Source organism: Xenopus laevis, chromosome 9_10L (assembly GCF_017654675.1).
Source record: "Xenopus laevis strain J_2021 chromosome 9_10L, Xenopus_laevis_v10.1, whole genome shotgun sequence".
NCBI lineage: Eukaryota > Metazoa > Chordata > Amphibia > Anura > Pipidae > Xenopus > Xenopus laevis.
Genome location: NC_054387.1, coordinates 133,005,614 through 133,106,563, shown reverse-complemented (window position 1 = coordinate 133,106,563; position 100,950 = coordinate 133,005,614). Strand labels below are relative to the sequence as shown.

The following is a 100,950-nucleotide window of genomic DNA, read 5'->3' as shown; positions in this document are numbered from 1 at the left end:
ATACTCTCATACACCATCTAGTGGTCATTTGTGCAAACTAATTCAAATAATATGGAACAATCAATATATAATTCTTTTTCATTGGCCATTGGAGGACGTGCACCCAGCCAAAGAAGGGAGTGGAAGTCGTGCTGACTACTAATCTGCTAATTTAAGCCTTTCAAAACCAAGTTATTTTCTCATTTAATTTGCATTTGGTGACAGCTCTTTTTGAACCTTTTAACTCTATTTTAACCTGCCTAACTGCCAGTTGATCCAGAGGAAGGCAAAAATCCCCATCTGAAGCTTCTTTAATTTGCCTCAGAGGGGGAAAATTCCTTCCTGACTCCAAAATGGCAATGGGACCAGTCCCTGGATCAACTTGTACTATGAGCTATCTCCCATATCCCTGTATTCCCTCACTTGCTAAACACCATCCAACCCCTTCTTATACCTATCTAATGTATCAGCCTGTACCACTGATTCAGGGAGACAATTCCACATCTTCACAGCTCTCACTGTAACAAACCCCTTCCCAATATTTAGGCGGAACCTCTTTTCTTCTAATCGGAATGGGTGACCTTGTGTCAGTTGGAAAGACCTACTGGTAAATAAATCATTAGAGAGATTATTATATGATCCCCTTATATATTTATACATAGTTATCATATCACCCCTTAAGCGCCTCTTCTCCAGCGTGAACATCCCCAATTTGGCCAGTCTTTCCTCATAGCTAAGATTTTCAATACCTTTTACCAGCTTAGTTGCCCTTCTCTGTACCCTCTCTAATACAATAATGTCCTGTTTGAGTGATGGAGACCAAAACTGTACGGCATCAGCGCCGGATTTCAAAGAGCGGCTGCCCTAGGCCGCGCGGTCCGACCAGGTGGCCGCGCGGTCCTAGCGCCCACCTCACCTCCCCTTCCCAGCGCGCCGGCGAAAAAACGCCGGCGCAGCACGCGTCCCCATAATGCGGCTGGGCGGCATGCCGCCCCTATTTTTTTGCCGCCCTAGGTCCGGGCCTATGCGGCCTTGCCGCAAATCCGGGCCTGTACGGCATATTCTAGATGGGGCCTTACCAGTGCTCTATAAAGTGGAAGAATGACCCCCTCCTCCCGTGAATCAATGTCCCTTTTAATACAACTGTCTGAAACAGCAGTCTGAAAGCTGAACAAAACTTGATTGACTTGAAATTCAAGCAATCCCTGCCAGCAGCCTCATTGCCCAACCAATTGATGTCACTGGCCTATCTCCTAACAACATCATCATAATCGCTGCCCCAATGTCACCTGACCTTGCTCCCTGTTTGTATTTTTGCCAGTAAAAAGGTGGCAACCCAACCCCCATATAGGCCCAATAACATTTTGTCTATGGCATCTAACTGCAGCCAGTCTGATATTTGCCCAAATATAGAGATTGCCAGTCCAAACCTGATTCCCTATTATCTGCCGAGCTGCTGATCTGCTGGCACCTTGAATCCTATAGTTGAAGGTGCTGAGAGCCCACAGCTCTCCTGCCCAGCCTGGGAAAGCAGCCAGCAGCAAATGGAACAGATCAGAGTTATTCTGGAAATGTATGGGCTCAATAGACTCTAAACAATGTAAGAAATTTAATAACAAACCTGTTTTTCAAGCTTATAGTGACACCATCATACGCTTCATGTGGCAAATGCAGTGTGACCCACCTTGTCTAAACACTTCTCACGAGGAACTGGTATTCTACTTCTTGTTCAGTGGGAAGGATGCTTTATAGAGGCAGGAGCAGCAGATGACTCAAAGTGTTTCCCAAAGATCGTTTAATGTCAGTTTGTACTGAAAAAAAAATAAAGAATCAAAACACAAAATGATTGTGCTCGCTGGCAGCAACATTTTAGATGCCATATGTAAGTAGGCAGGTAAGTAGGTATGTGTATTTATATAGCACAGTGCTGTACAATAAAACGATACAGTTGTAGAACAGATGGGGATCAATAAATAAAATACTATTATATACATGTTGAGACAAGCAGAAGAAGGTCTCTGACCACAGAGCTTACAATCTAAGTAGGTGTGTAGCTTACAAACATTGGAGCTCCCTATAGATGTTCTCTGGTCCCTGTGTGTGTTTCACATGAGGGGTGGGCGTGTCCTAACGGTCCCTGCCAGAAGCACAGTAGGAGGGGGACAGCCAATCACAGCCCTGCAGTCACACAAGCACAGACAGGCTTCAGTTCCCTATCAGGTCCTGCTAGCTGCTGATTGGTTCCTGTCCTACAGTGCAGTGAGCTGAGTGCACAGCCTGGGAATTCAGGGAGCAGTAAGTGGAAGAGAAGGGAGCGATTATTAGGGTTTTTGCAGAAATATTCAATAAATCAGCCTGAAACACTACTTATTTAAGCACAATTCTTCTATATCTAAATGAGTATTATGCACTGGTACATTCTTATTTTTTACACAAAATGTCTGCTTTAAGGTTTTCCATTGCTTAGAAGCTAGTGGAGCCACATACTACTGCTGGGTTAGCACTGCCTACTAAGCGCCTATGCAATGCTATTTTTGGTAACCAAATTAACCCAATATTGTCAGGTATCATGTTATACTTCTCATAGCTCACAAATAAAGGAAGTTAATCTAAGTCAAACAACGATCCACCCCATCTTGTGGGCTGACACCCAGTGGTTCTTAACAGCTGATAACAACGTATTAACAGGAATAAAAGTCCCTATGAGGTCTAGTAACCCATAGCAACCAATAATGTTGGCTTTCAAGCATCATGTGACCAGCAAATGCTGCACGATTGGTTAATCAGTTTTAATAGACCTAGTTCTCCCTACCCAGGGTTGCCAGTTTTCCAGCCAAATTGGGCTACTAATTTAAAGCACAGGCCAGTTTTGAAAGCTAGTCAAGGTACGGATTTGAGAAACTTTGTGGGCCTTTGGCTGGTTTGTACTTTGGAAACCAGCCAAAGTTTTTTCTTGCCCTAATGTGCCAAGTCTGCATCTCCCAATGCATGTTGGGTAATGTCGTTTTTGTTTAACAATTTGCGAACTGCCAAGTTTAATGTAAGAACACAATACCCAGCATGCAATGGGACTGGTTTGTGTAGAGGTTCGGGAGTTACCAGATTTTGGTCTCTGTACCCCAGTCCCCCCGTCACTCTTATGAATTCTCAATTTTGGAGCAAAAATCTGTTGGCCCCCAAAATGTCTAGAGGTTGACCTGTTTACCAATATTGATTGAAATAGTATATGTATTAGGCCTTATGGGACCCCTATACCTCCTGGGCCCCCCTCTGTACACCCCTGGTGACAGGTGAATTTGTCTCATTTTGCTTAATTAAAAGATTTGAGGAAAATTGTGTATTTTCACAATACAAATATTTCACAAATATTCATTCAGGGTTGGATTGGGGTCCCCGGGTTCCCCCTACAGGCCCCCCTACCCCTACTGCATGCGCATACGGTGCCCCATCAGCACACATGTGAACACTGCGCATCGCTGAAAATATATATCATTTTTATAAAAAAAACAAGCATTGGGGGAGGGGGGTCTGGCCCGGCGGGGGCCCATGAGGGTTGGGGCCCACCGGGTTTTTTCTGGTGTCCCGCCGTGCCAGTCAGACACTGTATTCGTTTATTTTTTAGACTATTTTCACTGTACATATTGTGCCATTTTTGGGCTACTTTTGAAGTGCCTCTTGGCTAGATTTCTACTGCTTTGGTAGCCGACCTTGGCCGGTTTTGGAAATTGGACCTGGTAAACCTGTCCGTAGCTGTTGTATCCTTCTTTCAGTCTCTCTCTTTCATTTCTCTCCTCAGATTTTATGTTCTTATCTAATGTCCCTCTTGTGCTCATGTCATTACCCCTCCCTACTGTAATTATACCTCTCCTTTTTACATTTCCTCCTCAGCTTCTCCCTCTTTTTTTGAACTAAATGACACTTTCGGTTTCCTTTATTGCTCCTCCCCCTTGTGCTCACACCCAGTTCTTCCCATACTCTCCCTATGTATAGTGCCCTTCCCTTGCTTTATCTCAGCAGCCGTGCAGACACCTATCTGCTACTGAGACACCTGCTACTGAGACACCTATCTGCTACTCTGGGCTCCGCCCCTCCCTGTCACGCAACACTTCACACTTTTCATTTGTGGCGGGAAGTGAGAGTCCAGCCCACACGGGGCGGAGCTAATTCTGCGCGCCTCAAGGAAATACCACGAAGTGTGTGTGACAGGGCACTGGCGGAGCCCACAGACAGGGCACGGGCAGAGCTCACAGGCTCCTCGCTGCTGACTTGGCGCTGACTTGCTGACAGGACTGGGCCGCAGGAGAGGGAATGGCACAGGCAGAGCCTATAAGGACCCCATTGGAGGAAAAAGCCGCGGGGGCGGTACTAGGGGCCCTAAAGAAGCTCAATAAGAAGAAGTTCAGTTTAGTAAAGAAGAAGCTGAAGGACAGGGAGGGCGGGAATGAGCGGCTCCCAGAGAGGAGCCTGCAGTGCGCAAACAGGACTGAGCTCGCCGATCTCATTATCCAGCACTATGAGGCGCACTATGGGGTAGAACTGCTGCAGCAGGTGCTGGGGGATGTTGGGGAGCAAGAACGGAGCAGGGAGCTGGGGGAATACCTGGAGCAGGAGGGAACTTCATTCAGGAGCTGGTGGAAATGGAAGTCACGTTTCCCTCACTTGTCTCCCCATGACTTGTCCCAGGCAGGATTCTACTATGTGGGGCCTGGGGACCGGGTGCGGTGTTTCTCCTGTGGGGGAGAGTTGGAGAACTGGCAGCCTGGGGATGTGCCCCTCACCCGACACCAACAATCCTTCCCTGACTGTCCCTATGTGCGGGGTAAGATGGGAATAGACGCGGGAATAGTGGGACCAATGCAGAAATTATCCCTAAAGGATCAGCCCGTCCCCCCGGAGATGGCAGAGGAATGGGGGAGGTTGGGCACCTACAGATCAGGGCCCTGGTACCCAGGAGAGGAGCCCAAGCCGGGACAGAGCGGTATAAAGATGAATCCTCACCCAGGTAAATGGTGTTTATATTTACAGCCTGTCCCCACTTGTCTCACACATACACATTATTAACAGAGTTTTGCCATTCGCTCAACAAGCAGATATTTGGAGAAAGTGGCCACCAAAGCGGTGGGGATAAATAGGGTCCATTTATATGGGTGTGGGTCCCATGTGTAGCAGATGGCTACGGAAAATTCGGGATCCTTTATTTTCATATTAGTTCCATCTGGTTCTTCTCTATTGACTTTGATGGTAATCATCTGGACCCTTCTGGTGCAGTCCTATGTCAGGCAAGTATAACTCAGAAAGAGGGAATTTAGCTTTTCCAAGCAATTCTTGCCTGACCTGCGAGGGCACCATCAGGGTCCAAGAAACTGCTTTTCACTGAACAAATAAGGCAGCCAGTAAACTGCTTTACAATCAGCCAGTATGACATTGCCCTTAAAGTCACATGACTTTAAGTGTCTCCCAAATTGTGAGTGCCCACTGAGACACTTGCAACATTAGTAGGATGGATTAAGCCTGAAGTTCAGCCATTGTGAGATTTTATTTGATCTCCTAAATACATCTAAAGCCTTGCTTGATTAGAGTGAGATACTGTATGGGGTGAAATAGGTGTATATGGATATTAATGTCACTTTTGCAAAATGATTGATAAACCAATGTTTCCTTATATCTAACCTTGTTATGAAGTAAGGTGGGACCTGAAGGATGGACTGACGAAGATACCTGTGTGGTATCGAAACGTTGGTCCACCTTAATAAACCTTTATGATCGACATCTACTGACCCAAGCGTGATTGATTCTGGAGTGCCGTCATTGGAGGGATTCTGTATGTGTTGACAGACTGGCACCCGGCCCTTACAGCATTTATGGTTGTGCGTTCCTGCTCGTTTTGGTATATATATATATATATATATATATATATATTTATATTTATTTATATATATATATATATATATATATATATATATATATATAAAATTAACAATGAGCCTCAAAGCCTGGTCCAATACAATACAAAATTATAGTGCTTTGGAATGCAAATATGAAAAAAAAAGGTAATAACAATAACCCCAACTCTCTTTATACTCTTCCTGTTTAGTTGGTGGTGTTGATCCTCAGTTGCAGCAAAAGAAAGAATCTTTTTCAGGTGAGTAGCGAATAGGCAGCGAGTTAAGAGAAGATAGAGGGATGAAGAATGAGGCATGTGTGTCTGCACTGAGTATTTGAAACATGCAAACTGAGGCACACAAGTCACTAGGGAGCCCTCTTACTTAATACCAGCTTTGATAGGCATTGGATCTGGCAGAAGGTACAGAGTGCCAATGTAATCGCACAGATGCAAAACTCTGTGGTACTTAAAGGGATTCTGTCATGATTTTTATGATGTAGTTTTTATTTCTAAATGACACTGTTTACACTGCAAATAATTCTCTCTACTATATAAAATGTCATTCCTGAACCAGCAAGTGTATTATTTATAGTTGTAATATTGGTGTGTAGGTGCATCTCAGGTCATTTTGCCTGGTCATGTGATTTCAGAAAGAGCCAACACTTTAGGATGGAACTGCTTTCTGGCAGTCTGTTGTTTCTCCTACTCAATGTAACTGAATGTGTCTCAGTGGGACCTGGATTTTACTATTGAGTGTTGTTCTTAGATCTACCAGGCAGCTGTTATCTTGTGTTAGGAAGCTGCTATCTGGTTACCTTCCCATTGTTCTTTTGTTAGGCTGCTGGGGGGAAAGGGAGGGGGTGATATCACTTCAACTTGCAGTACAGCAGTAAAGAGTGATTGAAGTTTATTAGAGCACAAGTCACATGACTGGAGCAGCTAGGAAACCGACAATATGTCTAGCCCCATAAAATCTGCAACAAAAATCAACAAAAAAATCAACAAAATCTGTTTTCTCTTTTGAAAAACAAATTTCAGTGCAGAAGTCTGCTGGAGCAGCACTATTAACTGATGCAGTTTGAAAAAAAAAAAAAATTTCTCCCCTGACAGTATCCCTTTAAGCTTAAGTAATTTTCCAAAGCATGCTTGTTTTTAAAGCGCCTAAGGGCGCTATAAAGGGATTATTTGATGTTCTTTTAAAGATGTAATAAACTCAGTTTTTTACTAACAAGCATGCTTTGGAAAATTACTAAAGTTTATATGGCTACACCTCTGTTTGGTCACTAGAGGACTCCAGCATGCTATGTTAATGTTTACTAGACCCTATTTCCAAGCTTATCAAAATAGTTTCTAGTATCCCTTTAAGAGCTTCATTAATGCACCCCTTAGCCCACCACCTCTACCACTGGTAAATGAGCCCATATTTGTTGTCTCCCTAACACATTTTTCCAAATACTCTACAAAACTTTCCCCTAAAATGTTCCCAGGGCACTGGGACCCAAACTCATTCAAGGTCAACTTAATTTTATCATAAAAAACCTTCAGATTACGTCTCTGTTCTTATTCAGCCAATGACAGGAGGAAGAAATTGTGAAGGCTTTATAGTATAAGGAGTGGTGATTGGGATTAAAGGTAGAGTGTCTGCATTTAGCTGCCAGAGCAGTGTAATAAATGTGTCTTTTTTAATGCAGCTGCCGGGGTGGGACCTTCTGTGTATGAACCACAGGGACCATTAACAGGTGAGTATGAGAATAATCAGCAGACATCTTGCTTGACGTTTTCTCTGCAGCAAAAATGCTTCAGAGAAAATAGCAATTCCACCTGTTGTGGCAATATTTGTGTTTTCTCCTCCATCAATTTCCTTTGGTGGGTAAAAGGCCTTGTGTGACATTATCTTGCTTTTTTTCATTCATGTTCCTTAATCCTGTCAGGCCAGAAACACAATATAATAGCTTCTCTTCTTCAGGTGGCGGTATCCAACATCAGGGACCTATTCCGGGTGAGTTGGGGAATAACCAGCAGGCATACTACAGTTTAAAAGTGTTCGGTAAAGGTGGATAGATTAGTAGGGAAGGTCACATAAGGGATACAAGTCAGTGATGGCTCAAATTTGCTAAAGGATACACACCCAGGACTGGCTCAACTAAGATAAATGAGCCGAAAACATTTCTAACACTGCTAGTACGCACTTTATTTAAGAGAATAAAATGGAATTTTGATTCACTTTTGTTTAGTTTAGTTGTTAAAAGTTTTCTGATTCTAGGAGGATCAGACACAAAATATCTCAGGGGAACTCTGGTCCATTTGGTTAAGCCTGAAAGCTATGGGCACAGAAAAGTGGAGAGAAAAGTGCATTGTGGACAAAAAGATCAATTTATCCATTCGTCTGCTTGGGGGACACAGGAACAGTGAGGTATAGCTGGTACCACTAGGAGGCAGGACACAATCAAAAATATGGAGCCTTGGCTCCACCTCTGCCCCCCAGGGGGTGAAGCCCAGCTCAGTTTTTATTGTGTCCTCAGGAAGTTAGGAGGTTTTACAGCTACTTCAATTTCAACTATATTCTCTGACACATGGGGAAACACAGTCACCTACAATAAGTAGTATGCCTAGCGTAGGAAAAAAGTCTTCCGTAGACTTTCAGCCTCACCACACTTCCTCACAGAGAGAAAATTTGCTGACTGGAAGACAGGTAAGATGGAAGCATCCTTCCCCCTCTGGCTGGGGACTTGGTTTTTTTTCCCTTACTCAGAGTCCAATTCCTGTGTTAGGAGACCCCGACTGAGCCATTTAAGCGCTAATCCCTTTCGTGCAGAAATCCCACATGCGCAGCGCAACGATTTGTTTTGAAATTTGATGTTCCCACTAATTTTGGTGCCAAACCTCACGAGGGGAGCTGGAGGGATGTCTCTCAATCATCCTGAGAATGCGTCCTTATATTGTGCAAGACATATCACACTGCACAGCTGTCAAGAACCTCAACAGCTCCTCACAGCAAGAGTAAGCTGATACTTCTATCAGCAGAGCACATAGCAACAGTACACCTGTTAGCTACTTCTGTCTGTTTCTGGGTACAGGTCAGTAAACAGTTCATTCTGGGTCAACCAGGTATACTATCCCCCATTAGTCTGGGGTAACCTTACCAGCCCTTCCTAATTCTGACTTCCTCACTATGTCTGAGGGACCTCAGTAAAGTGCTTAACCTGTGCCAAATTACGCAACAAGGTTACTATCAGGGCATAAGGACCCTATCTGTTCATAATTATTAGCTTTCAGGTCCCCCTTCTACTCAGGTGGACCAAGCTGAACAGGTAGTACCTGCCAGCTCCAATAGTGAAAAGCAGTTTGGCAGAACTACCAATTCCTTCTAGGGATACATTCTCAGCAAGCAGCCCATGGGCAGCCCAGTTAGCCACAGCAATACCAGCTAGCCCTCTCGTTTGACAAGCTTCTGTCACGACTAGAGAACCCAAAGACTAACGCACCTAAACGTAGGGCCCCTTTTCCCTCAGAAGATAAAGAAAGTTACTCTTGCAACCCCTCTCTGTGTCCTCCAGAATGTGAGGATGAAATACTGTATCTCATGATTCAGAGGCAGTCACTCATCCCCTCAGTGGTAGAAACCCTTCACTTGCAGGAACTAGAGGTTAACCCTCACACTTCCAAGACACTTTTCAAAAGCAATAGCATATCCTCTCCAGTCTTCCCCTTCCATTCCCAATTTGATCAGATAATTCAACAAGAATCGAACAAGCCTGAGAGGTGCTTTCAACGGTCGATTTTTAAAGCCTTACCTTTTCTCTGCAAAATTCGCTGGTAAATGGGCATCTCCACCTTCAGTGAATGCCCAAATATCTCGACTGGGCCAAAAACACAGCCCTTCCACACCCTAACGCCTCTTCATTCAAGGATTCTATGGACAAGATACTAGAGGGCCTGCTACACTTCATGTTTACATCATCATGTACCTCCCTTCGCCCTATATTCGTGATAAGCCTGAAGTAGTAGGGCTACCCAATCCTAGTCACTGCTCCTGGCAATAACTTCAGGAGCCCCATGCCATGAACTGTCTCAATGGGTTTCCCAAATCAGGTAGAGAACGACTGCAAGACTTCCCTAGACACTGCTCAAGTCGTCAGCAGAACCTCAGCGCTCACAGGGCGGCCCACCAATCTCTGGCAGAATGGCAGAACATTTCATAAGGCGTTTCAGGAGTAAACCAAGGTTGGCCTAGCATAACCGCAAGCCCGCCTTAAGATTCGCAAACAAATCCACCTCTGCACTACAGGTTAGATCAGATGTCAGACCATATGACAAAAGGTAGAAGGCTACGCCACTTTGCGGATGCCTAGATCACGCTCATTTAAGACTCCTGGGTAAACGAGGTAGTAACTCTAGGTTATCACCTAGAATTTCCTCACTCCCTTCTCGCTACTTCCTTATGTCCAGGTAGCCTCAAAAGATAAACAAACAGAAGTTCTTCAAACAGGTAATATCTAACCCTCTGAAGTCCGAGATAATCACACCAGTTCCAACAGCAAAACGTTTCAAGGGCTACAATCCCATCCTTTCATAGTTTCCAACAAAGATGGATCTGCCCGACCAATCCTGGACTTAAAGGAACTCAACAAAGTCATTCAACCATGAAAATGCAAAATGGAGTCTCTAAGATCCATCATCGCAGCAATGAGCCCAGGCCAATTTCATGCTTATATTGACAAAAAAGCTTGTTCCTACATATACTAATTTTCCATCATCATCAGTTCTTGCCTTCTAAAATCTTCAATATCAATTCACAACACTCTCATTAGGACTGACTTAACCCCACGGGTCGCCAAAGTTATTGCGGTAACTACAGCCATGTTCCACAACACAGGAGTGTCTATAACCTTGTACCTAGATGGCCCTCGAGGAAGCCCATAAATCAGTCACCATTACCATCTCCAAGCAACAACTGCTTGGGTGATACATCAATCTGATCGAAGTCCTCTCTCTCTCAGTCAATCAATGGTGTTTCTGGCAATGCAGTATAACACACTAACTCAAAAAATCTCTTTCCCACAGGGGAAGATTTTACACCTACATTCTTCTAGCCAGATGGAACCACATGGTCAATTTCTGTATGAAGGTGCTAAGAGTTACGGTCTCCACCATAGAAGCGATCCCTTTTCAACCAACACCACCTCAGAGATCCAGCCAGACTTATTTGCGCGGCTCTTGAGACGCGAATCCTGAAGCGGAAAGGATTCTCAGAGGCAGGGATTCATACCATGCGTGCAGCTCACAAGCCCGTATCCGTGAAGGCATACCAGAGAGTATGGTCCAAATACCAGCAGTGGTGGTACGGACACTGTGGATTTCGAGACCTTTTCAATTCCAAACCTCCTGGATTCCCTTCAGGAGGGCCTTGTCATGGGTCTGTCCTTCAGTTCACTCAAGTCACAGATTTCAGCTCTATCCGTTCTTTTTCAAAAATGGAAAGCATGCATTCCATACGTCAAGACATTTATACAAGGGGTGGGACACGTGCCCCCCCCTTTCTGAGCACCATTGCCCACATGTGATCTCTCCCTAGCTTAGAGAGCCCTACAACACCCTCCCTTTGAATTAAGGCCTTGGTCTCCCTCCAATCGTTTAACTGGAATACCGTATTTCTATTAGCAATAGCATCAGCAAGAAGAGTCTCGGAACTCAGTGTCTTGTCTCACAAATCTCTATCTCTCACTTTTCACCAAGACAGAGTGGTTCTTTGCACTCTGCCGCTCTTCTGGTCCACGGTGGTCTCTGAATTCCACCTAAATCAAAAGATAACCATACCAACTTTTTTTCCGTCTCCCACCAACGCCTTACATTCTCTTGATCCCTTCTGGGCAGTGAAATTCTATGTACACAGAGTACTATCTGTCAGAAAATCAGACACGTTGTTTGTCCTCCCATCAGGACCACGGCAAGGTTCATCAGCTACAAAAGTGTCCATTTTTTGCTAGATTAAGCGGGCAATTCTAAGAGCATACTCAGCACAAGACGAGACTCCACCACTTAAACTCAAGGCTCACTCCACCAGGGACATGAGTACGTCCTGGGCACTCAGAAACCAAGCTTCGCGGAACAACTATGCAAAGCTGCCAAGTGGACATCAATCCACTCCTACATTCAAATTCTTCTAATTTGATATTCTTGCAGCATCAGACAACTGCTTTGGCATAAAGGTGCTGCAAGCCACAGTGTTTTATTCCAATTAGGGCCTCTTCTCCCACCCTAGATCAGGGGACATCTTTGGTATGTCCCCACTGTTACTGTGTCTCCCAAGCTGGTGACTGTAGAGACAGAGATTTTGTGTACTCACCGTTAAATCTCTTTCTCTCCAGTCGCTTGGGGACGCAGTATTTCCTCCCTGGACTGAGGCCCTCATGCTTTCATCACACATGGTTCGGCTAGGACCAACAGTTTTCTTACGGGGAAGTTTTTTTCTGTTTAAAGGTAATTTTTATAGTTATGGTTTCTCCTGTTCCTTTTTGCTACAAACTGAGCTGAGCTCTGTCCACTGGGGGTATAGCCAGCAGAGTAGGAGCCAAGACTTCTTCTTTTTGATTGTGTCCTGCCTCCTAGTGGTACCAGCTATAGCTCACTGTTCCTGTGTCCTCCAAGCGTCTGGAGAGAAAGAGATTTAACGGCCAGTACACAAAATCTCCTTTCTCTTCACTCATTTTTTGTACTCTGCACCTTGACCCTTTTGAGTAAATGACCCATTGTGTATGAATGTCTGCTTACTTTTATGTTGTCAAAATAAGCTGCACATTTAAGTGCCCATTCAGGCATCAAATTCAAAGTTGATACATATATTTTGACTATATTGCCTGAGTTTGTAGGCTCCGTACAACACCTACTGACTGAAATGAGAGATTACAAGCGTTATTTGTTCTGCCAAGGGATTACTTTTTAATACCCTTTAGGCACATTAAAGGAAAACTATACCCCCAAAATGAATACTTAAGCAACAGATAGTTTATATCAAATTGAATGACATATTAAAGAATCTTACCAAACTGGAATATATATTTACATAAATATTGCCCTTTTACATCTCTTGCCTTGAACTACCATTTCGTGACTCTATCTGTGCTGCCTCAGAGATCACCTGACCAGAAATACTACAGCTCTAACTGTAACAGGAAGAAGTGAGGAAGCAAAAGGCAGAACTCTGTCTGTTAATTGGCTCATGTGACCTTACATGTGGTTTGTATGTGAGCACAGTGAATCTTACGATCTCAGGGGGCGGCCCTTATTTTTTAAAATGGCAATTTTCTATTTATGATTATCCAATGGCACATACTACTAGTAAAGTATATTATTATGATAATGGTTCATTTACATGAAGCAGGGTTTTACACATGAGCTGTTTTACTCAGTATCTTTTAATAGAGACCTACATTGTTTGGGGGGTATAGTTTTCCTTTAAGGTAAATAGCAAACTAAGTTTCCATATTCAGTTTGTAGCACTGTGAACAAAACATTGTCATATTTTTAAAGTTGCATGGCAATGTAAGCCTATTATTATAACTGATATAAAGTCTGCTTAGGCCTTGTAAGTCATAGCTTCCATACAGATAGCTGCATTCAAACTGGGGACCAGTATAGGCCGATTGTTTGCTGTAGGTTGCCAGAGCAGGGGCACACTTTGCTCCCTCAATTACCCCTTTTTGACTTGGTAAACAGAGGACCTGAATGTTGCCGTCAGACAAATACAATTATTTTTCTACTAAATATGTTTTCTCTTCATTTAAAGGTGGTAATATTTTGTTTCCGATGCGTCTTGTGGAAACATTTTATTCAGGCCGCACAGGTGAGTGGGGTAATAGCCGCCAGCTGTGTTATTATTCAAGCCCTTTGGCACACAGGGTGTAATGTGTCCAAACCCTGTCTGTTACCACTACTGACAGTGACACGTTCTATTCAAGTAAATAACAGGCTACACCTTTGCATTTAGAACACTTTTTTGCTTATTAGGCTTTGGAGTCCTAATGAAGGGGATGTTAAAGAAGACATTTAGTATAAGTGAAACCCATCTAATATTGTACGCAATAATAAATCATTTATGGAGCTGCTAAAAATTGATATTATCTTTAAAAATAGCCCCTTTATTGGAGCTCCCTAAAGATGTTCTCTGGTCCCTGTTTGTGTTTCAAATGAGGGGTGGGCGTGTCCCAACAGTCTCTTCCAGAAGCACAGTAGGAGGGGGACAGCCAATCACAGCCCTGCACAGCACAGACAGGCTTCAGTTCCCTATCAGGTCACCCTTGCCTAGGATGGCTTGTGGTTGCCTATTTATACAGGCATACAGGTAATTTTTTCAATATTTAAACAGTTTACTGTGCACCCCAGGCAAATTTCAAAAGCAGAGTGCTGCCCACATGGAGATTAGGACAGGGTGTTTCCCTTGCACTCATGATTGACCCAGTATTAATTTTGTACTGTGCATGTGCTGATCTAGGGGGGTGCTGTTAGAGAGTTCATATACAGCCCTACAAGTCATTTCTTTCTGTCAAGCAATTAGAAAAGTTCCAGTTCACTGCAGAGAAAGATGAGGCATTGCAGTGTGGGGAGCTCTCCTAGGGGGGATCAGATATCTACATTTAGTTTCCAGACAAGAGGCAAGCTTATTTATCTTCTCTTCATTTGCAGAAGGCGGTATCTATAATCAGGAACCTTTTCCAGGTGAGCAGGGGATTAACCAGCAGGTACACGACAGGTTAATAGATGGGTAGGTAGCCATTGAGGTTACAGGTCAGGGCTGTCTCAACTTTGATTAATGACACATTTCTAGCTTTTTATATGAATGTTTTCCTTGTTTGTCCATGCTCCTCTCATTAGGAAACAGTGAAACACATAGTAAAATAAATATTAAAGGACAATTGATTATAACTTTCATTCTCCTTTGAGCTTTTCTAGAAAGGCTACGGATGATCACTATATTGCCTTTGGATGTAACACTAAGATTGTCAGCTCCATATAATGACAATTGACCATATAGCTTGACTGAAACAAGCAGTGACAAAGAGCATCTATCCCTTGCAAAAAATTGGGGTAATGTGGCACAAGATCCATACATTTTGTACTCAGTTATCAAACCTTCTACAGAAAATTCAGCCAAATGCCAAACTGAATGCCATTCAATTGTCCTGCACTTACAGACACAAGAGCCTTGTTTCGGTACTGCTAGGCAGAGAAACGATCTATCTGTCAGACCAGACTAATAAAACCCTAAAATGTCTTCTCTTCATTTACAGGTAGTGAGATTATTTTTCCTGTAGGTATTACAGTTACAGTTCAGCAATTGGTTACAATCCAGCCAGGCCCCACAGGTAAGCGGAGAAATAGGCACATTTGTTTTAGGCTAAAGTGTGATAGAGTTTTTCTGCAAAATAACAAAAATGATGCAAACATATTTTAGGTAGTGTGTGTGTGATGATGAGTTTCAAATAGTGTGACATAAGACTCCAGCTGTAAATCAGTTCAGGACTTATACTTAGGGGCAAATTCACTAAGTGCCGAAAATACGTTAGCGACACCTAATATCTGACGTTGCGCTCAGGGAGGCGAAAGGTAGCGAAGTTGCGCTAGTGTTAATTCCTCAAGCAAAGCAAAGTTACGCTAGCGATGCCTAATATGCATACGGCGCCAAGTTAAAGTACAATGGACGTATATGTAGCAACAAATAAATTACACTACACAAGCCTGGGAAAGCTTCATAAAATAAAATACCATATATACGCCGAGGTACCTAATTTTACCTCCAAAAACTGGGAAAGCTTATTGACTCGAGTATAAGCCTAGGGTGAGAAATGCAGCAGCTTCTGGTAAGTTTCAATCAAAAAATTGAGGGTTTCTGCTCCCATTGGAGGTGCCGGCGTCTCGTTTTTGGATGCCGGCGACCATTCTTGGAAGCCGGCGAATATTCTTGGAGACTATTCTTGGACGCTGGCGACTATTCTTGGACGCCGACGACCGTTTTTGCGCTTGACCCGAGTATAAGCCGAGGTAGAGTTTTTCAGCATATTTTGGGGGCTGAAAAACTCGGCTTATACTCGAGTATATACGGTAGAGTTGTTATTTTGCCCTATACATGTGCCCACTGTATAGTTTAGGTGCCATATGTTAGGAAATGTAGGGAAGGAGGGTACCCCCAAAAAAATTTACGATCTTTTTCAGCCTATCACCCTTAAAAAAGTAAAAGACGCCAGCGTTTTTTGGGACTTAGAAATAATGTCAACTTTTTTGGAAGCAAGCCCTATCTACTCTATTGCACTTCACCTGGTCTGAGGTGGCGAAGGTAAGTCTGGCGCAAGAGGTAATGTTCAGTAAAATGCGCAAGTTAGTGAATTAGCGTAGTTACGTCCCTTCGCCATAGTGCAACTTCGCCTGGTGTAAGGGTGCGAAGTAGCGCTAGAGTAGGTCCAGTTCGCTAGCGAATTTGCACTAGCGTTAGCCGCTTTGCACTTTAGTGAATTTGCCCCTTGGTGAGAAAAAGGAGGGTTACATAACCTTCACTATGCGACAGCTAATCTATTTTACTAAAATCACACATTTTCATCAGTCACAAATATAAACTTTGTACTGTAGTGTATTAGTGCCCATTCTGCCTTGAAATTGACTGAAGTTTTTACATTGAATGGATGTATATAGTTTTTCAGTTTCAACCACTATGAATTGCTTGCTCTGATTTAACCATATCTCTTTCTCTGTTCTTCGTGTTCAGTTGGTGTTGTTGATCCTCAGGTGCAGACAATAAAAGGATCTTCTACAGGTGAGCAGGGAACAGGCAGCAGGTTAACATGAAATGAGGATATAAGGGTAAAATTACACAGGTGATTTGAGGCTGATTTGATCTGATGTTGTCATGCAAATGCACACAACACCACAAGATATGATGCTACGAAATGTGTTCTCCATATGGCTAGAATGTAAAGTCAGATCAGATTAAGTAGGATGGTGTAGATTATTCATGCATTTACATCCAACAGTCAATGGAAAAAAAAGTTGTTCAGACGCAATCATGTTTCATTCCCATCCAACAGCCTTGTCACCTCGGATGGAGAATAGTCCAGGCAGTTTCCACACCAGATTTTTGTATCAGTCACATGATATTTTAACCCCATGATACTACATCTGACTTATAGGATTTGTTTTGTTGATCCGACACCACCCGACAAAATCTCCCATGGAGTTTAGTCCAAAGAAAGGTGGGCATGGGTGGTACAGGTTAGGGTTGTTTCAAATGTGATAAATGATTTTTATAATTTAAATAAATGCTTTATGGTGACACTGTGCTATGAGTTGTTTCCCCCGGCAGTGCTCCAGGGCATTGGAGTATCATTAAGCACTGCTATAATTCTAAATAATAAAATAAAATATTGAGTAATTTTGCTATAGTATTTTTCCATTGCAAAAATGGACAAGTCTGTATGGCGTGGAGCATGGTTTTTGAGATTAGAGCCAGAGCATCTGCATTAGGGCTCTTACAGAAGAGGTTTGAAGCTGCGCTTCCCTGCATTCTGTTTTTATACGTTCAGCCGCAGGGGAGCGCAGGAGTAGACGCATTCAGTTTTTTTCAATGGGGCTGTACTCACAAAGGCGCATGTAGGCGCAGAACGCAGGTTGAGATGCAACATGCTGCATTTTTCCTGCATTGGCGCCTACATGCGCCTGTGTGAGTACAGCCCCATTGAAAAAAACTGAATGCGTCTACTCCTGCGCTCCCCTGCGGCTGAACGCATAAAGACGGGGGAGCGCAGCTTCAAACGCTCGTCTGTAAGAGCCCTAAAGATGCCAGATCAGAAACATTTGATAACCCTTTGATAAATGCATTTCTCTTGCAGCTGATTAAGGAGGAAGGGGGTTCTGTGTATCAGACCATAGAGACCTTTAGGGCAAGGGCATTCTGCTGCTCTTAGCCTGTGTTTTTTTCTGCCAAAGCTCTGTTGATCAGCACTGTAAAGTGCAGCTTCTGCTTACCTGCAGGCACATGCAGTGGAGCGGAGGTCGGCCCAAAAATGGCTGCTCTTGCATTTTCAGGCCAACCCATGCTCTGCTGTGTGTACCTGCATGCAACTGGAAGCTGTACAGATCAACAGAGCTGGGGCAGGGAGCACATCTGCTTCTCTCAGCCTGGAAAAAAAACACCAGTTGAGAGAAGCGTAGCCAACGTTCTGTGTGCCCTGCCTTACAGTTAAGATTTTGTTGTAGCATACACCTCTAATTGGAATAAAACTTGATTTTATTCTATTATTTAAAAAAATAAAATCCCCCAAAAAATCCCCGCCACCCCACTTTCCACTGAATAAGTGTAATAAGGCTAGGCCTACTGTTTCCTGTGTGAAGGAAGAGCTGATTGGCTACACACATTCTACTGTCCTTTGGATGGGACAGGGGTAATATAGGACTCTCCTAACATTCATTTAAGATGGAGAAGAGACCAGAAAAGCTAGATGAGTAAGGGAAACAGCCCCATGATTTTTGCTGATAACATAAAAGGCATATAGGATAAATTAAATCAGGGGCGTAACTACCAGGGGTCCGTGCACTTGGGCCCTGGGGGAGCTGCGATAAGTTATCATGGCAGTTGGGCAGGGGGAGTTTTTACAGTGCGCACGCCGGCAGTGCGATTCTGGGGGAGGGCCTGACAGGGGGCCTGGGTGCCCATCCTGTACTAGGGCTAGTGTTGCCAAGGCCGGGGCCGGTATTACAAATTTACCGGCAACGTAGCTGCCGGTAAATTTGTAATACACACTGTAATACACACTGTAATACCCGCCCCCAATCCCCTTAGCTTTTTTTCCTCCCTTTTTTTCCTGGCCGCACAGTGGCCCCGCCCAATTACAACACAACCCCAGCCCCCCCTTGCCGTCACACCCGCCCCTTTTTGTACCCACCCCCCACCAGCCGGTAAAAAAATTTAGCAAAAGGTGGCAACCCTAACAAGGGCCTGCCGATGAATAGTTACGCCTCTGAATTCAACACCCCTAATTTTGTAGGCAATAATGTATACTATATGGTGCTGATTTTACTTTTGGCTGTCTTCTGAAATAGCCCCTTTATTGAAGCTCCCTGTAGATGTTCTCTGGTCCCTGTTCGTGTTTCAAATGAGGGGTGGGTGTGTCCTAATAGGAGAGGGACAGCCAATCACAGCTCTGCAGTCACAAAAGCACAGACAGGCTTCAGTTCCCTATAAGGTCCTGCCAGCTGCTGATTGGTTCCTGTCCTACAGTGCATTGTTCCGAGTGCCACTTACTCCCCTGCACAGCCCGGGAAAGGAGGCAGCAGCAAGTAGAACAGATGGGTGGGACAAGTAGGGATTTTGCAGAAATTTACAATTTTCTATATCTATAAGAGGTTAATGCACATAGTACGTCTCCCTACGGGAAATGTAATGTTTGTTCTTCTTTGCTTCATAATTATAAATACTTTTGCAGGTCAGGAAAAAAGATCTTCAGCAATGGAAGGGGGAGCTACCGAAGTGCAGAAAGTGTCATCCATTAACTGGCTCAGAGGAAGCACAGTGAAATGTGAGCTCTGTGGAGAGGTGATGCCAATTTTCATATTTAGAACCACTATTACATTCATTTTGTAAGATTCTAAACCTGCGGCCAAAGCATCCCTGTTAGAGTATACAAAATAAATTTGCACCAGATCAGGTAATTTTCTACAGAAACATAAGCGGTATCTGAAAAATGTCACAAAGAATGAATTCCTCCCAGGACAGTCCTTACTTCCTAGGCCTTACAACAGGTCCCCATGCAAAAGTGGTGGTGTCATACATCTACTAGCCTGCCAGTTTGCCCGACCCATGTAAATGTTACACAGATATATTTTTGGGGATTTTGCCATTTTTGGGACACCATTTGCCATGTTTTTTCCCCACAATTCCAGTGTAATTGTGTTTGAGCGCAGAGTTGATTCCACCACAGTTGCACCCAGTGCATCCAAATATACGCAATTGTGCTTGCATCTCAATTCAATTTGGGTGCAAGTGGCTTTTACTGTTAATGAGAGTCGTGTCACTTCTAGAGCAAGTGTTTAAATGGCATTTGCATCCTGTTCTCTGGAATCATTGTTTACATTTTGGTGCTTGTACATGCTACAGTTTTCTAATTCTGTGCATATATGGTCTCAAACTGTTCAAGAAAACCCTGGTGTTTTATCCTCTGAAAAGACACGAGAGAGAGATGTAAGGTGCAAGCTTCGAGGTACTCTTCAGAATTTGGCAAACCATTTTGATTCCTGGTAACAAAAATCAAAGCTGTATAGGAAGACATATTTGCCCATTGTTAATATGATATATAGGAGAAGTAGATAAGAAAGCTTTCGGTGCAGAGAATATAGAATATAGAAAAGCATTGAAATATGACATTAAATATACAAATCATACTGGGAAAGACCATTTGTATTTCTGGAAATCCGATCACATTGCATGATTAAGGCACATACTATTGCTGAGGATGCACTTATTACTGCTTTAATAAAACCTCGTTATATGTATTCACAAATGCATGTAAAAATTATATGCAATGTTATTAATAATATATAATCTTTATACCTTTTTAAAATTCTTATAGAGAGAAAGCTTGTGTATCAATGCATGGCCCTGACCATCATATTCTCCAGTGTATGTACGCTGCTAAAAGTGTTATCTCATTTATTTCTCAAATAACTTGTTAGACCCCTTTATAAATGTTTACCTTTCATTACCCCCATGAATGACTGCTTGTTTCTGCTTTATCAAGTGTAATAAACCAGTTCTAATTTCCTTTCAGATCCCCCTTATATTACATTTTAGCGCTCCCATGTACGGGCGTACATTCAGGTACAAACCTTTTATTCACAATTTTATCATTCTTCAGTTTACTGTTTTGTTATCTGGAATGCAAACGATGTCAAATAAAAACATCGGGAGGTCAGCGTAGACAGGAACATTTTAATGACATAAATGACATGACATTTGATTTACTGTATGTGTCAGTTTGCCAGTATGGCTTGCCATGTTTTGAGCAGCGGAAAGCCATTCTGTTCTCTTGGGAGAGCTAAGTGCACTATCCCCCGTCTCAATCTCAAGTGTCAATGTGGTATCACTATTGGAGGATGGGATATGAAGCATTAAAATTTAGTAAATTTGGGACTATGATTAACCCTTCTAAGAGCAGAGAGAAAACATAGGCTTTTATCTTTTCTTATTCTATTGGCCAAAATAGTCTGAACACTGTACAGAGTCTATACACACCATGTAGAGTTTGTGGGACAGGGACTTGGAAAAGAGTTGTGTGTTGGAGACTTTGAAGGAAATTTCTTTTGTAGATAGAGACCCTGGGCAAAGACTATCTGGAACAGAGAGATTCAGAGAAATATGAGGACATTTGAAGGTGTTTGCAAAAGAGAGACTCAGTGAAAAGAGTCAGAGGAAGAGAGAGATAACAGAAGAATAAGTTTTAAGGACAGACTTTTAGAAGAAGGAGTTTGCTGGGTAAAGTTAACTAGAGAGTCCACAGGAAACAGAGACTTGATTAGACTTTTGTGGGGTAGAGACTCTGGAAAGGATTTTGTAAGGGAGAATCTTATTGGAAAATATATGTGTAATACAAATTGGGAATTTGCAGGAGAGATACATGGTGGGCAAGAGTTTGTGGAAGAGACATGGAGAAAACTATTTGCAGGAGAGCTAGCTTCAGCAAGGAGGATTCAAAAATATAATATTTGAACAAAGGGGTTCAGAAGAGAGTAGTGACTGAGAAGAATACATTTGATGGAGAGAGTTTTAGTAAAAGGGCGATGCAAGAGAATGTTTTAATAAGAAGGTGTTGCAAATAGAAGAGTCAGAAGGGAACGGGTTCAAAGTTGATGAGGCAGAGACATGGGAGGAGTCTGTGATCGATATTGAAGGGAAGACATTTGTGAGACAGAAACTTGGTTGGAGGAGTTTGTGGATGAAAGATCTGCAAGAAGATTTGACTCGGAGGAAGATTTTGAACAAGGAGTTTGGAGGAGAGAGTTTAAGGGTAAAAAAGTTTGCTGTTTCAGAGAAATGAGTTTGTTCAAGAAAGGTTAATGGGAATGATTTTGTGGGAGATAGAAGTTTATAGGAAAGAGCACGTTGGTGGCAGATTTGGAGGGAGAAGTTCACTGGAGAGACTTTTGAAAGAAAGGGAAATTTAGGAAAGGGATAGAAAGAATGTAATGAAGGGTCATTTACCAACTAGAAGGCAGGGTGCACAGTGTGAAGGACAGCACCTTTTTTATTGCTTTTTCACATTGACCCGTCGTAATAAATTACCCCTTTGGTGTAAAGAGTTTATAGGAGAGTGAGATTTAGATATAAAAAAGATATATATAAAAAATGAAGAAAAATCCTGGAAAGATATTTGAAAGGTAGGAGAGAGACAAATGGACAGTATATACCTAAAAACACCCAGGACTTGTATTGAACATTCAGTCAGACAGCTATTGCTCTGTGTGCTAGGACGAAGAAGTGGCATGAAATGCTAAAGTTGAACTGGTTTTGTTTTTTTGTTTAGTTCCTGAAATAACATAAACCTTAGATATTTCTTGATTAAAACAACAGGCAAAAAGTATGTTCAGTACAAGCCCTATATATATAAAATGAATGTAGAAAAGGGGGTATACTGTCCCTTTAAGCCTATGCAGTGAAAGACTCAACAGTGTTTAGTAACGAGAGTCAGAGTTTGGGGAAGAGGGACTGTGAAGGAAGAAAGGTTCAGAAGAGAGATTTTGGAGAAAATGGCGATGGTACATGTGGGAGAATAAGAATCTGGGGAAGGAAGGTGCAGAAGTCTAAATTCAACTCTTCTCATTACGATGTATCCAAGGGAAGCTCAGAATCTAGAATTTGGTTCAGAATTCAATCAGGATTCAGCCTTTCTCAGCAGGATTTTGATTTTGGCGAATCCAATTTCCTGGCCAAACCGAATCCAAATCCTTAAAATAATGTGAGTTTCTGTCTAGTGAACAAGTTGGAAATGTTTAACTGTGCCCACAGTGCACGGGTCTCTTTAACCCTTTTCTTTTGGAATTGGTTCAGGAATCCTTCAAGAAGGGTGCAGTATTCAGCCATATCCCAAAATAAGTGGTTTTGTGCATCCCTAGTGTATCCCCTATTCGTTACTACCTATTGAATCTAAATGATGGATTATTAAATGTGCAATGGTTCCTTTTTATATGATTCCAGCCTGGATACAATATAGTGAAATTCTGCATTTGATTTGTTGTTGAATATTCCTTTACAGAGCACATCTGCCATGGAAAGGACTCTTCCGCTGCGCTGAAACAGGAATACAGTTTCTTGTCAATACTCCAGCCGTTATTGACTTTGAACTTGTTTCCTGGGCAAATTACTTGAAATACCTGCAGGAAAACAGATTAGAGACTGTGGGCCCTCTGTTTAACATCAATGTTCTGCTTGGGCAGGTGTCAGCCGTGTATCTACCTCACTACGTGTGTCTGAGTGGTAAGCTCCAAGCTGCATATCTCAGTATTTAGCTAAAGGGGTGGTTCACCTTTAAAGGGATACTGTCATGGGAAAAAAAAAATTTTTCAAAATGAATCAGTAAATAGTGCTGCTCCAGCAGAATTCTGCACTGAAATCCATTTCTCAAAAGAGCAAACAGATTTTTTTATATTCAATTTTGAAATCTGACATGGGGCTAGACATATTGCCAATTTCCCAGCTGCCCCAAGTCATGTGACTTGTGCTCTGATAAACTTCAATCACTCTTTATTGCTGTACTGCAAGTTGGAGTGATATCACCCCCTCCCTTTTCCCCCCCAGTAGCCAAACAAAAGAACAATGGGAAGGTAACCAGATAACAGCTCCCTAACACAAGATAACAGCTGCCTGGTAGATCTAAGAACGACACTCAATAGTAAAAACCCATGTCTCACTGAGACACATTCAGTTACATTGAGAAGGAAAAACAGCAGCCTGCCAGAAAGCATTTCTCTCCTAAAGTGCAGGCACAAGTCAAATGACCAGGGGCAGCTGGGAAATTGACAAAATGTCTAGCCCCATGATTTCAAAATTGAATATAAAAAAATCTGTTTGCTCTTTTGAGAAATGGATTTCAGTGCAGAATTCTGCTGGAGCAGCACTATTTACTGATTCATTTTGAAAAATTTTTTTTTCCCATGACAGTATCCCTTTAAGTTAACTTTTAATATGTTATAGAATGGCAAATTTTTTTATATATAGTTTTTAAATGATTTGCCGTCTTCTTCTTACTCTTTCCAGCTTACAATTGGGGGTCACTGGTCCCATTCAAAAACAAATGTTCTGTAAGGCTAAAAATTTATTGATATTGCTACTTTTTATTACTCCTGTCAGTACAGACGTGTGTATTAAGTTCCAGGTTCACCTCTGCAGGCAGGACAGAAGAATTGATCTCTTGACCCCTCCCTCAGGATATATTGGCTCCACCTCTGTTTCCAAGTTCTTTTGCCCTGCTTTGGAGGTGAAGGACAAAAACCTCTTCTTCAATTTCTTTTAATTTTACTCATTCCTTTTTCATTCTTTTTACCACCATTCTTTAAAGGAGTAATTTTGTTTGAAAAACAGGAATGTACCAGTGCATTATACTCTTTTAGATATAGAAGGAAAAAAGTAGTGTTTCAGGCTGATTTATTGAATATTTCTGCAAAAACCCTAATAATCCCTCCCTTCTCTTCCACTTGCTGCTCCCTGAATTCCCAGGCTGTGCACTCAGTTCACTGCACTGTAGGACAGGAACCAATCAGCAGCTAGCAGGACCTGATAGGGAACTGAAGCCTGTCTGTGCTTGTGTGACTGCAGAGCTGTGATTGGCTGTCCCCCTCCTACTGTGCTTCTGGCAGGGACACGCCCACCCCTCATTTGAAACACAGACAGGGACCAGAGAACATCTATAGGGAGCTCCAATAAAGGGGCCATTTTTAAAGATAATATTAATTTGTAGCACTATGTGACACCAACACCACATATTATTCACAATTGCCTACAAAATTAGGCTTTTCCATGTATCCTATGTGTCTCCTTTAATATTCTACTAGCACAGATGGAGGCATGCAGATCAGTCTCTCAACATTATCTGCTGTTCCCTCCTTGCTGGCTCATTGCATCACGTGGAATGGCATTTAATACTGCTGTGACTAACAGGCAGTACTCACTTTGGGGGGAAAATTTATCAAAGAGTGAAGTTCCGCCACTAGAGTGAAATTCCGCAGCTCTCAATTCAATTCTATGGGATTTTGAAAGGCGTATTTATCAATGGGTGAAAGTGAAAGTTCACCCTTTGATAAATACGCCTATAAAAATCCCATAGAAATGAATGGAGAGTGGCGGAATTTCACACTAGTGGCGGAACTTCACTATTAACTTCACTCTTTGATAAATATACCCCTTTGTGTTTAGAGGAACAAGGTCTAGGTAGGCCAAGCTACCTACATATCAAGTATGTGTATGATTCTGAGCTACCTACATACCCACGTCTGCACTGACAGTTTTTTCAGATTGTTCTCCAGAAAGAAAGGCTTTTTTCAATTGCTTTCTATTTTTTTAACTTCTACCGTTTTTCTAAAATCTAAGTTTAAAGGAGACATATAGGATAAATAAAAAACCCTAATTTTGTAGGCAATTATAAGTAATACTGTATATGGTGTTCTCTGGTCCCTGTCTGTGTTTCACATGAGGGGTGGGCGTGTCCTAACGGTCCCTGCCAGAAGCACAGTAGGAGGGGGACAGCCAATCACAGCCCTGCAGTCACACAAGCACAGACAGGCTTCAGTTCCCTATCAGGTCCTGCTAGCTGCTGATTGGTTCCTGTCCTACAGTGCAGTGAGCTGAGTGCACAGCCTGGGAATTCAGGGAGCAGCAAGTGGAAGAGAAGGGAGGGATTATTAGGGTTTTTGCAGAAATATTCAATTAATCAGCCTGAAACACTACTTTTTTTAAGCACAATTCTTCTATATCTAAATGAGTATAATGCACTGGTACATTCTTATTTTTTACACAAAGTGTCTCCTTTAACGTTCGAATCTCTGGTGTTTGAGTCTGGCAGCTCAGTAATTCAGGTGCAGACTAGGGATGGGCGAATTTGACCCGTTTTGTTTCGCCAAAAATTTGACACTGGCAAAATGTCGCCGATGCCCAATAAAGTCTATGGGCGTCAACAAAAATTTTTGTCGCGCGGTGAAATTTTTTTCATACACGTCTTTTTTTTTTTGACGCATAACGCCATATAAGTCTATGGGCGTAATTTTTGCACTTAAACAAGGCAAACATTTTTTCCCATCCCTAGTGAAGACTAAACTGTTACAATTTTGCAACATTTAGTTGATCCATTTCTCAGCAGCGTCTCTGGAGTATTAGCAACTATTGTATCAATTCTAACAGCTGCCTGTAATGAAATGTATCAACTAAATGTATCAATTTAAAACAGTTTAGAGGGTCTGCGACCCCCCTTCCAAGAGCAGTTTTTGAAAGGTGTAAAGTTAGACTTACACTTCAATATTAGAAAAATGGTCACTCATAGAAAACAAAGTCATTGGAAAAAGTCATTATTTCTAGGAAACTGTCTGAAACTGAACTGAAAAAAGTGGTGGAAGATGAACAACCCCTTTAATAGACGAGGCAAAACTCCCAGCCCATTTCCCTGGTGACAGCAGAGGGGTTAATTTTCTATGCAGGCGGCTTCATCTTCACCCCTGCAGCAAAGCCTTTTTTAAACTGCCGGACAATATAATATTGCATTATTGCTCTTTGTAGCTTTGGTTCTTCAGAGTCATTGCGGTACGGAGAGAAGATAGTTAATCAAATTACCAGTGCACAGATAAACTCCCAGCATAGCAAACTCATCCTTAATTGTAAACCTGAGACACTGGCTGCAGGAAGGAAGAAACCTTTGCTGTGTTTCACCTGCCATTGTTTTATGCCTAATAACAGGTACCCCTGTGTCTTTACACTTAAATGGGTATTTCAATTTTAAAATAACTATTGTGGTTTTGAATTATTTAGGATTATGTTCAGCAGCTTGGAATTTCAGCAGCCATCTGGTTGCTAGGGTTTAACCTAGCAACCACACAGTGGTTTGAAAGAAAGACAGGCCTAAAAAGAAAGATAAATAATGAAAAATAACTGGGGGTATTTAAATGATGGAAAGTGTCAGGAAGAGGAAGGCAGATAAATAAAAAAGACCAATTGAAAAGTTGCAAAGAATAGGCCATTCTGTAACATACTGGAAGTTAAGCTGAAGATGAACCACCCCTTTAAATCAACCTCAGAAATGTTCATTTACATTCTCACTGCAATTCGGCAGTTTATCTGCCTGGTTTTATGGTCGTTTACCTTTTTTTTATTTTTATTGATTATTAATTGTACCATTGGTTGTTTTCTGGATTCTCACCAAGGTTAGGACTGCTAGTCACCAAATTTTAATAAAACCGTTTTTTTCTAAGCTTCTCAGACTCATTTAACCCCCTCCCTTTGTAATGTTATTGTAAATGTATTAATAATTACACGTCACATAAGAACCTACTTGTTTTATACTTTTTCCCCACAGGTCGAGATGTCGATCTTAAGAAGTTTAAAATCGTTCATTACAAATCGAACGGCATGACCCTGGAATCACCATCGAAAACGGAACCTTTTTATGTCACACTGGAGAATCCCACCTTCTCCTTTATTGGAGTTGTCTATAAAGTAGCAAGTCTATTTCGGACTAAAATCCCGGCTCATGGAGTTGTCTTGATATACGGCAGATTCATCAAAGGTTATACCATTCACCTGTACTTTTTGCCACAAGACCCCTCAATAAAGCAGGTAAGTTATTAAATAGGGTGTATTATAACATGGAGCTTTTACACTCACCTGGCTTGTTATGTTACTGATGATTTAAGTCTGGGCCAGACAGAATCTATGGAACTTTCCATTATTATTTTCAGGGGTTTAAACCTGGCTAGAAATTGGAAGCAGTTGGGCAATAGTTATTTACTGCAGACATCTGTATTCACAGAAATTGGGGTATTAGTTAATAATTATCATGATAATTAGTTGAGCTGGAGAAAGAGATCTGTAAAATAGTTCAGGGATATCAGTTATCTGGGGCACACCCTATGGATATGTCCAATCAGAGCAAAACTGAATACTGACTGATACAAGAGCTAAATAGGGCCCTGCTCAATTGAGCTTACACATTAAACTTTTAGTATGATGCAAAGAGGGATGTTCTGAGACAATTTGCAATTGGTTTCCATTTTTTATTTGTGGTTTTTGAGTTACGCTTTTTATTCAGCAGCTCTCCAGTTTGCAACTTCAGCCATGTGGTTGCTAAAGTCCACATTACCCTAGCAACCATGCAATGATTTGAATAAGAGACTGTGATATGAATGGGAGAGAGTCTCATGGAAAAACAAGTAATACAAAGTAGCAATAACAGTGCATTTGTAACCTTACAGAGCATTTGTTTTTAAATGGGGTCAGTGACCCCCATTTGAAATCTGGAAAAAGTCAGATCTATATGAAAAATAAATAATGAAGACCAGTTGCAAAGTTGCTTAGAATTTTTTCATTCTATAAAATTCCAGGTGAACCGCCCCTTTAAACCTAGAGCCCCCCCTCCCTCTCCCAGTATTTGCATGTAATCTGTATGGTGAATGTACAAGCTCATGGGATGTGCCTTAAAGAATTCCCAAATCCAAATAAAGGCATAAGTACATCTACTTCTTATGGAAAACTCACCAAAGAGGAGCAGTGGCCCATGTGCTCCTGCCCCAAGCCCTGAGCTCAAGGGAGTGGTTAATCCACACAGAAAAATAAAAGGTATTTCTTTGTATAAGCACATTTATTTTACAGTGCTGCAAAATATGTTGGTGCTCCAAAAATGCATGTTAATAATAATAATAAAAGGTATTGGGCACTTTGGAAACCACATGCAGATCAGACCAAAAATTGTTTGTTAAAAAGTAGAAAAAAATCTTTATTTAAACAGTCAGCTCAAGCCTTACGCGTTTCGTGTCTATCTGACACTTTACTAAGCTTGAGTGAATAATTTGAATGGAAAAAAATTTGAATTTCGAAGTATTTTTTTGGGTACTTTGACCATCGAATTGGTTTAATTCAATTGCATCGAATGATTCGAACTATTCGAAGTAAAAATCGCTTGACTATTTGACCATGCGATAATCGAAGTACTGTCTCTTTAAAAAATACTTTGACTTCATACTTCGCCACTTTAAACCTACCGAGGTGCAATGTTAGCTTATGGGGCCTTCCCCAGCACCTTTCTAAGTTTTTTTTTGATGCATCTTCCCAGATAACATGTGATTATCATAATGTTTAGATTGTGCACAAGAAGGAGACCGACAATGGATTTTTTTGGTTGGACAAACCCCCACTGACAAGAACTGTGTACACTCAAAGAAAATACGTTGTACAAGGACCAAACAATGCAAAAATACAGCCAGAGGTGAGTGGAACATGCACATCATTTAGGCAAAATCACTTGTCACAGGTTGTTACAGCAACTGTACCCACCCAAAATAAAAGAAAATGAAAATATGGCTCTGCTGGACCTAAAGTGCCACATTACCTTAAGCATTAAAGCCTTAAACCTGGCTTTTCAGGGAAAGAAAGAAAAAAAATAAAAAGTTTTTTCTTTCCCTGATGAAAGCTCCAAGATGGAGCTGAAACGTCGGATTTAATAAAACCTCCTTTGCATCAACTTCTTTTTGTTTGACATTCCTTGGGGTGCTGTCACACTGCATGACTATTAATTAATTTTTTCGACCAGCACCCAGGTTAAGTTTTTGGCTGATGGTGTGCGTCCTAACAAACTGTATATATATATATATATATATATATATATATATATATATATATATATATATATATATATATATATATATATATATATATATATATATCTATATATATATATATCCATACCTGATTAAACAGCTCTAATGTGTTTAGGATAGCAGCTGCCATATTATCTTGGTGTGACATCACTTCCTGCCTGAGTTTCTCTCACTCATTACTCGGGGCTCAGATTACAGCAGGGAGGGGAGGAGGAGGAGTTGGAGAAAGGAGCAAACTGAGCATGCTCAAGCCCTAGCCCTGGAGGTTTAAGCTGAAAACAGGAAGTCTGATACAGAAGCCCATGAGTACACAATAGAAGGAAAGAAATGTGATGTTTCTTTTGACAGAGGACCCAGAGCAGCCCAAAACTGGATTCCATGAAGATGCAGCGTAACCAGCTTATACACTACTTGTATATTCCTGCCTCCCGTGTGCAATCCCATGAGAGTGTATGTCACAGTAACAAAGCATTGTTTGTTGTAGGATCTCAAGCTGCGTTTTGATGCCAAACCAGAGTTGTACAATTATAGTGAGATTTACCTTCCAGAGGTAAATGAAGAAGAAATTAAGTTAAGGGTGACAACCGAAAGGGATGAGAAATCTGTGTGGTGTGCTGTGCTAAGGAAAGGTAATTCTTCCCACTAACCCCAACTGTAATACATACACTATCCAACAGCTCATTTACAAACATTGCTCCTATAGTGTGAAACCGTACCTAATAAAAAACTAAAATTCAATATATACTGTGGTGCTTCAAACTTTGTGAACCCCTTTTATGACCCAAAATTTTACCTGTTTTGTACCAAAATCCTAATACTGACAATATTTATTCAGATATGTTAAATTCAAAAGGGTTCACAAACATTCAAGCACCACTGTGTGTTACGAATTCCTTCTTTGGAGCAGTTCTTTAAAATCATATCTTTTGCACACTGACTAGACATATATATCATTCGTTGAGCACCGGCTGCATAGTGTGTTTCATATGCAGAACATAAAAAGTAAATAATGAGTTGATGGTAAAGTGCAAAGTGTGACGTCCCATTCTTACTATATGTCCAGAAATGGCTATTGTAGTAAGGAAACTACAACTTGTATATACTTTTTGGAATCTTAAACAATTACAATTTGTAAATAGAAGGTTATGACTTTATTTTGGAGAAATGTATAAAGCCACTAGTAATGAACGTAACTCTGCAGGGTTGAACAAGGTTAGGTTCAAGAATTAGGCAGTGCCTAATAAGTTTCCCGTTATATAACGCTAGGTGTCACATCAAAAAAGCAGTTATTTATCCATCTGTCATATAATATACTGTGTAATTGCTTTTATCCAACATAACTTGTGTAAATATCTTTTTTTATTACAGAAGAGCTAATGTCAGGACAACAGACAGCAGCAGGTTTGTATTTTCTCCAAACAGTTTTTCATAAAAGTTTCTGTCTGCTGCTTGTTTAAAAGTTCCTTTTTGATCCAGGAAGGGAAAATTGACGCTGGGGGGGGGGCAATCGCAGGAGCAGCAGCAGGACATGTAGAATTCACCCCCCAGGGGCCACTCGATTCCCTGCTCTCCTCCTTTCTTAGGGGCGAATGGACAAGCAGGTGTAACCCCTTTTTGGCCACCCCCCTGGTGCCAAGGTGGTACATCACATAATTGTTACTGATACAGGTCCTGAGTCCCCTTTGCTAAGTGAAAGGTACTGGAAAACTCCTCTCTGGCAGTGCCTCCACCTAATGGGATCCAGGAATACACCTGTGGTTGAGCTCATTAGGAAAAACATTCAACAAACACTTTGCTTTTATAAAAACATCAACTTTATATAAAGAAAGTGTAAATTAAAGGGTAAGTAAAATGACATTTACATTATACATAAATGACCCACTCCCATGGGAACCTGTGGCAGTCCAATTCATGGCCCTCCATGCCAAGTAAAGTCCCGCACTACTCCATTGTCAGAATCAGAGTCTCAGTCCCTAATGAGTACAACAGGTCCCAAGTAGCACTAGCAGCCCAAATACCTCTCCCTCCGGATTTAGTATTGGCTTCCTCAAGGCAGGCATAAACCAAACCTGTGTCACAAATGGAATATTGCTGGATCCTATCTTTTTCTGCTCTCCCCTGGGCACTACTCACCCTGGGGATTCACTCAGATGGGCAGGCTCACCTAGAGATGGAACAGGCATCCACAGCAATGAATCCATTAGTTGAACATTTGCAGCTTGTATTATCCTCCAGACTTAGCTCCCAGCACTGTCTAAAGCGCGAGCAAGATTTCCATTGCTGAACTACAACTCCCAACAATCTCCATAGTGTCAGCACAACACAAACCAGCATTTCCAAGCAAGAAACCCGCATGGTTGAGCTTCCAGGCATTGGAGGATCCTGCCTCAGCCTTGGCAGGGCTATCGAACGCCACTTTAGCCTACATTTTGCAGCAGCGACACTTTGTGGCATCCTCCGGTATCTGCCATGCTGCACCCACAATGCTCTGGCCCCAGCCCCTGGGAAACCCCATAGCTCAGTCCACAGGGGATTTCAACATGTGCTCAACAAAGAAGGGGAATTAACCCTACGGGTCCCTACACAGGGATGGAGCAAGTGACTTGAAAAGCCCCCTCTGCTCCCCAATCTGGAAGTGCTGCAGATCGTAGAATCTATGTTCTGTGGCGCTTTGGTACTTTTATCCACACAATGTAGATTCTACAATCTGCGACACTTAAAGGGTTAATCTTGTCTCTTGTGTAATGAGGGGGGATTGTAGGGAGCCTAATGCACAGGGGAGCAATTGTTAGCTCTGATGCTTTTCAGCTCTGGGGTCATAGGATCTCTTTCAGCCTGGGCATTAAGGTAGGTTGCGGGAGGGGGGTAGGTACCTTCACTAATTCAGTGGTGACTAATGAAGTCAATAGTAGGAAAGGGAGCCACAGACTGTGGGGCATTGTAAAAATCCACACAAAACACACACACAAGCATTTTGTAGGAGAATATAAAGAGACCTCCGTTACTATGTATTTCTTTGTGATTATGGTTCCTCGTAGTTCTAGATAGTACATGGGTAATGTGGTGTGTTTGTGTGTGATTGTGATTGTAGAAAAGAAAGTTGGATGCATTAACTTAGTTGTAGTTAGGAAAGAGGTGAGAAACACTCAAATGATCTAATAGGCTGACTGATCTGGCCCTGTGTATAGTCCAAAGCTCTGAATGGCTGCTTCTTTTAGCTCTCTGGATATTCTAGTGCTCTGATTGGCTATAGAGGGTGACATAAGAGAAATGGTTAGATTGTTTATCATTGCTTCTTGTGTCCAACAGGTGGGCAGCACTTTGTGGATAAGCACAGAACAGAGCTCATTGATAGGATTTCCAACATTGATCCTGTCCTGGATGAGCTTTTAGGGCATCAAATCCTGACCCAGGAACAGTACGACACTGTGAGAAGCAACATCACCTGCCAGAAGAGGATGAGACAACTCTATGATTATGTGAAGGCCTGGGGGAATTATCAGAAGGATGTGTTTGTTACATTTATTCAACAACACAATCATTCTCTAATTAGGGATCTGAAAAACAAATGAGTGTCGCCTGATGTTAGTAAGTCCAAATCAACCACTCTGGAGAACCAATATCATCAAGCAAGTGATCATTTATTTAGCACTACATGTTTCGGATCTATCTGATCCTTCCTCAGGTGCCAGTGTTCATAGTGTACATAACCCAATAGCCCAGAATTTAAACACAAGGATACACACAATGTGGCCAGACATCATCAATTACATTAACAAATTCAAATGCAGTACTGCCCTCCAGGGGCCTCCTCCAGAAATACAAGACACTTGAGGCAATTGTTACAATAGTATCTGTATAAACATTGTTGCAAATCTTTCCTACCTGTTACAATCAATCAGTAGATTCAATGTTGCAAATGTTCATTTCCTGGAATAAACAAAGAGCTTTACTATAAGAAGCATTTAAGCTGTAAGGTTCAAGTGTATTTAATATATCAATCCATTTTGCCTCACATTGTAATAACAGTTTTTTCCGGTCACCTCCTCTTATTGGTAATTTAACCTCTTCTAGTACAAGCCACCTAAGACTCGCATTCGTGTGTTTATGTTCAAAGAAATGTTTACCCACAGGTGTATGGGTTTTTATTTTGTTAGGATTAAAGTTGGTAACCGATCTCTTATGTTCGTTAATCCGTATTCGCACCTTTCTAGAGGTTTGACCTACGTACATTTTCCCACAGGGGCATTTCAAACCGTATATTACATAGTCTGTATTACATGTACAGTATTGTTTAACTGGAATTTTATTGCCCTTTAGTGGGTGGGTTATAGAATCTCCTTTTATAATTGAGTTGCAGCAACCGCAATTCAAGCATGGAAACATTCCCATTTTGGGTGTGCTTAAGAATCTGGTTTCATTTTGTCTTTTATATATATCTGATCTGACCAGCTTCCCTGCTAGGTTTGGGCCTCTTTTGTATGAGAATAGTGGTAGTTCCCTACAACATTTCCCAAGTACTGTATCCTTTTGCAGTATGGACCAGTGGTGATTAATTAGTTTCTGTATGGGCTTGCTATTAGGTCCAAATTTGGATACAAATGGTATTTGTTCAGCTCTTTGTTTTTTTATTGTTTTATTCAACAGGGTGTCTCTTTTAATCTGCAGTACCTCATCCCTTATTTTTACCAACACTTCTCTTTTGTACCCCCTTGCTACAAATTTTTCAAGAAGGCTATTAGCACTATTTAGATATTTCTGATCTGTAGAGGCAATCTGTCTTACCCTTAGAAATTGTCCCTTAGTGATGCCCTTTATAGTGCTTGGTGTGTGGTAGCTATTTTTATGGAGCATGTTATTACGCTCAGTGGGTTTATTATACAAATCCGTTTCAAGTATTTCACCTTTCTTTATTACATTTACATCCAAAAAATGTACTGTCTCACTACTATATTCCATAGTAAATGTTATAGTTGGATGTTGTGTATTGATAAATAGCAGAAATTCATTTAACATTGTTTCACTAGAATCCCACAGTAGAAAAATGTCCTCCACAAAGCGTAGGTAGCACTTTATGTGGGTTTTGAAATCATTTTGTCCCAGTATTATATTCTGCTTAATATAGTGCATGAATATATTAGCATAACTAGGAGCTAGGTTACTTCCCATAGCTGTACCTTGTGTTTGAATATAATAAGTGTTATCAAACCGGAAGTAATTTTTCTTCAGTACTATGGAAAGTAACTCTAGCAGAAAGTATATTAGATTATGTACCAGTTTTGTACTTACTACAAAAAATACACAAAAGCCTAGTAAATCCCCCTGGTAGACCGATTGTATCGTGCATGAGTTCCATATTACAACCACTATCCCAATTTGTTGACGCATTCTTACAGGAAATTGTAACAAACATACCCGAATGTCTAAGGGATACTACCGACTTTTTATGTAGATTAAAAGAATTCACAAAAGTGGAAAAAGTCTGGATTTTATGTAGTATAGATGTACAATCCCTATACACCTCGTTCCCACACATAGAAGGCATGCACTATATTGAAGAAGCAATGTCAGGGCTGAATCTCTGTCCCCCACATTAGCTGTATCCCCCAACATTCCTCTTTATATAGAGACTTATGGGAAATGTACATCTCTGCCCCCCACATTAGCTGTATCCGCCCAACATTCCCCTTTATATAGAGACTTATGGGAAATGTACATTTCTGCCCCCCACATTAGCTGTATCCCCCCCAACATTCCCCTTTATACAGGGACTTATGGGAAATGTACTGTGCAGGGCTGAATCTCTGTCCCCCACATTAGCTGTATCCCCCAACATTCCCCTTTATATAGGGACTTATGGGAAATGTACATCTCTGGCCCCCACATTAGCTGTATCCCCCCAACATTCCCCTTTATATAGGGACTTATGGGAAATGTACATCTCTGCCCCCCACATTAGCTGTATCCCCCCAACATTGCCCTTTATGTAGGGACTTATGGGAAATGTACTGTGCAGGGCTGAATCTCTGTCCCCCACATTAGCTGTATCCCCCAACATTCCCCTTTATATAGAGACTTATGGGAAATGTACATTTCTGCCCCCCACATTAGCTGTATCCCCCCCAACATTCCCCTTTATACAGGGACTTATGGGAAATGTACTGTGCAGGGCTGAATCTCTGTCCCCCACATTAGCTGTATCCCCCAACATTCCCCTTTACATAGAGACTTATGGGAAAGGTACATCTCTGCCCCCCACATTAGCTGTATCCCCCCAACATTCCCCTTTATATAGGGACTTATGGGAAATGTACATCTCTGGCCCCCACATTAGCTGTATCCCCCCAACATTCCCCTTTATATAGGGACTTATGGGAAATGTACATCTCTGCCCCCCACATTAGCTGTATCCCCCCAACATTGCCCTTTATGTAGGGACTTATGGGAAATGTACTGTGCAGGGCTGAATCTCTGTCCCCCACATTAGCTGTATCCCCCCAACATTCCCCTTTATATAGAGACTTATGGGAAAGGTACATCTCTGCCCCCCACATTAGCTGTATCCCCACAACTTTCCCCTTTATATAGAGACTTATGGGAAATGTACATCTCTGCCCCCCACATTAGCTGTATCCCCCCAACATTCCCCTTTATACAGGGACTTATGGGAAATGTATTGTGCAGGGCTGAATCTCTGTCCCCCACATTAGCTGTATCCCCCCAACATTCCCCTTTATATAGGGACTTATGGGAAATGTACATCTCTGCCCCCCACATTAGCTGTATCCCCCCAACATTGCCCTTTATGCAGGGACTTATGGGAAATGTACTGTGCAGGGCTGAATCTCTGTCCCCCACATTAGCTGTATCCCCCAACATTCCCCTTTATATAGAGACTTATGGGAAATGTACATTTCTGCCCCCCACATTAGCTGTATCCCCCCCAACATTCCCCTTTATACAGGGACTTATGGGAAATGTACTGTGCAGGGCTGAATCTCTGTCCCCCACATTAGCTGTATCCCCCAACATTCCCCTTTACATAGAGACTTATGGGAAAGGTACATCTCTGCCCCCCACATTAGCTGTATCCCCCCAACATTCCCCTTTATATAGGGACTTATGGGAAATGTACATCTCTGGCCCCCACATTAGCTGTATCCCCCAACATTCCCCTTTATATAGGGACTTATGGGAAATGTACATCTCTGCCCCCCACATTAGCTGTATCCCCCCAACATTGCCCTTTATGTAGGGACTTATGGGAAATGTACTGTGCAGGGCTGAATCTCTGTCCCCCACATTAGCTGTATCCCCCCAACATTCCCCTTTATATAGAGACTTATGGGAAAGGTACATCTCTGCCCCCCACATTAGCTGTATCCCCACAACTTTCCCCTTTATATAGAGACTTATGGGAAATGTACATCTCTGCCCCCCACATTAGCTGTATCCCCCCAACATTCCCCTTTATATAGAGACTTGTGGGAAATGTACATCTCTGCTCCCCACATTAGCTGTATCCCCCCAACATTCCCCTTTATAAAGGGACTTATGGGAAATGTACTGTGCAGGGTTGAATCTCTGCCCCCCCATTAGCTGTATCCCCCCAACATTCCCCTTTATATAAGGATTTATGGGAAATGTACTGTGCAGGGCTGAGCTGAATCTCTGTCCCCCACATTAGCTGTATCCCCCCCAACATTCCCCTTTATATAGGGACTTATGGGAAATGTATTGTGCAGGGCTGAATCTCTGTCCCCCACATTAGCTGTATCCCCCCAACATTCCCCTTAATATAGAGACTTATGGGAAATGTACATCTCTGCCCCCCACATTAGCTGTATCCCCCCAACATTCCCCTTTATATAGAGACTTATGGGAAATGTACATCTCTGCCCCCCACATTAGCTGTATCCCCCCAACATTCCCCTTTATATAGGGACTTATGGGAAATGTACTGTAAAGGGCTGAATCTCTGTCCCCCACATTAGCTGTATCCCCCCAACATTCCCCTTTATACAGGGACTTATGGGAAATGTACATCTCTGTCCCCCCACATTAGCTGTATCCCCCCAACATTCCCCTTTATATAGAGACTTATGGGAAATGTACATCTCTGCCCCCCACATTAGCTGTATCCCCCCAACATTCCCCTTTATATAGGGACTTATGCGAAATGTACTGTGCGGGGCTGAATCTCTGTCCCCCACATTAGCTGTATCCCCCAACATTCCCCTTTACATAGAGACTTATGGGAAAGGTACATCTCTGCCCCCCACATTAGCTGTATCCCCCCAACATTCCCCTTTATATAGGGACTTATGGGAAATGTATTGTGCAGGGCTGAATCTCTGTCCCCCACATTAGCTGTATCCCCCCAACATTCCCCTTTATATAGGGACTTATGGGAAATGTACATCTCTGGCCCCCACATTAGCTGTATCCCCCCAACATTCCCCTTTATATAGGGACTTATGGGAAATGTACATCTCTGCCCCCCACATTAGCTGTATCCCCCAACATTGCCCTTTATGTAGGGACTTATGGGAAATGTACTGTGCAGGGCTGAATCTCTGTCCCCCACATTAGCTGTATCCCCCCAACATTCCCCTTTATATAGAGACTTATGGGAAAGGTACATCTCTGCCCCCCACATTAGCTGTATCCCCACAACTTTCCCCTTTATATAGAGACTTATGGGAAATGTACATCTCTGCCCCCCACATTAGCTGTATCCCCCCAACATTCCCCTTTATACAGGGACTTATGGGAAATGTACTTTGCAGGGCTGAATCTCTGTCCCCCCGAATTAGCTGTATTCCCCAAAACTCCCCTTTATGTAGGGACTTATGGGAAATGTACTGTGCAGGGCTGAATCTCTGTCCCCCACATTAGCTGTATCCCCCCAACATTCCCCTTTACATAGAGACTTATGGGAAAGGTACATCTCTGCCCCCCACATTAGCTGTATCCCCCCAACATTCCCCTTTATATAGAGACTTGTGGGAAATGTACATCTCTGCTCCCCACATTAGCTGAATCCCCCCAACATTCCCCTTTATAAAGGGACTTATGGGAAATGTACTGTGCAGGGTTGAATCTCTGCCCCCCCATTAGCTGTATCCCCCCAACATTCCCCTTTATATAGGGATTTATGGGAAATGTACTGTGCAGGGCTGAGCTGAATCTCTGTCCCCCACATTAGCTGTATCCCCCCCAACATTCCCCTTTATATAGGGACTTATGGGAAATGTATTGTACAGGGCTGAATCTCTGTCCCCCACATTAGCTGTATCCCCCCAACATTCCCCTTAATATAGAGACTTATGGGAAATGTACATCTCTGCCCCCCACATTAGCTGTATCCCCCCAACATTCCCCTTTATATAGAGACTTATGGGAAATGTACATCTCTGCCCCCCACATTAGCTGTATCCCCCCAACATTCCCCTTTATATAGGGACTTATGGGAAATGTACTGTGCAGGGCTGAATCTCTGTCCCCCACATTAGCTGTATCCCCCCAACATTCCCCTTTATACAGGGACTTATGGGAAATGTACATCTCTGTCCCCCCACATTAGCTGTATCCCCCCAACATTCCCCTTTATATAGAGACTTATGGGAAATGTACATCTTTGCCCCCCACATTAGCTGTATCCCCCCAACATTCCCCTTTATATAGAGACTTATGGGAAATGTACATCTCTGCCCCCCACATTAGCTGTATCCCCCAACATTCCCCTTTATATAGAGACTTATGGGAAATGTACTGTGCGGGGCTGAATCTCTGTCCCCCCGAATTAGCTGTATTCCCCAAAATTCCCCTTTATGTAGGGACTTATGGGAAATGTATTGTGCAGGGCTGAATCTGTGTCCCCCATATTAGCTGTATCCCCCCAACATTCCCCTTTATATAGAGACTTATGGGAAATGTACTGTGCAGGGCTGAATCTCTATCCCCCACATTAGCTGTATCCCCCCAACATTCCACTTTATATAGAGACTTATGGGAAATGTACATCTCTGTCCCCCCACATTAGCTGTATCCCCCCAACATTCCTCTTTATACAGGGACTTATGGAAAATGTACTATGCGGGGCTGAATCTCTGTCCCCCCACATTAGCTGTATCCCCCTAACATTCCCCTTTATATAGAGACATATGGAAAATGTACTATGCGGGGCTGAATCTCTGTCCCCCCACATTAGCTGTATCCCCTCAACATTCCCCTTTATATAGAGACTTATGGGAAATGTACTGTGCAGGGCTGAATCTCTGTCCCCCACATTAGCTGTATCCCCCCAACATTCCCCTTTATATAGGGACTTATGGGAAATGTATTGTGCAGGGCTGAGCTGAATCTCTGTCCCCCCACATTAGCTGTATCCCCCCAACATTCCCCTTTATATAGGGACTTATGGGAAATGTACTGTGCAGGGCTGAGCTGAATCTCTGTCCCCCCACATTAGCTGTATCCCCCCAACATTCCCCTTTATATAGAGACTTATGGGAAATGTACATCTCTGCCCCCCACATTAGCTGTATCCCCCCAACATTCCCCTTTATATAGAGACTTATGGGAAATGTACATCTCTGTCCCCCACATTAGCTGTATCCCCCCAACATTCCTCTTTATACAGGGACTTATGGGAAATGTACTGTGCGGGGCTGAATCTCTATCCCCCACATTAGCTGTATCCCCCCAACATTCCCCTTTATATAGGGACTTAAGGGAAATGTACATCTCTGCCCCCCACATTAGCTGTATCCGCCCAACATTCTCCTTTATGTAGGGACTTATGGGAAATGTACATCTCTGCCCCCCACATTAGCTGTATCCCCCAACATTCCCCTTTATATAGAGACTTATGGGAAATGTACATCTCTGTCCCCCCACATTAGCTGTATCCCCCCAACATTCCCCTTTATATAAGGACTTATGGGAAATGTACTGTGCAGGGCTGAGCTGAATCTCTGTCCCCCACATTAGCTGTATCCCCCCAACATTCCTCTTTATATAGAGACTTATGGGAAATGTACATCTCTGCCCCCCACATTAGCTGTATCCCCCCAACATTCCCCTTTATGTAGGGACTTATGGGAAATGTACATCTCTGCCCCCCACATTAGCTGTATCCCCCCAACATTCCTCTTTATATAGAGACTTATGGGAAATGTACATTTCTGCCCCCCACATTATCTGTATCCCCCCAACATTCCCCTTTATGTAGGGACTTATGGGAAATGTACTGTGCAGGGCTGAATCTCTGTCCCCCACATTAGCTGTATCCCCCAACATTCCCCTTTACATAGAGACTTATGGGAAAGGTACATCTCTGCCCCCCACATTAGCTGTATCCCCCCAACATTCCCCTTTATATAGGGACTTATGGGAAATGTATTGTGCAGGGCTGAATCTCTGTCCCCCACATTAGCTGTATCCCCCCAACATTCCCCTTTATATAGGGACTTAAGGGAAATGTACATCTCTGCCCCCCACATTAGCTGTATCCCCCCAACATTCCCCTTTATATAGAGACTTATGGGAAATGTACATCTCTGCCCCCCACATTAGCTGTATCCCCCCAACATTCCCCTTTATATAGGGACTTATGGGAAATGTACATCTCTGCCCCCCACATTAGCTGTATCCCCCCAACACTCCCCTTTATATAGAGACTTATGGGAAATGTACATCTCTGTCCCCCACATTAGCTGTATCCCCCCAACACTCCCCTTTATATAGAGACTTATGGGAAATGTACATCTCTGCCCCCTACATTAGCTGTATCCCCCCAACATTCCCCTTTATATAGGGACTTATGGGAAATGTACTGTGCAGGGCTGAATCTCTGTCCCCCACATTAGCTGTATCCCCCCAACATTCCCCTTTATACAGGGACTTATGGGAAATGTACATCTCTGTCCCCCCCCACATTAGCTGTATCCCCCCAACATTCCCCTTTATATAGAGACTTATGGGAAAGGTACATCTTTGCCCCCCACATTAGCTGTATCCCCCCAACATTCCCCTTTATATAGGGTCTTATGCGAAATGTACTGTGCGGGGCTGAATCTCTGTCCCCCCACATTAGCTGTATCCCCCTAACATTCCCCTTTATATAGAGACTTTTGGGAAATTTACTGTGCAGGGCTGAATCTCTGCCCCCCACATTAGCTGTATCCCCCCAACATTCCTCTTTATATAGAGACTTATGGGAAATGTACATCTCTGCCCCCCACATTAGCTGTATCCCCCCAACATTCCCCTTTATGTAGGGACTTATGGGAAATGTACATCTCTGCCCCCCACATTAGCTGTATCCCCCCAACATTCCTCTTTATATAAGGACTTATGGGAAATGTACATCTCTGCCCCCCACATTAGCTGTATCCCCCCAACATTCCCCTTTATGTAGGGACTTATGGGAAATGTACATCTCTGCCCCCCACATTAGCTGTATCCCCCCAACATTCCTCTTTATATAGAGACTTATGGGAAATGTACATTTCTGCCCCCCACATTAGCTGTATCCCCCCAACATTCCCCTTTATGTAGGGACTTATGGGAAATGTACTGTGCAGGGCTGAATCTCTATCCCCCACATTAGCTGTATCCCCCCAACATTCCCCTTTATGTAGGGACTTATGGGAAATGTACATCTCTGCCCCCCACATTAGCTGTATCCCCCCAACATTCCTCTTTATATAGAGACTTATGGGAAATGTACATTTCTGCCCCCCACATTAGCTGTATCCCCCAACATTCCCCTTTATATAGAGACTTATGGGAAATGTACATCTCTGCCCCCCACATTAGCTGTATCCCCCAACATTCCCCTTTATATAGAGACTTATGGGAAATGTACATCTCTGTCCCCCCACATTAGCTGTATCCCCCCAACATTTCTCTTTATACAGGGACTTATGGGAAATGTACTGTGCGGGGCTGAATCTCTGTCCCCCACATTAGCTGTATCCCCCCAACATTCCCCTTTATACAGGGATTTATGGGAAATGTACATCTCTGTCCCCCCACATTAGCTGTATCCCCCCAACATTCCCCTTTATATAGAGACTTATGGGAAAGGTACATCTTTGTCCCCCACATTAGCTGTATCCCCCCAACATTCCCCTTTATATAGGGACTTATGGGAAATGTACTGTGCAGGGCTGAGCTGAATCTCTGTCCCCCCACATTAGCTGTATCCCCCCAACATTCCCCTTTATATAGGGACTTATGGGAAATGTACTGTGCAGGGCTGAGCTGAATCTCTGTCCCCCCACATTAGCTGTATCCCCCAACATTCCCCTTTATATAGAGACTTATGGGAAATGTACATCTCTGTCCCCCCACATTAGCTGTATCCCCCCAACATTCCCCTTTATATAGAGACTTATGGGAAATGTACATCTCTGCCCCCCACATTAGCTGTATCCCCCAACATTCCCCTTTATATAGAGACTTATGGGAAATGTACATCTCTGTCCCCCCACATTAGCTGTATCCCCCCAACATTTCTCTTTATACAGGGACTTATGGGAAATGTACTGTGCAGGGCTGAATCTCTGTCCCCCACATTAGCTGTATCCCCCCAACATTCCCCTTTATACAGGGATTTATGGGAAATGTACATCTCTGTCCCCCCACATTAGCTGTATCCCCCCAACATTCCCCTTTATATAGAGACTTATGGGAAAGGTACATCTTTGTCCCCCACATTAGCTGTATCCCCCCAACATTCCCCTTTATATAGGGACTTATGGGAAATGTACTGTGCAGGGCTGAGCTGAATCTCTGTCCCCCCACATTAGCTGTATCCCCCCAACATTCCCCTTTATATAGGGACTTATGGGAAATGTACTGTGCAGGGCTGAATCTCTATCCCCCACATTAGCTGTATCCCCCAACATTCCCCTTTATATAGAGACTTATGGGAAATGTACATCTCTGCCCCCCACATTAGCTGTATCCCCAACATTCCCCTTTATATAGAGACTTATGGGAAATGTACATCTCTGTCCCCCCACATTAGCTGTATCCCCCCAACATTTCTCTTTATACAGGGACTTATGGGAAATGTACTGTGCGGGGCTGAATCTCTGTCCCCCACATTAGCTGTATCCCCCCAACATTCCCCTTTATACAGGGACTTATGGGAAATGTACATCTCTGTCCCCCCACATTAGCTGTATCCCCCCAACATTCCCCTTTATACAGGGATTTATGGGAAATGTACATCTCTGTCCCCCCACATTAGCTGTATCCCCCCAACATTCCCCTTTATATAGAGACTTATGGGAAAGGTACATCTTTGTCCCCCACATTAGCTGTATCCCCCCAACATTCCCCTTTATATAGGGACTTATGGGAAATGTACTGTGCAGGGCTGAGCTGAATCTCTGTCCCCCACATTAGCTGTATCCCCCCAAAATTCCCCTTTATACAGGGACTTATGGGAAATGTACTGTGCAGGGCTGAGCTGAATCTCTGTCCCCCACATTAGCTGTATCCCCCCAACATTCCCCTTTATATAGAGACTTATGGGAAATGTACATCTCTGCCCCCCACATTAGCTGTATCCCCCCAACATTCCCCTTTATATAGAGACTTATGGGAAAGGTACATCTTTGCCCCCCACATTAGCTGTATCCCCCCAACATTTCTCTTTATACAGGGACTTATGGGAAATCTACTGTGCAGGGCTGAATCTCTGTCCCCCCACATTAGCTGTATCCCCCCAACATTCCCCTTTATATAGAGACTTATGGGCAATGTACTGTGCAGGGCTGAGCTGACAAGCTGGTTTTGCTTTATTTACCACCTGTTTGGGTGTTCCATATTGAGCTGTTCAATAGAACTACCCTGCATAATGCTGAAAGATGTCTCGCTGACCTGGTCTGTTATATTGATACCCACCCATGTTGTTTTTTTAATTTCAGGAAAGTGAATAACAAAAGCTCTGGTGGCAAGAGAAGTGACTAGTATTTCCTGTGTAGAAATAAAAACCAGGGGGGCGTGGTCTGGATGGCAACCTAGCAGGACGCACGTTCTAGGTGCTCCGCACTACAATCATCCTGAACATTACTGTAAAGTATACTGAAGGACTGACAGAGTCACATCATATTCTCCCAAACACCCCTTGGACTACGCTGACGAGGATATGGGAAAAAGTACCCAGAGGGTGCTCGCAGAAGCCGATTCCAAGCTGGAACAGTTTGCGGCAGCCCTTCGCAAAGTCCTCCGCACCAACCCTCCATGGATCAACCGGCACAGGCGCGACAGATACAGATCCGCAGCCAGCGCCGACACCGACTGATTTAATGGCAGCTATTTTGCAATTCAAGACCACCTTGACTACCACCTTCACATGCAAAATAGAAGAGCTGCGTGTAGACCTCTCCCTGATTAAGCAATACTTACAAAATGTCCGCGAAAGAACCTCCAGAGCGGAAAGCAGAATCGGGAACCTAGAGGACTGTACTGCTTCCCTACAAGAGTATCTGCGGCTCATACGTCATCAAGTACAGGCCAACACAGATCGCCTAGACGACATGGAAAACAGGCTGCGCCGGTCTAAAATCAGAGTGGTTGGTCTGCCGGAGCGCAGTGAAGGGACATCTCCGGAACAGTTTGCGGAGGTCTGGCTCAAAGATCTACTAGGCCCAGCTACCTTCTCGGCACAATTTGTAGTAGAGAGGGCGCATCATGTCCCTGCTAGGCCCGGACCACCCGGAAGAGTGCAATCCCTTGAGCATGTTACGTGTGCTGGAGTTACTTTGTATCCACCCGGAAGGGCACCACGCCCTTTTGTGATCAAACTACTGAACTACAGGGACCGTGACGCAGCCCTGAGACAAGCCCGAAATAGGGAGGCCCTGCAATACTCGGGTGCCCATATTTTGTTATACCCTGACTTCTCCACCGCAGTACAAAAGAGAAGGGGCTCCTTTATCGAGGTCAGGCGAAAATTGAGAGACCTGGGCCTAAAATACGCAATGCTGTTCCCGGCCAAACTGAAAGTGATGGGCGGTGACAGATCCCTACTTTTTGACCATCCTGCGGGTGCCCATGAATGGCTGGAAACCAGGCCCAGAAGGAGCCGCTCACCACACAGCCCGTGAGTAAACTTTCTGTTATTGCATGGATGGGCTCCCTGGGGATAAGTGCACTTCAAATCAACCTATGTCTTTACATACTCATTTCAACACCCAGACACACATAGGGGCTCCCCCTCCAGTTATGACAATATGGCTCTCTTACACCAAGCACACTAAGCAGCGACACTGCCGCCAGACACAGTTTTATGCGACAGGCCATTTGTGTGGTACTACCATTACATGGAGCCTAACTGTACTATGTAACGGCCAATGTTGGGCCGGAAACCTATCAAGCAACCGTCCTTTGGTACATCCATGACAACTCTCAACTTTAGTCAAACCATGAGCCAACACTCTGGATAACTATACTGGATCTCGGATGTACCAATGATCCTGCCCGTCAACCATTTATATTAAAGGAACGGCTACATGACCGCACCATAGGCTTCCTGAGATGATCCCCAGTTAACATCTTTCTTTTTCCAGTACCTGCAAAGCATTAGCAGTCTGTCACTCTATCTTGTCTTGGAATATATAGAGTCTGCATCAGTGCATACACCTAGTTGCCCTTTTCCACCTTCAACGCTCCTAATAGGCGACAGACTAGAGACTGGAACTGCCTTAATCACGTTCTGAGTTTCGAAAATTTCTTCCATTATGGGATACAGGTATCCCCAAGTTGGGGAGGGGATGCAGGATGGGGGGAAAATGTGTTTGACATGTATGTATTATCTTTCGACTCTACTCCTACCCTGGGCCTATATCTGACAGGGTATATCTGACCCCCTATAGGCTGGCCAAAATGTTCCCTAATGAATCTGATATCTGCTCTCGATGTGTGTGTGTGGGGGGGTGTTGGCTCATACATGCATATATTTTGGCATTGCCCAATTATCCAGATATTCTGGAAAGACATTGTGCTTTATTCCTAGGAAGCTTTGGACTTGCCTCGAATTTTATCTCCACTGACCTGCCTACTGGGAGTATTTGAAGATATGGGACTGAACCACTGCACCAAGATCTGCTATCTCCAACTTCTTTACGTTGCAAAGAAAGCCATACTCCTGAATTGGAAATCTACCGCCCCTCCGTCCCTGCCATTCTGGTTGAACCTAGTCAACTGCTCATTGCCAAACCAAAAACTAACATACCTTACCCGCGGCTGTCCACAGAAATTTAACAATATATGGGGCTCCTGGCTGACCTATAAAGACAACCCGGTCAATTCGCTGGGAAATGAGAATTGTTAAAATTCACTGTTTATGATTGCTAGTTGTGCTAACATGCCCTGCTCCCTGTACTTTGGCTCCCCTTCCTCTCCATCTCTTTCTCTCTCTCCTTTCTAATCTATCTTAATTTGAAAACTTGAAAATAAAAACCAGAATGTGGCAGTGCATAACACTCCTCTAAATGTCTTGAGAAAAGCTGTGTTTTCGGCTAATTTATTTGAAACTTCCTTAAAAACCCTACTAGTCCCCAGTGCCAGTGCAAACAACCTCCAGTTTACTCAGGGCTTGAACAAGAAGAATGCAGAAAGAAGATTTACATGCCTCCTGCCTGGTTTCATGTTATATGAACGATTACTGTTTTATGTACAAGTGCCTAGGGGAGAGGTAGAATTACAGGTATGTTACGTTGCTGGGTGGCTCCAGGAAGGAAGCCGAAGAACAATAGAAATCACTGACAAGCAGCAGCCACAGAACAAAACACTATGGCGGAAAATGCACGAGAGGCCCTGATGGCAGCCCTGAGGAGATTAAGCAGCAGCAGATTCAAGGAGTTTAAGGAGAAGCTGAGCACCTGGGATATACCTCTGGAGTATGAGCGGATCCCGCAGAACCAGTTACAAAAAGCAGGCAGGACAGGGGCTGCTATTCTTATTACAAGCTTTTATGGCAACGAATATGGACTTTCAAAGGCATTCCATCTAATAGATACAATCTGCCTCAGTCAGGAGTGTAAAAGTATAACTGCAAAGAAACATGGACGGATATTTCAGGGTGACATCTTCCGTCGGAAAGCCATACCAAATCAGCAGCTGGAGTATGGCAGTAAGAGTGACTACCTCTCTCCGGACAAGAAACCCTCAGAGGATAGTGACTGGGAAGAAATGATGAGCCTTTGCCCTGGTCCGATGACTAAAGTCCTCAAAGATAATAAAGATAAGAGCAGGGTTCTCCACCACAGAGGGACACCTGCATCAATACCAAGTGTGATACCAGCAACCTCCAGTGGCTCCAAAACCCAGGGGAAGAGACCAGAAGGGGACATGAGTGATAAACAGAACAGGTTAGACACTTACCAGGGACATCATTTCCCACATAACAACCAGCGAAGCTTGTCCCGGGCAGGATTCTACTATGTGGGGCCTGGGGACCGGGTGCGGTGTTTCTCCTGTGGGGGAGAGTTGGAGAATTGGAAATACTGGGCTGATCCCCTCACCCGACACCAACGCTCCTTCCCTGACTGCCCCTATGTGAAGGGGCAAGTAAAGAGGGAAAAGTTCCAAGTAAGCCCAGTGTCCATTACAGAAGGAGAAACTTTGACACAAGTGTCCCCTAGCTACTCCAGCATCTTTGGGGAGAAGGACAAATCCCTTGGGAGAATGAGTGATCAATACAACAGGTTAGAGACTTACCGGGGGCACAGTAACAATTTCCCACATAACAACCCGCTGAGCTTGTCCCGGGCAGGATTCTACTATGTGGGGCCTGGGGACCGGGTGCAGTGTTTCTCCTGTGGGGGAGAGTTGGAGAATTGTGAGTTCAGGGATGATCCCCTCACCCGACACCAACTATCCTTCCCTGACTGTCCCTTTGTCAAGGGGCAAGTAAACAGGGAAAAGTTCCAAGTAAGCTCAGTGCCCATTACAGAAGGAGAAACTTTGACACAAGTGTCCCCTAGCTGCTCCAGCAACCTTGGGGAGAAGGACAAATCCCTTGGGACAATGAGTGATGAACACAACAGGTTAGAGACTTACGGGGGTTACAGTTGTCGTTTCCCCTATAGCAACCCGCAAAGCTTGTCCCGGGCAGGATTCTACTATGTGGGGCCTGGGGACCGGGTGCGGTGTTTCTCCTGTGGGGGAGAGTTGGAGAATTGGGAATACTGGGATGTGCCCTTCACCCGACATCAACTCTCCTTCCCTGGTTGTCCTTATGTGCGGGGGCTAGTAACAAGGAAACACTACCAAGTACGTCCAGGACTCCTTGCAGGAGATAGTATGACACAAGTGCACCCCAGCAGCTCCAACATCTTGTGGGAGGAGAAACTCCTTAGTGACATGAGTGATGAATACAAAAGGTTAGAGACTTACCGGGGGTACAGTAACAATTTCCAGAAAAACAACCCGCTGAGCTTGGCCTGGGCAGGATTCTACTATGTGGGGCCTGGGGATCGAGTGCGGTGTTTCTCCTGTGGGGGAGAGTTGGAGAATTGTGAGTTCAGGGAAGATCCCCTCACCCGACACCAACTCTCCTTCCCTGACTGTCTCTATGTGCTGCACAAGGATCACGCTATGAAGGACCTGAAAGCATATTTACAGTCTCAGAAATTCCAAACCACGGCATTCTCATCTTCTGTAACAGATTATGATAACAGCGAGCCTGTGAAACGGCATTTCGGCAAGTGCACTGACCCCCCAGGTAAGATCTCCTTGGCACCCTCTCTGGCACAGAAGAACTCATTTACGTGGTAAAAAGTCTGCAGCAAAAAGGGTTGCCACCTGGCTGGTATTTTACAGGCCTGGAATGGGGGTAAGCCCAATGTTATGACTGATCCCAATGTTATTAATAGGGAATAAAGATAAATATATAGGAAGGTCAGTGATCCCAATGTTATTAATAGGGAATAAAGATAAATATATAGGAAGGTCAGTGATCCCAATGTTATTAATAGGGAATAAAGATAAATATATAGGAAGGTCAGTGATCCCAATGTTATTAATAGGGAATAAAGATAAATATATAGGAAGGTCAGTGATCCCAATGTTATTAATAGGGAATAAAGATAAATATATAGGAAGGTCAGTGATCCCAATGTTATTAATAGGGAATAAAGATAAATATATAGGAAGGTCAGTGATCCCAATGTTATTAATAGGGAATAAAGAGAAATATATAGGAAGGTCAGTGATCCCAATGTTATTAATAGGGAATAAAGATAAATATATAGGAAGGTCAGTGATCCCAATGTTATTAATAGGGAATAAAGATAAATATATAGGAAGGTCAGTGATCCCAATGTTATTAATAGGGAATAAAGATAAATATATAGGAAGGTCAGTGATCCCAATGTTATTAATAGGGAATAAAGATAAATATATAGGAAGGTCAGTGTCCCAATGTTATTAATAGGGAATAAAGATAAATATATAGGAAGGTCAGTGATCCCAATGTTATTAATAGGGAATAAAGATAAATATATAGGAAGGTCAGTGATCCCAATGTTATTAATAGGGAATAAAGATAAATATATAGGAAGGTCAGTGATCCCAATGTTATTAATAGGGAATAAAGATAAATATATAGGAAGGTCAGTGATCCCAATGTTATTAATAGGGAATAAAGATAAATATATAGGAAGGTCAGTGTCCCAATGTTATTAATAGGGAATAAAGATAAATATATAGGAAGGCCAGTGATCCCAATGTTATTAATAGGGAAAAAAGATCAATATATAGGAAGGCCAGTATTTTGTTCCAGAACCCTAGCAGCAAAGCCAATTACTACTTCCTCTGTAGTTACCCCCCTGCTTCTGGTACATTTATTACAACATGGCAGGTGGGTGTGGCCTGTCCCATTATTGTTCTCAGCTTAGACAGGAAGAGGGAAACAGGAACAGGAGTGAGTCATATGACAATAGCAAAACAGCAGGAATGCCCTTAACCAAAATGGCCACACAAGCAGGTTACTACAATAAGAATAGCCATATCACCTAAAATGATCATATTTATATTTTGCATACTTTTCTTTCTGTACAATCATTATAAGTGCAGCATTATATTTCTCAGCCTTTTGTAAGAACTTCCAATTAGGAACCTGTAGTGTTTAACAGCAGCTCTTTTAGGAAATGTTTGTTCATGTTTATTACTATGCAGCGCAGGGGACATTAGAGGCGCCTCTATATCAGGCCACATACTATGCCTTAGGGATGATACAGCCATGTGGAGCAGAGCTGGCAACTTCTCATCTTCGTATCTTGACAGCGCTATATAAATAAATGATGATGATGATCTTGTTTGTATATGGCAATAAGCTTTGTTCTTATTGGTTCAGGAATGTGACTGACAGTGTTGCTTCACAGAATGGTTATTTTATCTGTTTTGTGAAACAAAACTGTCATTTTGTGGAAAGAATGAATCCTGTGCTATAAAACTTTGCTTACTGTCACAGATATCTATTTTGTCAATCAAATCTAGCTTGACATGCACTAGTTAGTTACACTATTATATATTATGTCCAAGTTTTTTTTTACATAATTTATTCTGTAAGTAACTTTGCACATAAGTGTGTCCGTTACATGGAGGTTATACATTTGTGAGACAGATTGCTTGTTAAGTGTACAGAATGGAGTTTGTGATATAATGACATCCTTTTGTGCACTAACCAGATTTTGTTCTCATTCTTTAATAGAAATAAGTCTTTTGTATATTTTTTTTATCTGTGTATGGTCAAAAATACTTATATACAGTGAGAGACATTCATTCTGTGTATACAGAATGTATTTGGGACAAACGCATACCTCCCAACTGTCCCTTTTTCGGAGGGACAGTCCCTCTTTTGACAGCTCAACCCGCAGTCCCTCATTTGTACTGGAAAGTCCCTCTTTTCTCTGCACTGAACAGCCAGAAAAAGAAACAAAGTTTCTCACTTAATTGGCTTTTAGCAGAGAGCCCAGAACAGCTAACAGGTGCAAATAAGATACTTTGTAACAATTTTGAGACACAAAAACACAGTTTAGATAAGGAGAAATATTTTCAAACTTTCATAACCTGCCAAATTTTGTAAAACAAACATGGTAATTAGGGGGTGTGGCCACAGAAAGGGGTGTGGTCAAAAAATGCTGCGCTACGTGCGGGAAAATTTTTTTTTCCCCTCTTTTTACTTCCAAAAAGGTATGGACAAACGGCACCCCATATTATACAGAACTTGCAAGTTCACTCACCACATTCCCTGCACTGCTCCTTTGTTCAATTCCCTTCTCAAGATTGTGCCCTCCTATGCACCCTAGGCCCTGCCTACCCCTAGTTGCAGCCCCTGGTCTGGACTTTAAGAGGGGGGGACATACTGAGTAAAAAACAAGAATGTACCAGTGCATTAACCTGGCACAGCCTGGGAGTAGTAGGCAGCAGGAAGAAACAGATTGGCGGGACTAATATAATTTTTGCTAAAATTTTCAATAAATCAGGACCAAAACAAGGGATGGGCAGATGAGGCATGTGATCAAAGTTTAACTAAATCAACCTGAAACACTTCTTTTTCAGCACTTTCCTTCTTTATGTAAAGGAGACATATAGGATAAATGAAAAAACCCTAATTGTGTAGGCAATTATAAGTAATATATGGTGTTGCTTTTACATGGGGCTAAACATTAATATTATCTTTAAAAATAGCCCCTTTATTGGAGCTCCCAGCTATATTTTCTTTTATTTCTACTTTTCAGATATTATTCAGTATTTATTATTATTCAGAAGTCACACATGTAATGTGAATTATTTATAATGAAGCTTAGTTATGTCATCAGTTGAAAACAGCACTTAGTAATTTGTGTCACAGAACAACCCCTCCGTGACTTCTAATATCCTTATCATTTTCAGTAGGGGGTACATTATCCCTTATAATACATGAGTGATACTCAGAGTTCCCTGTATAACTCATTCTGCAGCCTTGTGTCTTTATATGGTCACAGAACAACCCCTCAGTGACTTCTAATATCCTTATCATTTACAGTAGGGGGTACATTATCCCTTATAATACATGAGTGATACTCAGAGTTCCCTGTATAACTCAGCCTGCAGCCTTGTGCCTTTATATGGTCACAGAACAACCCCTCAGTGACTTCTAATATCCTTATCATTTACAGTAGGGGGTACATTATCCCTTATAATACATGAGTGATACTCAGAGTTCCCTGTATAACTCAGCCTGCAGCCTTGTGCCTTTATATGGTCACAGAACAACCCCTCAGTGACTTCTAATATCCTTATCATTTACAGTAGGGGGTACATTATCCCTTATAATACATGAGTGATACTCAGAGTTCCCTATATAACTCAGCCTGCAGCCTTGTGTCTTTATATGGTCACAGAACAACCCCTCAGTGACTTCTAATATCCTTATCATTTACAGTAGGGGGTACATTATCCCTTATAATACATGAGTGATACTCAGAGTTCCCTATATAACTCAGCCTGCAGCCTTGTGTCTTTATATGGTCACAGAACAACCCCTCAGTAACGTCTAATATCCTTATCATTTACAGTAGGGGGTACATTATCCCTTATAATACATGAGTGATACTCAGAGTTCCCTGTATAACTCAGCCTGCAGCCTTGTGTCTTTATATGGTCACAGAACAACCCCTCAGTGACTTCTAATATCCTTATCATTTACAGTAGGGGGTACATTATCCCTTATAATACATGAGTGATACTCAGAGTTCCCTATATAACTCAGCCTGCAGCCTTGTGTCTTTATATGGTCACAGAACAACCCCTCAGTGACTTCTAATATCCTTATCATTTACAGTAGGGGGTACATTATCCCTTATAATACATGAGTGATACTCAGAGTTCCTTGTATAACTCAGCCTGCAGCCTTGTGTCTTTATATGGTCACAGAACAACCCCTCAGTGACTTCTAATATCCTTATCATTTACAGTAGGGGGTACATTATCCCTTATAATACATGAGTGATACTCAGAGTTCCCTGTGTAACTCAGCCTGTAGCCTTGTGCCTTTATATGGTCACAGAACAACCCCTCAGTGACTTCTAATATCCTTATCATTTACAGTAGGGGGTACATTATCCCTTATAATACATGAGTGATACTCAGAGTTCCCTGTATAACTCAGCCTGCAGCCTTGTGCCTTTATATGGCCACAGAACAACCCCTCTGTGACTTCTAATATCCTTATCATTTACAGTAGGGGGTACATTATCCCTTATAATACATGAGTGATACTCAGAGTTCCCTGTATAACTCAGCCTGCAGCCTTGTGCCTTTATATATAGTTAAATAAAATTGGGTTGAAAAAAGACAAAGTCCATCAAGTTCAACCCCTCCAAATGAAAGTATTGTTTAGTATCAGAATAGCCTTTGATATTATGTCTGTCCAAAAAATCATCTAAGTCCCTCTTATTGTCATTAACTGAATCAGCATCACAACATCACCCGGCAGTGCATTCCCCAACCCCACTGTCCTGACTGTGATGAACCCCCTACTCTGTTCCTTTAAATGAAACTTCTTTTCCTCTAGTCTGAAGGGGAGGCCTCTGGTACGTGATTCTCTTTATGGGTAAAAAGGTCCCCTGCTATTTGTCTATAATGTCCTCTAATGTACTTGTAAAGTCTAATCATGTCCCCTCACAAGCGCCTTTTTTCCAGAGAAAACAACCCCAACCTTGTCAGTCTCCCCTCATAATTTAACTCTTCCCTCCCTCTAACCAGTTTAGTTGCACTTAGTCTCTGCACTCTCTCCAGCTCATTTATATCCCTCTTAAGGACTGGAGTCCAAAACTGCCCCCATACTCCAGATGAGGCCTCACCAGGGACCTATAAAGAGGCAGAATTATGTTTTCATCCCTTGAGTTAATGCCCTTTTTTATACAAGACAGAACTTTATTTGCTTTAGTAGCCACAGAATGACACTGCCCAGAATTAGACAACGTGTTATCTACAAAGACCCCTAGATCCTTCTCATTTAAGGAAACTCCCAACACACTGCCATTTAGTGTATAACTTGCATTTATATTATTTTTGCCAAAGTGCATAACCTGCATTTATCAACATTGAACCTCATTTTCCAGTTTGCTGCCCAGTTTCCCAATTTAGACAAAACTGTGCAAAGTGGCAGCATCCTGCATGGAACCTATAGTTCTGCACAATTTAGTCTCATCTGCAAAAATAGAAACAGTACTTTCAATGGCCACTAGGGATGTAGCGAACGGCGGAAAAAATGTTCGCGAACATATTCGCGAACTTGCGTCCAAAAATGCGAACGGTTCGCGAACGTCGCAAACCCCATAGACTTCAATGGGAAGGCGAATTTTAAAAGCTAGAAAAGACATTTCTGGCCAGAAAAATGATTTTAAAGTTGTTTAAAGGGTGCAACGACCTGGACAGTGGCATGCCAGAGGGGGATCAAGGGCAAAAATGTATCTGAAAAATACATTGTTGACACAGCGCTGCGTTTTGTGCTGTAAAGGGCAGAAATCACACTACGTCACTCAGGTGATGTTTCTGGACACGGAATGTGAAAAAGCTCACACAGCTAGGTGGCACTTGGTTAAAGACTGGGCAAACAATGCCTGCAAGGGCAACGTATACAGTAGTGGATACGGAATATATTATTGCTGCTGTAAAAACATCACTCAGGTGATGTTTACGGACACGGAATTATTATTGTTATTTAGACAGAATGTGAAAAAGCTCACACAGCTAGGTGGCACTTGCATACCTCCCAACTGTCCCTCTTTTGACCACTCAACCCCCTGTCCCTCTTTTGTACTGGAAAGTCCCTCTTTTCTCTGCACTGAACAGCCAGCAAAAAAACAGTTTCTAACTTAATTGGCTTTTGGCAGAGAGCTCAGAACAGCTAACAGGTGCAAATAAGATACTTTGTAACAATTTTGACTCTGGTTGGTGCTGGTAGTGGTGAACTACTAGGAGGCGCAGCACACCAGTCCCTCTTTTCGCTGAACTGAACAGCCAGAAAAAAAACAGTTTCTAACTTAATTAGCTTTTGGCAGAGAGCTCAGAACAGCTAACAGGTGCAAATAAGATACTTTGTAACAATTTTGACTCTGGTTGGTGCTGGTGGTGGTGAACTACTAGGAGGAGCAGCACACCAGTCCCTCTTTTCTCTGAACTGAACAGCCAGAAAAAAAACAGTTTCTAACTTAATTAGCTTTTGGCAGAGAGCTCAGAACAGCTAACAGGTGCAAATAAGATACTTTGTAACAATTTTGACTCTGGTTGGTGCTGGTAGTGGTGAACTACTAGAAGGAGCAGCACACCAGTCCCACTCCCCAACACAGCTAGACTAATAGCACTGGGCTCTTACAGTAGCAAAGTACAAAAAACAAAAAAGAAAATAAAAGCAGTCCTTACAAGGACTATTGGGTTATTACAGCAGTCAGCAGATGAGATCAGAAGCAGTGCCCACAGCAGCTACATACAGAGCACTGCAGTAGAAGGTAGATTACTAGTCAGCAAAGCTAACTAACCTAAACTCACTGTCCCTCAAATCCCTGCAGAGTTCTGTCCCTACAATACAGAGCAGTATCAAGTAGATTACTAGCCAGCAAAGTTACTATCAACTGTCCCTCAAATCACTAAACAGCTCTCTCCCTACACTAGCTCTTCCAAGCACACACAGGCAGAATGAAAAAACGCTGCAGGGCTTCAGTTTATATATGGAAGGGGAGTGGTCCAGGGGGTGTGGGGGTGGTCCAGGAGGGAGAGCTTCCTGATTGGCTGCCATGTATCTGCTGGTCTGGGGTGAGAGGTCAAAAATAAGCGCCAGCTAAGGCGAACCCAAATTGGCGAACGTCGCGCGACGTTCGCGAACATTCGGCGGACGCGAACAGCCGATGTTCGCGCGAATTAGTTCGCGGGCGAACAGTCCGCGACATCCCTAATGGCCACCTCCAGGTCATTAATAAACAAGTTGAAAAGCAAGGGACCTAGTACAGAGCCCTGCGGTACTCCACTAACAACACTGGTCCAATTAGAAAATGTTCCATTTACCACCACTCTTTGTAGTCTATCTTTTAGCCAGTTCTCTATCCAGGTACAAATACTATGTTCCAGGCCAACATTCCTTAATTTAACCAGTAACCTTCTGTGTGGCACTGTATCAAATGCTTTAGCAAAGTCTAAGTAAATCACATCCACTGCCATCCCAAAAGCGAGGTCTCTACTTACATTCTCATAAAAAGAAATTAAGTTAGTCTGGCAAGATCTATTACGCATAAAACCATGCTGGCACAAACTTATAGTATTATGATTTGCTATGAAGTCCAGTATCTTATCCTTTATTAACCCTTCGAAAAGCTTTCCTACCACTGACTGACTAACTGGCCTATAGTTTTGAGGCTGAGAACGGGATCCTTTTTTGAATAGAGGCACCACATTAGCAATTCGTCAGTCTCTCGGCACTATGCCAGATCTCAATGAATCCTGAAAAATTAAGTAAAGAGGTTTGGCAATCACAGAGCTAAACTCGCTAATTACCCTGGGATGAATACCATCTGGCCCTGGACCTTTGTTAATCTTAACATGTTCAAGTCTCTTTTGAATTTCTTCATGTGTGAACCATGCATCATTAGTTGTATTACTAGAATTGGGACTATTAAGAAGGAAACCTTCACTTACTGGTTCCTCATTTGTATAGACAGATGAAAAATATGAGTTCAGAATCTGCGCTTTTATTTTGTTTTCATCAACCAGCTGACCCCCCTCTGATAGTAAGGGTCCCACCCCTTCCTGCTTCATTTTTTTACTATTAACATATTTAAAATATAATTATTTTTTTTTTACTGCTTGCTGCAATATCCTTTTCTATATAAATTTTAGCTTGCCTTATAGCTTCTTTGCATGATTTATTGGCCTCCTTGTACCTTATAAATGATTCGGCTGTACCAGCTAACTTGAAAGCCTTAAAAGCAGGTCTTTTCTTAACCCTCAACACCGCTTCTATTAACCAAAAAGCTTGCAACGACGTTCCTTCTTAATGGAATCTGACAAGAATTACAGGCTTTTAAAGACTTCCATTTGTCGTGTTTAACCCTGTGAAAAGCATCACTTATATCAGAGATCCTTATACTTCACAGTTGCACTTGTGTGTTTATTACTCCATAGAATTTAAAACCCCTCAGTGATTCTAATATCCTTATCATTTACAGTAGGGGTACATTATCCTTTAATGCATGAGTGATACTCAGAGTTCCTGTATAACTCAGCCTGCAGCCTGTGCCTTTATATGGTCACAGAACAACCCTCAGTGACTTCTAATATCCTATCATTTACAGTAGGGGTACATTATCTCTTATAATACATGAGTGATACTCAGAGTCCCTGTATAACTCAGCTGCAGCCTTGGCCTTTATATGGTCACAGAACAACCCTCAGTGACTTCTAATATCCTTATCATTTACAGTAGGGTTACATTATCCCTTATAATACATGAGTGATACTCAAGTTCCTGTATAACTCAGCTGCAGCCTTGTGTCTTATATGGTCACAGAACAACCCTCAGTGACTTCTAATATCCTTATCATTTACAGTAGGGGGTACATTATCCCTTATAATACATGAGTGATACTCAGAGTTCCCTGTATAACTCAGCCTGCAGCCTTGTGTCTTTATATGGTCACAGAACAACCCTCAGTGACTTCTAATATCCTTATCATTTACAGTAGGGGGTACATTATCCCTTATAATACATGAGTGATACTCAGAGTTCCCTGTTAACTCAGCCTGAGCCTTGTGTCTTTATATGGTCACAGAACAACCCTCAGTGACTTCTAATATCCTTATCATTTACAGTAGGGGTACATTATCCCTTATAATACATGAGTGATACTCAGAGTTCCCTGTATAACTCAGCCTGCAGCCTTGTGTCTTTATATGGTCACAGAACAACCCCTCAGTGACTTCTAATATCCTTATCATTTACAGTAGGGGTACATTATCCCTTATAATACATGAGTGATACTCAGAGTTCCTGTATAACTCAGCCTGCAGCCTTGTGTCTTTATATGGTCACAGAACAACCCCTCAGTGACTTCTAATATCCTTATCATTTACAGTAGGGGGTACATTATCCCTTATAATACATGAGTGATACTCAGAGTTCCCTGTGTAACTCAGCCTGTAGCCTTGTGCCTTTATATGGTCACAGAACAACCCCTCAGTGACTTCTAATATCCTTATCATTTACAGTAGGGGGTACATTATCCCTTATAATACATGAGTGATACTCAGAGTTCCCTGTATAACTCAGCCTGCAGCCTTGTGTCTTTATATGGTACAGAACAACCCCTCAGTGACTTCTAATATCCTTATCATTTACAGTAGGGGTACATATCCTATAATACATGATATACTCAAGTTCCTGTATAATCAGCCTGCAGCCTTGTGTCTTTATGGTCACAGACAACCCTCAGACTTCTAAATCCTTACATAGGAATCCTAAAACATAGTAACAGAGGTTGCAACCTCATGACTTAATATCCTACATTACAGGGCCTGATGATACTAGACCTGTCTGCCTGCGCTTTGCTTATATGGTCACAGAACAACCCCTCAGTACTTCTAATATCCTTATCATTTACAGTAGGGGGTACATTATCCCTTATAATACATGAGTGATACTCAGAGTTCCCTGTATAACTCAGCCTGAGCCTTGTGCCTTTATATGGTCACAGAACAACCCCTCAGTGACTTCTAATATCCTTATCATTTACAGTAGGGGTACATTATCCCTTATAAATACATGAGTGATACTCAGAGTTCCTTGTATAACTCAGCCTGCAGCCTTGTGTCTTTATATTGGTCACAGAACAACCCCTCAGTGACTTCTAATATCCTTATATTTACAGTAGGGGGTACATTATCCCTTATAATACATGAGTGATACTCAGAAGTTCCTGTATAACTCAGCCTGCAGCCTTGTGTCCTTTATATGGTCACAGAACAACCCCTCAGTGACTTCTAAATCCTTATCATTTACAGTAGGGGGTACATTATCCCTTATAATACATGAGTGATACTCAGAGTTCCCTGTATAACTCAGCCTGCAGCCTTGTGCTTTATATGGTCACAGAACAACCCCTCAGTGACTTCTAATATCCTTATCATTTACAGTAGGGGGTACATTATCCCTTATAATACATGAGTGATACTCAGAGTTCCCTGTATAACTCAGCCTGCAGCCTTGTGTCTTTATATGGTCACAGAACAACCCCTCAGTGACTTCTAATATCCTTATCATTTACAGTAGGGGGTACATTATCCTTATAATACATGAGTGATACTCAGAGTTCCCTGTATAACTCAGCCTGCAGCCTTGTGCTTTATATGGTCACAGAACAACCCCTCAGTGACTTCTAATATCCTTATCATTTACAGTAGGGGTACATTATCCCTTATAATACATGAGTGATACTCAGAGTTCCTTGTATAACTCAGCCTGCAGCCTTGTGTCTTTATATGGTCACAGAACAACCCCTCAGTGACTTCTAATATCCTTATCATTTACAGTAGGGGGTACATTATCCCTTATAATACATGAGTGATACTCAGAGTTCCCTGTATAACTCAGCCTGCAGCCTTGTGTCTTTATATGGTCACAGAACAACCCCTCAGTGACTTCTAATATCCTTATCATTTACAGTAGGGGGTACATTATCCCTTATAATACATGAGTGATACTCAGAGTTCCCTGATATAACTCAGCCTGCAGCCTTGTGTCTTTATATGGTCACAGAACAACCCCTCAGTGACTTCTAATATCCTTATCATTTACAGTAGGGGGTACATTATCCCTTATAATACATGAGTGATACTCAGAGTTCCCTGTATAACTCAGCCTGCAGCCTTGTGCCTTTATTTGGTCACAGAACAACCCCTCAGTAACGTCTAATATCCTTATCATTTACAGTAGGGGGTACATTATCCCTTATAATACATGAGTGATACTCAGAGTTCCCTATATAACTCAGCCTGCAGCCTTGTGTCTTTATATGGTCACAGAACAACCCCTCAGTGACTTCTAATATCCTTATCATTTACAGTAGGGGGTACATTATCCCTTATAATACATGAGTGATACTCAGAGTTCCCTGTATAACTCAGCCTGCAGCCTTGTGTCTTTATATGGTCACAGAACAACCCCTCAGTGACTTCTAATATCCTTATCATTTACAGTAGGGGGTACATTATCCCTTATAATACATGAGTGATACTCAGAGTTCCCTGTATAACTCAGCCTGCAGCCTTGTGTCTTTATATGGTCACAGAACAACCCCTCAGTGACTTCTAATATCCTTATCATTTACAGTAGGGGGTACATTATCCCTTATAATACATGAGTGATACTCAGAGTTCCCTGTATAACTCAGCCTGCAGCCTTGTGTCTTTATATGGTCACAGAACAACCCCTCAGTGACTTCTTTTCACTACTTGTGATTTTGCATTGTTGCAGAAAATAGTTATTTCGTGCTAATTTTTAGTTCCTTTTTTAATAAATTGCGAGTGTTTAAAAAATATTATCAAGTATATTTGCGGTTGCTTTTTTTCACTGCTTCTTGAATATTAATAAATCTGCCTCAGATATGATGCCCACATTGTCACCTGTATTTTCATTTGATCTTTATGTTAAGTCTTCAGAACTAAATGAATGCCTTTCTGTCTCCTCACATTCCACATCAGTCTCTTCCTTATCTAGAGACCCACCCCTGAGGGGCTGTAATAAACGGGGGAAGAAGAAAAAAAAGAAGAAGAAAAGAGGTAAGCAGCACAGTTATGTGTACCTTTCCCCCGGCCCCTTATGGGTATAAATACAGTATATTAAACGGATATAAGAATCAGCACTGTGGGGGAAGGGGAGGATAGACAGACATTGTATATAGAGCAGTATTTTACAAAATCAACACAAAGCACTCAAAGTGCTCAGCTCTAATACAATATAAAGTGGTACAGGTATGGGATCCGTTATCCAGAAACCCGTTATACAGAAAGCTCCGAATTATGGAAAGGCCGTCTCCCATAGAATCTATTATAATCATATAATCCAAATTCAAAATGATTTATGTGTAATAATAAAACAGTAGCTTGTACTTGATCCCAACTAAGATATAATTAATCCTTATTGGAAGCAAAACCAGAATATTGGCTTTATTTAATACTTACATGATTTTCTAGTAGCCTTAAGGTATGAAGATCCAAATTACAGAAAGACCCACTACCTGGAAAACCCCAGGTCCCGAGCATTCTGGATAACAGATCCCATACCTGTACTTTCAATAGTCAAATGAAACCATTTTACAGTGAAATAAACCTTTAGGCTAATGGATCAAAAGGAAATCTGTGCTACCCACATGCAGTAAATCTCCTGAAAATACCTTTGCCTTCACTAACATTCACACCAGTCAACCCAACTTTATTCCTAAAATGAGATTAATAGTCATAATTATGAGATTAAAAATCAGAATTATGAGTTTAAAAAGTCATAATTCATCAGATTCTTTTTTTTGCTGGCCCCAGTGCTCTTCCGTATATTACCCTAAGTGGAAGAATAAAATGTAATTCATTTGTTTCAGTTCAAGAAAAAACAGCTTTTGAAGAAATGCAAGCAGAAACTGCTGGGGGGTTAACAGAAGAAGTTGCCAGAGGGTTGGAAGACAGTTCCATTGGAAAGTTGGAAGAGAGAGTCACTGGAGAGTTGGAAGTAGATTTTGCTGAATGGTTGCAAGGTAGTTCCGCTGAAGAGTTGGAATATAGTTCCCTTGAAGAGTTGGAAGATGGTTCCACTGGAGAGTTGGAAGAAGGCACTGTAGGAAAGTTGGAAGAACACGTAATAGAGCAAACAAAGGAGCCTTGTGATTGGTCCAGCAGAAGTGTCATGGAATGTAAGCTCTGTGGAAAGGTGAGACTTCCTGTACTCAATATCTGCATTTTCATGCAACTTAAAAACTATGCAGGAGTGACTAGTCACAACTACACTTATGCACAGATAATATGTGTCTCCATTTTAACAGAGGGGACCCTGTGAGATTTACACATGATAAGCAGTAGGGATACATGGATAGAGAGCAGGCTGAGGTGGTGGTAAATGGACCATTTTCTAATTGGACCAGTGTTGTTAGTGGAGTACCGCAGGGCTCTGTACTAGGTCCCTTGCTTTTCAACTTGTTTATTAATGACCTGGAGGTGGCCATTGAAAGTACTGTTTCTATTTTTGCAGATGATACTAAATTGTGCAGAACTATAGGTTCCATGCAGGATGCTGCCACTTTGCACAGTGATTTGTCTAAGTTGGGAAACTGGGCAGCAAACTGGAAAATGAGGTTCAATGTTGATTAATGCAGGTTATGCACTTTGGCAAAAATAATATAAATGCAAGTTATACACTAAATGGCAGTGTGTTGGGAGTTTCCTTAAATGAAAAGGATCTTGGGGTTTTTGTAGATAACACGTTGTCTAATTCTGGGCAGTGTCATTCTGTGGCTACTAAAGCAAATAAAGTTCTGTCTTGTATAAAAAAGGGCATTAACTCAAGGGATAAAAACATAATTATGTCTCTTTATAGGTCCCTGGTGAAGTCTCACCCAGGCCCGGATTTGTGGCAAGGCCACAAAGGCCTGGGCCTAGGGCGGCAGAATATTAGGGGTGGCAGAATATTAGGGGCGGCATGCCGCCCAGCCGCCTCCCAGGGAGCACAGCTCCCAGCACTCCAGTGCAGGCGCACATGCGTGTTCGCACCAGAGGGGGTAAGTGGCTGGGCGCTAGGACCACCTCTAAATCCAGCACTGGTCTCACCTGGAGTCTGTGGTACAATTTTGAGCTCCAGTCCTTAAAGGGGTTGTTCACCTTTAAATTAATTTTAAAATAAAATAGATTATTATAATATTTCAGCAATCTAGTGGCTAGAGTCTAAATTCCCCTAGCAACCATGCATTGATTTTAATAAGAGACTGGAATATGAATAGGAGAGGCCTGAATAGAAAGAGGAGTAATAAAAAGTAACAATAACAATACATTTGTAGCCTTACAGAGTGTTTGTTTTTAGATGGGGTCAGTGACCCCTATTTGAAAGCTGGAGTCAGAGTCAGAAGCAGAAGGCAAATAAATCAAATACTATAAAGAAGAAATAATTAAAACCAGCTGTTGATGTCAGCGCGCAAACACGTAGCGTTTTGGCGCCAAATTCAAAATAAAGGGACACCCAGGACGCTGGTTCAATGCCCAATTATAGGATTTGTTTTAAGCAGGATTTGTTCCTAAATTCATGTTTATTGTATTCCTGTATTTTGGACCTTGCCTGAACCTAGACTTTGCTATTTATCTGCCTGCTATTGAACTACTGCCTGGATTTGACTATCCCTTGTCTGTTACCGCAAACTTGGACTTTTTACCCGAAGCTTCCTCCTTGGTCCGGACTTCCCCAGCTGGCAGCAGATTGGCCCCTGACATTTATAATCGGGCCATAGACCCTACTGAGGAAGCTACACCTGATGTGGGAAGAGCTCTCCAGGGATTGGCATCCCACATGGAAGCGTATGAAGCTCAGCAGGTCCGCATTGGGCAAGTACTTGATACTCTCCTTAATGGGATGCCTTCTGGGCCCCCTAGTTCCCCTGTGGCACCTATGCCTCCTCCTGTGGTCTCTTCAGCTGGTGAACCCCGCATTCCTCCACCGCCTTGCTATAGTGGGGATCCTCTTGCCTGCAGAGACTTTGTTAACCATTGCCTTATACAGTTTGTATTTCAACCTTCACAATATACTTCTGAGCCAGCAAAGGTGGGGTACATAATGACCAGGCTGGAAGGCAAACCACTCGAATGGGCAACCCCAATGTGGGAAAAGAATTCCCCTTTGATCAATGATGTCAAGACTTTCCTCCAGTCGTTCCAAACTGTTCCTCCCTATGGCGCACGGCGCGCACTTCTGGGTTTTATACGTACCGGCATGATGACATTATTGCGCATTGCATAGCCCCATATAGCCCCTATCCTCACTCTTATTCGAATGGGGGGTAAACCTAATTTGTGGCCCCTCCTGCCGTGGAAGCCTTCCAATCCCAGAAGGACGCTTTCACTTCTGCTTCGGTCGTCCGTCATCCTGACCCTTCTTTATCGAGGTGGATGCTTCCGATGTTAGGGCCGGTGCTATTCTTTCCCAAAGACACTCTGCTGATGGAAAGACTGCTCAAGCTCCCCACAATACCTCTCTCCAGGCGCTCAGTCCTCAGTGGGGACAATTTAAAGGACGACTTGGTTTACAGAGAGGTTGCTGAACAACTTGAAGAACTAATTGCCCTTACAATTAAGATCAACACTCATATTAGAGACAGAGACAAGCAGATAAAGATTGTGGGTGAAGATTTTAGCCTGCCTTGGCACCACGTTTCCAAAGACTTCTTCCGAACTCTCCAACACCACTCCTGTTATGCCTCCCGAAGAGCTATGCAAATTGGTAGGGCACATCTTCCTGAGCAAGAGAAACTCTGGAGATATTCAGTTAGATTGTGTTTATACTGTGGAGGCAAAGCTCACTATACTAATAACTGTCCAGTGGAAACTCCAGTGCCTAGGTAAGATAATGGAGTCTTATCTGGGCGGCATTGAACCTTCTCCCCAAAAGAAGTCTCATAGTGTTTACATGCAAGCCTTTATAGACTCTGCTTTTTGCTTTTTCGGTATTCCCCTGTTTCCATTGTCTACAGCCTTGCAGTTCATAGCCATTGATGATAGCTGAAACCTCTGCTATGAAGGAATATATTCAAGACAATCTTCAGCGGGTATTTATAAGGCCTTCCACCTCACCAGCTGGGCTGGATTATTTTTTGTGGCGAAAAAGGACAGTGGGTTACGTCCATGTATTGATTACAGGGTCCTTAATAAAATCACGGTTAAGAACCGCTATCTCTAAACTTTTTATCAGCTAAGAGGGGCAAAAATCTTCACAAAGTCAGATCTTCATGGGGCATACAATTTAATCCACAAATGTAAGGGGGATGAATGGAGTACGGGATTGGCATTATGAATACTTGGTAATTCTCTTTGGCCTTTGCAATGCCCCAGCCATCTTCCAAGAATTCTTGAATGATATCTCTTGAGTTTGTCTGGGACAATCAATAGTTATTAATCTAGACAACACCCTTATTTTTACCCACGACTTGGAAAGTCACAGAACTCCTGTGAAGGAAGTACTCTCTCGTCTGAGAGAAAATTCCCTTTTTGCCAAATTGGAGAAACACATCTGAAGTGTCCAAAATTCCTTTTCTTGGCTACATTATCTCTCAAGAGGGATTTAAGATGGACCCTTCTAAAATCTCTGTGATCCAGAACTGGCCTCTCCGACATGTACCAACGCCATACAAAGATTTGTCAGTTTCTACAGACAGTTCATCAGAGGGTTCTCCTCCTGCATAGCCCCTATCCTGGCCCTCATCTGTAAGGGAGGGAAACCTAATTCTTGTCCCCCACATGCCTTGGAAGCTTTTCAATATATAAAATAATCCTTTGCAACTGCTCCTATCCTCAGACATCCGGATCCCCTTCAAACCTTTTTCATCAAGTAGATGCCTCCAACATTGGGGCTGGAGCTTTTCTATCTCAAAGACAAAGTGCAGATGGGAAGTTACACACCCATGTACATATTTTTCCAGGGGATTCTCATCTGCCGAGCAGAATTTGCCACCCAGATTCTGTCTGTTCAATCTTCGGCACCCAGAAATACCCCCATTGGGATGGTATACCTTCCATATGAACCCGCCTTCCCATCCTTCAACAAACCCACTGTTCTGAGCAAGCTGGGCATCCTGGTACTAAGAAAACTTTGCATCTGTTAGGTTACCTCTACCCATTCCTACTGGTCCCTGGACTCACTTAGCCATGGACTTTATTGTTGAGCTGCCACCTTCCAAGGGTTACACAGTTATTTGCGTAGTTATTGATCGTTTTAGTCAGATGTGTAAACCAAGCACTGGAACAGTTCTTCAGAAGTTATGTATCCTTTGTCAGGATGATTAGTCAGACTTGCTTCCTTGGGCGGAATTTGCTCACAATAATGTCTCTCTCTCTTCTTGACAGTGTACAGACAACACCCCAAGCATTCCCTCAAGACTTGCTGTTGTCAGACATTCCTGCAGCTAATGATCATGTGGCCCACATGTCTGCCATTTGGTCTGCCACTAAAGCGAATTTGGAAAAGAGTTCCTTGTCTCATAAGGGTTATGCCAACAAAAGACATATATCCTCTCCCCAATACTTCCCAATAGGAGATAAGGTATGGCTCTCCACCAGGAACAATAATCTTAAAATGCATCACTTCTAGTCTGAGCAAACTCCTCCTCCTTTTGTCACCGTTGATGGTCAACAGGAATATGAAATGGAAAAGATTCTAGATTCAAGATTTTTCAGGGGATCATTACAATTCCTCATCCAATGGAAAGGTTTTAGTTCAGTAATGTTCCTGGTAAAGCACTCTGATATCCACGCTCCGCGATTAGAAAAATTCTACAGACAGTTTCTTCATAAGCCGGAACTTAGTGGTCCAGAGGCCCCCTGGGGAAGGGGGTACAGTCAGGAGCGCTCCGTTGTGGAGCCCGAAAAATAGGTTCAGCACGATAGTATTCCTGGGTGTTTCTTATTATCTATATTGTTTCTTGAACTTTGACCCTTCGCTTTGTTATTGACGACAACTGTTCTCCACTTGCCTCTGAACCTTTGCCTGTATACGACTTTGAGACTTCTTTATTCCACTGGTACCACAAATCAGACTCTGAGTCCTCCTTGGTTCCCGACTTCCCCACTTGTAGAGCCTTAGGCCCTGACAGTTTTGTTAGACAACTTTTATTACATGTACATTTCTTTTTCAGGTTCCTGATGCAATCAAAGTTCATACTAGAAAAGATGGTGATAAATACAGGTACTTCCTACAATGCATTTATTTCAGTTCTTGTATTAGTGTCCAACTTATGTTTATGAAGATTGAATTGAAGCATATAGGAGCATGTAGCATCCCAGGTTATACATGAGGACAGTGCTGTCTAACTTGTACCAAGGACCAGAATTTTTCTGGCATATGTGGTGGATGGCGGATAATGGAAGCCAGTGTTGACCACTTCTCTTTTTAAAGGAGACATATAGGATAAATGAAAAAATCCTAATTTTGTAGGCAATTATAAGTAATATATGGAGTTGCTTTTACATGGTGCTAAAAATTAATATTATCTTTAAAAGGGGCAAGTCATTAAAAAACTATACAAAATAAATAAAAAGTTGTTTAAAATTGGCCATTCTAGAACATCCTAAAAGTTAAATAAAAGGTGAATCACCCCTTTAAAGGAGATACAGGATAAATTAAAAAAAACCTAATTTTGTAGGCAGTTATAAGTAATATATGGTGTTGCTTTTACATGGGGCTAAACATTAATATTATCTTTAAAAATAGCCCCTTTATTGGAGCTCCCTATAGATGTTCTCTGGTCCCTGTCTGTGTTTCACATGAGGGGTGGGCGTGTCCCTGCCAGAAGCACAGTAGGAGGGGGACAGCCAATCACAGCCCTGCAGTCACACAAGCACAGACAGGCTTCAGTTCCCTATCAGGTCCTGCTAGCTGCTGATTGGTTCCTGTCCTACAGTGCAGTGAGCTGAGTGCACAGCCTGGGAATTCAGGGAGCAGCAAGTGGAAGAGAAGGGAGGGATTATTAGGGGTTTTGCAGAAATATTCAATAAATCAGCCTGAAACACTACTTTTTTAAGCACAATTCTTCTATATCTAAATAAGTATAATACACTGGTACATTCTTATTTTTTTTTTACAAAATATGTCTCTTTTAATTGTCCCATTGGCTTGTTTGCAAAGAGCACTGCCATGTTATTCCACATACAATTCTCTAGTTAATGGCATCCCTCTGCTGCATTAAAGTAGATTTTTTTTTAAAATGTTCAGACTGAATATAAGCCCAGTTTGCCAGATTCATCTTGTTTTGAATTATCAATATCAGAGGCAGTTGTTAAATGACCATACACATGTCCTACCCTCATATCTCAGGTTTGGACTTCAGTCCACTTGTAGTGGGCCACCCCATGTTGCTTTCCATGTGTACTACAGTTGTTAGAATTGAGGATACCCATTAAGTAAGACATTTGTTTGCGCCCAGCTATCTGTAGGTATGAAATATATAATCTTATTTATAGTAGGGGGTAAATTATCTCTTTTAATACACGAGTGATACATACAGTAGTTCCCTGTATAACTCAGCCTGCAGCCTTGTGTCTTTATATGGTCACAGAACAACCCCTCAGTGACTTCTAATATCCTTATCATTTACAGTAGGGGGTACATTATCCCTTATAATACATGAGTGATACTCAGAGTTCCCTGTATAACTCAGCCTGCAGCCTTGTGCCTTTATATGGTCACAGAACAACCCCTCAGTGACTTCTAATATCCTTATCATTTACAGTAGGGGGTACATTATCCCTTATAATACATGAGTGATACTCAGAGTTCCCTGTATAACTCAGCCTGCAGCCTTGTGCCTTTATATGGTCACAGAACAACCCCTCAGTGACTTCTAATATCCTTATCATTTACAGTAGGGGGTACATTATCCCTTATAATACATGAGTGATACTCAGAGTTCCCTGTATAACTCAGCCTGCAGCCTTGTGTCTTTATATGGTCACAGAACAACCCCTCAGTGACTTCTAATATCCTTATCATTTACAGTAGGGGGTACATTATCCCTTATAATACATGAGTGATACTCAGAGTTCCCTGTATAACTCAGCCTGCAGCCTTGTGCCTTTATATGGTCACAGAACAACCCCTCAGTGACTTCTAATATCCTTATCATTTACAGTAGGGGGTACATTATCCCTTATAATACATGAGTGATACTCAGAGTTCCCTGTATAACTCAGCCTGCAGCCTTGTGTCTTTATATGGTCACAGAACAACCCCTCAGTGACTTCTAATATCCTTATCATTTACAGTAGGGGGTACATTATCCCTTATAATACATGAGTGATACGCAGAGTTCCCTGTATAACTCAGCCTGCAGCCTTGTGCCTTTATATGGTCACAGAACAACCCCTCAGTGACTTCTAATATCCTTATCATTTACAGTAGGGGGTACATTATCCCTTATAATACATGAGTGATACTCAGAGTTCCCTGTATAACTCAGCCTGCAGCCTTGTGCCTTTATATGGTCACAGAACAACCCCTCAGTGACTTCTAATATCCTTATCATTTACAGTAGGGGGTACATTATCCCTTATAATACATGAGTGATACTCAGAGTTCCCTGTATAACTCAGCCTGCAGCCTTGTGTCTTTATATGGTCACAGAACAACCCCTCAGTGACTTCTAATATCCTTATCATTTACAGTAGGGGGTACATTATCCCTTATAATACATGAGTGATACTCAGAGTTCCCTGTATAACTCAGCCTGCAGCCTTGTGCCTTTATATGGTCACAGAACAACCCCTCAGTGACTTCTAATATCCTTATCATTTACAGTAGGGGGTACATTATCCCTTATAATACATGAGTGATACTCAGAGTTCCCTGTATAACTCAGCCTGCAGCCTTGTGCCTTTATATGGTCACAGAACAACCCCTCAGTGACTTCTAATATCCTTATCATTTACAGTAGGGGGTACATTATCCCTTATAATACATGAGTGATACTCAGAGTTCCCTGTATAACTCAGCCTGCAGCCTTGTGCCTTTATATGGTCACAGAACAACCCCTCAGTGACTTCTAATATCCTTATCATTTACAGTAGGGGGTACATTATCCCTTATAATACATGAGTGATACTCAGAGTTCCCTGTATAACTCAGCCTGCAGCCTTGTGTCTTTATATGGTCACAGAACAACCCCTCAGTGACTTCTAATATCCTTATCATTTACAGTAGGGGGTACATTATCCCTTATAATACATGAGTGATACTCAGAGTTCCCTGTATAACTCAGCCTGCAGCCTTGTGCCTTTATATGGTCACAGAACAACCCCTCAGTGACTTCTAATATCCTTATCATTTACAGTAGGGGGTACATTATCCCTTATAATACATGAGTGATACTCAGAGTTCCCTGTATAACTCAGCCTGCAGCCTTGTGCCTTTATATGGTCACAGAACAACCCCTCAGTGACTTCTAATATCCTTATCATTTACAGTAGGGGGTACATTATCCCTTATAATACATGAGTGATACTCAGAGTTCCCTGTATAACTCAGCCTGCAGCCTTGTGCCTTTATATGGTCACAGAACAACCCCTCAGTGACTTCTAATATCCTTATCATTTACAGTAGGGGGTACATTATCCCTTATAATACATGAGTGATACTCAGAGTTCCCTGTATAACTCAGCCTGCAGCCTTGTGCCTTTATATGGTCACAGAACAACCCCTCAGTGATTTCTAATATCCTTATCATTTACAGTAGGGGGTACATTATCCCTTATAATACACGAGTGATACTCAAAGTTCCCTGTATAACTCAGCCTGCAGCCATTTGCCTCTATATGGTCACAGAACAACCCCTCAATGGGTACATTACTTATAATTTACATGCAGACAGTTTGAATTCTAATTCACATCTACCACTATGTAATCCCATTATAAAGTTGATACATATTTATATAGTGTAATTGCCACTGGATATTCCCTTACAGACTGGAGTTGCCATATGAAGGTCGGTTCTGCTGCTCAGAAACAGGAATACGGTTCTGTGTGGAATCCCCAACCAGTATTGAATTTGAGTTTGGTTCCTGGGATGAGTATTTGGGACATTTGGAGCAATACTCGTATCACATAGTCAGCCCTCTATTTGACATCACAATAAAATGTGGATGGGTATCAGAGGTGTATCTTCCTCACTATGTTTGTCTAGGAGGTAAGTTCCATCTGGTAGATATTGGTTAGGAGAATTAACATTATTTCAGAAGCCAGAGAATACTCTAGATTTGCAGCAATATTTTTTGCAAAGTTAAAATATAGCCAATAGTGATGGGCAAATAAATTCGCCAGACACAAATTCACGGTGAATTTCCGTGTTTCGCCACAAGCGAATGAATTTGCGAGACTGCGGCGACAATTCACGGCGAAAATCATACAATCTGCCACGTCAAAAAAAAATTTGTTGCGCGTAATGATTGTCGCTCGCGCCAAAATCATTCGGACGTCTTTTGACTTTAATGCATTTGGACCAAATAGTCGTGAGTATATAAAATTGTTGCTCGCGTCAAAATTATTTTGACAGCGTTTGTGAATTTCGCTGTAAATTCACAAATTTTCACAGTACAACTCTAGCCATTTACTCACCAGTAAAGTTGGTAAACAAGCTGCCGATTGCCTGATCTGGCCTCTCAAATGATGGACCACTTATACTATATGTCTCTTTGATTGAATATACAGGGGGACACGTTGTTACTGAGGAGTTTAAGGTTGTACATTACAAAGATGACAATATGGTACTGGAGACACCGGCAGAAGTTTTGCCATTTTATGTTGTACTGAAACAGCCGACCTTCTCCCCAATTGGGATCCTTCTATTAAGGAAATTGCCCAGTAGAGTTCGACGTAACTTCCCGACTCACGGAGCCGTCTTTTTATACAGCCGATACATCACTGGTTATACCCTCCACCTGTACTTCATGCCAATGGATCCCTCCTTAAAGAAGGTAATGCATTCTTTTCTCTTATATCTATTAGTCTAACACTAACATTCAGGTATATGATTTATCATTAATTCTGTATGTTCAGGCTTTGGACAAGGAAGAGGGTGAAAATGGATTTTCCTGGGTTGCCAAACCACCCAAAACAAGCACGGTGTTCAGCCGTAGGATATATATTGTGGAAGGACCAGATAAGGCAAAAATAAAGCCAAAGGTGAGTTCAGCACAAAATACTGTTCTAGGGAACAACATTTCTGTAGATCATCTAAAGATTTTTTTTCCAAAGCATTTCCTCATCATCATCATGATCATTTAATTATAAGATACGCAGTGCTTTACCTCAGTTATAACAAACAGGATGGTGGATAATAAACAAGAGTTTACAGACTACAATAGGATTAGAGGGCCCTACAAATTAAGAGTTAAACTAAAGGTTAGGGTACAATTGAGACATTAGGATTTTAGAAAAATTTTGTGATTCATGATACAGCAATGATTAATTAATTAAGGTACATTGAATAGGCCTCTTTAAACAGGTGGGTCTTTAAGGAGCGTTTGAAAGTTTGGAAAGAAGGAGAAAGTGTGACAGCTTGTGGCAGAGAGTTTCAGACAAAAGCCAAAGCCCGAGAGAAGTCTTGTAGGTGAGAATGGGCAGAAGTGATCAGAGGAGAAGTGAGGTGAAGATCAGAAGCAGAGCGAAGGTTGTGTGAAGGAGAGTATTTGGAGATCAAAGATGACATATAGGGGTAAATTTATCAAAGAGTGAAGTTCCGCCACTAAAGTGAAATTCCGCCACTCTCTATTAATTTCTATGGGATTTTGAGAGGCTTATTTATCAATGGGTGAAAGTGAAATTTCACCCTTTGATAAATACGCCTATAAAAATCCAATAGAAATGAATGGAGAGTGGCGGAATTTCACTCTAGTGGCGGAACTTCACTATTAACTTCACTCTTTTATAAATATACCCCATAGGGAGGGGCTTCACCGTTAAGCGCCTTAAATGTTAGTGTGAGTAGTTTAACTTTGATTCTAGAAGAGATTGGGAGCCAGTGAAGGGACATACATATGGGAGCAGCTGATGTTGAGCGGTGAGATAGATGAATGAGTCTAGCGGCCCCGTTTAGAACAGATTGGAGTTGTGAAAGGTGACTTTTTGGAATACCTGTGAGGAGTAAGTTGCAGTAATCAAGGCGGGAGATGATGAGAGACTGAATCAGTGTTTTAGTTGATTCTGAACTGAGATAGGGTCGTATTCGAGCAATGTTGCGCAGTTGAATATGACAAGATTTTGCAAGTGTTTGAATGTGTGGTGAAAAAGACAGATGAGAGTCTAAGATGACTCCTAGGCAGCCTGTGTGGTGGAATGAAAGGTGGTGTTGTTTACGGTGAGTGATATCTGAGGGACAGGGGAAGATCTTGGAGGAAATATAATGAGTTTCGTCTTTGAAAGGTTCAGTTTCAGGTGGCGCTGTGACATCCAGGAGGAGACAGCAGAGAGACAGTCTGTGACTTGGGAAAGGACAGAATTAGAAAGATCAGGAGTAGACAAGTAGAGTTGGGAGTCATCAGCATAAAGGTGATACTGAAGTCCAAATGACTGAATGAGTTTTCCTAGTGAAGTTGTATAGAGCGAGAACAGCAGGGGGCCAAGAACAGAGCCTTGAGGAACTCCAACAGAGAGTGGGAAAGTAGTAGAAGTAGAGTTAGAGAAGGAAACTTTAAAGGAACGGTCAGACAAATAAGATATAAACCATGAAAGAGCAGTGTCCCGAATGCCAGATGAGTGTAGAATGTCTAGGAGGAGTGTGTGGTCAACTGTGTCAAAGGCTGCAGAGAGATCTAGAAGGATTAGAATGGAATAATGACCTTTAGACTTTGCCAATAGAAGATCATTGGTTACTTCGGTGAGTGAAGTTTCAGGTGAGTGCAGTTTCAGTCGAGTGTGATGGGTGGAAGCCAGATTGCAAGGGGTCGAGGAGGGAGTTGTGAGTGAGATGCTGGATCAGGCGTTTGTAAACAAGCCTTTCTAGTAATTTGGATGCGAATGGAAAAAGGGAAACCGGACGATAGCGAGAGAGCTGGGATCAAGGGAAGGTTTTTGGAGGATAGGAGTGATTAGTGCTTGTTTGTATAATGATGGAAAGGTACCAGAGAGAGAGTGAAAGGTTAAATAGGTGGGTAAGTGCAGGAGAGAGTGTATCAGAGATTGGGTGGAGAAGGCGGGAGGGTATGGGGTCAAGGGAGCAGGTGGTGGGTTTTGAGCTGGCTAGAAGTTTGCTGACTTCATCTAGAGTTGCAGGGGTGAAGGAGTGCAAAGTAGATGTGAGTGGACTGCACGTTGGTCTGAGATTGTTGTCCGACGGTATGCTCAGCCTAATGAGATTGATTTTTTCATTAAAGAAGTTAGCTAAAGCTTGGGCAGTTATATTAATGGGTGGAGGGGGGCATAGGAGTGAGTTAAATGTGGCAAACAGTCGCTGCGGTTTAGAGGACAGAGTGGAGATTAAAGAAGAGAAGTATTGTTCTTAACTATTGATAGTGCTCGATTGTAGCAGGAGAGCATGAATTTGAAGTGGATGAAATCAGGATCAGTTCGTGACTTTCTCCACCGTCGTTCAGCTGATCTACTACATCTTCTGAGGTACCGAGTTACACTAGTGTGCCAGGGTTTAGCTGGTCAGCTGTGACGGGTGGTAGAAGGTGCAAGGGAGTCAAGAGCTGTTGAAAGAGCATCGTTGTAGCGTGAAGCTGCCCTATTTGGACAGGAGAAATTTTTAATATGAGAGATGGATTGTGCTGATACTGTTGATAATTGTTATGGATCAAATGCGTTAAGGTTTCTGTACGTCTCGGTGGAGAGAGATGGTTGTGATAGTGCAGGTGAAAGTGTTATCTGAAAGGAGAGTAGGTGATGGTCAGATAAGGGGTAAGGAGAATTAGAAAGGTTGGATGGGTGGCACAAGTGGCAGAATATAAGATCAAGAGCATGACCCTCGATGTCGGTAGGTGTCGGTCCACTGAGAGAGACCAAATGAAGATGTTAGAGAGAGGAGGCAGGAGAAGCAGAGTTGTCCATGGGGATGTTGAAATCACCTAATATGAGAGCAGGTTTCTCGCTGGAGAGAAAATATGGAAGCCAAGAAGCAAAGTGATCCAAGAAAGTAGAGTAGGGGCCAGGGGACGATATATGACAGTGATACGCAGAGAGATTGGTGAAAACAAAGAATGCTGTGGACTTCAAAAGAGGTGAAGGAGAGAGAAGTTTAGATTTTGGAACCAACATTTGGGGGAGAGAAGAAACCCAACCTAACCACCATGACGGCCATCCGGTCTAGGGGTATGACCTCCATAGGAGAGGCCTTCATAGAAGCCTCCATAGGAGAGGGCAGCAGGTAAAGCAGTGTCTGAGTGGGAGAGCCATGTTTTGGTGATAGCCAGAAGGTGAAAATATTTGGATATAAAGAGGTCATGGACTGCTGTGAGTTTATTGCAGAGTGACCGTGCATTCCAGAGGGCACATGAGAAAGGCAGAGAGGGTGCTGGCTTTATGTGAATAAGTTGTGCAGGATTAAAAGGGGGGAAAAGTTTTAGAGACTGGAAAAGACATTATGAAATGCCTGAGAGTGGGAATAGGTGAGGGGAGGAATGAGTGAGCGGGACCAGAGTTTTGGGAGATGTCCCCAGCTGCAAGTAACAGTAATAAGGAAAGTGAGACAAGGTGTGACCCAGATTTGACAGTGCGAGCATTGTGAGCATCCTCTTATAAAAACCTTTCCCAGATAATACTAATTCTGTCTGACCATAAGCCACTAGTGTAAGATGGAATGATCAAAAATTCAGAACTTTAATTTATCTATAGGAATGTAAGGAGGAATGTTTTTCACCTGCAAAACAGGATCTGTTCACAAATATGCATCTTTCTGTCCAGAAATCTAATAATGACCTGAATGGTCTCCAATAATGACCCCTATATTCAGAGTAGATTTTCCATTGCCCCATGCATCTTAGAGATACAACTGGCTCAGTGTGGAGAAGACCTCTGACTATGTAATGTCACCTATAGGGGACAAACTGATGCTGCACTTCACTATATATTTGATGTATTGTAGGGTCTCAGGCTGAGTTTTGGGGACTGTCCAGCACTGTATCATTACAGTGAGATCTACTTACTGAACGTCGATGAAGAACTTTCCTTGAGTTTGACATGCACAACAAGCCAAAAAGGCATTTGGGATGCTCTACTAAGAAGAGGTATCTATGCTACTATATTATACTATACTACTTTTATTGCAACCTGGCAACTGGCAACAACTAGTTAACAAAGCAATACCGCTCATTAAACTTTATTCAGAGGTCAAGGGCACCCACACTAAATTTGAGCACATCTGGTACCCACGGCTGTACCTAGGGTTGTAATAATGGGCAACACCTTCCTTTGTACCTAAATATGCTGTGACAATTGTACTGAACTATGTATTATCTCTGTGACATCTATCATGCTTTGTCATGTCTTAGAAACAATAATAAGTCCAATGTACCTTTTAGACAACATCCTCGATTTGTTTTGTTTTTTCATATAGGCTCTAAAAGGGCTCTTAAATGGTCGGCCTCTATAAAACTTTTGCAAATATTATGCATAGCCATTAACATATGAACAATTCATTTGGTTGAATGCTGTGGTGAATGCATGCACATGCAGACTCTGATGGCCAGATTTTTTAATATTGGGGTGCATTTAGGGTTTACAATTGCATTGCAGGACTTACCATTACTAAAAGACTTTCATTCAGATTTAAACTACAAATATTCTGGCCAAAAGACAAAACTAATGCTAAAATCACAGCAATAAAGTAAACCCAGTACCGGAAAATGCAGTTACTAAAGGAGAACTTTAAAGGACCATAATATAGCACTTATATTTGATATAACTATGAGTTGGCAGAAGAGGCATGTTTAGGGCACAACAGAAAAGGGGTGCTGGGCATGTACCTCTTCTGCTTGACTACCCAAAAATCCAGCCCGTCTGAAAGAATATCAGCAAGTGGCGGTTTGGGTCAGGTGCAAAAGATAAAGATGTGTTGCCAAGAAGGGTTGGAGATGACGAGTGCGGGAAGGGGCTTTGATGTCACCACTTACTGTGTGTTCATGCCCTTGAGCCCAACATTATTTGACCTGGCACTACCTGTATTTTGTTGGGCAAAACAAGCATCAGGTCCGGGAGGTCCCATTGCACCAGGTATAGATGGATATACATGGAAATACAAGTGGTATCTCTGTTTGTCACAATTACTTTTATTCCACTATTGGGTAGAGATCCCATTTTTTCTATAAAAGGTATTTTAACTAGACAATAAGTGAATAAAAGTTGCATTTATTTTAGTGCCAGGAAGAGCTGAATAGATTTAACAGAGATACAAATACAAAGGAAAAGCTTATATTTCACAGAGGCTAAAAACCAAGCAGCTTTAAAATTTCTGTGTAACTGGGTACAAATATTTTCTGCTGTAAATGTGGCAACCGTCTCAGTATTCTATCCATTGGTCCAGGAGCAAATAGACAAACTCATGCAATCTTCATGGCATGCCAGAAAGATATTGGGTGAAAAGGTGTTCCTCTAGGTCTGACGGGTCTGAGTTTGCAGCTTTTATCGGCCCGTGTATGGTCAGCTTAAGATACAGATCTCAAAGAGCTAACTGTCATTTTGTATGACTTATTGTAACTGATGAGCCTTCTGCAATTGGGGCATAGGGAAGCCATGAGACTAGACTAGTTGAGGTTTTCACATAAATCAGTTATAATGACATGTGAAATAAAAAAGTGTGGTGTGAGAATTGGATTATGGGAAGGAAGCTCGTGTGGCATGTGATTCTGGTTGGGCTGTAGAGATTGCACCCAACATTGGCCAAGAGCCACATCAGTAAGTGGTCTGTGGCCACTGGTGCTGCTGTTGTGAGCCAATTACTGGCTCTTGGACCAAAAGTTTAGTTGAACAAACTGCAACCACCTCAAGGCTCCCTAAACTGCAGCCTAAAGAGCTCTTAATAGAATCAACTGGTTGAGTGAGTGTGTAGGGTCCGAGCAGGTGGGAGGAGAAGGATTAAAATTGTCCCTTTTAATACGGTATGCATGTGCTGAGAGGTGGTGTAAATCCTCTGCCTTATACATCTCTGCTTGTGAGCCAAATATGAGTGATTGCCCACCATCCCTAAAGTCTTGGGGTTGCACTGTGGGTTTTTTTATGCAACCTCTTCTAACTTACTAACCATTATGTCAGGCATTCACAGAATTATTATTTTGCTGTTATTTGACTGTTTATACTTGTGTATTTGGTGCCTAGGCCCAACTTCCTTTCCCAAGTATCTACAGATGATTTTATTATGACATTATTCATCGTACGATAGACAAAGCTGGTGACAGTCTCCCACTGAAAACCATACTATCAGCAATACATGCAAAGATATTACCCGCAGCCGACAGAAATCGTTTAACCTGTCCGATCGACCAAACAACTGATCTCCGCTGGACGAAAAATGTCGGGACTCTCCACACATTCCGAAAATCGTACAAATCCTCAATTCGTACGATCGGATCTTTGCATCTATGGCCAACTTTATTAGACTTGTTACTGCCAATAATGGAGCTACTAACTATAATGTGAACAGTGACAGTGCTCATAGCAATGTGCTTTCTGTCCCCTTTAATTTATAAGTAGCACATTCTTGCAATGGAACTCGCCCATTTAGAAGAACAGAATCAATAGTATTATGTATAGTGAAATGCCCATTGTATTTACACTAAAAACAACTCAACACACAAAGTTTGTGTGACAAATGAAATTGTATCATAATAAATGGATAGAATGATGAGATGACAGTAGGGATGAGCAAAACATTTTGCAGCGGTTTGAAAAATGTTCCACAAAAAAATGCCCATTGTCTTGAATGCATTTGGCAAAATTGTTGCCATTTTGCTAATTTTCTGCAAAACCGGTCAGATCATTACAGTATTGCTCTAATCTAACATAGCAGGGCGATAGAGCAGCCCTGGCAAAGGATTTGGTTTAATCCAAAGTGACAAGTTGTTTTTTGCTTTATAACCAATTCTCTAAACTTCCCACTGTCTGGGTCGTAAATATGCCTGTATTTGACCTTATATCCCTAACCCCCACCTCTTTTTTTTCTTTCAGAAGACTTGACGCCAAGATCACAGATGGAACGAGGTTGGTTTTTTTTCCCCAGTATGTTTTTCTTGCCACATTAATCATTCTATAAAAGCCTGTGTGTTACCCTTTAATTTTTAAGTAGGTAAAAAGATAAAAGAAAAAGCAAGAAATTACTGAAGCAGAAAGACACATTTACTCATTCTGAATTCATTAGAATGTTGTTAATGTTTCTTAGGTAAACGTACTGTTTAGAGGTTTTTTTGTTTTTTTTTTTAACACAGACAATGTAGGGTGACCAAGAACATGAACATGCCTATCCATTATTTTGGGATCTCCAGAAACCACATATATTTGTAGTCTGTATAGTTGTGTCTTTGTAAAGCAGAGATGTTTGTAGATATAATGCTCTAAATATGACTTTTATATTGTTGAAAAAGAAAAAATATTTTAGAGTAAGTGAAAGCTAAGTATTTGTTATGACATCCGGTGGTGTTTGCTTTTTAAAATATAGAATGTGCTTACATTCCTCACTGACCACCTTTCAGAAGACAAAGCAAGCTTGCCATGTAGACGTCTATAATATGCCTTTAATTTAAAATAAAGGCAGTTTTATATAATTTGCATGATATTATTGGCTGATTTTTTTTTTTTTTTACTTTTCCTTCCATCCAATAGATGGGCAGCACTTTATAAATAATCACCGAGCAGATCTGATTGCCAGGGTGTCCCTCATTGATCCTGTACTGGATGATCTCTTGGGTGATAAGATCCTGACCCAGGAACAATATGATACAGTGAGAAGCAACAGAACCTCCCAAGAGAAGATGAGGCAACTCTATGAGTATGTCAGGTCCTGGGGGAAGATTGAAATGGAGATGTTCTACAGCACATTAACAGCACACAATAAAGCACTCATCAGGGATCTTCTACAATGAGAGTCCTCTGAACCACAGATCTAACAAGCACATGTGGTCTTTGATTGGATCAAGGACAGCTGTTGGCAGGGCAGGCCAGGGCGGCCAGGCGCCCTAAACAACCTGGCGGGCAAGCCTTGCGCATGTGCGTGAGCGACAGTGAGTGAAGAGATAGACAGGAAGGAAGGGGTGAGTGATGGAGGGAGGGGACAGCAACAGAGGGGAGGGGAGGGAGAGTGACAAGAGAGTGGAGGGTGTGAAGAGAGAGAAATAGTAAGACTGAGAGGTGTGGACTAGGGGTAGACAGGAGACAGTTTTAGAGGTAGCTACCCAGCACCCCCCTATTATTGTGCCCTAAGCAGCTGCCTCTTCTGCCTACCCCTAGTTACGGCCCTGGCTGTAGATAAAAGCAAAGTGCTATATATTTGGGGATCTTATGCCTTATGGAGCCACTGGGAAACACGAGTTTGATAGGATCTATTGACCCTGCAGCCCATATCAGGCATCCTGAGAATTCACATAGCAGATACGCTATAGAGGCCTGCCAAGGCTAGTTATACCATCAGCCCAAGAACAAAATGAATACAGCCAGAAAGAAGGTATAGGTGACATGACTGATCTTGATCTTGACTGATAAAGAATGTGTAACCTCGCTGCCCAAGCTGCAATAATTATCAACCCCTCAGTAGAACCGTGGATCAAGGAAGTCAAAGAGATGTCACCAGAAAGCCAAAAAGGTGTCGTACGATAAATGTCTTTCTCCAAAATGTGGACTCTCTAGGCTTTGTCATAACCTGTGTTACACTATCTTGGGCTATACGGGCCAACGGGGTTACTTACCAACTAGTGCACTAGAGCATTGGTTACACGTGACTCTAACACTTCAGGCTAGGGCCTTCGCTAAATATGAGATTCAAGGTGTGGTGTAGTGTAACTACAACTCCCACAGGCCACTGAGCTATAAAACAGGAAAAGAATGGGCGCTAGGAGGTTCTTGCAGTATAACCAAATAACTTTTATTTGTCCAAGACAAATGATCCACAAGTTTTTCTTACAGCGGTGGCAGCATAAATACGCACACCTCCTCACACGGAGCTTCCAAGCTAGATGCCGGGGAATTTCGTCCAGAGAGAGCACAGTGGAACTCCCTAAGGCGATAGCGTCCACCTGGATAGATACACCCTCATGATCTCAGGGTCCCTGCTCCCTGACTTAGACACTAGAATACCCGGTCCCTCTAGGCACATGGCTTTCTGGGCCTGGCTGTACTTAGGCTCCTCTGGGAACACCCAGCTGGATTAGCATCCAGCAGCCAAAGAGGAAAATCCACCTCTTCCGTGGCCAAATATATAACTATGGATATTACCTCTAGCTACATGGACATCTGCCCAGCAAATAGGGAGATCAGGAAGTAAAAGGAATTAAAGGCGTAGGGCACGTTAACCCTGTGGGTCCCTACACCTGTATAGAGAGAGTCAGTTATTTGCCAGGCTAGGTATTGCCCTGTGTTTTTGGTGCCATTTGTCTGTATACAAAAATAACCCTAGTACACACAATGGGGCAAATTCACTAAGCCGCGAAGCGCCGAACGCTAGCGTTGATTCGCTAGCGTTTGTCATTTTCGCTACTGCGCAAATTCACTAACGAACGCTGGCGTAGTTTCGCTTGTGTTACTTCGCAACCTTACGCCAGGCGAATCTTCGATAGCGACGAAACTACGCAAATTCACTAACTTGCGCAGTGTACTGAACGCTACCTTTTACGCTAGACTTCCTTCGCCACCTCAGACCAGGCGAAGCGCAATAGAGTAGAGTAGAGTGGAGAAAAGCTGATGTTATTCCAATATTTAAAAAGGGATTACGATCTCAGCCTGGCAATTATAGACCAGTAAGCTTGACATCTGTGGTGGGCAAATTATTTGAAGGCTTGTTAAGGGATCACATTCAAAATGTTGTTTGGCATTATGAGCAACAATCAGCATGGCTTTATGAAGGATAGGTCATGTCAGACGAATTTGATTGCATTTTATGATGTGGTAAGTAAGATTCTGGACAGTGGGGGGGGGCAGTAGATGTGATCTATTTGGATTTTGCCAAAGCGTTTGATACTGTGCCCCACAAACGACTGCTTTCTAAACTAAGGTCTGTTGGGCTTAATGAAGTCGTTTGCACGTGGATAGGAAACTGGCTACAGGATCGGGTACAGAGGGGGGTTGTTAATGGGACATTCTCTACTTGGAGTAAGGTTCTTAGTGGGGTCCCCCAGGGCTCAGTATTGGGTCCACTTTTATTTAACTTGTTCATTAATGACTTAGGGGAGGGTGTTGTAAGTAATGTATCAGTGTTTGCAGATGACACAAAACTATCCAGTCCAATTAATTCCATCCAGGATGTGGCACTTGCAACACGATCTTGACTAACTGGCAATCTGGGCAGCTAAGTGGCAAATGAGATTCAATGTTGATAAATGTAAAGTCCTGCACCTGGGATGTAAAAATATCCACTTATACCCTTAATGGGACTGCACTAGGCAAATCCATTATGGAAAAGGACCTTGGAGTCCTTGTAGATGATAAACTTGGCTGTAGCAAGCAATGCCAGTCAGCAGCATCAAGGGCAAATAAGGTCTTGACTTGTATTAAAAGGGGCAGAGAGTCACGGGAGGAGGGGGTCCCACTGTATAGAGCACTGGTAAGGCCCCATCTAGAATATGCCCTACAGTTTTGGTCTCCATCACTCAAACAGGACATTATTGTATTAGAGAGGGTACAGAGAAGGGCAACTAAACTGGTAGAGGGAAAATCTTAGCTATGAGGAAAGACTGGCCAAATTGGGAATGTTCACGCTGGAGAAGAGGCGCTTAAGGGGTGATATGATGACTATGTATAAATATATAAGGGGATCATATAATAATCTCTCTAATGATTTATTTACCAGTAGGTCTTTCCAGCTGACACAAGGTCACCCATTCCGATTAGAAGAAAAGAGGTTCTGCCTAAATATTGAGAAGGGGTTTGTTACAGTGAGAGCTGTGAAGATGTGGAATTGTCTCCCTGAATCAGTTGTACAGGCTGATACATTAGATAGGTATAAGGAAGGGCCGGATGCTTTATTCACCAGTAGTTCCTCCCAGCAGACAGGAGGGAGCCAATGAGATTAGAGGAGGGAAAGGGGTGTTACAGGGAGAGCTGGGAAGTGAATCAGGGGTACAGGCTGATACATTAGATAGGTATAAGAAGGGGTTGGATGGTGTTTAGCAAGTAAGGGAATACAGGGTTATGGGAGAGAGCTCATAGTCCAAGTTGATCCAGGGATTAATCCGATTGCCATTTTGGAGTCAGGAAGGAATTTTTCCCCCTCTGAGGCAAATTGGAGAGGCTTCAGATGGGTTTTTTGCCTTCCTCTGGATCAACTGGCAGATAGGTAGTTAATAAACAAAAAAAAAAAAAAGTTGAACTCGATGGACATGTGTCTTTTTTCAACCTTACCTACTATGTTACTATGTTAGATAGGGATTGTTTAAAAAAAAGTCAATTTTATTTTCTAAGTCCCAAAAAACGCTGGCGTGTTTTCTACATTATGGGTGATAGGCTGAAAAAGATCGAAAAATTTTTTGGGGCTCCCCTCCTTCCCCCCTACATTTCCTAACTCTTGGCAACTTACCTATACAGTGGGCACATGTGTAGGGCAAAATAAAATGTTATTTGATGATTTGAAGGTTTTCTAGGCATTTGTAGTGCAGATACGTATTCCTCCATTGAAATTTGAATTTCGCGCCGTATGCAAATTAGCCTTCGCTAGCGTAACTTCGCTTTATATAGCGAATCAACGCTAGCGCAACTTCGCAACCTTACGCTACCCCTGTGCGCAACTTCGGATTTTAGTGAATTTGCGGAGCCCTGGCGAAGTGCGGCGAAGTTGCGCCTGGCGCAACTTCGCATCTTAGTGAATTTGCCCCAATGAATGTCTCTCGAGGTACATAAGTATTTGTGACCATATACACAGATAAAAGATAACTATTTCTATTAAAGAATTAGAATAACGTCTGATTTGTGCATAAAAGGATATCATTATATTAAAAACTCCATTCTGTAAATCTTAACAGGCAATCGGTCTCACAAATGTATGACATCCATGTAACAAACACAGTTATGAGTAAAGTTACTTACAGAATAAATTATGTAAAAAGAAACTTGGACAGGCTATTGTATATAATGGTGTAACTAAATAGAGCATGTCAAGCCAGACAAAATAGATTCTTGTGACAGAAAGCAGGATTCATTCTATCAACAAAATGAAAACTCAGTTTCATAAAACTGATAAAATATCCATTCTGTGAAAAGAAAAGTTGCCAGCTCTGGCCCACATGGCTGCATCATCACTAATTCATAGGATACTACAGTCTTTGACCTGCTATAGAGGTTGCCCCCTAATGTCCCCTGTGCTTCATACCAATTAATAAGTGATAAAGGAATTTATTTGCCAGCCATGGATTTGCAGCGAAATTTTCACTTTTTGCCATGTGCAATTTTTTTTTGTGAAACTGCAGCAAAAATTTGCCAAGAAAAAATGCCCATTGACTTTATTGCATTATGACAAAAGGTGAATTTCCCTTTAAGCTGCAAGACACAGTTACCCAAGAGACCTGCTTATCTTAAATTGTACAATTGTATCTTTGCTTATCTTAAATTGTTACACATGTATCTAAGTGCAGGTGCAAGGTATTGTGGACTCTCTGCCAAAAGCCTCTTATTTAATTAAAGGGATACTGCCATGGGAAAATGTTTTTTTTCAAAATGAACCAGTTAATAGTGCTACACCAGCAGAATTCTGCACTGAAATCCATTTCTCAAAAGAGCAAACAGATTTTTTTATATTCAATTTTGAAATCTGACACGGGGCTAGACATATTGTCAATTTCCCAGCTGCCCCTGGTCATGTGACTTGTGCCTGCACTTTAGGAGAGAAATGCTTTCTGGCAGGCTGCTGTTTTTCCTTCTCAATGTAACTGAATGTGTCTCAGTGGGACATGGGATTTTACTATTGAGTGTTGTTCTTAGATCTACCAGGCAGCTGTTATCTTGTGTTAGGGAGCTGCTATCTGTTTACCTTCCCATTGTTCTTTTGTTTGGCTGCTGGGGGGGAAAGGGGGGGGTGATATCACTCCAACTTGCAGTACAGCAGTAAAGAGAGACTGAAGTTTATCAGAGCACAAGTCACATAACCAGGGGCAGCTGGGAAATTGGCAATATGTCTAGCCCCATGTCAGATCAAAATTGAATATAAAAAAATCTGTTTGCTCTTTTGAGAAATGGATTTCAGTGCAGAATTCTGCTGGAGCAGCACTATTAACTGGTTCATTTTGAAAAAAAATTTTCCCCATGACAGTATCCCTTTAAGTTTTAGAAACTTTGTATATGGCTGTTCATGCAGGAGATCAAAGCGAAAGTCAGGACATTTCAGTAACAATCTGGGACTGTGGGCTGAGCTGTCAATATCGTGACTGTCCCACGAAAAACAGAACAGTTGGGAGGTAAGTGGTTTAGCCCAGGACATCAATTGCGGTCTACCATTTTTGATGCTTCCTTATCTCCCAATTTCTTGCTCTATAATTTTTTGATTCATTTTTTGATGAATTAATTTTTTAATTGATTAGCTTATGAGTCAATTCATTTTTCAATTTATTCCCTTACTCAATTTTTTGATACAATTAATTAATACATTTTTTTGAGAATATGTGTCAGGTATTTACACTGCATAGTTTAATTCATTGTACTCCAAATTCATTTATAACTCATATTTATATTTATTTTCAATGTACCTGCTTATGCAGTATAGACGCATGCTTCCGTGAATTTTAATCCTATGTCTCTGATGTTCTTAAATGAGTATGTTATTTTAGCATGAAACCAACATCATGCTTCTGACGAAGTGACACACGTTACGAAACGCGTCGAGCTGTTTCCCCTGCCCGCTACTTTGCTACTTTTAAGCATTTTTCAATAAAGCCGCATATGTTTTAATCTAATGGTTTTCACCCGCACTTTACTTGGATCCGGTTCAGCCGCACTACTGCCTCATTTTGGATGATTATTTCACCCCAGCCAGAGCGGATTATGTTACCTCACCGGTGGGCGGATTACCTACGAGGACTCACTCCCCATCTTGATAACGTCTCCTCTCTTCTCAATTCCAACGCCGATCACAGAGGCTGAAAGGGACACCACGTGTTCCCCGAATCTGACACAGAAACAGCTGTGATTTTCACGAAGTTTCAAGGAAATAATGTAAACTCACATCATTCCCTAAATCACTTTAATTAGATCAAGCACAATCATTCCAGTAATGAATGAGAGAGAAAAATCGGTTTTATGGGTAAATTATTTTCCTGGACCAATCAGAAATGACATGACGAACTAAAAACTAGGTGTATGAAGCACCAATCAATTGCTCCAAGTGCATTATTCCCTTTTTTAATTGGGAGAGTATCGGCACAGCCAATCATACAGACGGTTTCAGGAACACCAATCATTGGCTGTCAAAATCTGGAGATGGGAGTAGTGTCGGACTGGCCCACAGGGATACCAGGAAAACTCCCTGTGGGCCCAGGTGTCAGTGGCCCCTCATGCTGCTAAACATTTAGCATATTTCATGGCCATTCCCTATTTCTATGAGACTAAATAGATGGAATAATAGATTATAGCATGTAAAGAAAAGAGACTAGAAGAATAGAGGCTAAGTGAGGAGAGGAAGAATAATAGTACTGAGGGTGGGTCCTTGATCTAAGGTCTTCTGGTCGGCCCCTGGTCTAAGATTTTTGGGTGGGCTCCTGGTGTCCCAGTCCGACACTGGATGGGAGGATTTTATACCATGTGACAAAACCGACCAATAATATTACAAGATATCGGACTGCCTTATTTGCATGGGAGGGCTATAAAAGCAGGAGCCCGGGATGAGAAGGAAACAGTTTTATACAGTGTGAGAGAGAAGAATACAATTATGCCTGAACCAGCCAAGTCCGCTCCAGCCGCAAAGAAAGGCTCCAAGAAAGCGGTGACCAAGACTCAGAAGAAAGACGGGAAGAAGCGCAGGAAGACAAGGAAGGAGAGTTACGCCATTTACGTGTACAAGGTGCTGAAGCAGGTGCACCCCGATACCGGCATCTCGTCCAAGGCCATGAGCATCATGAACTCCTTTGTCAACGATGTGTTTGAGCGCATCGCAGGGGAAGCCTCCCGCCTGGCTCATTACAACAAGCGCTCCACCATCACCTCCCGGGAGATCCAGACCGCGGTCCGACTGCTGCTGCCTGGGGAGCTGGCCAAGCACGCCGTGTCCGAGGGCACCAAGGCTGTCACCAAGTACACCAGCGCCAAGTAACTGCTGCCCGACCCCTGTCCGACCCCAACACAAAGGCTCTTCTAAGAGCCCCCCACCTTCTCATGAAAAGATCTGTCACTAATGTCTGTAGGTTTTCTATTTAATGAAAATAAAAGCTGCTGGTGGATTTACAATAACTGCTCACTGACCCCGCAAGGGAACCAATATATTGGGTGAGGGGCTCTAATGCGCTGGGAGATCATTGTCTGGTGCCGCTCCCCCCTGTTTTCACTTGGTACCACCCAACAAAGTCATTATCCCCACACAGTGAAGCTCTGAACTCGGTATAAGGGAGAGTAGAACAATAGACAGTTACAGTATAGATTTATTGGGATATGAACGGCCCATATATAATTATAATACAATTCATATGATCCCAGATTCTTGTATTAACAGCTCTGCAAAGTTTATTTTGGCGGGTAATTTGAATCGTTGCCGATTATTATAGACTCATCAGTGATTGGCTTTGAGAAGACAAAGGAATACGCGTGTTATCCAATCAATGGGCACAAACTCTGAATGTAATACACAAAAGCCATGAATATCTTGTAAATTATATCCTTATTAACGGTGAGTTCTGATGTCATCAGTTATAAACGGTGAGTAGTGATGTCATTTCTGTCACATGACTCACTGAAATTAGTTTTTCCTTTGGCCTCGTGTTTTTATATGGTCATGAAACTCCTCGGTGACTTATAATATCCTTATATTTTACAAGAGGGGGTACTTTATTCACTATATAAACTCACTCAGTTTGTTCTTTTTCTGTCACTGATTCCGATTACACGGCGCTCACTTTAGCCACAAATCACCAACAGGAATGAAGCGCAATGTTGCCCCCTTGTGGCAGTTCCAGTAAATAACCAGGGAAATCACTGTCAGGCCTCAGTGGGGCAACACAACTGTCAGTCCAGGGCGGCAATTGGGTAGAACTGAAACTCCCATCTGTTTTATAGCTCTGTTTTAATGTGGGGGGCTGTTCTGTGACACATACAGGATTTCTTTTAACTTCAACCACAAATATGTGATATACTCACCCCTTTTTATAATATTATTATTTTCATAATATTATTATTATTATTATTAGGCAAATAGGAATTTGAGCTCAGTGCTGACATTTCAGAACAGGACACACCCACTTTTGAGATTTAATTTCTACAATTCACATCTGATTTCATTTGTAAGTTACTAAATAAATAGTGATGTCCCCTCAATACTAAAGGGCTGAGTCACTCCCAGCAACTCCCAGCACAGCACAACTGTATGTCAGTGGGCCCAGTATTTAAAGACACAGTGACCCCTTCATTAGGAATGATGTTCCCCGGCATCTGGCAGCGCCACACAGACCTGACCCCGTTTCAACATTCCAATAAGTAGAAGCAGATTCCAGGTCTGATCTCATTCGTGTCCAGTAACAGAGCAGGTGCTTCTAAATGAATTGCCCTAAGCTCTGTCTCTGCTGCCTCCACCATCCAGTGCCACAAGCAGCTGATTAACAGCCTGTGAAGAAGGAAGCAAGGCATTATGGGAACTGGGGGTGTGGCTGGAGTGTCGCTACATTGTTTCAGGAGTCAGGAAGCTGCAGTGCAGAAATAGCAATTACGTTTACAAACCAATGAATATGATGTGCAGTGAGACTGTGTATTTGTGCTGCTCTGGCTACAAAATGATATTTCATCAAAACAACTTCTTATTTTGGGCATTGGCTCCTGGGAATGGCAGTAAATGGATTTCTATTTAGGCTTCAAATGACCCAGGTCTGGATTCTCTTCTCCCTCATAACATGGGGTTGGGTGAAGTCACAATATCGAGGGGGGGGGTTACTCAAGGTCAAATGCTGCAAATAAAATGGTTTTGCCTAAATGAACTTCCTAGAAACAAACATATTAGTTCATATTAGATTCAATACTTTGGGTCCCACATGTCTATTTAAAAGGAGTCAGACTAGTCCTGCCTTTGTCTCACAGTTATAGAGAGTTCCTCCAGGATGAAGCAGAGAAAGTTATTTATCTACTAGTCCTAGTCTCCCCCCACCCAACTCCCTGCACCCTCAGCTGTAGCCAATTATCTGACTTTATAAGCCCCCACTCCCTGTGCTCCCTGTTTGCTCATTAGACTCTGTGCTGGCGATTTAATCAGTTGCTGAACAGTTGCCTCTGCCCTTTCATTTTGGACCTTGAGTTCAGTGTCTGTTGATCTGACTCCCAACCTGTCTGTCCTTCTGACCCAATGTCCCAGAAGAAGAGTTTTGGTTCCTCGGCTTTGGGAAATGATCCTTGTGATATTGATTTGTTTATTAAAGAGAATGAAGGGGAATAGGACACCTGCCTGCAATGTCGCCCATTGGGTAAGAAATCCTCCTCTCTATTGCTTATCTAAAGGGAAAGTAAAACTTAAAAAAACCTGTTCTGTTTTACAAGGTAGTAGAAAGTGGGTAAATCATTATTGCATCTGTTGCTCACTTAAAATAAGACCAATTGGAAATCTGCGCCTCATGATTCATTTCCTGGCTAACCAGACATATTGGCAACTTTGAAGCAAGTTGCAGCAGTGTAAAACTGTTTTATTTTCTATGGAGCCTGTAACATTGTTTCTTACAGGAGTAGCCTCTAGTACAAGTCTCAAAGATGTCGCATGTTGGAAATATTCACCGTCTGCATTGACAACTCCTGCCAAACCTTATAGGAGACATTTTGTGAAAAAAAAAAAAAATAATAAATAAGAATGTACCAGTACATTATACTCATTTAGATATAGAAAAATTGTGCTTAAAAAAAGTAGCGTTTCAGGCTGATTTATTGAATATTTCTGCAAAACCCCTAATAATCCCTCCCTTCTCTTCCACTTGCTGCTCCCTGAATTCCCAGGCTGTGCACTCAGCTCACTGCACTGTAGGACAGGAACCAATCAGCAGCTAGCAGGACCTGATAGGGAACTGAAGCCTGTCTGTGCTTGTGTGACTGCAGGGCTGTGATTGGCTGTCCCCCTCCTACTGTGCTTCTGGCAGGGACCGTTAGGACACGCCCACCCCTCATGTGAAACACAGACAGGGACCAGAGAACATCTATAGGGAGCTCCAATAAAGGGGCTGTTTTTAGAGATAATATTAATGTTTAGCCTCATGTAAAAGCAACACCATATATTACTTATAATTGCCTACACAATTAGGGTTTTTTTAATTTATCCTGTATCTCCTTTAAAGGAGTGATTCACCTTTTATTTAACTTTTAGGATGTTCTAGAATGGCCAATTCTAAACAACTTTTTATTCATTTTGTAGAGTTTTTTTAATGACTTGCCCCTTTCGACTCTTCACAGCTTTCAAATGGGGGTCACTTAACCCATCTATAAATGCTCTTTTAGGCTACAAAGTTTTATTATTGCTACTTTTTATTACTCAATCGGGCCTCTCCTAGTGTTACAAAGCGGACAATTCTAAGCAACTCTTCAATTGGTCTTCATCTTTTTAGTATTCATTTTTTTTCTGTTTTTTTTTTTTCAATTACTTTGCGTTTTCTGACCCGTTTAAAAAAACAAATTCTCTGTAAGACTACAAATGTATTGTTATTGCTACTTTTTATTCCTCCTCTTTCTATTCAGGCCTCTCCTATTCATATTCCAGTCTAATCAGCGCATGGTTGCTAGGGTAACTTGGAGTGGAGATGGAAGAATAAAGGGCACCTGTTGCCTAAATGTTTCCCTCTGGAGTTGGGAAGGAAAAGGTGTAACTTACTATAAATCTGTAGGAATAAATGGGTTTAATGTTCTCCAGTGTGACAGTTGCAATTTTAATTGTGTGTGAAACGGCCCTGAATCTCCTGAGAATATAAGAAGTGACTGGTTCTCCTTTGCTTTTCAGGGGTTAATGGTCAGGAGGGGGCAGAAGGGGTTAACTGATGAAGACTCTGCTACATCTCTGGCTGTTCTCAAGGCAAAGTTCACTGGGGACTTGTGAGCTGCTCCTTCTGGAATCATTTCACTTCTCTCAATCCTGTGAAAGATAAAGACCCCCAGTGTAGAAGCAGCTCAATGTCAGTGGATCTCCCTTATGTCCCACGTGAGAAGCTTTGGCTGAGGCACCTGTATGTGAATATTAATCCTTGTGTTACTGGGAGTCGGCGACCCACGTGAGTGGCTTTGCCTATTGCTCAGTCTCTATTTCCACTGCAGCTTTGGTCAATACATCAGGGGCTCATATCAATGTTCTTCTTACATCTGATAACCTGGAGTCCTTATTCCGGTGACACCTGACTGGTATCTGGCTGCTTCGTCTCCATGTAAAACATTATTTTTTTCTGAATTATTCTTGTTTTCTTGCTCAGCCAGTCCTGAATGTTACCAGAAGTGCTGGGAATTGCACAAGAGCTTGCACTCCATACCAGTGCCGGGCTGGGATTAGAGCTACACTATGAGCTCAAGTTGAAATGGTTTAGAAAATGTTTTTTTCTGCTCATAGTTTTATGCCTGGGCTTAAACCTGCCCAATATAAACAAAACATAAACCTAAAAGTGGTGTAAATCTAAAGTGGCTCCAAATCTCCATATATATATAATTTCAAAGACATTTTTATCAATGAGGTTGGACATAGAATTCTCTTTTTATCAATGAGGTTGGACATTCCCTGGCAATTCCCTATTTCATGAGTTGTTCAAATGACTATAACACTATATAGTTCAAACTATAACACCGTCCCCTAGTTTTCTATAGAAATTGTATAGCAAAATTATAGATGCAACAAATCCACCAATGAGAATCAGACATGGGGATAAAGGACAGACTTGTTCAGTGCTGGGAAACTGGGCTTAAAGCTTCCAACTCCAGTTGCAGGAACAAAGAACATGGAGCCACATTGATACAGATCATCTTGGATTCTCATGGGAGGATTATTTTTATGGTGCACTATTGCTTTAAGAATACAACCCTGATGTTGCTGGACTACAGCTCCCAGCATGCTTCAAGTAAAGTTTGGTTGAGTAGTGCAGCAGGGTTTACTACCCATTTAATGGGATATTTTTAAGTATGAGGTTTCATGTCAACGTAAGTTAGTTTGGTTATGGCCATGTTTGTTCCATGTGGGGCACCAGACTAAATCATAGGAATAAGTCAGAACTGAACAGGAGCTGAGGCTCATGGGATGTCTGTAAATGGCTCTTCAAACATGTCTAACCAGAAAAAGTTGTGTATTCTCGCACACCCTACTTATAAGCTGATGAACATGGGCCTGATATAAACACAGGTGGAGGCTCGGCCACCTCCCAATGCAAGTTCTCAAGATAAATCCAATGGCACCCAGGTCTGCATGAACTAATGTTTATTTAAAGGGGAGTGCAGTGCAAACCTGTCCATGCAGACCCGGGTTCCATTGGATTTCTCTTGTGAATCTTCAAACGCGTCTGACTTGACCAATGTTCTTGTACCATGAATAGAGTTAAATGAATATAGTTTGTGATCATGCAGCCGACATCCCTCCAAATCATATGAAACAAATGTATTGTGCTTGTGTCTCCAGCTGCAACTCGATTGGATGAATGGCTTTGATATTGCGCTATTTCTATAAATACCCTAATATACATCACATATGTCAACTACAGGCATGGGATCCATAAACCCATTACCCAGAAAGCTCCAAATTACGGAAAGGCCGTCTCCCATAAACTCCATTTTATCCAAATTTTTAAAAATGATTTCCCTACAGTACCTTGTACTTGATCCCAACTAAGACATAATTAATCCTTATTGGAGGCAAAACCAGCCTATTGGCTTTATTTAGGGGCCGATTCACTAACTTCAAGTGAAGGATTCGAAGTAAAAAAACTTCGAAGTGTTTTTTGGGCTACTTCGACCATCGAATGGGCTACTACAACCTTCGACTACAACTTCGAATCGAAGGATTCGAACTAAAAATCGTTCGACTATTCGACCATTCGATAGTCGAAGTACTGTCTCTTTAAGAAAAAACTTCGACCCCCTAGTTCTCCATCTAAAAGCTACCAAACTCAATGTTAGCCTATGGGGAAGTTTTTTTGATCAAAGGATATTCCTTCGATCGGTGGATTAAAATCCTTCGATTCGAAGGATTTTATCGTTCGATCGAAGGAATAATCGTTCGATCGCACTATTTGCGCTAAAATCCTTTGACTTCGATATTCGAATTTTAATTCCCAGTCGAATATCGAGGGTTAATTAACCCTCGATATTCGACCCTTTGTGAATTGGCCCCCAAATTTTTACATGATTTTCTAGTAGACAAGGTATGAAGATCCAAATTATGGAAAGATTTATTACCTGGAAACCCATAATCCAGAAAGCTCTGAATTACAGAATCGCTGTCTCCCATAGACTGATTTCCTTTTTCTTTGTAATAACAAAATGGTAGCTTGTAGTTGATCCCAAATAATGTTTATGATTTTCTAGTAGACTTAAGGTATGAAGATCCAAATTACGGAAAGATCCATTATCTGGAAAACCCCAGGTCCCGAGTATTCTAGATAACAGGTCCCATACCTGTTTATGTATATTTGGAAATAGTTGATGTATGTTACACTATACGCCGGGTGCGGGGAGTAACTGGCTGATTGTACAGAGCTGGTGTAAGTTAATCACTAACGAACTCTAACTGTCTCTGACTGTGGCCAATGGGAGGAATCCTGGGGAAATATTAGGACCAAACTGGGGAGCCAGAACATAATTCTTAGTTAATCTTGTGGAAGGGTTAGAAGTGACCACAATAAGTAGCACAGAATAGTGGATTCATTGAAATGATTGCACAGCAAATGCCTTTAAAAGGAGATTGCAGGGCTGTGATTGGCTGTCCCCCCTCCTACTGTGCATCAAAACCAGAAAATATAGAGGTGATGCCTTTTATTGGCCGAGTCCAGTGTAAGTCTTTTGTGTGAGATCTTACAGTATTGTCCACAGTCACATCTGTGCATAAAATATCTGTCCTTGTTAAGGCCACATTGCAGGGAATTGAATTTCTGCGTGAATTTATATTCCTTATGCTCCTGTCTTAAAGGAGACCGATAGGATAAATGGAAACCCACCTAATTTTGTAGTCAATACTGTTTAATATATGGTGTAGGTTTTACTTTCAGTTTTTTAAATGAGGGGTGGGTGTGTCATTTTTTTTTTATTAACTACCTATCTGCCAGTTGATCCAGAGGAAGGCAAAAAACCCATCTGAAGCCTCTCCAATTTGCCTTAGAGGGGAAAAAAATTCCTTCCTGACTCCAAAATGTCAATGGGACCAGTCCCTGGATCAACTTGTACTATGAGCTATCTCCCATATCCCTGTATTCCCTCACTTGCTAAACACCATCCAACCCCTTCTTATACCTATCTAATGTATCAGCCTGTACAACTGATTGTGTTTCTGATTGTCCTAACCAGAAACACCATTAAGGACCAGCTGCCGACGGGCTTCCCCGATCAAGATCTGGCCGAAAGTCGGCCAGATCTCGATCGGATGGGACAAAAAAACCCGTTGGATCGCGGCCACATCTGTACGTTGATGCGATCCGACCCCCGTTCCCATGCGTTAGGATCTGATCATTGGGCCCTAGGGCCCACGATCGGATCAGCTGATATTGCCCACCTCAAGGTGGGTATATCGGAGAGAGATCTGCTCATTTGGCGACATCGCCAAATGAGCGGATCTCTCTGTGTATGGCCACCTTTAGGCAGGGTTGGACTGGGGCCCACTGGGACTACTGTCCAGGGCCCCCCACCAACCCCCCCCATGCCCCTACGGTGACGCGCCGAGTGCGTGCACATGAAGGCGCCTGGTGCCAATCGCATGCGCAGAACGTGCTGCACAGATGACACTGTGCGGCGGGGGCACATTAAGCATCAGGGCCCACCAGGTATTTTCCCGGTGTCCTGCTGGGCCAGTTCAACACTGCAGTTAGGAGGAGGACAGCCCATCACAGGCATAGCACAGGCACCATAGCAGATCTATAGGGATCAACTGATTTCTAACAATAATTTTGCCAAAAGTGAAAGCCGCCTCCTGTATTAATTATAGTGTAAAACCTTCCAATCTTGTAGGCAATGTTTCCTTTAAGAAAAAAATATTCTGGTGGAAATCTGCTTATAAATAGTTGTATTGTTTGTGTCCTAATCCCTCAGTGTAGTCATGTCACTGTATCAGTCGATTGCATTTTAGTAAATCATGGGGTTTATAGTGTTTCTGGCGTATGGGTTGTACTTGTGGACAGACAGACTGACAATTCACAATGTTCTGAAGCTTCAGTTTTGCCAAGTAGCCCACCGTGACCATGTGGATACAGAGTATAGAAATGTATTACATTTAATAGGTTGCAGCATATTCTACAGTGTCTTGTACATTAGGCAAGGAAGTTTCTGCCCACAAGAGCTTGCAATCTCTAGGGCTGGGGTTAAATGTGACGGTTTAAAATATATAAAGGCATATACTCTATGTTGGAGAAATAATGTCAGTGTTATGACTTAGTGAGTGATGGGTGAACCTGATGTTTCACTGAAAATTTATCAAAACTGTGAAAATCCGTCAAGTCTATGGGGACAATTTTTGACTGGCAACATTTTTTCCACCCAGTGGTTTATGGGCATCATTTTGGCAGCGAAACTTGTTGAAAAATGTTGCTCATCACTAGTTGAGATAATGGGTCAGCAGGTAATGTGAGTATTGCTGCAGGTGTCCAAATCAGCTCATATCCAATATTGGTTGTGGATTCCACATGGAACTGTCTCTAAGCAGTGGGACATTCATGTATCAGCTCAGTCTGTTTCTCTTCATTGTATGTGATGAATATTTAGTACTTTTATTTCACTATAAAGCTGAGCTGTATTGAGCCCACCCCTGGTCTAATATAATGTGTACTAGAGTATCTTCTTTATTCTATGGTGTAAGTTAAAGTGAATCCTACTAATTCCAACTGTATAGTAGAGTGAACCTTCTGTTCCCCCAGGTCGTGAGAGTCATAGAGTTGACTCATCTTCTCCTGGGAGGTTCTACTCATCTGCTGCTTCTCGCTGTGTCGTACTGTTCATCAGTCACAATCTGATCATTCAGGAGATCATCCAGAACTGGACCAATGTGAGACATCCTGGTGGTTAGAGCTGCTCGGTGTCACAGTGTTAAACAAGATATCCCATCTGTGGGACATAGAACCAACACTTAAGGTTCTTCTCAACTCTTAGGTCTTCAGCCTTGTTACATTGTGCCCCCCCTTCTTTCTAATCCTTAGTCAATCCCCAAGACCTAACAATCATGTCTATTTACATCTGTGGAGACTTCTCTTGAAACATAATGTTCTACTGATCTTGGCTTGGCATGTTCTGATCTTGGCTTGGCATGAGGTTGCCCAGGACTGGATCAGTGTGGCATGTTCTCTTGGTTACAATGAGTGACTGTGTTGAAAAAATTCCTCCAAGAAAATCACTGGCACTCACGGCTATTTCAAGCAGGGAAAGACGTGTTTATTTTCAGCTTGTGCAATGTTTGGGGGTAGTATCCCTTTGTCAATGCCTCCCAGCTGTGGAACAGAAGAATAATGTTTTTTCTGTATTTTTTTATTTTGTTTTTTTAGTATTCTCTACCCTTCATCTCCTCCATTCCCACCCACACTTGTAACTTGTGCCTCTACTGTACATGTCTAGTGTGGCTCAAACCCTTGAGCTAGAACTAAACTAGAAACTAGATCTAGTGTAGCTTCTTCTTCACACAGCTGTTTCGAATGGATTATCTTCTGTATAGACGAGTCCTGTAAAGATGAACCTGTGGTGTGGGTGCAATAAAACTGGACACTTCCATGAATTGGGATGTTTCTTTGGGAGATATTGGGTAAAAGTCATAACAGAATTATTCCAGTTGCAGAGAAGGTTGGATTTTCCAGAACAGCATAATAATGCTTGACTCTGGTTGGAGACTCCAGGATCATATTGTCATCTTTGTAATCTAATAATTACTGTATCTAATATTGTGTTCTATGGTTTAAGGTTCTATGGTTAAAGTACCACTTACCAAGATGTTATCTTTAAAGGAGACATTTTGTGTGAAAAGCAGGAATGTGTCAGTTCATTATACTCTTTGACTATAGAAGGAATGTACTCAAAGTAGTGTTTCTGGCTGATATTTATTTTTTGAAGCTTCATCAAAAACCCTACTAGTCCCGCCCATATGGTAAAATTGTCAGTCCATTGTCTTTGTGTAGACACTTCTGTGTTTTGCCTAAAGGTCTTGTTTCTGTTTATTAACACTTTTTATCTCTCAAAATACCTGGTTGTTTTAATTGCAAATATTACAAAATCTCTATCATGATAGAGGCAGGGCTGGAACTAGGGGTAGGTAGGGGTAGTGCTGGGCAGGTGCCTTTTAAAGGGTCTTCTGCCTACTCCTAGTCTGGAGTTGCTCCCATATTGTCCCTACCCCTTCCTACCTCCCTCCCCTCTGACGCTCACAGCTACCTCCCTCTCCTTCCTCCCTCCCCTTCGTTGCCCTCCCCCTCCGCTATGGCACTTGCACCGGGTTGCCTAGGGCACTTCAGTTTTTCCAGGTAGCCCACTATGACCATGTGGATACAGAGTATAGAAAGTATTACATTTATAAAGCTGCAGCAAATTCCACAGTGTCTTGTACATTAAGAAATGAGATTCCTGCCCACAAAAACTTACAATCTTTAGGGCTGGGGTTAAATGTGACAAATGTGTCTAAAATATATAACTATGATGGAGAAATAATGTCAGGGTTATGTTAAGTGAGTGATGGGTGAAAATCCACCGAAATGCATTGAAGTCAATGGGTGACAATTTTTTTCCCCACCAATTAGTTTATGGGCATCGTTTTTGCAGTGAAACTTGGTGAAAAATGTTGCTCATCACTAGTTGAGATAATGGCTCAGCAGGTAATGGGAGTATTGCTGCAGGTGCTCAAAACCATTTGTGGATTCCAGATGGAACTGTATTCCTGTCTCTGAGCAGTGGGACATTCATGTATCGGCTCAGTCTGTTTCTCTGCACATAATGAAAAGTACTTATATTTCCCTATAAATCTGAGGTGTATTGAGCCCACCCCTGGTCTTTGATAAATAATGTGTATTAGGGTATTCTCATGCATGTACCCCCCCCCCCCAAAATACAACTGGTATCTGGCACTTACTCTATGGTAAATACCAATTCTGACTGTACAGTAGAGCGAACCCTCTTCCCCCAGGTCCTGACATAATCCTAGAGTTGCCTCATCTTCTCCTGGGAGGTTCTGCTGCTTCTCACTGTGTCGTACTGTTCATCAATCACAATCTGATCATTCAGGAGATCATCCAGAACTGGATCAATGTGAGACATCCTGGTGGTTAGAGCTGCTCGGTGTCAGTGTTAAACCAGATATTCCATCTGTGGGAGATATAACCAACAATTAAGGCTCTTTGTCAACTCTTAGGTCTTCAGTCTTGTTACATTGTGTGTCCACTTCTTTCTAATCCTTAATAAATTCCCATACATTACATTATTAAGACCCAATAATTATATTAAGACCTAACAATCATGTCTATTTAATCCTGTGGAAACTTCTCTTAAAACTTGGTTCTACTTGATCTTGGCTTGGAATGTTCTGGGTAATGAGGTTGCCCAGGACTGGATCAGTGTGGCATGTTCTCTTGGTTACAATGAGTGACTGACAAAATGCCTCCCAGCTGTGGAACAGAAGAATAATGTTGCTATATCTGTTTTTTTCAGTATTCTCTACCCCTTCATCCCTTGTACTCCCACCCACGCTTTTAACTTGTGCCTCTACTGTACATGTCTAGTGTGGCTCAAACCCATGAGCTAGAACTAAACTAGAAACTAGATCCAGTGTAGCTTCTTCTTTACCCAGCTTTTCCTAAAAGAAGCTTGTCCTTGGTTTGCTACTTGTCTTAACAGGTACCACTTACTAGTCCATTTTTTGTTTTTCTATGGAATACTGGATGACGGTAACCTTATTATAACATTGCTCCATTGGCAACTAAGCAGGTTTATGAATGGTACAAATCTAATGAAGGTATTGACTCTAATCAATGTGCTTTTCTTCTCCTTTCAGCTTTAAAGGAGACTTATTGTATAAAAAAATAATGTACCCGGATTATTAGTAATCCCTCCCTTCTCGTCCACTTGCTGCTCCCTGAATTCCCAGGCTGTGCACTCAGCTCACTGCACTGTGGGACAGGAACCAATCAGCAGCTAGCAGGACCTGATAGGGAACTGAAGCCTGTCTGTGCTTGTGTGACTGCAGGGCTGTGATTGGCTGTCCCCCTCCTACTGTGCTTCCGGCAGGAACTGTTAGGACACGCCCACCCCTCATTTGAAACACAGACAGGGACCAGAGAACAAAAATCACCACTCTGGAGAACCAGTATCATCAATCAAGTGATTCTTTATTCGGTAGCACTACATGTTTCGGATCTATCTGATCCTTCCTCAGGTGCCAGTGTTCACAATGTGCATATCCCCATAACCCAACATTTAAACGCAAGAAAACCACCAACAAGATCCACACTGTGGCCAGACTTCGTTAATTCAATTAACAATTTCCAATGCAGTTCTGCCCTCAAGGGGCCTCCTCCAGAAGTACATGACACTTTAAGGCAATAGTTACAATTGTATCAGTATAAACATTGTTTCACATTTTTCGTACCTGTTACAATCAATCAGTCTATTCAATGTTGCCACGGTACATTTCCTGTAAGAAATAAAAAGCTTTACTACAAGAAGCATTTTAGACTTTGTGCATCATTTAAACCGTGTGGTTCCAATGTATTTAGTATATGAATCCATTTCGCCTCACATTGTAATAGCAATTTCTTTCGGTCACCGCCTCTCATTGGTAATTTAACCTCTTCAAGTACAAGCCATCTAAGGCTCGCACTTGTATGTTTATGGTTAAAACAATGCTTTCCCACAGGTGTCTGGGTTTTTATCTCATTAGGATTATAGTTGGTAACTGATCTTTTATGTTCGTTTATCCGTA

The 100,950-nt window shown here is 42.2% G+C and overlaps 3 protein-coding genes and 1 long non-coding RNA gene across 4 annotated transcripts; all 4 read left to right on the top strand.

The window, feature by feature from the left end:
- Positions 1–3,673: 3,673 nt before the first annotated feature.
- Positions 3,674–33,704, top strand: LOC108703938. Its single transcript, XM_018240245.2, has 16 exons — positions 3,674–4,981; positions 6,074–6,121; positions 7,555–7,602; positions 7,830–7,862; positions 13,650–13,706; positions 14,546–14,578; positions 15,151–15,225; positions 16,620–16,667; positions 19,333–19,442; positions 20,674–20,723; positions 23,155–23,375; positions 27,457–27,716; positions 29,236–29,361; positions 30,237–30,381; positions 31,121–31,153; positions 33,062–33,704. Exons 1-16 carry the CDS (start codon positions 4,288–4,290, stop codon positions 33,322–33,324), a joined length of 2,244 nt encoding a protein of 747 aa, XP_018095734.1. The 5' UTR covers positions 3,674–4,287; the 3' UTR covers positions 33,325–33,704.
- Positions 33,705–47,562: 13,858 nt separating this feature from the next.
- Positions 47,563–80,808, top strand: LOC108703939. The gene is made up of 10 exons (XM_018240246.2): positions 47,563–49,502; positions 61,517–61,594; positions 62,407–62,732; positions 67,690–67,739; positions 71,510–71,730; positions 72,252–72,517; positions 72,600–72,725; positions 76,624–76,765; positions 79,701–79,733; positions 80,352–80,808. Exons 1-10 carry the CDS (start codon positions 47,570–47,572, stop codon positions 80,609–80,611), a joined length of 3,435 nt encoding a protein of 1,144 aa, XP_018095735.1. The 5' UTR covers positions 47,563–47,569; the 3' UTR covers positions 80,612–80,808.
- Positions 80,809–87,568: 6,760 nt separating this feature from the next.
- LOC108703940 (histone H2B 1.1-like) lies at positions 87,569–88,021 on the top strand. The gene has a single exon (XM_018240247.2). It carries the CDS (start codon positions 87,589–87,591, stop codon positions 87,967–87,969), a length of 381 nt encoding a protein of 126 aa, XP_018095736.1. The 5' UTR covers positions 87,569–87,588; the 3' UTR covers positions 87,970–88,021.
- A 722-nt stretch (positions 88,022–88,743) lies between these two features.
- On the top strand, positions 88,744–93,498 carry LOC108703941. The gene is made up of 2 exons (XR_001933512.2): positions 88,744–90,316; positions 91,828–93,498. It is a non-coding gene; the product is annotated as an uncharacterized LOC108703941 (long non-coding RNA).
- Positions 93,499–100,950: the final 7,452 nt, after the last annotated feature.

Bases quoted from the DNA above. Each gene is read 5' to 3' on its own strand.
- LOC108703940 (XM_018240247.2), top strand. From the start codon at position 87,589: ATGCCTGAACCAGCCAAGTCCGCTCCAGCCGCAAAGAAAGGCTCCAAG.
- LOC108703939 (XM_018240246.2), top strand. From the start codon at position 47,570: ATGGCGGAAAATGCACGAGAGGCCCTGATGGCAGCCCTGAGGAGATTA. The intron at 49,503-61,516 runs GTAAGATCTCCT...ATTCCACATCAG, and splicing joins CAAGTGCACTGACCCCCCAG to TCTCTTCCTTATCTAGAGAC. The intron at 71,731-72,251 runs GTAAGTTCCATC...TTGAATATACAG, and splicing joins TCACTATGTTTGTCTAGGAG to GGGGACACGTTGTTACTGAG.
- LOC108703938 (XM_018240245.2), top strand. From the start codon at position 4,288: ATGGCACAGGCAGAGCCTATAAGGACCCCATTGGAGGAAAAAGCCGCG. The intron at 19,443-20,673 runs GTGATGCCAATT...ATTTCCTTTCAG, and splicing joins AATGTGAGCTCTGTGGAGAG to ATCCCCCTTATATTACATTT. The intron at 29,362-30,236 runs GTGAGTGGAACA...TGTTTGTTGTAG, and splicing joins ATGCAAAAATACAGCCAGAG to GATCTCAAGCTGCGTTTTGA.